This window comes from Rattus norvegicus, chromosome 17 (assembly GCF_021556685.1).
Source record: "Rattus norvegicus strain SHRSP/BbbUtx chromosome 17, alternate assembly SHRSP_T2T, whole genome shotgun sequence".
NCBI classification, from domain to species: Eukaryota; Metazoa; Chordata; class Mammalia; order Rodentia; family Muridae; genus Rattus; species Rattus norvegicus.
In genome coordinates, this window is record NC_141550.1 from 76,012,586 (window position 1) to 76,156,764 (window position 144,179).

The window sequence follows — 144,179 nt, forward strand, 5'->3', positions numbered from 1 at the left end:
ACTGGAATATACTCATTCCAAAGGACACAGTTAGACTATGGAAGCATTTGAATGAAGCTATGGCTTCTTTGAATGCATTTAATGGCCATTAGCTTTTGGGCGATCACATTCACCTCTAAGTGGAGGAAGAGGCAGACACATAAAAATTAGTAAGGATAAGTCAGAGTAAAGTTGATGGTAATTTTATCACATCATGTAAATGAGGAATGGATGAACAAATGAGACAAAGATTTTAAGGGCTATATTGACTCTGACCAGTGACACTCCACTAATAAAGTTGAAGAATCTGCAAGGTGCAGAATTGTCCTTGTGAACTTGGAGCATTGCTCCTTAGGTGGCGGCAGGCTTCCACTCTCTCTGATATGCTACTCACTAGTGAGCAATAAGTTGGACAGAGTAATAAAAATAGTAAGACATAATGACAATCCCCCTGGTTCTCCCAAGTCACCTTGCAGCTGAAACCTGGGGCTTTGCAATAGCATAGGGTGACTTATAGGACACAAGGGGTCGATAAATTGAGAAACTTAGGGATGAATGTAGGGGATGAATGCACTCAAGTGGTTATTCATAATTTGGATTCTCTACCAACCACTTTATTCTCAATAGCCCAAGACTTAGAATTCCTGTTTTCCTTTGCTTTATTGTGTCCTATTTTATCTAAAGTCTCTTTGTTTTGGGAATTTGACTATATCCCGAATTGCTACAAAGAAAACCAATAGAAATAAAGAAATGAAAAAATAACTTGCTTCCTCAAACCTTGTCACTTATTTTTCTATTCAGACAAAGTGTGTACAAGACAGACATCTGAAAGAGACATGAGTAACTCTTTGGACCTATGAAGATGGCGTTCGAATTTCCTTTATTTTGGTGTCATTTGACCACATGTCCCAACCTTTTAACGACACAGAAGTCTGCGGTGGGGATATGGAAGCTATGCAGGGTTGAGTGAAAGGGCAAAGTCTCAGAAAATACAGAAAGTCCAGGTGAGGTCAGGCTTTCCTGGAAACCTGGAACCTTCTTCTCTTTCCCCCTCATCATACAGAGAAAATTCTGGGCTGTTGGCAGCATAATGGATGAACTAGCAGTGGAGCGAATGTGCCTATGCTTCCAGAAGTTCACTCTCTTAGGAGGGTGTTTTCTAGAGCCTGTCAGAAGAGGGTAGAAATTATCCATTGTTTTTACCTTGATTTTCTGGATGCTTAGAAGGAAGTTTCAGACTTTAACCTTAGTTTAACCATATATATAAGCCAAAAAGAGGTGTTTGGTCCTCTAGAAATAGAGTTATAGTTGGTTATGAACTACCACGTAGATTCTGGAATAGAAGCAGGGTCTTCTGCAAGAGCTAAATAAATAAATAAATAAATATGCTAATAATTGCTGATGTATCTTTTCTGTCTCTAACCTTAAGATTTCTTTTTTAATTCTAGCATTCAGAAAGGCCTAAAAACCTGAGTTTTAATATCAAGATCATGGAAACCTGGGTAACTCATTTCCCATAGTTTGGAACACATGGTTTGTCTTGTTGTTGAGATTTCAAAGTGGCTTCAGGGATTAAAATAGTCATTTTACTTCATGCCTTTCTTTCATGCATAATGTTGGAGTCTATTAATTATACAATAGCATTTAATTTAAAATATACACTGAGAACAAAAGGCCCCCTTTTTGTACATCTAAAGCAGATCTCGCTCATCTCATTGTTGAAAGGTCTCTCTGGTAATATTGTGCTTTCTTTCTGCAAATAATTGGCATTGCGACATCCCTGTATCTTTATTTTTTTTAATAGTTTAATATGATTTTGTACCTGCTCCAGCTTCCCATTTAAGTGCTGCTCCTTGTTATATCAGTCTCCATTCTTAGCAAAAAATGAGGCTGTTTTTGTTAGATTAACCTTCTTCCCTTTCCTTCTTTGTGTATTTTAGCTTTCAGCTCTACCCACTTAGTTATAACGTAGTTGGGAGCAAAAGTACCAGAATGTAACCCACTGGGAAAATCAAGTCAGGAAAGAAGACCTGGTGCTGAGAATTTGCCTAAGGAGCATCTCTTAGGCATTTCAAGGCCCATCTGTCACTCACCAGCTGGGTGTTCTTCCCAAGACTCAGAAGTTCTAATTTCTCTGACCTAAATTGAAAACACCCATTTCCTTTATATTACAGGTGGACATGGTTCATTCCCATCTGTATTTTGAGAGTGACTTGTCCCTAAAGACACCACTGAAATATAAAAAGGAAGCCAGGAGTAAGTTGTGTCATACAACTCATCCAATGAAGAACAAGGGGCGGTGCCCCGTAGATCATGAATTTCTATCTGCTACCCTTCTCTCAACAGGAAACACATCCCCGCCTTTGGTTTGAATCCAACTGTCTTTAATCTGGGTATGTGATCATTTGTGGGGAGCATGACAGGTATAGTATTCCTTAGGGCTATCAAATTTCTGCCATTAGAAGAAAAAGTTGTGTGCGCCCATGTGCGTTTTTAGGAGAGCTTTCCCTGACTGTAAGATTTTCTCAGTGACACAGGATACCAAAAAAGACGAAGAGCCATCGATGTCATGACCCAACATGATGGATTGTAAAAAGTCGTCCCATATTGGGATGACACGACTTTTACTGCTTGGGAGGATTCCTTTGGTTTGGGAAGGATCATGAGGATTATCCCCCAATCCTTAGAGCCAGGAGGTCATCTTCCCTGACGTAGCTTCTCTATTACTCGAGAAATTGTGGTGTGGTTTTTAGCTGTGGTTAGTTCCTTTATGCTTTTTGTTTTGTTTTGTTTTTAATTTTTTTTTTGATTTTGCTTTTTGCGGGGAAGGTAGTGCTGAGGACTGAACCCCAAGGCTTTACAAGTGCCAGACCTCCGTCAGTATTGCCATATGGCACCTCTCATTTCCCAAAACGTACTCTGACAATTGGTAGGACTTTGAGGATGAAGGAAAAGGAAAGCACACATCAGGAATTCAAACTCTGTGAGAATTTTCCTACTTCTCCTTTAGTCTCCAAAGCCACCAAGTCTTTACTGAGAGCCTGGTGCAGCCAGAAGCGTAGATTAAAAACTCATTTGTAAAGGGATCAGTCCTTAAACAGATCTCCAAAGGGATGGGAGCTTTCAAAGGTCCCACCAATTCTTTAGTGTTAGTATCTGTTACTCAAGAGTTTACCAAGTTTTACTTGGAGAAACTCACCCAACATACACTGTAGCGCACAGATCATAATAAATCCAAGTGGTTATGTTTTCTTATCTTTAAAACGAGAGCAGTCAGATTCCCTTTCATATGCAGAAACTGCCTAAGCAAATATTTTCTTAGTGCACAGTACAATGGCAGACCAATATGCATTTGAGCTATGTTTCCTATTATAATTACAGTTATGAATACAGTAGAGTTTGCAGAACAGGAAACTGAGAAACACAGAAGTAGGGAGCTTGCACGAAGGGTTACCCTTATATTAACGTTTGCTTATTCAATCTTCATTGAGTCTATGTTTTAAAAATTCATCTATTTTATTTATGTAGTTGGTATGTGTGTGTGTGTGTGTGTGTGTGTGTGTGTGAGAGAGAGAGAGAGAGAGAGAGAGAGAGAGAGAGAGAGAGAGAGGGAGAGAGGGAGAGAGAGAGGGAGAGAGAGAGAATGTGTGAGCATTTGCATCCATGGTGTATACGTAGAGGACAACTTGTAGGGGCCTCTTCTTGCTTTCTGCCATGCAGGTCCCCGGGTTTGGTGGCTGGTACCTTTATCCACTGAACCATCTGGCTGGCCCAAATCTAAGTTTTACCATTTGCTAGGAATTGAAAGTTAGTTCAGCAGGGCCATATTAATGTTCTTCCGTATGTATATGCTCATGTGTGTGTAGAAGTGTATGTGTGTGCACCTGCACATATGTGTGTATGCATTTGGAGGCCATTGGTCAATCTTGGGTCTTTTTCCCCAAGGGTCATCTATTTTGTGATACATGCTTTCTAAACTGACCTTGGGCTCACCTGTTACACAACCGTGGCTCACTAGTGAGCTCCAGGAATCCACCTCTCTCTACCCAGACATCAGTGGGAATACAACCACATGCAACTGTGTGTGACGTTTTATGTAGGGTCTGGGCATCAAAATCAAGTCCTTACTCTTGCATAGTGTAAGTACGTCTCTGACCGAGCTGTTTCCACAGAGCAGAACTTACTTAACTCATCTTCATTTGGAGCTTCTTTTTCCTCCATCTTCATTGGATGTCATATTTTAATGGGTTCTTTTTACTTATCTAAAAAATGGATCGATAAAAAAAAATGGATCGGACCTATATTTGCTCCAGATTCTATGTTTTAGAGTTAAGAGATCTAAAGGAAATGACCATCCAAATCTATTTAGTATTTTCTGCTACTGTGGGGGCATTTGTGTCTTTCTGATACTGTTTGTGTTAATTGGCAGGAAGGAAGGACCCTATTAGGAGAAATTTGGACATGGTAAGGAAGATCCTTTTTAAAATGTATTTGTGTGGTGTTGGTTATTCACCCGTGGAACCTTTGAAGGTAAGGAGCACCCATATGGCTTATAGAATAGTATGTTTCTAGTAGGGACTAAATATTTATATATGACAAAGAACATTTGTGGTCACTCGGTTTCAGGGAAAAACACAGCTCCATCAATCTTAGCGCTGTGAAGGCAAGTACTGTTCCCTCCACAGAATATTATGTTGCAGGGAGGTGAGGTGTGTTTAAGGAGCTCCTGACTGAGTGGAAAAGGATGGAAAGCAAAGTGACCTAACTACATGCAATCCCGTCATCCTTCTGATGCTGTTGCCTATGTTCAGTGCCATTGTGACTTCTTCCCTTCTGCCCTGGGCACCGAGCTTGATGAATCACATGCCACTCCTTCTCACCACTCTTGTGGCCATCGTTCAAGTTGCTGACATGGCTCTCTATATCTGGGTACCTGGGAGAGTCATGGCCACACGTTGTGAGACAATGTTTCCTGTTGGCTTGTTTAGGGGAGAAGAGAGGGATAAGCTAAAAATTTGACTTCTGTTTTCAACCAAACATTTTGTCTGTCGTGGAAAATTTAGTCATATTAACACCAGTAAGAAAAAGGCTCTGTTTAAATTTGTTATTTAAGGTAATAATGGAATGACTGATACCTGGCTAGCTCTCTGTAACGAGAAACTTGCAAGTCAAGAACATCATTGATCTTTCTTATGAACGTGGTTTTGGTTGCCATTCTGTAAAAGTGTGTTAAGATGTTCAATACAGTAGCTACTGGTCCCAGGTAACTACTGAACACATGAAATGTGAGTTCAAGTCCAGATGTATTTGTAAGTATGAGATATGTTATACACATGACGTCACAGACCACAATGATTTTTGTGTATTGAAGGCTGAAAGGAACTATTTGGAAACTATTGTACAGGATGTCATAGACTTCAAGTAAAAGACAGCTCAATAATTTCTTTTCATTGTAGGTTGAAAGGGAAATATTTTAGAAGTATGATATAGCTGCCTCCTGAGAAGCTCTGCCAGAGCCTGACAAATACAGAGAGGTGTATGCTCGCAGCCAACCGTTGGACTGAGAACGGATCCCCAATGGAAGAGTTAGAGAAAGGCTGAGGTAACTGAGGGGGTTGCAACCCCATAGGAAGAACAACAATATCAACCAACCAGTTGTCCCAGAGCTCCCAGGGACTAAACCACCAACCAAAAAGTACACATGGAGGGACCCATGGCTCCAGCTGCATATGTAGCAGAGGATGGGCCTTGTCAGACATCAGTGGGAGGAGAAGCCCTTGGTCCTGTGAAGGCTCCATGGCCCAGTGTAGGGGAATGTCAGGAAGGAGTGGGTGGGTGGGTGGGTGGGGGAGCACACTCATGGAGGCAGGGGGTGGGAGGTTGGGATGGGGGTTTGCTGGAGGGGAAACTGGGAAAGGGGATAACACTTGAAATGTAAATAAAGAAAATATCCAATAAAAACTATCAAACTCAATGCCACCAATTTCCTTTTCTCTCTCATCTCTAGCTATTAGAAAAATTTAAAATTTACCTGGCCTTTGCATTATATTTCTGCTGGCTAGTATGTTCTTTCCACCGAGTCACCTGACTGAGCAGCCTAGGTTTCCAAGTCAGTGATCTTAGCTGGAGCTTGGATGCCTTGGGCACTTCTCATCATGAGCACAAGTCAAAACATTATTTGTATTCTCCTAACTGGAGAGGAACAAAGCCATGGACTGTTCAGGACATTTTCTTTTGCTGAGGGTGCTTGTCAAATTCCAAATGTCACCTGTTGGATATGCACACAATCACAAAGATGACTTTTGTGAGAAAAAAATCTGGAGGCAACAAACCCTGTTTCATGAAGATATGACTTCTGACTGACACAATACCATTAGTTCCTAGGTAGGAGGAGCGATCGAAGGCAGTCATTAGACAGTGATAAATTGAAGATGTACGTGTGTGCGTGTGTGCATACGCATGTGCATGTGAACCCAGAGGGAACGTTCTGGAGTTGTTCTTCAGGATGCCTTAAACTGGTTTTGTTTGCTCCTTTGTTTTTTGTTTTGCTTTGTTTTTGATGCAGGATATCAGCCTGGCCTGGGCTTGGCTGGCCATCAAGACTCAGGGACTTGCCTGACTCAGCCTCTCTGGTATTGTGACCCAAGGCGTGGCAGTAACCATGACTCTGGACTATTTAAAACTGTGAATCCTGGAGATGGAAGTCTGATCCTCGTGCTTGCATGGCAATCATGTTACTCTAAACTAGTACCCAAACCTTGTTCCATTTATATGAAATGTCCAAAATGCTGAACCATAGAAAGAAGCGAGTGGTTCCCTAAGGGTGAGGGTGGGAATTTAGGAGATAGGAAGTAAAGGACCTATCTTTATGTGTGCTTGATGATAAAAACTGGTTTGAACTGGACTATTAAAACATTTGCACAATGATATGAATGTGCTACAGCTATTAAATTGTCTCCCTTATAAGGCAAATTTTATGGTATGTTCCTCAGTGAAGCTGTGAAAATCCGAAGTGTATTGCCCTTTCTTCTTTATTGAATTGGTGCCTTGTGGATACAGGATTCCAACGAAGGAACATTGCCTTTGGAGACATAAGATCTTAGACTAATAAAGGAACATTCCAAACATAATCCGGAAATGATGACAAAACATAACAATGGTTCTCAAAGCTTCTGAAAAGTTAGAGATGCCCGAATGTCAAAAGCTGGGATTACAAGTGCCCAGAGATTGGAGAACAAATCTGGAGGAATGGGCTTTGTTTCAACACCTGCCTCTGGACTGAGAGTCCTAATCTAATGATCTAATGATCGCCGAAGAGATGCAGGCTCAGCAAAGGCCAAGGCAAAAAAAAAAAAGAAAAGTAAGAAATGTGTTCAATAGAAAATTTCTCCATCCACCCCAAAAGTGCAATCCCCGTTCATTCCTATGCAGAATAAAGATTTCTTACAAAAATTTCATTTGTTCTATGAGACTTTTATCCAATGTACTTTGATCTTACTCACCTAATACCTCCCAGACCAAAAGCTTCAGGGGAGGTATTCACAACCTAGTACTGGACTTAGTATTGCCCAAACTCTGGCTTCTGGGATGAGCTTTTCCATCTATGTAGGTCAACTCCAATTAACTTTATGTGAATGAGCTGCCATCCTCCTGTGGGCACTTTGTCTGAGGATGATTCTGCATCCTCTAATAGTCTCCTTTTTGTAGCCAGTAGGTGAGGTGACATAGGCCAGACTCTTGTCTCTATCAAAGACTACTTTTACAAAGCACCTTAGCCCCATGGCTCAACTGCTTTCTCTGCATGGGTTGTCCTCGTTTTCTTTCCACTGCTGTTGATGTTCATCTCGAGGACAATTCCTAATATAGACCTATCTCTCTCAGAGGACCTATCTCTCTCTCTCTGAGGCCATTGCATATGGCAATTGCTATTATTGTTATTTAAAACACAGGGTAGGTCAGTTTTATACATATAAGAATTCAGTACACACACACACACACACTCGCGCACACACACACACACACACACACACAAAAGTGATAGAGGTCTGATTAAAGAAGAAAAGAACAAGTCATTAAGAAATAAACAATAAAAAAACCCAACCAAATAGAACTTTCACAATGGAAAATAATCATGAAAATTGAAATGCAAAGGACAAAATGATTGATAATTAAGTGCAGGTGAAGAAGGCAAAGACTAGAAGTCAGATACGAAAAAATGATCTGGAACGAAGTACACACAAAGTTAGAAAGTCTTAAGAGGTTAACATACTGAGGATTCAAAAGTTCTTATACACGTCTGTGGGAAAGGGGGAAAAAACGGAAAACAGAAATATAAAAAATACAATGGCTGCTAATTGAAAAAAATGAAAAATATAAAGATTTCAAATGTACAAGGATATACGTTTTTCCAAAGGCCTAAAAGTCATTTTGCCATCTAGTGGGTAAGATGCAGTCAACCATCAATAGATCTGAAATCCACTAGATGGAAAAGATTCCTAGAAAGAGGAAACAATACAGTGACAACAGACATTGAAAAAGTAACACTCAGAAGAACTTCAGAGTGCCATCAGCCTTGAATGGAAGAGACATTACTATTAGTTTAAAAGTCTGTACCTAGTTTTTTACTACATAAGAAAAAGATCAAATTAAAATATTATTACACCGAGAGAATGAGAGGCTACTTATATACCTTACCTATTATTGAGGTTGATTGGAGAAGAGATTTAACTCCAAAGACTGTATGAGTGTTATTCATGTTAAAATCCTTATTAAGGGATTCATAAACAGGTGAATTTAAATAAGTCTAGACAATGTTAATTTGAGTGCTGCTGATACTGCTATAAATAATAATAATAATAATAATAATAATAATAATAATAATATGTTTTAAGACAGTATTAGCAACAAACAGATTTAACTTAGAAAGGGTTAAAATAATGAATAGAATAGAAGGTTCAGAGACATGGTTCAGTGGTTAAGAGTATTTGCTGTGCTTTTGAAGGATTTAAGCTCAGTTCTTGTGTCTGGCAGCTCACGATCACCTGTAATTACAGCTCCAGGGCATCAGACACTATCTTCTGTCATACATAATCACATGCATGCAGACAGAATACATACATACGTACCACACACACACACACACACACACACACACACACACAGAGACAGAGAGAGAGAGAGAAGAGACAGAGAGAGAGAGAAGAGACAGAGATAGAGAGACAGAGAGACAGAGACAGAGACAGAGAGGCAGAAAGGGAGACACACACACACAGACACACACAGAGAGAGACAGAGACACACAGAGAGAGACAGACAGAGAGTGAAACAAAGTGATAATAAAATAAAATGATGACCAGAAAAATAAACTAAGGTTAAAAGAGAAGAGAATGTAGAAGTAGTTTATATATAGATGTATAAAAGTGAGACTATTTGATTTGTAACCTAGACATCACAAATCAGAGAAGAATTGACAGACTAATTAAAAGTGATTCCTGGGAAGTCAATTCTCCCGACAGAGGAGAATCTGAAGATCTCAATATGAAAGTCAGAATGTAAAACTTGGATTAGGATATATTCATGATATTAGGTAAGGAAACGTTTTCTACAACGATGTAAAAAGCAAAAACGTTGAAACATTTGAATAGTGTTGTGTGCTCCAACCTTAAAAAGAGAAACCCTTATTTAAAGAAAAGGGAGTGGAATGGACCTGAAAAATGTAACAAGAACAGTTCATAGTACAAGAAGACAATACTGGTTCTGTTCTCAGAGGCAATTTTTTAATGTATATGAGTGTTTGCAAGGATGTGTGTGCATCCTGTGTGTGCAGTGCCCTCAGAGGCCAAGAGAGGGCACCAGAGCCACCACCGTGTAGATTCTGGAACCACACTCTGATCCTTTGCAAAAGCAAATGCTCCTAACCATAGAGCTATCTCTCTAGAAGCTTGTTGCTTTCTTCTGTATATACCACGTTTTCATGGATTCTAACTTCCATTTCCAAATAGTTTTTCCTCTTTAAAACACAAGCTATCATTTAGTTCCCACCCTGAAGACATAAATCCTGCATATTCTGCACTTCATATTCTTCATAGATTCATATACTCTCCCCCACAAGTTTCCTCTGATAGCTCTCCTTTAGACCACAGCTTCTGCGTTACTGACCATATTCCTTAACCATATTGTCATGGTGCATGTTTTCTTTTCTGTCATCTGGATTTCTTACTATTTGTTCCTTGGATTGAACTTGATTCTCTCTGATGGTATCTCTGGCTTCACCAATGCATTTCTCATCTGATCTTTGGCCAATAAACTCCTTCGTCAGGCAGTATGCTCACCAGTAAATCATAATTTAATATAGGGAAGGAATCTCCTATTACATCTACTGAGCATATTTTTTTCCTCCCCATTTAAGTTACAAGGGCTAAATTTAGCAAACAAAGCAACGATTATTACCCCAGTGTTCACTGGCTTTGTAAAAACCTCTCCTTTCTCTTCTGAAGGCAGCTCTGTGATGAAAGATACTCAGACACTACCGATGCCCTCAGGTCTCTGTTTGCTGACCTGAACTTCAAAGTCTCAGGAGCTGTGTTGATGATCTTTGATGACTATGTCAGGTCTTCCTACATGAATCAGAATGAGTGGGTAGTGAACCTTAATTATTCCTGGCAGGTCCTCTGCCATAACTTATGTATGCTCTGGGAACATGGCATACATCCCAATTTGCTCCATCAGAATGATATGCATTTATCTCCTTCTCTACTCACTTGGTATTGCTACCTTGAGGATCTTCTTCAACTCTGAGATATCACAATCAGTTTCAAAATTGCTCTCCTATGGACAATCAGATATTCAATGTAGACACGTATGCTATTTCTCCTTTCTGGCATAGCAATCCAGAAATGATAAATTAGAGAGTACATTTAATAAGGAAAATAAGGATTTGGCCGAGAGAGAGAGAGAGAGAGAGAGAGAGAGAGAGAGAGAGAGAGAGAGAGAGAGAGAGGAAGGGGAGGAGGGGGGAGGGAGGGAGGGGAGAGAGAGACAGAGACAGAGAGAGACAGAGAGACAGAGAGAACAAAATTTGCTTGATAAGTCTTATGTCCTCAATGCTAAGTTTTCTAGGGTTTCACATAAGCTATCCCTATTCAGGTATATAATTTAATGGGGAACATTTTAATCAAAAGTGTTATTCTAATCAGAAAGTCATTTCTCCTTTGTCTCTTTTCTGTTCTAACCCCCGATATATCCACAGACTCACATCTCTTCTTTGCTCCCTTGGAGACTTTCTCTCTCTGGCTGTCCTCTTGGAATACTTTCCTCCTTCTGGTCTAAGAATCCTGAGTAGTCATTAGTAATTTGGAGTGATGAAAGGCACAGTTTAAGGGCTTTACATTGCCTTTTATCAGGAAGATGAGATCGCACTTGTCACAAATAGGTTGCTCCTCACCTTGGACTTCTGGGGGACAGTCCCAATCTCCTCAGCCAACTGCATCTGCTCCTACTGTCTCTTTGTATCTCTAACTCAACTAATAATTTTGAAGATTTACCCGTGAGCATCCCTTCAAACTTATTTATCCTTGCATGCATAACAAGATCTTCTCTGTGGGAGCTCAACCTGGGAAGAAGTTTCACATATCCAGGGAGAACCTTCTTTGAAGTCTGGCAGGCTCAGAATATTTCCATAGATATCAGATAGATGTTGCCTACAGCACTGATTCATAAAGCCTGTCTTGTTCTCATTAATATGTGAGGACAATGGACACTCTAGTTGAGAACAAAAAACAGGCTCAGTGTCAATAAAAGAGCAGTTTATGCATTCGTGAGTTGTTACTTGCCGATGTAACAGATGTGGAACAGTTAAAACAAAGGGCTGGTATTTCTTCTTGCTTCTAGTTTAGAATTTTTGAAATATATAGAAACATGTGAAGATGGGAAAACACCTAAACAAAATCTACCTCTTCTTAACGCAAACAATTACCTCTTTAATGAGATAACAGTAAGAGTGGGTAATAGAAACGGTGACTGAGATGAGATACAGCACCCAGGCTGTGTGGTTCTCTTGCTGTGCTTTAGTCCTTAGTCTGTTTCCTACCTGCAATTACTTCTTAGATGGCTACCTCAAGGACCCTAGAATAATCGCAGTGCCAGGAGAACAGGTGCTAGCCATTTACTCACATTGCTTTCCTGAATTGCTGTCATGACCCTTTATGGTACATATGGGGCCTCATCATTCCCATTTTTATATAGGGAAATAGCCCATGGTCAAGTTTCCAAGGCTAGTGAGCAGGGTAACTGGGGATTTAAATACCTCTTTGAAGAGCGTCTTTACTCTTGGGCACTGTCATGGGCTTTACTGGTTGACTGAGCTGCTTCAGTTGAAGGGGTCTCAGGTGTGGTCTTTGCCAAGTTGGTAACTCAGAACCAGAGAATGGAGCAATTTACCGAAGAAAATAGAAATAGGGAATGGCCTTGATCAGCACCCAGGTCTCCTTACTGCTGGGAAGTGCTCTTTCTGTTCAATGGCACTCCAGGTAGGGATGTAGAGAGAAATGGGATTGCTAACCATCGGACAGTTTATATCAGAGATTAAAAACCCCAGTGCTGAGGGCTGAACTCATGGCCTGTGCATGCTATGTAGGTAGTCACTGCCTCTGAGCTAAACCTCCAACCTTCATGGGAACTTTCTTCTTTAAATATTTTATAAGCTACTTGAGATTATAGAAATATATTGAATATATTGAAATATATTGAAATATAGAATTTATAGTTCTCTAGAATTTATTTTTAATTACTAAGCATCTGTACATAGACCACTGTTTTATTGAAACACACAAAGCCCGAAATATTTCTTCATTTTAAACAATTTTTTCTATAAAGTATGTGTGTGTGTGTGTGTGTGTGTGTGTGTGTGTGTGCGCGCGCACATATCAGGCCATTATCTGTTCCAACTTTATTTTTTGTCGTTGTTGTGTTTTGTATTTGTGATTGTTTTATGAGTATAGCATGTTTACATATGCATTGCATGATGCATATGTGTTTATGTATGTGTATGTTCATATGTATGCCTACACATGTAAAATTCAGAGGCCAACCTTGGGTGTCAGTCCTTGCCTTCTAATTGTTTGAACGAGGACCTTTTTCTGACCTTCTAGTTCATGCAACAGGCCAATCAGTCCTGGGTATCTCCCGTTTTCACTTCTCACAGAGGTTCTGTGACTACAGGAGCTCACACCTGCTTTCTTCATGGCCTCTGTGGTTTCTAACGCGGGTATTTATGCTCATGTAGAAACAATTCACCTTGACGCTGTCTCTGCAACACTTAGTTTCTTGAGAAATTTAGATGAGTATTCAAGGCAGCCAGGTATCCCCAGTTGGCTTTGACCTTGGTTGCAATCCTTCTGAGTCAGCTGTCTGAGGGCTGAGGTTATAGACAGGAGCCACCACGTGTCCAGCTTCTGCCTACTTTTCCCTTCCCTTTACTTTTTTGCAGTTGCCTTAAACAATACCCAGCATACACTATTTATACATAATTGTTGGCCCGAGCATGATAACTAGATATATGTATAATGCGGATGATCGGATCAGAACCACCAGCATAGTTACTCCCTCCTCTTTCCTGGTTCTTCATAAAATGTCAAAGTGACAGTCGCTGTAGTCTGCTATACAACTGATTTCTTCCACGGAACAATATTTTGTGACTGTCACCCAGTCTTCCTCTAGCTTCCTTTATAAACTCCAGTGATCTATATTCTACTTTATATCCTTATGGCTTTAAAACCCATTTTAGGGAATTATTTCACACTATTCCCTGAACATCATTTTTGGTGCCATTGTGGTAGCCATCCTGTTAGGCAACTTCCAGAACAACAAGAAGATGAACAATCGTCTTGCATTTCATTTATTTAAGTATTTTTCCCTCACGATCAGAATTCACCCAGGAAAAGTGAAGTTCTGTCTCCAGGTTGTTAGACTCCCCATTCTAAGAAACTCAAGGCAGTCTCTGAAAGCCAAAATTCCAATCCCATTTAAGTCATGAGATGGACTTTTGGCTCCTCAGCTCCAATTGTTAATACACTTTTCGAGTACTCATTATAGATCAAAAAGAAGAGAAAACGGACTGAAAAGCACGTCTCTAACTGAGACAGAAAGCCTTGCTGTGTGGTGAAGGGCATGGGCTTATAAATGTAGCTCCAGGGATAGACCAAGGTAAGGTGTCTTTATTCTTTGAGTGGCCATGAAAGCCTTAAACGTTTTGTCTTTGCACTTTTCAATCAACAGAAGCTCCCTGTATGGCAGAGAGGAGCAGAGCTTGAAGGAAGAGGCAAGGCAGGAAGGGAAATATTTAAGGTCAAAAGGTGAGCAAACATGAGGAGCCAAGAAAAGAATTCCAGGGAAATCATCTGTAAGAAACAATGGGCCATGTCTTCTCCTAACAAGGATCCTAGTGGACAAGCACATGTTGGGCAATCCTCCTGTTTTCTTCTTGGATTCTCTATGCTCAGTCTCTGTCTCCAAACATTTTACCTATTACTTAATGTGTTTCTTTAATTTCTTGTGTTCACTGAGGAGATGGTGAAAGGGCACAGAAGTCTTTGCCACACTTCTTGCCAGTCACTCATCAGATAGACAAGAAAATAATCTCATTGCCTTGGACATCAACAGAATGAATATTATTCAATGTAACTATTAAATTCCATGGGTGCATAAAAGAGACATGGCCTTCCTTTCTCTTGTTCCTAGGCATATTTACAGAAGAAAAATATCCTGGAGTGTTTGAGGGATTTGAATTTCTTGTTTTACTTTCCTTCCACAAGATATAAATCATCTACAGTTTCAAAATTTTCATATTTATTTATTTATTCATTTATACGTGTGCAAATGCCATATGTGTACATGGAGATCAACTTGCAAGAATTGGTTTTCTGGTTCCACTGTTGAGTCCTGGGGATTGAGCTCAGGCTTGGTAGGTGGTAAGTGTTTTTGCCACCTAAGTCATCTTACTGGCCCCTATGTGTGTTTTTAATTAGACATATACTTTTGGAGAAAATTTTTGAGCCTTTTACCCCCTTTTTTTTAATTCTGAAAAGCAATCTACGCTTACTTCATCCTCACGTCAGGCATCGTATTGGAAGGTCAGACATGTTTTGTAGATGAGAGAGACGATATAAGCCAAACAAGGATCAGGTATCAACTTATGTCATCTCCATGATTTTCAACATAGAAAAAAATCATCTGGCGGTTGATAATGTTTGCCAGTAATTAATTATTATAGGTCAATTTACTGGGCTCGTTTTAAAGTTGGATCCGTGATGAGAAAACCTGCACTATTACAAACGTTAGCAATTCTTGAGGATGCTGTGGGGGCGATCTACACTGAAGGCCATGCTGTGTGCTCCTTTGTCTTCTCTAGGCTTCAGTCTTATGAGTTTGGCAGCAAGTAACCCATCATACTTTTCATGCCCCTAGGGTACCAAATGCTACTCTCCACTTTGCATATCTGATGGTGGGTTGGTTTTACAAAACCTACCAGATCTGTCCTTTCTCCCTATAATGACTTATCAATTCCTTTATCGCTCAGCTAAGTAGAGGAGCTTACTTAGTTGGCTACACTTACCGAGGAATTAAAGATAACCATCATCAATAAATATTTATTGAGTGCCCTATTATGGTTAAGAGACTATACCAGGCACTGTGCAAAACCTGATTACAAGCCCACAGCTACTGCCCAAAGCATCTAGCAATCTAATTACAGATAATCCAGAGCAGATAAGTTCTTGCCAGGCCTGCCCACAATGTTCATCAGAGAATTGGAAATAAAAAGGGAGAGAGAGAGAGAGAGAGAGAGAGAGAGAGAGAGAGAGAGAGAGAGAGAGAGAGAGAGAACAATTCAGTTTATTGGGTTGCTATTTGACATTTCTTCTCCCCTTTTGTGTTTATTTGAAGCTGGATTAAGGAAAATAAATTTGAATTGGAGCAGATACTGAAATCCATGAGGTCTTATGGAGGAATGATTAAATTTAACACGCACTTCATAATTCGTCTCTTCTCCTACCTCATTGGCCTCTTCTGCCTCCCCAGGCTAGATCACTAATTAATGCCATTCACAAGAGGAACAAGTGGTCTCCTAAGACCTCTTCAGTGACAGCAAGGTTTATGACCCTCAGTTTGCTCCAAGTTACAACAGCAGCAGACAGGATGAGGTGAGAAACAAAATACTGAAGTTTAAACAACTGATCCCTGGGACTTAGAATAGTCATCTAAATGGAATAGTCAGACCACTGCATGAGCATCGTTTGGACCCTTGTTAGAAATGTTTGCTCAGTTTCCAGTGGGGGATCAAGGACCTAGGCTTCTAATGAGACTGGTAAGGTTATTCTGAAGTGGACACGGGCAGCTGCTGCTTGGTGTTCTTAGTAACTGAAAGAAAATGTGTGTGTGTGTATGTGTATGTGTGTGTGTGTGTGTGTGTGTGTGTGTGTGTGTGTGTGTGTGTGTGTGTGTTTAGGTGCAGATGGATGTGAAGGCCAAAGGACAAGTTTGTCCCTCATGTGCTGTCTATCCTTTAAGGTCTAGTTCTTTTGAGATGGGATCTCTAACTGGCTTAGATATTGCATAGTAGCCAAGACTGGCTGACCTCGGAGATCCTGCTTTTTCTGCCTCCCCAGTGCTAGGATTGTAAACGTGGGTCATTCCACTTGAGTTTCTTCATGGATCCTTGGAATTGAATTCTGGTCTTCATGGAAGCACTTCACGACCAAGCTACACCCCACACCTCAGTAATTCTGGGGCAGATCTATTGCTGTGAATTGGTACAAAAAGCTTCAACCAAAGACATAGCTTTACCATTCTGGAGTCTACAAGACAAGAAGATTTAGGATATGAGCAAAGAAAGACAGAATAAACATGTAGGGTGTGGATAATCCAGAAGCTTTCTGGAAGATTTGCTTCCTAGATAGTCTCTAGGTGATTTCAGAGAAACCTGAGAGTCAGTGCAGAGAAAGGAAGCAGGAGAAAATGAGGGAGGGGTGGGTGAGTGGGTGTTGGCAGCCAAACATACCATTCTTCCAGAAAATAAAAACATATGTGTGTGACATGCAATCCTGTATGTATGTTATTATTTTATGTACCTAGATTCTATATGTATATGACAGTGCAGAGGCCTGTGAATCGATTATCCAAGGGAAGAATGAAAGGGAGGAGAAGAGAAAGACAAATCTGAAGATTCAGGAGAGAGACACAGAAACAAGTCAGGAGTGTGTAAACGTGACCACATTTCCTCTCTTGATCCTCAGTTTTAGAGGCACCGGGTAAAGTCTTTAGAGTTGTAAATACTGGAGTCAGGAGTTGAACCCAGGTTTGGTACTTAACCCAGGAGAATCCTAACAGGTAGAATTATTAGGAGAGGCACCACAGTAAGACTTGGATTTGAATACTTAATGTATTTCACGGTGATCCTCCTTCCCAGGTAAGGCAACCAAAGACATAGACCTTATCTCCTCCTCGGAAGATGTTTACAGTGTGCAGAAGGATCTTACCTTCCCTATATGAGAATGTTGGAGATAGACATGGATCGAAAACTGATCTCTTTCATGCAAAAGAGCAGGTATTTGCAAGAGTTGTCTTATTCTCTTTGCCATCATTCATGTGGCTACTTCCAACGTTGGAAAATCAACAGTAATACCAATAGTGACACAAAAATGAGGACAAGAAGCCTCATCCTGGAAAGTCCTTCTTGGGAGGAACATGCTCCCTCTTGAGTCACCTATAGGCCCCTTGCAAGGACTCATGAACTAATGAGCCATTTCTAAGCTGTTTGTGTCTCTTAATTTTCAAGTTTCTTTTTGAAAGTAACTCCCTAGGAGTAGCCAAGTACTCTGAAAATGTAGGGCTTGAATTGATTAAAGACATTCTACTAGGAATTAGCTAAAATTAAAAAAGAATATATGTGCTTAATTTCAATTTAAATTAATAGCCACATATTATTTAATATGGGTGTTACTCTGATGCTCAACAATTTAATTTTAAAATGAGTGTAAAAGCTTCCTCTTCCTAATGTTTTTTACAATGTAATTAAAAAGTGAATTCATTTAGCTATAATGTGCATATATATATTCTTTGGTATAATTATGTATGTATGCCACAGTTAGCCATTTATAGAATTAACTATGCATAATTTTATAGATTTAACCACATACAAACATAATATTTAAAAGTCTTATTAATATTAAATATTTACATAAATCTCTGTATTCATTAATATTAAAATGAATACAAAGGCAAACAGTGGATATATTGTTTTCAGTTTAGGCTTTGTTGTATTTCAAGGGGATATATTTAAAAGATTTGTTTTAATTTAAAATACCCCAGTAAAGTTACTTATTAAAATATAGTACATTGGTTTGTTTGATAAAGAATGATGCAATTTAAAGAAATACTAGCTCATTATGTCCTAATGACAACCATAATTAGGAATGTCTGTCTCTGAATTTCACAAGAATAGAAGAAAAGTTGTTGTTCAACCAGAGCCAAAAGCATACTCCCCACCCCATCTGAGTAATTGAAACCCGGGCTGAATTGGGAAAAGGACAGGTGTAATTGGCCTAGTCTCGGCTACTTCCAGCCTTACAATTACCATAATAAGGTTGTCTATAGAGAGGTCAGAAGCTAACGGCCAGTTTGGCTGCGTCCTTCTAAGACTGTCATCAGCTAAAGAACAAGGAGTCCATTCGGTCAGAAGGAAAAGCTGAATAGTTATTGATAATTGGCCTAGTGACAGGAGGCTCTGCCAGAAGGCAAGAGACAGAGGGAGGGAGGAGCCATGAAAGACAAGGTAGCAACAATGACAACGTAATAATATAGGATGAGTGACTTCAGTGAATTTATCATAGCATTGTAAATAAGGCTGGGGGAAGGGCCGTTAGTTATCTAAAGCATTGTGTATTGATGCTAAGTGCATGAAGAGAAATAGACGTGTACCTCTAAGCAGTTCATGAAGAAACAGATTCAAGTACTTGGGCCTAGTTATCTAGTTATCTGGATTTATCCAAATGATTCTGGTCCTTCTGCAAATATCTGCAGAGGAGAAAACTCTGCAGAAGCAATGGAGTTTAATTAATAAATTCCATTAATGGAGCACTCTGGTGGAGCGTGCCTCGAACACCAGTCAACAGGGCTCTGTTTCAGCTCAGAGTATTCTGTTGTAGGAAGTAGGTCTGGTGGCCCTGGAAGCAGAGGATGAGTTCCACACTGCAAGCCTGATTCCCAGGATGGGGTCTTGGGGGATTGACTCTCATTCTTTCTAATTTGCAGCTGCAGGGGTCTCTCTAGTCTGAACTAAGAGCCTGCTAATCACACGCCCTTCCTATACTTTTCCCTGCAGATTGCAACATCTGCTTCCTCCACGTCAGTTCCCTTGACCAGATCAAAGTTTGAAGGGTCCTTTATGGGGGCATTGTCACCAACTCCGTAACCTCTCTTTTCCACTGAGAATGCACTCAGAATCATTCCACATGATGCTCATTTTGGGTAACTTCAAAGAATGAGCTGTAGTTTCCATGATAAAATTATGTTTTATGATATGAGCTACTGTGGATTTCTAAGACTAGGTCCTTCAAATTGTGTTTGGGGGAAAAAGGACAAAAAGGGGATAGGAAGGATGAGAGGGCACAGCTACTTTGCTTTCTGGTTTTGTCTTCTATGGAGTGACATCATCTGTGAGAACATTCAGAATGTTTCTCCAAGCATTTTAGCACAAGACAACAGCTTTACCTAATTTGACTTTCCTTTACCTGTGGTCAGCTTCAGTCTAACAATTTTCAATGGAAAATTCCAGAAATATCTCATGAGTTTAAACTGCATGCCTTTCTGAGTAGCATGATAAAATCTCACATTGCTGCATATGCAACCTGCTCATTAGTGACCAAGGATCCACCTGGGTTATCAGATCAGCTAGGACTCTATCACAGTACTTGTCTTCCAGTAACCTTTTCATGGTCCCCAAACTGGGGCAATTACAGTGTTGACAATTTGGATATGCTAAAGGGACATTATAAGGTACCTGTCATAAGAGAAAAGGTACAAGTATACTACGACATTTGATAGAAGGGACACCACGTTCACATAGAGTTTTATACTAAGAATATTTTAGTATGGTTGTTTAATCACTGGCTTTGTAGTTAAGCTTCTATTATGATTAACACATAAATTAATTTCTATATCAAGCATGTATATAGAATAAAGTATTATGTACTACATAAAGGCATTTTGGCTAATGATGGGTTGCATATGTAAAGATGGTCCCATGAATGTATATTATCTGGTGAGGTTGTAACTAATTCAGTTAGTGTAAATATACTTTATGATCTTCCCACCACAAATGAACAACCAACTAAGACATTTGTCAAAATCTGTGACTATGATTAAGTGATGCATGGCTATGTGTAGAGCTAGGCATTGCCCAAAGATTCAATCGAGGTTTTGAAACATACATCTTACAGATAAGGGAGTATTGCCACATATTTTCATGGTAAATTTAATACATCATAGGTAGTATACCATACATCTATATGCATATCTATGTACATGTACATAAAATTATATATATTTATACACACTAGGCACACATACAGTTCTATGTGAGATAAAGAAGAGACATTTACCATATCCATGCATGTAGATGGATGCCAGGGAGAGCTACCTGATGTGAGCATGAGATGAGAAAGAGACAAATTAATTAATTTGATTATCAATGTCTGGTTAACTAATTAATTAGGGTTGGATTTCTGGAAGAAGTTGGAAACTTGAGCCAAAAAAATAACATCATATAAATAAAAATGTTAGAAGACAGGAAGAAGTAGAAGAGGATATAGGGAGACAAAAATAGTTGCATCATAGAGAGATTCATGAAACACATTTAAACTTAAAACTGGATGAAAGGTTTATAGCATACCAAAGATTCTCTTTACAGGATATCAAAGACAGGAATGCTGCAGTGCATGTGTATTGTCTATGTATAAATATGTATAACTTCCAGCTTTAGAGAAAGAAAGAAGAAAGAAAGGAAGAAAGAAAGAAAGAAGAAAAAGGAGGAGGAAAAGGAAAAGGAAGAGGAGGAAGAGGAGGAGGAGGAGAAAGAAGAGGAGGAAGAAGAAGAAGAGGAAGAAGAAGAACGGCAACAACAACAATTCTGAGTTCATTTAATATTTTTGAAAATAGTCTCTCTTCGGTTAAGGCTGGATTTGAACTCACCATTTATTCCATATTATTCTAAGGGAGTATTCATTATACCTAAACCTCCTCAAAGCTGGAATTAGATGAGGTACAACTATGTCTGACCAGGTAAAACTGAAATTCCAATAAGTAAGGAACAATTTTGAGTGTGTCACTGAATCACACTAAAACACTACGGTGGACTGACCCGAAGATTTCATTGAAATGAAATTTTTTTCTCTTTTATTATGTTAAGTGTGTGGATGATGGGTTTGAAAGAACTTTTTGCAAGAGAATGAGAACCGATTAGATAAGTAGTGAGTGGCTAGACAAGAGGAGGATGATATGCACATCCAAGAAAACTGATTCTAAGTTGGATAAAGAAATCTCTTTAACTCAAATGACTCCACTGAATTAGATCCTAGGTCTCTTCTGACTTTTGAAGTCACATCTTATTCCCAGTGGCCCACTCCTCCCTTAAGTGGATTCTTCACTCCTAAGCCTCATTAAAATTGAAATCCACTCGATCATTTACAAGGAGTCATTGCTGTTATACAAATATACTGAGTGCAAACTATTGTCAAAACTTAATTATTCTGAAACAAGAGGGTCCCCTTGGATCTGTTAATGCTCAAAGTCATTTTAACATTATCTTTCTTAGCAGATGCTGCAAGCACCATGGCTTCTCTAAAGTGTATGCCTACATTAACAATAAAAATCAAGTTGAGATAATTTAAGAATTACTTCTGGTGTTGGCTTGTTCCCCACTGTTAATCTTTATTGACTCACGAAAGTTCTTTCCTTGTGTAGCTCTTTCCTCCTGTTTTAGTTTTACAGTGACCTTAGGAAGTGATTTTTAACTCAGTAATTTCAATTCAAAGGAACAAGGACAGCACAGCTAGGTTAGGCCTTAGAAGTTAATGGAGCTGCTTATGATAGTCTCAAATTCAAGTGTCTAGCGACAAAAACCAGAAATATGAAATAGATCTTAAAAACTACAGAGACTCAGATATCCTGGTCAAGCTTACCAGCCCCATGAGCATCTATAAGTTACTTTTAAACATAGGACACGTAAAAATGGGGAAAAATATTTTCACCGCATTTTAATAATAAAGACTAATTCTTCTAAACATAATTTTCATAGATATCACCACATAACCTAATAGATGGTATTTGTAACCCAATGACAATTTCTGACATGTAAACTGTATTAATTACTTGCTCCATTGGTGTAGTACAATACCTGTTAAGAAACTTAAGGGAGGAAAGGATATGATACAGTGAGTCTTGGTGGGGAAGTCATGACAGTGGAAGCAGGAAGTCATTACATTGCCCTGTAGTCAGGAAGGCAAGAGACTGTACAGAAAGTGGGACTGGTCTGTGCTATCATTTTCTCCATGTCTCAAACCAAACCAAAGCCAAAACCAATCCCCAAATTCTACAAGGTCTAAAACCAATGACTCCTTTCTTTGAGTAATGTTTGACCAAAAATTCTACAACATTCCTAAATGAGTATTCAATCACATACAACTTTAAAAACATTTAACACTCAGCCACAACACAAACCCAAGTAAACTGCTCACTTAATTCCAAGTATTTAATTATGAGAAAATAATTGATTATGATTGACTCCTTATAACTATTTTATCATATGTCACCTACAAATATACTCCTTAGACTCTGTTTGGTAGGACTTTTTTATGATATTTAAAAGCTGAGACTTGTTTTAATGTTCATTTCTCTTGGATCTTTCTAATAGAATTTAGTTCTTGAGTATAAAACTAACGTCATTAAATATTCTCACCTTAGAACAGGAGAATATAAAGACACCAGTATGATGTAGTTTTGTCTTTATTCTTATAATAATAAAATATTAACTAGATGGAGAAAATGAACTAAAGCAATATTTAAAGCGATATTTTATGGAAACATACATATATATATATATATTCTTTTGATTAACTAATCTAGTTCAACTAGATGATCAAAATTAGTTGACGACGGGGAAGTAGTATGCATATAGGGTGAAACTAGTACATTAGCTAGTACATTTTGTCATCCCTATGTTCAAGTATTTGAGAGAAGCAGCATTAAAACAGAAAGATTTATTTTGGCTCCTGGTTTCAGAGAGTTCAGTCTGTGGATGTTTGGGTTCACACGCTCAAGTTGAACATCATGCATCCAGAGAGTGTGCCACAGGACAGTGCTTCATCTCATTGTTAACAGGAAGTACAGAATAAGACAGACAGTGGCCAAGAAGATGAGAGCCTAAGGCCCGCTCACTGCTCATGACGTACGTCTGCCAGATAAATCTCATTTCTTAGTTTCTAGAATCTTCCCCTCCTAAAAAACCTCACAAACCAAACCAGAAACAAACAAACAAGACAAAAACAAAACAACCAAAAATGACCAGCAACTGGTCAAGTGCTCAGTAATAAGTGGGCCGATAGTTCATATTCAAACCATAAAAGTTACTTCAGGCCAACCCAAAATTTCATAGTGTTTCTACCTCTACATACTTCTGTCGGTAGTATAAAATTCTAGTATTTCAAAGTTTACTTTGAAGAAAGTTTCAAGTCTTCCTTTTGAAAAGTAACTCATAATTGTTCTTTGAGTTACTAGAATAATCAAACAGTTAAAGATGTCTGATGCTGCTTCGTGATTCAGAAAACTGTTGTTGATTTATTTCCTGTTGATTATATATATATATATATATATATATAAAATCTTCCACACAGGATCTTATGTTAAAAGAGAGAATAACATCTTTATCCATTTTTTTAACTGTGTGAAGAGACAAAGAAATAAGTAAGAAATGACAACATTTTGTCTGAAAATAAACTTCAAATCTCTAGACTGGAGTATGGTGGTCCTGTGTTATTTTAAGCTTGCTGAGAAATATAAGTAATTTAATAAGACAGTTTGTTTCTGTTTTCCCTGGACTATACAGCCTTTGCCCCTTCCTTTCCCTCTACCAATTCAGAGGCCAATCTTGGGTCAAATTTGGAAGTCAAGTGCTGGTAATATAAATACGTGTTGCTGGGTAATGTTAAGAGTGGAGTGTGGTCCGTGATCTGCCCTCTGGCTTTTTATTTCTTCATTTTGGGGGAGAGAATGTTGATTGAAGTCTTTAAAAGCATTTTAACCTGGCGTGCTTTCAGTTTCTCAGCCCGAGCGGGCAATTATCTGGAGGAAAATAGTTGATTGCATCAATGAAAGGGTTTTCATCTGGGTTTGCCAAGGCATTTTTTTTTTACTAATGTGAATTAATTAACTTTGCTAACGTTAAAGGCAGAAGAACAACTTTATTAGGCTTAATGGAAGGATCAGGCTGTGCAAGTAAGAGAGGTTGGATGGCATCATTCAAGATGTGGCTGGAGGGATCAGTAGCACTCACGCTGTTGGTGTCCAGAGAAGTTTGAAGTCTTAAAGAACAGTTGAAGAGAAAGTCAGATTGAACCACAAGTGACCTGCCTCAGGTATTTCCCTATACCTCTGCTTCAAATCTTAAGTGTGAAGACAAGGCCCTTCTGCAGTAGGAGACCTTAGTGAGCTCTGCCCTTGGCTCTCTTCATCCCCTTCCCCCATCTGTTGTAATTTGTGACAAGCTCAGCAAATTTCTTCTGAGTGGTCCTGCATTTTAGTCAAATTTTCAAAAGCTGTGACGGAGAATGGAATAACTGTGTGGATCATTCTGAAGGAAGAGTTTCCATCTAGATTCTAAACGTGATCCTTTTAGCACTTCATTTTCTTTGGTAAGTGAGCTCCTATTAATCTGAGCTTGCATTTATGGATGAGTATAAACCAATAAAAGAAAAAATACTGGCTGGTTAGAAAACAATACAGGACCGGGAATTTGGGGTTTTAGATCATTGATAAATTATTCAACTCTTTGCATATAAAGCGAATGTTGACTTTTTCTTGCCTTGTATTCCTGGGGATTGAAGCCGGGAAGCACTTCAGTAGACTGTTGGGTAGTTATGATATATTGCCTGGCCTTTACTCACAGTCAGTGACTCTTAACTTGGACTCAAGAAAGTAAAAGGAGAGATAATAATAACGGACTAATTTCGAAAAAAATAAGAGAAATATGTGGGAAGGTAATTCATTAACATCAAATACACAACATGTCGAGATGGTTAGCAATATTTCATAGCTTTCAAAGAAAATTCAATGTACTTATTTACATATCTGTTTTGAGAAATATATATTTGATATTTTTCTTTGTCAAAAGGCAGAAATAATTACCAAATGAGAGAATGCTCTATTTCCTTTAAACTGCTTTTGTTCTTCTCATCACTTGAGGGTTTAGTTCTCAATTGTGTTAAGAAAACCGCAAACTTATCAGCATCTCATCCAGCCCCTTTCTCACTGCAGGCATAGATCTCACTATTTGATTTGATATTTCCTTTTGATTAACAGTTCAATGGGTCATATTTCCTGGCTCTGATCTAAACTCTGTCGCTTGTGGCTCACGACATTCTTTCTGAAAAATTGTCCAGTCCTTAATCCAGGTTAGCCACACGCAATTTGCAAATTTGTTTATAAGCAGCGCTCAAATGAATCTCATGTTGAGTGAAGGTCGTTTTGCTCTTCTTGGTGCCTTGATGCTGGGTATCCCATGGTTAGGCAACTATAACTGTCATCTGCTATCATGGTGTGAAAAGAACTACCCTTGATTAAGAAACCCGATTCCAACAACCATTCATAACCTCAGAAAGTGTTTTCTTCTGTTTCAAAAGCTCTTTAGTGCTTTGATAATTGTTATAGAGTTATACAATCTAATGGCCACAGTGAATTTCAGATTCCACCCAATCAACTGTGACCAACATTTCCTCAAGTTTGAAGACCAATGGGAAAGAAAGGGGAAGAGAAGCTGGATGTTGGTGGTCAGAAGGCAGTTCTCTCTTTTATGATGTAATCATCAAAGTCTTTCCCTACACCACAGGTTTCTGCCTCCTACATTCCCTACAAATTGAACTGGCCAGTGTGAAAGGACTTGGCTTTCTTTAGCAGGCTTTCTCCCTAGTTGTGTAGAAAATTCTGAGCTTGGTTCTATGAGGTAATTTATGAAAAATTTCTCTCTCACTCTCTCTGTTTGTTGTTGTTGTTGTTTTTTTTTGCATAAAATCTGGCAGCCATTTGGTTAGTTGGTGGATCTCTTTTGGCATAGAGATCTGGAATTAAGCCACGATCCTCCTTGTTTGTAATACATTCGGTTTCTGAATTAAAACAGGAAATGCCAAAACAGATGAAGATGGAAACAGCCGCAAGCACTATTTTCCAAACATGAATAAAATATCAGTTTGAAACAGTGGGGATTTCCATGACCAAAAACTTTTTTCATTTCCCTAATTCTGTTAAGAATTGCTTTCTCCATCTGGAATGGCTATATCCCACTGACAGGCACCGATGAAAGATGAGCACAAGATAAAGAAAAGAGATGCCTGGGGAAGGAATCAAGTAGAGCTCCACACTCATGGAGGTGCCCAGTGCACCTGACGAGTGTCCAGTCAGGCACCATGGGGTATGGGGTTTGATGTGTTCTCTCTCTCTCTCTCTCTCTCTCTCTCTCTCTCTCTCTCTCTCTCTCTCTGTGTGTGTCTCTCTGTCTCTCTGTGGTGTGTGTGTGTGTGCTTGTGTGTCTCCCCCCTCTGTCTCCGTCTCTTTCTGTGTTTGTCTTTGTCTTTTTCTTTTTCTCTCTGTCTCTCTTTTTGTGTCTGCATCTGTCTCTGTCTCTGTCTCTCTGTCTCTCTCTGTCTCTGTGTGTGTGCATGTGCGCGTGTGTGTCTCTACCCTCTGTCTCTTTGTCTCTTTCTTCTCTCTTGTTTCTCTTTTTGTGTCTGTCTCTGTCTCTCTGTCTCTGTCTCTGTCTCTGACTGTGTCTGTGTCTCTGTGTCTATGGCTATCTGTCTGTCTGTCTCTGTGTGTGTGTGTGTGTGTGTGTGTGTGTGTGTGTTAGTAGCTCCAGACTCCCACATGTCTTTAGATTTGCTTATGATTAAACCATGGATTTAGTTGATAAAGTTCCCACAAGATTGAAGCTGAAGGTAGGAATGGACATTTGGAAGCCAAAACTTTTTTACATCACCAGTGTAGAGCTGCTCTCTGAAAGGACGTATTTGTAGTATGAACATTTTACTTGAACATCTTTCTCTTTTGAAACAGGATCTTACTGTCATCCATACTGCATTGATGTTGTGGTGCTCATGCCTTAACCCCCACCCACACTGAGATGACATGCGTGAGCCACCACTCCTGGTAACCTGAACACTAAAGCTGCCATTTCTCTGTCAAAAATTTTCCTTTTCAGACAGAAACTAAGTTTTTTTTTCCAAAAAAAAAAATTCACCACCAAGGAAGAGTTAGAGTGCAATGTCTAAATGGCCTAACGTCTAAAACCTGCAGTTTGATGATGCAAGAGGGAACAGAGATTGATTCTGCCTGCCGTGAAGTCTGGCTTGATGGCTGGAATAGGTCCTGAGAAGTGCTATGCCTGCAACATAAACCAATAAACATTTCTTTCAGTGGATGCTAAATCTCTGGGTGGAGCTGCAGAATCCAGAATGGTACTATTCATATTTCATTTCTAAAAAAAATAAGAAAACATATTCATTTGTCTGTCAACATTTCTTTTTGCCTTTTTGTCTCCCTTTCTTCCTCTACTTTTCTATCTGTTCTCTTCCCCTTCCTCTCTTTCTCTTTCTCTTTCTCTTTTCTTCTTCTTTTACCTTAATGTTTTGGGATAAGTTCTTATGAAGGTCTTATGATGGCCTCAAGTTCTGTCTTACCCTGGGCCTCTTCAGAACTAGGGTCATAGGTGTGTGTCACTGTGCTTGGCAACCACCTATTTATATTATGGAATAGTTGACTGTGATGACCTCCCCTTATTATTTGGTAAATGATGTGTTCATAGATGTGGCAGGAGGCCAATCCTTTGGTCTTCATTGGTCAGGCTCATGAAATCTCTTTCCCTCATATGAAGATCACAAGGGCGCAGAGAGGAATACAGCTAGGAGGTTACTTGACCTGTTACTGAGTCAATGGGATAAAATAGTGTGTGTGAAAACCCTCTGTGAAGTGCACACCTCTACATAAATGTCACGTGTTAATCACCAGTACAGCTTTTCTGCTAGAGGATACAGTGTGTTCCTAATGGGCAGCTCCTGAGCTGATCTGCTTAATGATAAAACGGTCCAGAAAAGCACTGACCTGTTCATTTCTCTTGCCCTTAGTCATACACTGAGCAGATCATCTTCGGAACAAATTTAATGTACTCACTGGCTCAAGTCTAGATAGGAAGAGCTAAAGAGGTAATTACTGTTCTATCCTATTAAATTAATACTGAAACATGCACTCTGTTAAATGGCAGAATTCTGAGAGGAGTCACCTGCCCTGTAATTGAGAAATGACTTCGATTAGACCCATCCCTAATAACCCAATAGCACATTCTCTCTAAATTGAATAAGTTATGACAACTCGCTCATGTGGCATGCTACTACTGGGTAACATGGAGGCCCGGCCTTGTACCTAAGAATTCCTATTGTTTTGTTTACATGTTTTGGGGAAGAAGATCAGAAAAATGCATTATTCAAGGAAAAATGTATTCAATGAAGAGCATCAAGTGATCATATAACAATCATATTGACCAGAAAAAGTATTTGTGTTTTGTACTAAAAAGTGTTGAAATAAATATTCTCACCGTCTGCTGTATTGATGTCAAAGATATATAAATTCTTTGTAGTAAAAGGCAGAAAGCATGATGTTTCTGTTGGCCTTTGACTTGAATTTCAAGGAAATATTTAAATATTTAAATCCTGTGGAAACATGCTCCTATGAATAAGAAATGCCATATCATCAAGTAATTTATAATATGGCATAATGAGAGGGAGACAGAACATATGTAATGAAACATGAAAAGAGGAACTAATTAGTGATGATGTTTATATGACTTGGGAACACACAGGGACTAGAGACTCCACATATACAAGTCCTACAGATTTCTAAATAACAAATAGAGATACTCTTTGTCACCTTTTCTTTTTTTTAAAGCTCCATAAGAGAAAAAGCTTCAGATAAATGTAGAATGACCTGGCTCAAGTCTGTCTCGGAAGAACACAGAGGTGAGAGAGAGAGGGGGGTGGTACAGCCTAACATCAAGAACCATGAGCCCATGACTGGGTCACTGGCTTAAGTCAAAAGGGGATGAGTGACATTTTTGAGGGTGCCTGATACCTGACTCACCTCCCTGTATCTGACGTGACAACGTGGCTCATTTATAATCTTGTCATAATCTCCTATTTTTCACCCAGAGTAATTTTTTCTGTTCTCTCTTCTTAGAGACAATGATTCTTAACCTTCATTGTCACTGTTTTTCCATGAAGCTAGGTTAGAACAGAGGACCCTCTCATGTGCCCTGTAAGTACTCATCAGGGGGTGTTTGTCACCCTTCACACACTTGTCATTGGCTTGTATCACTAGACAGACCGGAAACTTGATGACATTATGGCCTATGACTGTTTCCTAGTTTCTTTACTATTCTGAGTCATATTTCTCCTCTCCTAGATCCTATGAGCTCCTTACCTTATCCCCTTTGCACTGTTAGTTACCCAGGTTGATAATGCTGATTCTGCAACCCTATCTACTTGAGTCTTAGCCAAAAATCTCCCCTGTACTCTTTAGAAGCCATTTTCTACACTTAGCTCCTCAGTGCTGGGTCTGTTGTCCTGCTGACTTCTCTTCTGACCCTATGTTAAATTGCACATCCTATGCTAGAACCCAGGAGTAGGTCAGATAGGACTGTGAAATGCACATCTTCGTTCATTTTCTAGAACTTTCTAGGGAAATAATACTAATTTGGTTATTCTTAAAAAGAATTGACTTTTAAAAAGGCTTTAAAATATTTAGTTATTTGTGTGTGTGCATGCACACACATACACACACATGAATGTGGGTACCTGAAGAGGCTAGGAATGGGTGTTAGGACTGCCAGAGCTGGAGTTCTTGGTGGTTGAGAGTGACCCTATGTGGGAACAGAACTCTAGTCTTCAGAAAGAGCCTTCAGAGAGCTCTGAACTACTGATCTATCTCTCTAGACCCTTCATTTATTTTATGCATCAAAGTATATGATGTGGTCAGGCCCGGTAAAGTCACCTGCAATAAAACCCCAAAGTAAAAACCGTTAACTTTTTATTTTTTTGAGAAACAAGTAATGGAAAACACAAAGAACAAAACTAGATCCTACAGCCACAATGATGCTCAAACATTGCTCTGTGTGACCTTTTCTGTGATATGGTGGTCACAGGCTGGAAGATAAATTTTACCACTCTGGACAAATGGGAGCAGAAGGGTTGAGACTTCTCGGTGTCATTTTATAGTAAAGGGAGCATGAAACAGGCTATTTTAAAAATGGGTATTTCTTTGAGTTAGCAAAAATCTAATAAACTTTGTATTAGTTTAAAAAGATATTGATACTTACTGTGTCATTCAAGATTTAAAAATAGTTGTAAGACTAAATCAAGAGCTGTGTGCTAGTTTATGATTATCTTATTTCTGTCATAGAACAAATTAAGAAATCATCTTTAAGACTTCCCACATGTAGTTTCTTATGTGTATGTGGATGCAGATTTAATATTTATATAAACTGTGCCATTACAATTTTAAAAATATTTATATGCCTAATTTTTATTTAACATGTGCTCATGTGCCTGAATGCAGATGTAGATGTGCACATGTGCTTAAGGCTATATACATGCATCTGGAGGTATGTGTGTGCATGCTGGCCCATGTTCTGTGCTATATAATACATGTGGAGGTCAGAGAATAAACTGTGGTAATTGGTTCATTCCTTCTGCTAGGTGAATCTTGAGAACTGAACTCAGTTATCAGGCCTAGTGGCAAACTACTTTGATAACCTGCAGTTAAATTTACCGAGGTGTAAAGCCTTAAACTCCCTCTTTTTTCAGACAGAGATAAAGACAGAGAGACAGAGAGAGACGGAGAGACAAGGACACAATGGGTAGAGGTGGATATATTTTAAGTACATTCTTTAAAAACAACTTAATGTGGACAAAGGCTACCATCCTGGTTTCACTTGTCAACTAAATTCATAACAGGGCAGAGAAGGATGACTGGTTTTGGAAAACATTTCTTTCCTTGAACAAAAATAAGTCAAGGTTAGCCCAAGAAGACTGATTCTATGACTTCCTTCTATCTACATGAACATTAATTTTCCTTTGCCCTGTGGGACTGTAAAGCAGAGTGGAATTAGTTCTAACAAGAGACTTGCGGCCATATTACTGAATGACATGAGGAGTTGGTTTGGTGTTTGTTCTGGGGACTTTTCATATTTCAACATTGAATTAATATTCCTGCTCAATATTTTATTGTAACCTTTGTTGTAATAGGAAGGTTTATTTTGTAAAATAAATATATAAATAAAATGATGTCTATATAAATATAGACTTTAATTCACCAATAATTTGTTTTTGGCACTTGTTTTTCTCTCATTTGTCTCCACGGTACAATAATATCATTGACCAGTAGTGTCTTTAGCCAAAGGATACTACCCGTGAGACCAATTAGAAAACAAGGCTATGTATTTATAAATAGCCCAATGTAAGCAGTACTCATCATGTAAATGTATATTTATCTAAGATCACAATCTAGAAACAATAGAAGACATGAATACAATTGAGGTTGTTTCTCTATAATGACAGTGTACAATATTTGCTGGTGTACAAAAGCTATATATTTCTCGAGGATTTGATAAAATTCCCCATGCATTACCATCAACCCAACAAGGCAGGAAAGCTTGAAGCTATGAAGGACTTCCATGCCCCTGAGAGCAGCGGCATCCAAACTCCTTCCAGCAAGCTTTTCTCACCTCTCAATAGCCTTGCTTTGTATCACTCACCAGCATCATTTTCTCTGTGCTTGACTTCTCAAGTTGATCCAAAGGGATGACATTGAGCTTTGTTCTGACTCTTCTACTCCACCGTTGTTCTTACATGAGAAGCCGGAAGAGAGAAAAACTAAACTCAAATTATACGTAAGCAACGTGAGTCTCATTATCTTAGATTTTCTTTTTAAGAATAATGTATTTCTGATTTCCTTGGCTTTGCTTCTCCATGCTTACTTGTTAATATTTTGCATATATATAGTTATAAAGTTTTGTATGTGTTCCCACATGTATGTGCGTATGTACTGGTACATATATGGAGATAAGAGGATAACTTTCAGTTGTTGGCTCTGTCTTTCTACCACTCAGATTCTGAAGTCTAAACTCAGGTAGTTTTAGTTTTGGTTGCAATTGTCTTAATCCACTGAGCCCTTTTGCCAGCTCCATAATTATTTGTTATTTTAAAGAATGTAGAGGACCATTTCCATCTTTCTGGTAGCTCTCCCAGAGTTGGTTATTTGCAGCTTGTACATAAGGTCCTCAAAGTATCTTTGGTCTCCTCCCAGTCTTTGCTGCTTGGTGTTTTTCAACAGGACCATTTTTCCTTTCAGTTACTGTTGTCAAATGTCCAAAGGTTTATGGAGCCAAACTTGAGTCTCAGAAATATATTATTAGGCCCTCTTCATATCAGGGAAATGTTACCAATTATATTTTCTTATTCAAATGTCCAATCATTATAACTTGGTCTCACAGGGTAGTGAAATGTTCTGATATATACACAAAGAGGCACATGAAGGATTCATATTTTGGAGTTATTTAACAACCCTGAAATAATAAAAATTATTAAACAGGAGGTAGTCTGAAGATGTGACCCAGCAGTTAATGGTCCCATACTACTCTTAAATAAAAGCTATTTAGTTTCCAGCTGCAACACTGAGGGCTCACAACTGCTTGTAACTCTGCCTGTAGGCAGAATCTAACACGTTCCCTTCCAGGGATACTACATGCATGTAGCATATATTTCCACAAATACATACAAATAAATCTAAAAGTCCTAGAACTAATTTAACAGTACAACAACAAATATGCTTATCAAATGATGAGTTTGTTATGGAATATTATATGCTCACTAAAGTAATAATGAAGAACTGATACATACACACTCAAGTATTTATGACAGTTGGTCAAGCAAATAGAGTTTCCTGATTACAACTTTGCAAAAGAATTTTTTTTCAGGTAGGGTAGTTTGTGTTTCCCCCTACTCTGAGGAGGCCACATGGGCTGGTGAAATCAAGTATTGCCTCAAGTATTCTTCTGAATAACAGACATTGACTTCTTTCCACTAATGAGGGCTTTGCTGAGAGGCAACTTGAATTATTCTTCACGGAAGACCCCCTCAAGCTTTCCAGCTATAGAATGAACAAGACACCAAATTCAGCCAATTAAAAATCTATTATAGACAGAATAAAAACTATATGAAATCCAATGTCGAATTTAAAGGTGGCTTGGTCAAGGCATTGCTCTTACAAATGAATCGTGTATCATAGAGCAGGCTGGGGTTGGGGGTGGGGGGAGAGAACAGAGCCGAATCAGAGCCTGCTGGGGCTGCCGCCTCATCACACATTCATTTTTTTCCCCTCCCACAGTCAAATGTTGCCAAACAGAATGTGTTCTCCAGTTTCTGGCAAGAGGCTGCTGTGAACTATCACCAGCTTTAGCAATGGGGACTTTCTGTTCTATCGTTATATACATATAAAAATGTAAGATTGGGCAAGCCGATAAACCTTTTGTGTACATAATTAATAACTCACACTTGAATTTCTGTATCTCATTAGAGGTAGTTGTCTCACCTTTAACTAGAGAAGACAAGCTTTATTTTTGTAGTGCTCTGCCCTATTATGTTCAACAATAATAATTCACAGTGACAGATGTAATCCACCAAACTCATTATTTTCAACCCCGATCCATTTATTTTGCATTACCAATACAGTGTTGATGCCTATCGTTCCCTGGACTGGAGTGCTTGATGAAATGTTTTATTGCAATATGTCAGAGTCTAAATAATTAACGGCAGGAGTAAGGCTGAAGCCTTCCAAAAGTTACTGTGTGCATTATAAAGTATGTAATGCACCCTGAACTCAGAAGATCAGGTCTTAGAGATGTGGTTTTGATAAGATGGTTATTTTTGGGTTAAGAATAGAGCATATCTTTTATAGAGAGTCACGTCCCTTTGAAGATTCAATATATGGATATATTTATATATACTCACATTCTCGGTTTATCAAGGAGAAAAGCAAACACTTTTGGAATCGTTTTTCTTTGGGGGGGGGAGCTAAAAATCCGCTGTGAAAAATAGCACTCGTAATTTAACATATTGTCCTATAAAAACAGTATGCTTTCTATGATTTATATTCCATCAAAATTCTGGGGTGGAACAGAAGGACATTGTCATCTGATAGGCCAAGTAGGGCTGTGTGACTTTTCTTTGACTTTAAAGGAATTGTGGGGAAGTCTGAATTGCAGCTATTCAACCTTGAAGGGAGAGAAACTAAATGAAACACCTGTTTTTCTGATTACTGCGCCACAAGGCCTTTTAATTAGTTTGTGGAAATAGAAGTTTTAGTTATTGAAGCATATGGTTATTTTCCCCCAAGAAAATGGACATGGGACTACACACCATTAATTTGTGATTATTATTAAACTAAGAAGGCAATTTAAGCGATTGTATATTAATAGATGTATTTTCTAGACTAGAAAAGAGACGGAGAATAAAACAGGAGAAAATTTCACATAAGAATTCTAGTCTTTGACAGTAGTGCCGTTGGGTGTCTCCATCGTGACGCTCGGAGGGTCAGTTAGCTCCTCTGGATGAACGTGCCAAACTTATTTTATGGATATTTTCCTCTCTTAATCGCATGGGACTCCTCTTTCAAAACCGCAGAGAGCAAGCTAGTCCGAAAAACAACGGCAGTGTAACGAAGAAGGCCAGGGTCCTCAGCATGGCGAGGACCACACACCTCTGTCGTTTTCAGAAATGGAAAACTCTTCTTAAAATGTTCTAATGCTTTCATGGGGAAATTAAAAACAACCCATAGAATTGTCAAGGAATCCTTTCATTACTTAGATGTCATCCTAAGGTCACCTTAAGTCTGGCCTGTCATGATAGATCAGGGAAATATTTGGTTTGCTTCTGATTCGTTCCTAGACACTCGTCGGACGCAGTGCTGAGAAAGGTTTCTGTGGAGCAACTAGGGTTCCTAGCATTTAGCCCTGACACCTCAGAGCAGACAAACTCACAGTTGTGAATTAATATCAGGGACCCTGGACCCGGGGACGAGGAGAATGAGCTTACTCACATTCCTGATCACAGCTTGCCTTGTGTCCTATCCCTTTCCAGGTCACTATTTACTCTGAACGATAAGCAGCTGATAAAGACTTAATCAGTGGAAAGGGTTCTGTCAAATGACTCCATGGTAACGAATCAAATGAGCACGTGTGATAATTTAAACGTAAAGAAAGACCCCCACACACCAGAGGCATCGTTAATAAAAATCACGAGAAACTACAAACAAATAAGTGTTCACAGAGGCAGATGTGACTCAACTCTTGTGAAATTTGAATTTCTCTCATTGTTTATATCTAAATATGAAGCATACCTGGCAACGGCATGGGATGGAACATGCCTTCTCATTTTGCCATATAATTTACACCCTGTGTTTGGCTGACAGCACCGATTACAAAATCCGACTGCAATATGAGAGCAAAGCAAACGGATTTCCACACCTATGGCATGAGGCTGGGTTTGTTTTGATTAAAGTCATAATTGTGATCCAATTTCATAATGTTGATCACAATTTCATCCCCCCGTGCCTGCAAGGAGAGGAAAATATACGAGGGGTACAGCAAAGTGCAAACTCATTAAAAAATGTCTGGGAGACATTGCGATCATTATGGCACAGGCAGAGGCATGGTGGTGTGTTTAATTACATGAAGTTTTGTGAAGCATTAGTGAACTTTGGCCCGATGGTGCAAACTTGGGCAAGGTATTGTTTGCAAGCTTGTCTTTAGAGGGGTATTCTAAATGGATCAAATAGAAAAATATCGTGAGACTGTATGCCTTGCATACTCTTTTTTTGTTGAAGAAAAGATATTATCCTAAGAAGACAAATTCTACCATACCAATTAAATTCTTTTTAAATTTTAATTTTTAAATTAGCAAGCCAAGTAGTAGGGTTTCATTATGACGTGCTCATACATAAGTTGTTTTCCTCTAGTCAGTATTGTAATGGCAAATTTAATATATTTGTGATTAGGTGTTTAGAAAAATGGAGACATATTTCCTTGACTGTCAAGTAGATTCTTAAAAGATGGTTGATATTATAGTGAACTTTGTATGCATGTGTATGTGTGTGTATGTGGGGGGCGTATTCATATCAGCGTATAATTATGCAATTTCATGACCCCATATGTAGAGGCTTGGGGAAAACATAGGTTGTTTTCAACTCTAGGTGTGCACCACATAACCTTGAGACATGATCTCTCATTCAGCCAGAAAGATCCCTGTAACCACTAAGCCGATTGGTCACTAAGCTCTTGGGATTCTCCTCTTCCTCAGATTCTCTTTCCCGGCGTGGAAGTTAGAGGAAGGCAAAGCCAGGCCTGGCTTATTACATGATCCCGAAGATTCAGACTCAGGTCCTTAAACATGAGCAGTAAGTGCATTTACTCTCTCCAGCCTCAGATTTTCTTTTTTAATGATGCTACTGTGTGTCGATTTACTTTTTAGGTAATTTTTAAGTTAGTGGAAAAAATAAGGTCTGGAAAGTATGATCAAATTTCAACAAAATATGCTGCCCATGCTATTTTATTTATTATTTTAATTGGAATCCTATATGACACTGAATATGAGGTCGAGTACGTTTACAACTTTCTCTATCAACTTAAACATTTGGCCGGAGCATTATCCTCAGATTCTCCGCTAAGAGAATTGTCTATGTTTGTAAAAAATATTTGAACTAGATTTGCTCCCAGCTTGGAGCAGGCCTTGTCATTTGAGATGTATTTAGAATAATCTTGTTTTTTTTTTTTTTAAATAATTCAGTAAGTAAGTGATGTGGAAAATTTTTTTATTTAATATCTAGAGATAGATATTCACATTGAGTACAGATAGTTGAAAATTGAAAGTTAAAATTTTAATGTAAAATGTCCAGCTTCAAATTGCATGTCAACGTTTTAGGATGAAATTTACATTAACACTTTAAATGGTTGCAGCCGCCTTTCGTTGTGCTTTCTAATGAAGCATCTCTTGCCAAGACATTTGGAGAGGGAGAGGAGAAAGACGACTAGTTAAAGGACCAAATGAATGAGTGAGTACAAAAGGTGAGGATCTGAATTCTGATTTCTAGAACCCTAATACCTCATACTTAGTGCAAGTCTTTGTAATCTCAGTGCTCCGGCAAGGTGATGGGAGGCAGGAATCATGGACGCTCACAGGCGAGCTCGCCTATGCATACGCAGCAGAAAAACACAAAGGCACCCCCTTTCAAACAAGGTGGGGAGAGAACACTAACACCAAAGGTTGCCTTTGACTTCCACACGACGTGTATGGTGCTATGTGTGTGCCCATATTCACATGCATGTGCATACACACCATGTATACACATATGAATGCCATTTGTACACTGTACGCACACGCGCGCGCGCACACACACACATACACATACACACAAACCCACAGAAATGTAAATGGAGAGGCAATGAAGCTAAACAAATAAGCAAAAGGGACACAGTGTTGTGAAATATGACGTGCCAGCATGCCCTACCTAGACTTGTGAGTTGTACTCCCGACAGCAGCGATCCATTTTAACAGACCCTGTGGTTCATCCTGCAGGTCCCTATGGGATATGCGGTAGCATGGAGGAGGTTTACCCAACAGGTAACCATATCCAATGATGAAAGACCGAACGGTGCTTTTGAAATGGGTAAAAACAGTTAGGAAATTATATAAGTTCGCAGTTGGATGTTCAGAGTTGGCAGGCCGAGCTGAGTGAGGTCAAGGAGGATTTCAGAAGAGAGGTTAAGGAGAGGATTTTCACACACAAAGACTCAATTGTAGGTGAAGGGCAGGCGAGTAGTTTTAGCTAGAGTAATTATCCCTTGGAGCTTCAGAGCACATTACAGCTTGTGGAACACTTTCACAAGTGCTACTTGATGTAACTGTTACACAAATCCCAGGGAGCAGGACCTAGGATGTGATGACACAGACAGGGCTGTTTACTAGGCATCTCCTGAGTCTTAGAGCACATGTGCTTGGCACTCTCGGGATTCCTGACTCACTAGAAGGTGGTGTGAGGGGCACCACTGAGGACATTTTAGACAAAGAGAGCTGGTCAGCAGAGTTGCCGAATGAGCCAAAATTTATTCTAAAAATGAGATGGTAATAAGTTTTTGAAAACCCAAGAAAATAACTATATGGATTTACCACTCAGGAGAATGAAGTATTTTCATTTTTCTTTTTCTTTCAAGTTAATGGAAACAAGCCTTTATTAAGTAACTTTTAATATCAGAAAAATAAAGCTCTTATAATTCTCTTTACAGCAAATATATAATATCAGTGCTTTGGCCCTCTTAGGTTAAAGGCCCTTTATCATAAAATATATGGTTTTAAACTTTACTCAAATTGAATTTATAATCCCCACGACTTCCCTACATATACATAACAAAAGAGTGTAGTAAAATTAGCAAATACTAAACTGTATTGATAACTTACCACTCTTAGTTTGTGGATTTTAGAAACAGTACATGCACCTAATGTATGTTGATTCCTTGGCATATTAATTGCAGTGTACAATGCAACAAAATACGAAACACATGCTTGGTGACATTCGTCCATATCTACAAGACGGCAGCTGGAGATTAGGATTCAATACCGACAATCCACTATCCTATAAGCCATTAGCATTACATCATAATGTGCCATCAGGGCCACTTTTTATACTGGAAAAAATCAAAATTAAAGCTGTTATTTGTAAACTTTATATGAAATGTAAGTCTTCAAGTGGAAATAAGTAAAATTTTGTCTATTTCCTATTGAATACACATAAGATTTCAATTTTTGTTGTACTGAGAAATAGAACTCTTTTGTGTTTGGGAAAATGACACTTCGAAAAATGATTAGCAGAAAAACCCACCAGTATAATGTTTTGTCCTTTCAATACCAGCAAATTTGGGGACATAATGAGGATGACGTTAAAACATCTACAAGTGAAATGTACACGGGTGTCTTAAAGAAATCTTTCTGTGTGATTGGAAATAGATTTGAAATGAAGTAAACTGATTGGAGGTTGTCACAGCTGCTTTCATGAATCATGCTAAGGGCATCCCTCCCTACATTGCTAAAAAATAAAAATATATTTATAATGTGCAAGACAAATATGGATTGAACAAAAAATGTTTCACATTTTGAGCTACAGTCTAAATATAATTAATATCTTGATCAAACAAATGAATGGAATGTTTACATTCTCAATTTTTCAGCCAATATAGGTGTTTGCCAAAGCCCATCCAGAAATGGGAAAACCCAGGCAGACATTTCCACATTCACTGAGAGAGGCAATGGGTAGGAGTTCACAATCAAAGACAATTGTATTCCTGATCCACTGAGCATAGCAGCCCTGAGCACTCTGGGTGAGATGAAAGTCAATGTAGCAGTTTTTGTAAAATAAAAAAACAAACCTGTTTTTGTCAAAACTGGCAGTGTGAGAAGACAGCACTGGGGTGTCAGTCATTTGTGAGGCCAGGTGCCTCCATAAACTCCATGTGGCTTTGTGACCCACTGACTGCAATCTCAGATGGATATATTTTGCTCAGGTTACACAGCCAAGTAGAACTCCAGTTTTGACAATTCCTGTACAAGCCATGTCTCTGAGTCTACAAGAGAGTCTTAATAATTCAAACCAAATGAATAGACAAGACACCACTTAGGTTTAGTGTTACCATAGCAGCCTTTTATAAGTGTACTAACAACTTTAGCCTAATCCCAATAAGCATGACAAGAGTCATAAGAATTTATTAGGAAGTTTACAGGGGTGCCATTATACCCATGCCTTTATGAGTCCATATAGAGATATAATATGTATAACATATATAGTGAATTTGGGTTGTCTGAGTAACAGCCAGCTGGAAAACTGGACATGGCGGCATTCTCTTTTCACAGATCTTGCCGTACACTGCTTTTACTATGTTTAGATATGGGCATTGAATTCCTAGTCTTTCCAGGATTTTTATCATGAAGGGGTGGTGAATTTTGACAAATGCTTTCTCAGCATCTAATGAAATGATCATGTGGTTCTTATCTTTGAGTTTGTTATATAGTGGATTACATTGATGGATTTTAGTATATTAAATCATCCCTGCATACCTGGGATGAAGCCTACTTGATCATGATGGATGATCGTTTTGATGTGTTCTTGGATTTGGTTTGCCAGAATTTTATTGAGTATTTTTGCGTCGATATTCATAAGGGAAATTGGTCTGAAGTTCTCTTTCTTTGTTGGGTCTTTGTGTGGTTTAGGTAGAAGAGTAATTGTGGCTTCATAGAAGGAATTTGGTAGTGCTCCATCTGTTTCAATTTTGTGGAATAGTTTGGACAGTATTGGTATGAGATCTTCTATGAAGGTCTGATAGAATTCTGCACTGAACCCATCTGGACCTGGGCTCTTTTTAGTTGGGAAACTTTTAATAACTGCTTCTATTTTTTAGGAGTTATAGGGTTGTTTAGATGATTTATTTGTTCCTGATTTAACTTTGGTACCTGGTATCTGTCTAGAAAATTGTCCATTTTTTCCAGATTTTCCAGTTTTGTTGAATATAGGCTTTTGTAGTAGGATCTGATGATTTTTTTTTAATTTCTTCAGATTCTGTTGTTGTGTCTCCCTTTTCATTTCTGACTTTGTTAATTTGGATACAGTCTCTGTGACCTCTGGTTAGTCTGGCTAAGGGTTTATCTATCTTGTTGATTTTCTCAAAGAGCCAGCTCCTGGTTTTGTTGATTCTTTGTATCTTCCTTTTCGTTTCTACTTGGTTGATTTCATCCCTGAGTTTGATTATTTCCTGCCTTCTACTCCTCTTGGGTTTACTTATTTCTTTTTGTTCTAGAGCTTTTAGGTGTGCTCAAGCTGCTGACATATGCTCTCTCTTGTTTCTTTTTGCAGGCACTCAGAGCTATGAGTTTTCCTCTTAGTACTGCTTTCATTGTGTCCTATAAGTTTGGAAATGTTGTATCTCCATTTTCACTAAATTCTAAGAAGTCTTTAATTTCTTTCTTTATTTCTTCCTTGACCAAGTTGTCATTGAGTACAGCATTGTTCAACTTCCATTTATACGTGAACTTTCTCTCATTATTGTTGTTATTGAAGACCAGTCTTAGTGCATGATGATCTAATAGGGTGCATGGGATTATTTCTATCTTTCTGTATCTGTTGAGGCCTGTTTTGTGACTGATTATATGGTCAATTTTGGAGAAGGTTCTATGAGGTGCTGAGAAGAAGGTATATCCTTTTGATTTAGGATGGAATGTTGTATAAATATCTGTTAAGTCGATTTGGTTCATGACTTCTGTTAGTTTCTCTATGTCTCTGTTTAATTTTTGTTTCCATGATCTGTTCATTGATGAGAGTAGGGTGTTGAAATCCCCTACTATTATCGTGTGAGGTGCAATGTGTGCTTTGAGCTTTAGTAAGGTTTCTTTTATGAATATGGTGCCCTTGCATTTGGAGCATAGGTACTTAGGATTGAGAGTTCATCTTGGTGGATTTTTCCTTTGATTAATATGAAGTGTCCTTCCTTATCCTTTTCAATGCCTTTTGGTTGAAAGTCAATTTTATTTGATATTAGAATGGCAACTCCAGTTTGTTCCTTTGGGCCATTTGCTTGGAAAGTTGTTTTCTAGCCATTTACTCTGAGGTAGTGTCTGTCTTTGTCTCTGAGGTGTGTTTCCTACATGCAGCAAAATGCTGCATCCTCTTTACGTATCCAGTTTATTAGTCTATGTCTTTTTATTGGGGAATTGAGTCTGTTGATGATGAGAGATATTAAGGAATAGTGATTGTCACTTCCTGTTATTTTCATTGTTAGAGGTGGAATCATGTTTGTTTGTCTCTCTTTTGGTTTCATTGCATGGAAATTATATTCTTGCTTTCTCTATGGTGTAGTTTCTCTCCTTGTGTTGGAGTTTTCCATGTATTTTCTTTTGTAGGGCTGGATTAGTAGAAAGATATTGTGTAAATTTGGCTTTGTCATGGAATATCTTGGTTTCTCCATCTATGTTAATTGATAGTTTTGCTGGATACAGTAACTGGGGCTGGCATTTGTGTTCTTGTAGTGTCTGTATGACATCTGTCCAGGATCTTCTGGCTTTCATAGTCTCTGGTGAGAAGTCTGGTAAAATTCTTATAGGTCTGCCTTTATATGTCACTTTTTTTCCCTTACTGCTTTTAATCTTTCTTTGTTTCATTCATTCTTCTGGTCCAATCTATTTGGAGTTCTGTAGGCTTCTTGCATGTTTGTGGGCATTTCTTTCTTTAGGGTAGGGAAGTTTTCTTCTATAATTTTCTTGAATATATTTACTGGCCCTTTAAGTTGGGAGTCTTCACTTTCTTCTATACTTATTATCCTTAGGTTTGATCTACTCATTGTGTCCTGGATTTCCTGTATGTTTTGGGCTAAGAGCTTTTTGCATTTTACGTTATCTTTGACAGTTGTGTTGATGTTTTCTATGATGTCTTCTTCCCCTGAGATTCTCTCTTCTCTCTCTTGTATTCTGTTGGTGATGCTTGTATCTACGGTTCCTTGTCTCTTCCTTAGGTTTTTCTATATCCAGGGTTGTCTCCCTTTGTGCTTTCTTTATTGTTTCTATTTCCATTTTCAATTCATTCACCTGTTTGGTTGTGTTTTCCTGTAATTCTTTCAGGGATTTTTGTGTTTCCTCTCTAAGGGCTTCTACTTGTTTACTTGTGTTTTCCTGCATTTTTTAAAGGGAGTCCTTTATGTCTTTCTTAAAGTCTTCCATCATTATCAAAAATTTGATTTTAAATCTAAATCTTGCTTTTCTGGTGTGTTTGGATATCCAGTGTTTTCTTTGATGGGAGAATTGGACTCTGATGATGCCAAGTAGTCTTGGTTTCTGTTGTTTAGGTTCCTGCACTTGCCTTTAGCCATTGGGTTGTCTCTGGTGTTTGCTTGTCTTGCTGTTTCTGAGTGTGACTTGATCCTGCTGTTTGTGTCAGCACTCCTGTAGAACTGTTTTCCTGTTCTCTTTCACCTTTCCTGAGAACAGATGCTCTGCTCTCAGGTGAGTCGGCGCTCCTGGAGACTGCCTTCTAGCTCTAGGCACTGGCAGGAATCAAAGGGTCCTGCCCCTGATTGCTTGCAGGTCTTTGCACCCTGCAGGCACAGTTGGCACTATGCGATTCTCTCTTGGGTCTGGACTGTGGGCAGAGGGTAGTCTCCTCTGACTTCTCAGGAGTATCCACACTTCTGAGGGTCCAGCTCTCTCCCCCACAGGATTTGGTTGCAGGGAGCTGTTTGTCCAGTTCAGTTAGGTCCTGGGCACAGACCAGAACTGCGGGTACTGGCAACTGTCTGTTCCTATATCCCTGTGCCCAGAGGCACTGTGCAGTTTCCCCTTGGACCAGGATGTGGCCAGAGGTGTGCAGAGGTGGCAGTCTGTCCTACGGTCTCAGAATGTCTGCACTCTGGGTCATCAGCTTTCTTCTCCACAGACTGTTTGTTTTTTTTTTAAATGACCTTTTAACAGATCTTGTTGGCATATTCCATGCAGAAGAGGGTGTGGCCACATGGAACTAGGGCAGCAATAACTTCATTCTCAAAGCAAATCACATAGTCGTGCTTTCTTCTTGATTCTGGAGGTAAGCTAGAAGTGGAACCACCACTGGAAAAGGAGTAACTATTGGTACCATTAGAAAAAGCAGGGATGTATATTGGAAGGCCAACATGGTTGCCTGTACCATGCCTGCCCAACATGGTGGGTCACTCCTAACCCTTTGAGCAAGTGGGTATTCTATGCTCTCAGGAAATATAGGAGACAGACGAGGAGTTGATGGCTGACTTCCCCTACACTGAGTCTTCATGTTACCAGAAGAATTCAAGATGACACTAGCATGAACATCCATGATGAACGTTTTCAATTTTTTTTCAGATTAGCATACAAAGCATCAGGTGTCATTATGACATTTTGAAGCAAAATCTGTCGAAGCAGATTCACCTGCCCCTTCACATCTCTGATCTGCAGGGTGGCTATGACACTTGCTTGTGGCTCACCCTACATAAGAGAGCTGGAAAAGGGGCACAGGGATATAGGAACAGACAGGGGGTGAAGGTAAGAGCCAATGAAGCACAGGATAGGGATTGGTTAAAGCCCTTGGTCCTTTGAATGCTCATTTCCCCAATGTAGGGGAATTCCAGGGCATTGAGGTAGGAGTTTATGATTGGGAAAGGGAGCATCTTCATAGAAGCAAAGAGAAGGGGGAGGGAGTATGGGGGAGGAGGGGATAACATTTGCAATGTAAAATAACCAGGGAAATTTTAAAAAAAAGGACACTTGTGAAATAGCATTATTATTACCATTTAAGGTAAGACAAGCATGAAAAAGTAAGACAAACAGGAACAAAATATAAAGACAATGAGAAGCATTGCCAGTGCACAGCGGGTACTTCCTTGTGCATGGCATTCCCTCACCTTTGTTAGCTGCAAGGACTGTGGTCTACCTGTGGAAATAGTAATCTCTGTTGAGTGGGAGGCAGAGCAGCACCTAAGTACAGCGTGAACACATGTGACCTTGACAACTATGAACCAGAAGAAGAGCATCCACCCTTCCAATAAGTCAACAGAAAAGGATCAATTAAGTGTAGTGGCGAGACATTTTTGGAGGGCAGGTTGCCTACTAATGTTAGTTTGCCTATCTCAGAACAACATACAGGGAAACAAGACTTTAAAAGTGAATGAGAAAAATATATTCAATCCATAATCAAATGAGAAATGGCTTGGGAATGGTTCCAGGGAGAGTTCCTGAATCAGGTTTTCTTTGGCATCCACATTTAGCCATCCTGTCTTCTATTTTAAGAACCATTCACATGTCTGAAATGAAGGATTTGCCTTTTAATGAAGACACCCTAATTTCATTGTAAATATGGGACCCAGCATCCTTGACCTTGTAGTAAATTTCATATGATAAAAAGAGGTGACATCATTAGCCACCATCAGTCTGACACAGCCGGTGCTAAGAAGAGGCATTGCTAATCACAAACGGTATTATTCTCCAGTGTCAGTTGTTCTAATACAACTATATTGCCCAGAATGTCCAAATCTGTTTGCTAAAATGTAACAAATTTGAGTAGCCATAGCACAGGGGATTTATTGAAAAATGGCTTATTGTGGAAATAGCTAAAATTCTTGAAAGATGTAGTGCTATTCTATGTCCTTCAAAGATTACAAAAATTACCTTCAAAAACATCCATTATTAAAGAAATGAATTGCATTATAAACTCTGAGGAAAGAGAATATATTTTAAACTCAGTTTGACACTACGAAAGATTGTAGTAACTAAAATTTCTTCAGGAATATAGTATACCCGGGAAGTCTTACTTATTTAAAATCTTCTTTATTGTGATCATTTTTTTGTTCAATGTGGTTTTGAGGCCGTAATTATGGATGAGAGGAGCATAATATTTCCCCAAGTAAAGCACATAATCAAGTGGGGATTACAATGAAATAAATAATTAGTTTCATATATGGTCTCAATTTAGCTTAGTGTGTTTGGAAGGTGAGTTTATAGGCTACATGCAATTCAAATGGTATTATCCTTATGCAAAATAGCATGAATTGTTTTTATTCTATTTATAGATAAATACAGTTTTATCATCTGAACTCTAACCGATGTGCCATGCTTACTGGATGTTTTCAATAAGTTCTTTCTAGTAGTTTACCGGTGCCTGCACAAGGAAAGTAGCATTGGTGGGGGTTCAAGACAAAAGCTTAGTAGGGAACACAGTTGCTATTTCGTGGTGACTCCTTGGCAGCTGTGTAGCAGACTCTGTGGTTATCACATCATGTTTCAAATGCTACTTGGAGTCTCTGGTGAGCTAATCACATTCACTGAATGAACAGAATTCTAGATTACCAAGAAGACCCATTGTACTGAATTTAAAAATAATTTCATTTATTATGAAAAGAAACTTTAAGCTATGTTCCTGGATAGCTATTGCTCCATAATGAAGCACCCTAAAAACCAGTGGCTTTGAAACTAAACTTGTGCCAGGTGATGTGGCACACACCTTTGACCCAGGAACTCAGGAGGCAGAGGCAGGTTGACCTCTATGGGAGCACAGTGTTATCAGGCTATGACGACCACTGGCAATCATCTTGAACTCTGATTGCCACAATCTGTCCTCTCTCACTCAGTGAGCATGTTCCTTCTGAATACAAAACGCATTGCTAGTCGGGATGTGTTGTTGTTGTTGTTGTTTTGTTGTTGATGATGCTGCCCTGTTTTGCTCCTTTGCAAGTTAGGTCTCCACATCACAGGCTAGCATTGGGCTAACTGTGTAGTCAAAAGTGATGTTAAACTTCCAATCCTCCTGCCTCAACTTTCTGAGTGCTAGGATTATACCACCGCATCCATTCTATGTGTTACTGGGGATCAAACCTGGGTCACGTTTGGAATAATCTCTTCTCTAAACAGTAATAAAAGTTAAGGTCCCAGGGATTATGGTATAGATGCCATTGGAGAGACATTCTGTCAATCACGATACTTGGTAACTCCCAAGCCAGCCAGCCCCTCATGCTACTGACTTATGTATGAACTCAAAAATCATGGCGAGCACCAAAAGGCAAGTCCACACACAGACAAGGCTTTCTGAGCGTCTTTCAAGTACAACTCCCCTTGATTTCACCAAGTGCGATGTTGGGATGCGTTGGCCAAAACTGCAATCTCTCACCAGTTCTCGGGGCAGGTAGTTCATGATTCTCATGGGTACTGACGTGTTCCAACAGTTCTCAAATCCACCTCGCTCAGTGTTGGAGTGATGGGCTAAGCACTCGACCCCACTCCTGCTCCTGAGTTATTCCCTGAACTCTTGTTCCTCACGCTTCCTCGCCAGCTTTGTGCTCAGATCACTTAATCCTTTTTCCTTCATGAAGTGAAGGGCTTGTTTACAAGTGAGGCCTTGTGTTTATCACATCCCTTCCCTATAGACTCTCATGGCTAGTTTTCATTTCCTGAAGTACGATTATTAAGGTACAGTTGATGTCTATATTGAAGGCTTAGCAATAACGGCATTTGACATGTGTGCATACCATGAAACCATTACTGTAGCACATCTATTTATCATTTTAAATGTCTCTTCTCGCTTTATTATAATTCATATGCTAGCCTCTCATTGGCCCTGTCCCAAGAAAACCACTAATCTGCTTTCTGTCAGAAGACCTCATTTTCTCGAGTTGTATAGAAATATAACATGTTTTGATGAGGTGTTACTGACATCCTATTTTAATTTTTATATTTGGAGTTATATTAGTATTTCTCCTTTTTCCTTTTACCGCTTCGTCTAGCAGAATTTTTTTTGTGGGGGTACAAGGGTTGTTTGTTTATTTTTGAGACAGTATCCCGCTGTGTAGCCCTGGCTGGTCTGGGACTCGGATGTAGAACAGTCTGTCCTGGAACTCATAGAGATCTACCTGCTTCTGCCTATGGGTGCTGAGATTAAAGTGTACAGCACCATTCCTGGCTGCATTATGAGTAACTTTAAATAAACCATTGAATGTCCTTGGTGAGATATTTGTCTTACAAATATTTGAACCTATCCTGACTTGTTTTAAATTCTCACAACAGTGTATTTTAAGAGTGCAGATACTGAATTCTGTATAAATCCTACATGTGAGTTTATTATTTTATATATCTATTATTTTTACCTTTTCAAGGAAAATTTGAAAATATCAAGCTAGTGAAGATTTTTCTCCCATGCTTTGTTTTCTTGCATATTTTAATTGTTGCCTCTGTATTGAAATGGTTTAATCTGCTACTGTTTGAATTCAGTTTGTTCTCTCAAGAACTTGTCATGTTATTTGATTTTGAGAGGCAGTAGGACAGATCAGAGATGAACATGTCCCAGACACACGGAGACAATCTTCAGACATAAAGATTGATCCTACCATTATAGGATCATGTTAATTACCACAAGAATCATTTATTCTGGAGCAGGTCTGCATTTTCTGTTTATTCTCTTCTGCCCTTCTAAACATATAGACTTCCATTTCTCTATGATATAAAAATGGATTACTTGGCCCCTGCTTGAAGCAGTCATTTTTTTCTTAGACATCTATACTCCAGAAGTGTGGACCAAAATTCCTTCCTTAGAAGTAACCCAGTTTCATGCATTCTATGTAGCAAGAGAAAAACAGAAAGAGGAATGTTTTTTTGGGGGGGTTAATTTTTTAAAATATTGTTTTTAATTCTTGATATTATGATATAATTATATTATTTCTACTTTCTCCTTCTTCCTGCAAAACCTTCCATATACCCCTCCTTTCTCTCTGTCAAATTCATAGACTCTTTTTTTGGTCATTGTTACATACATATATGTTATGTATGTGCATATACATATTCTGTGTGTGTTAGTTCTATTTAAAATTGATGCAAGCTGTCAACTCAATTGTAATTTTTTTTGGCATGTGACTAAAGCATTGATGCAGCAGCATGGGCTCAAACATCACCCTTTGTCTTAAAGAAACAACAATGAAACCTAAGCTACTGCCTGATCTCCTCACACTTAAGTTCGAAACAGGTCCCCACTTTGTTTCAGCAGCTTGTCACTTCAAGGCATCTAAGTGTGTGATGAGCATCAGTGGTTTTTTAATATCGTTTCCAGAGCTTCACAGCTTAAATCATGAACTATTTGTTCTCTTATATCATTTTTGTGCAGAAGGAACCTAAGAGCAGCCTGGCTGAGTGTTCTGGGTCAGAGTTTCGCATCAAAAATGAGACAAGATCACCAAGGCTGCTACATTTAAAGACTTCGTTGGGCTGTTAATGCCTTCTTAAATCTGAAACATGATGTTAGCTAGAAAATAAAGCCGTTTTTAATTCTCTATCTTTTTTAATGGTAAGTCTCTTTTCTCAAGTAAAAGTAAAATTGAGGAGAAAGGAAAGAGTGAGGAGGGGAAAGAGGGAGTTGAACAGAGAAAGAGGAGGAAGGGAGGAGGAGGAAGAGTGGGAGGAGGAAGGGGAGGAGGAAGAAAGGTAGGAGGAGGAAGAAGGTTGGGGGGAGGATGGAAAGAAGGAGGAAGGGTGGGAGGAGGAAGAGGAGGAGGCAGGAAATACTTGTGTAGGAAAGAAACAGGATAAACTAGGGAGAAACAGGGTTTTTGAGAGAGGCTCACCTTGTAAATGATGTAAATCAACAAGTCCATGTGTTCTTTTGGGGACATGACTCTGGCACAACCTGAAGTCAGGGGAAACTACACAATTATTATTACACGTTAAAGGAGTCAGAACATTGGAGGTCATCTTGGATGCCAGTTCTCCGGGAAGTCTGTTTCTGGTTGTAATCCTTAAGGATTTGTGAATATTCTCTTCTGTGGATAGAATCACAAAATGACAGTAGAAATGCTTGATTTCCTATTTGTGAAAAATAAACACCTTGGTGGTCAATGCACAGTATTTGTACATGACTCCTGGGAGATTTTCATAGCTAACTTTTAAGCATATCACAAGAAAGACATCTTGTGGATATTAGGACTTTTAAGTACAAAATGGAGAAGGTCATGAAATATATTAATAAAGTTTAGAAATTCATCAATCTCATTGATTTTTGGCACACATGTGGGGATACCATAGCCAATGAGTTTCAAATGTTTGATTCTTTACAGCTTAGTTTTTGTTTATTAAAAACTATTTTTGGCTAGAATTGCTATGTTCTTATTCTGCTATCATTTACGAATTACCCCTGGTTTAAGCAATGAAAATTTTATACTTATTCAGTGTTTTCGCTTCCTTATTCCACTGCAAAAGATTCTGTCCAAGAATCTTTTACTGGCAGTAACTGCAAGTTTGCTTTTAAAGAAACACAGAACATGATGTTTAGTTGAATAGTGAATTCTATGTGATAAGGAGTCAGGGAAAGATGAATGGAGGAGGGTTCATATTCAGACCACCATAGACCAGCAGTTCTCAACTTCTGGGTCTTGAATCCTTTGGGTGGAAAGTTTAATGACCCTTTCACAGGTGTTACCTAGGGGGGAAGGTTTAATGACCCTTTACCAGGGGTCACCTAAGACCATCATAAGACACAGATATTTACATTATGATTCACAGTAATAGAAAAGTTACAGTTATGAAGTAACTACTAAAATAATTTTATTGTTACAGGGCACTACAACATGAGGAACTATATTAGAGGGTCACAGCATTTGGACGGTTGAGAACTACTGCCACAGACAATCATGTAGAGATGATAAAAAAAATGAGATCTTCTGTCATTTAAGCTATCATGTTATATTTAGATTTCCAGCACTTTCTAAACACAAGTTAACATAGTATAATATATGTTAATTTTTGAATGAGATAGACTCTCCTAAGAGGATGTCAGAAATTAAATACAAGTCCCAGAATGCATGGATATATATGCAACTATGTGCTTATGGTATCCAGCAGGTCCTACATCTCCCAGAACCATTAGTATGTCCTCATTCTTTGATATGCCTTTATATGCCATAGTTTTCCTGTTAAAATTAATTTAATGTGAGAAAATGCATTACTGCTAATATCAGTTTCTTACATCACTGGCTAAGATAATTTTTATCAAGGCAATATATGTCAGGATATTAAATATTCTTTATAATAAAAGAGTCTTAATATGAAATATATGGTATTAAAGTAGAAAATAGACTTTGGACATCAAAATATTATACTTTGGTACCCCTCTTTATGTCACCTCTAGGACATTCTTAGAACATTTCCACCATATACAAATGTTTCATCCCTTGGTTACTTAATTAATATAGGATTGAGGCTGGAATTACTAAGTCAAACTTTGTTAGTGAATTTGTTTTAAATTTTAGATGTGAGGAATTTCTTCAAGGCATGTGTTTTATTTCTTCTAGTGTAACACATCTGATGGGCAGCTTGTAAAATCCCAGAGGACGGAATAAAATCTAAAGAAGTGACAGAATCAGTCAAAGCGACATTAGTTTTTAAGAACGAACCAGCCCTGGAAAGAAATAGCAGCTCATAGCCAGGCAAGCCAGGGCAGCGTCTGCACATTCCAGTGGGAGTTCTCGGGCATCTATAGCCATGGGTATCTCTGAAAGGAAGTGACCCCCGTGAGACCTACCCACCAAAAGCAACTGATCTGCAATGAGCAAATGATCTTGCTGCAGGGGCAAGGTGTATGTCAATTATGTACTTCAGGAAGAGAAAAACCCTATGTCCCCAGAAGAGGAGGAAGCTAGGTCAAGCACAGGCTTGCCTAGAAATGGGATGGGAACAGAATAAGGACTTCAGGCTGATTTAGAAGAGAGTGTTTCAATAAGTCTATGAAATGCTCCTGACATGAAATGGATTCCAATGGGAGAGCTGCAGTGGCATAACACCGGAAGAAATTTAACAGATGCTGGCACGATCCTGATCTTGGAGAGATTAGTGAAGAAAAACTTGGTTCTTGATTGGAGAAGGGAACTTGGCTCTAATGTGTGAGAGTAGATGACGTCAGCAAGAAGTACAGTGGCCATCTAGTAGAAAATGTGTTTGTAGTCCCTCTCTACAAATGCGTGCTACATGCATTACAGCCACGCCCATCCATAGAACGCCATCATCTGACAGACGATGAGACTCCTGAAAGATGCTCACAGTTTTGCAGATTATAAACCTCCTAGTTGTGGACTCTGAAGCCCAAGCGCACCATTTCTATGCAAGACGCACAGGAAGGAGGGACCTTTAAGTATTAAATATATTGAGTATATGAGCATGCACATATGTATGTAAGTTTGTACTTAAATGACATTGTATAGCTATAATGAACAGATTATCATAAGCAAATTGTCAGCTTGATACTAATGGTTTTTTTAAATTAGAGGTAATTATTCACAATGTTGACATATCTGTTTACTTAGTAAGCTCAAGCTATTTAAAATTAATGTGTTTATGTCAAGTAAGGGACAGGTTGTGGAATCATATGCTTACCATTGCATCTATGTTTGGACAATGTGGAGTCTAAGGCATGAATGGCTCCAAACAGGAGACCTGACCACCAACCTTTGCTTTCTCTTCACATGGTATGACTGTGTGCTCTTCCAAACAATGATTTGTCTGTCACAGAGAAAGCTATGGCAAAGAGAGAGAAGGGAAGATAGAACAGTGATGTCAGCTCCTTAACACAAGGCCCTTAATACGCTGCTCTGAATAAATTAGGTCTTAATTCAAGTTAAGCCAATGGCCCACTGGCTTTCCTTACAATCCCAACGTGCTGGACATTTCAGGATGACAAAGGACAGGACAGTTGAGATGTAAACATACATGTAATATCCATATACATGCAGATTGAGTTATTTACCATGTCACAAATTCTCATATATAATTTATGTTTAATTATTTATTTTTCTTTGAGTTTGTTTACATAGTGGATGATGTTGATAGGTTTCCATGTATTGAACCATCCATCCATCCCTGGGATGAATCCTACTTCATTATGGTGAGTGATCATTTTGATGTGTTCTTGGATTCATCTTGCAAGAATTTCCTTGAGGGAAATTGGTCTGATGTTCTTTGTCTTTGCTGAGTCTTTGTATAGTTTAGGTATCAGGGTAACTGTAGCTTTATAGAGTGTATTGGGTAATATGGAATAGTTGGAAGAGTATTAGATCTTCTTTGAAGGTCTGATAGAATTCTACAATAAAATCATCTAGTCCTGGGCATTTTTTGGTTGGGAGACTTTATGACTGTTTCTATTTCTTTAGGAGTTATGGGATTGTTCCGGTGGTTTATCAGATCCCGATTTAACTTTGGTACCTGGTATCTGTCTATAAAATTGTCCATTTCATCCAGATTTTCCAGTTCTGTTGAGTATGGGCTTTTGTAATAGGATCTGATGATTTTTTTTGGATTTCCTCCATTTCTGTTGTTATATCATCCTTTTCATTTCTGATGTTGTTAATTTGGATACTGCCTCTGTACCCTCTGGTTAGTCTGGCTAAGTGTTTATCTATCTTGTTAATTTTCTCAATCAGCTCCTGGTTTTGTTGATTCTTTGTATAGTTCCTTTTGTTTCTGCTTGGTTGATTTCAGCCCTGAAATTGATTATTTCCTACCATCTATTCCTCTTGGGTGTATTTGCTTCTTTTTTGTTTTAGAGTTTTCAGATGTTCTGTTAAGCTGCTTCTGTATGCTCTGTTCAATTTCCTCATGGAGGTACTCAGAGCTATGAGTTCTGTCCCATATCTTTTGGTATGTTGTACCTTCATTTTCATTAAATTCCAAAGAGTCTTTAATTTCTTTTTTCTTCCCTGACCAAGTTATCATTGAGTAGGGAGTCGTTCAGCTTCCATATGTATGTGGGCTTTCTGTTGCTCTTGTTGTTTTTGAAGATCAGCTTTAGTATGCGGGGATCTGATAGAATGCATGGTATTATTTCAATCTTCTTATATTGGTTGAGGCTTGTTTTGTGACTGATTATATGGTCAGTTTTGGAGAAGGTACTATGAGGTTCTGGGAAGATGGTATATACCTTTGATTTAGCGTGAAAATTTCTGTAGATATATGTTAAATCTATTTGGTTCACAACTTCTGTTAGCTTCACTGTGTCTCTGTTTTCTGTTTCCACTGGTGAGAGTAGGGTGTTAAAGTCTCCTACGATTATTGTGCTAGTTTCAATGTGTGCTCTGAGCTTCACTAATGTTTCTTTTACAAATGTGGGTGCCCTTGCATTTGGGACATGGATGTTCAAAATTGGAAGTTCATCTTCGTGGGTTTTTCCTTTGATGAGTATATATATTGTCCTTCCCCATCTTTTTACATAGCTTTTGGTTGAAAGTCGATTTTATTGGATACTAGAATTACTAATCCAGCTTTTTTCTTGGTACCATTTGCTTGGAATTTTTTTCTAGTCTTTTACTTTGAAGTAGTGTCTGTCTTTTTCACTGTGGTATGTTTCCTGTAATAGCAAAATGCTAGTTCATGTTTATGTATCCAGCCTGTCAATGTATGTTTTTTTTATTGGGCAATTGAGTTCATTGATATTGACAGTTATAAAGGACCAATGATTGTTGTTTCCTGTTATTTTTGTTGTTAGAGGTGTAATTATGTCTGTATGGTTCTCTTCTCTTGGTTTTATTTGAGAAGATAAGTTTCTTGCTTTTTCTTGGCTATAGTTCCCCCTCCAACCCCGTGTTGGAGATTTCCTTCCATTATCCTCTGTATGGCTGAATTGGTGGAAAGACATTGTTTAAATTTGGTTTTGTCATGGAATATCTTGGTTTCTCCCTGTGGTAATTGAGAAATTTGTGTGCTGTTTCTGCTTTCTGAATGTCACAGTGCCATTCATTTGTGATCCAGGTAACACTAGGAACTAAGTTTCTCTCCTCTAAAGATACTTCTCCACTGCCATTCCAGATCCCACTGAAACATTCTCTAGCTCCCTTTTGGACCTATCTGCTCCCTATTGTTAAAGTCACTGGTGCACGCATTGGATTTGATATAGAACCACATCACTTCTTATAAGTTTAAAGGATACCTACACAGGAACCTTCTGAAATCTACTGAATTATACAATGAATTGAGCATTTGGGATAAGTTTTATGTTTCATGCAAATCATACTTCAATAAAATCCTTATAGAAATTATTTTCTCCTAAACCACTTTTGTGTTGCTTTTTGAAACAAGGTATTGCTATAGGGCCTGGGCTAGCTTCAAACTCACTATGTAGCCTAGGCTCAGCTCAAACTTTTACTGATCCTCCTGCCTTAGCCTAGCCTCCCAAAGGCTAGGAATATAGGTGTTCACTACCCTGACTGACTACACCTGTTTTTCAAATACAGTTATCAGAAAACACAAAATTACACATGTGGCTGGTTATACTTCTGTAAACACAGGGGTCCTAGTTCTGGAAAGGCGTTTTTTTTTTCTGGTTCAGAAGTGTTTCTTTATTGATACTGAATTATTGCCAAACATGACATATTTTCCACATCTGTGGGAAAACATAACAACACTTGCTGAAAATATCCTAATACATCATTTCACACAATGATCTAAATATATCATCTTCAGAGTTACGTGTATTTAAGTTTTAAATGTCAGGTATGGAAAGGCGTTTTTTATGGAGAATAAAACTAATGAATATCTTTTGGAGAAAAGTCTATGCACTGGTGTCCTAGCTTTGTCCATGTTAAGTATTAACATACAGAAGACAATTTTCAGCCAATTGCTTTTTATGAATTTGAAAATAATTAGTAGAATATGTTCATAAATTTTTTTCAATGCTTAGATTTCTAAAGTACATTACAATAACACAAATTCTAAAGCTAGAATTCTAAAGCTAGAGCTTGGTGATTTTTCCCCAGTAATCCCAGTACATGGCAAGCTGAGGCAGGGGGATTGTTATAAGTTAGAGGTCAGCCTGGATTATTATAGTAAATGGAAAGACACTCTTGGCTAAAGGATGAAATTTTGGGGTAAATAAGATGGCTTAGACAGTAATGGTGCTTGACACGAAGTTTGACACCTTGAGTTGGATCCCTAAGACCTTCATAAGGGAAGGAGAAAACTGACTCTTTTTGCCTTTAAAAAGGAATTCATGGAAAATCAACTTACATAGAATTTGGAGATGTTTTCTGAATTACCTCCCATCTGTGCTTCATGATCAGGGGCTTTGGTTGCCCTGTCATAAAGTCACGATGAAGTGCCAGTATTGTCAGGACAGCCAAAGCTTGGGTCTGAGTTTTCTCTTCTACAAAATAATTCTTTAAGTCATCTGAGTAGAACAGTTCCTAGAGAGAATTACAGATGATAGGAACTTGATGAAGACTATTAAGAGTTAATTTGTATAGTTTTTGAAAATAATTTTCTCTGCTCTCACTTTTGAAACTATAGGAGTATGTGTCTGTGTGTAAACATTTTCCTATGGTAATTGAAAAGGATATATCTTGATGTATAATTTAATGATAAGGTATAGCATTTCACAATATTCTATGAATATGCAAATCATATAAGAAGATCTACAACTGAAATAACTCACAGAAAATATCATTAAAATCATACAAATAGCATGAAGTTCTAAAGTTGTGTATTTCATAGTGCACTAATTATTTTCAATGATAACTCAGAATAGCAATATTAATAAACTGAATCATCATTTGCATCAAAAATAATTCTTAAAATGAACAGAAACATAAATGCTTATGTTATTGTCTGTAATGATGTTAATAATTTATATTAGTACATTTGTATTATATTTTAAATATTTTATCTTTTATGTGAATACTATACCACTCTTAGGCATATACACAAAAGATGCCCCAACTTGTCACAGGAGCATGTGTTCCACTATGTTCATAGCAACCTTATTTGTGATAGCCAGAAGTTGGAGACAACTCAGATGTCCCACAACAAAAGAATGGATACAGAAAATGTGGTTCATTTACACAATGGAATACTACTTAGCTATTAAGAATGAGGACATCATGAATTTTGCAGGCAAATGGATAGAACTAGAAAATATCATCCTAAGTTTGTTAACTCAGACTCAAAGGGATCTGCATGGTATGTACTCACTAATACCTAGATATTAGCCAAAAAAGTACAGAATATGCAAGATACAATCCATAGAACTCAAGGTTAACAGGCTGAAGGGTCCAAGAGAGGATTCCTTAATCCCACTTGGGAGGGAAAAGAAAGAAATCATGGGGCCAGAGGGAGTGAGAGTCCCTAGTGGGAGAGGGGACAGGGAGGGGAAAAGGAGAACATGGCCAGGTATTAGGGGGAGAAGGAAATGGGACTGAAACCCTGAGGGCCAGCAGAAAGAATGGAAACGGGCAACCTTGGGAGGTAGGAGGTGTGCGGACCCTCCAGAATGTACCAGAGACCTGGAACACTAGAGACTCTTAGGACTCAAAGAGAGAGACCTTATATGAAATGTCCTACAGTGAGGAGAGGGAACTTGTAGAGTCCACCTCCAGTAGAAATACAGAATTGTTTCTATCTGAAAGAACTGTAGGGACAAAAATGGAGAAGAGACTGAGTGAAAGGAGGTCCAGTGACAGACTCAAACTGGGATGGGGGCGGGTAGGCTTCAAGGCCTGAACTATTGCTGAGGCTATGATGTGCTTATAGACAGGATCCTGTCCTCTGAGAGACCCAACAAGCAGCTGAAAGAGTCAGATGCAGATATTTACACCCAACCAATGGGTGGAAGCTGTTGATCCCTATGGTTGAATTAGGGAAAAGCTGGAAGAAACTGAGGAGGAGGGTGACCCTGTAAGCAGACCAGCAGTCTCAAGTAACCTGGACCCGTGAGGTCTCTCAGTCACTGAGCTACCAAGCAGGCAGCATACACTAGCTGATAGGAGCGCCCACTCCACTCCACCTCTGTCCCCCACACATATACAGCAGAGGACTGCCTGGTCTGTCCTCAGTTAGAGAAGATGTACCTAATCCTTGAGAGACTTGAGGGCCCAGAGAGTGGGGGGTTATGGTGGGGTTGGGATAGGGACATCCTCTTGGAGATGGGGGAGGAGGTATAGGATGAGGGCAGACTGTACTATTAAAAAAAAGATTAAACATAAAAGTAAAAAAATAAAAAAAAATAAAAAAGGTTCAGGAAGGTACAGTGTGAATTAGGGCACAAGATGGGGTAGATGATGTCATCAGGAGCATGTGACCGGTGGGAGCGGTTACTAAGTTTCTGGGCAGGGAGTTAGACATAGTGCAATGGTGTCTTCCAGGAAGTTCTTCATTGGGGGTCACTGGAAGATCAACGGGAGGAAGAAGTGTCTGGGATAACTCATCTGCATCCGGAATGCAGCTGAGGTGCACGCAGACCCTGGGGTGGTTTGCGTATTGCGGACCGCCTACACCGCCAGACACAAAGGAATCCCTGAAGAGTTAAATTTCAAAAAGTTAGTCATAAACAAGGTCCGGACTACCTGAGGGAGACTATAGGGCTTGCCCAACCATTTGGAGCTAAAGAGTTAAAATAAAAACTTCATAAAAACTACAAAAGAACAGCAGATAAGGGGACAGGACAGAGCTGGCCTGAGATGTGCCCGGCCAAGCCTAAAAACAAGGTCGAGGGATTGTTCCAGGAAGGGGGCCATCCGGACGGATGACTCCCTGCTCTACAGATAAAGATAAGACGTTCTCCTATATTGAGAACACCCCAGCCGCATGTACTGCTTGCAGATGAGACCTTGTACCCATTTCCCTTGCTGATAACCACACGAAACCCCCTGGCTTCTCCTATATAAACCCCTGCCTGAAGAGGCTCGGGGTCGATTCCTCTGTCTCCTGTGTGAGATACGTTTCGGTCCGGGATCTCGTTAATAAACGCTACCTCTTGCTGTTACATCAAGACTGGCTACTCGCGTTTCTTGGGGGCACCCCAACCCGTGACTGGAGCGAGAGTCTCCCCAAGTTTGGGGGTCTTTCATCCCAAAATTGCTGTGGCTGTGCAGAACTGTTGCAAAGTGACCAGGGGGGCCTTCACGGGAGACAGCAGTCCTGGCATAATCAAAGACTTAGGATCCATGTAGGTAGTACCGGGGCACTAGGAAAGGAGACACATCTTTGAGGAATCAGACAAGTTGATTGGGCAGCAAGTGAGTCATGTCTTAGCAGAGAACGTTTGCCCTCATTGGGGAGAAGTTAAGATGAAAGGGAAGCTGGCAGCCCTGAGAAGACTGCGAGCAATCCGAGATCATCATCGCCGATAACGGGCAGCCTACAATTCTTAGGTAACCAAATGAATGTACTTGGTATGCCAAAACTATTGGCATTGTTGACCAAGTGGAGAAGCATCTAAGACGTAAATGGATCCAAAGTTTACGAGCAAATGTTCTGGTTTTGCTGCATCAGAATTGAGTCTCATAACTCTACCCAAACTGAGTGTGTTTTCTTTATGATTTGCACCACAGCTCATCTGAGTGCTGCTAGACTCCCTTCCTTCTTCAGGGATCTTCGACTAAGTAGAAGAGGAGAAAGCAGAGCATGCTGGGAAAAACACGGGTTAGAATCAGAAAATGGCGATCGTTTTGTAAGACTCTCATTGGCTAGTGTTTCCGTTGGCCATTTGTGTTAGTTGCTTTTCTTGGTGCTATAACAAAATGCCAGACAAAATGGAATTTAAGGAAAGAAGGGTTTATTGTGGCTCACAGGTTTGAGGGTACGTCATTGTCGTCTATCGTTGTGGGGAAATAATTGCGACTGAAAAACTAGGTAGTTACTCCTATCACTTCCATTGTCAGGAAGCAGAGAGACGGGGGAGAAGGAGGGGAGGGAGGGAGAAGGAAGGGATGGGGGGAGGAGAAGGGGAGGGGAGGGAGGCAGTGACGTTCACCTTGTGCTCTCCATTTTGTGCAGTTCCAGACTCTGGCCCACATTTAGGATGACTTTTCCCTTCCTCTTTAATAAACACTTCCAGAAGCAGATCATAGACAGTGTGTTGCCATGCTATTCTCAATCGGATTAAACTGAGAGTGAAGATGGGCTCTATCCTGCCTCAGTATTATTGCTTCAGTCGATAGGTAATTCTGTGCAATGTGCCCTTCCAAACAGAATGGCGTGGCATCCTTCCAAGTATGATTTCTTGGGGATCAGAAAATAGGTTATAGGTTACAATTTACCATTATAGCAGAATACCACTATACCATTATAGTAATAATAATAATAATAATAATAATAATAATAATAATAATAATAATAATGATAAATTGTTTTCTGGGTTTCTGCTGTTTTCTTTACACTCTCTGGCTTGTAGGAAAATGTGCCTACACAAAAATACAGAGAAGAAAATAATCCAAAGTAATATGTCTTCAGTTTTTTAACTTAGGTCCAGGCACTCAGTGGTGGAAATTGAGTTATTCTTTTTCCTTTCACACTAGGAATAGCACAGGTTGAGAAATGCAGGGGTAATGAGATTTGAGATGCACAGCTTCCGAGAATAGTCTTCATGTCTGTTTTCTTCCCCAGACCAAGAACACAGTGGCAGACTTCAAAATACTCTGGGGACCTGAGAGCAGGGAGAATTCCTGCACCTTTCTGGAGAGGAGGAAAACGAAAGAGATTCAGACAGATACAACAGCACATATCAGGGGAAGGGGTTCAGATGGAGAGTCTGACTTACCATCACAGAGGATTGGAACAGACAACGCCACGTCACAGAGGGACTGTTCACACAGTCCCTGAGGTGGAAGACTCTTTAACCAAGTGTCACAGGGTACAAGCAAGCCTCCTAGTGAGTAGCAAAGGTGAACGCCTTAGAAAGTATTGCAGAAATCCTTGATTATAATGTATGTATATATGCAAACAAATGTATACATGTATCAAATGCAAAAATACAATGTGAAGGAATACAACTTTCATTCCAAGTTCTTATTGTATAGAAGTATAGTGAGATATGTAGACTTTTTGACTTATTGATTTTATCTTTTTTGTTATTTTTATATGTATTTTAACATACTGCACTTAATTCTTTTTTTTAAAAAAAGAATATTTGTCTGCCTATAATTTTCTGAAGTCTAGTCTTATTTCTACTCCATGATTTGCCTCTTGATCAATATGTTCTGGAAACATTCGCATTCTTTCTCCTGCTCTAATGATTGACAAATATTGAAAGCTACTCTCTTCCCCTTTCTTGTTAACAAAAACTGACCCTTCCTGTCGCATATGAAAGTATACATTAGGGAAGAAAGACCCTTCCTCATATTCCCAGTGGGTTAACATCAATGGACCCAACCTAGTGATTGTCAGTGTGATTTGTAGACCAACAGCATCGATATCTCATTATGTCAGTTCCTGCAAAACTTTAAAGTTCAATTGTAGACCTACCCACCTGGCAACCAAAGCAGATACGAGTCAGCAACCTGTGCTTTAAAGAGCCATTCAGACTACTGTAATACGTGATCAAGGATGAGAATAATCTCTCTAAGTGACTAGAGTAATTCAATTTTCCTTCGAATAATTGGTCCAGGGTGGGTAGATGGTACCCAGTGCTGCAAAAATCTATTTTACCCTAAGAGGACAAACTCTAGGGTAAAGGTGAGCATACTGAAGTGAAGCAGCAGCAAACAGAAGTCATTCTGCTTGACTTAGTTAGTTCCAGAATTTCCCTTTCTGTGATGTTGTCTGGTGAAATGTTTTCCATATTGATTTCTGTACCTGACCCAGGTTTTCTATGAATGACCGTCAAAAGCATGAAAACTGTTCTATATTGTCAGAGGAAAGTCCTCTCCAGTCATCTAGTCTACAGGGTGACTTTTAACCCTCTGTTTTCTCTACAAAGAGCATTTATACTTGAGGTCTCTGTGAAAGAAATCTGTGCATTCCAATGTAAGGATTTGAAGCATCTAATGTGAAGTAGAAGAATCCTAGGCCTTGATTATGTGATCATGGAACTGGGCTGTAACTCAGTGGTAAACTGCTTGCCTACATATCTAAAGCCCACCCACAAAGAGGAACTAAATGATAATATGTTTGCCCTGGTGTGTACAACTTTGAAGGAGGGTGGCATGTTGGAAAATTCCAGAGGTTCTAGGACTAAGGATTTTCAAGGACTATTCTCCATTTAGATTTAAAGCAGAGGTTGATAGTCTTAGAGCAAATAGAATTATTTGCTCGTACGATTTGTTTTGAAAATCAAACTTCCAATTTTTCTAAAAACAAAACAAAACACCCAAAACCAACCAACCAACCAACCAAAATCAACAAAAACCAAAGCAAAACCCAGTGATTATTCTTGTTACCTTGGTAGAAAGAGAACAGGCAGAAGGTGAACTGGAGATTAGGACATACTTCTGTCTTTCCTTTCCAGAGAGAACTATTGTTTCATAAATATTTTCATTTATCGGTGGCTGTCAAATTGGATTTCCCAATATACTGATCCCAGACAGGCGGGAGGGAACACCCACTGATGGGAAGATAAGTACTGCTCCCCATGAAGGATGAGCAGAATGAGTCAGACAAACCTAGTGGCGGACCAGTTAGCTTCCCTCGACCCAGGAAAGAGGAAGAATGAAAATACTGGGAATGAGTGCTCCCAGAGGTGTAGCACAATTAATAAAATAATTAGGCATGAGTTTTGACTGGTATTTTTGGACATAAATGCCTGTCAACTGTCAAAAAGGGAACATGTTTCTCATTAGTTTAACTGGAGAACAACCTAATCTTTTTTTAAGAAGTCATGGTTCCAGCACAGCTAGCAGTGCCTATATTTTCCACTGCAGGGAGCAAGCCGCTGGATCCATCATGTGAATGGTCCCAGGACAGACAGAGCTTCTATCCTAAGGACCAAGCTGACTTTCTATAGCAAGATGTCATCAGCGTCTTTTTGAAGGTATTTATCTTATGAATACATCATCCCTTTTCCTAATTCCAGTCCGATGTTTAGATAAACTGAAAAATTATCTAAGCCACCCACGAGAGATTTAGAATTCTCTGTCTAGTCTAAGGACACATGTGCCTTGAAGTAGCTAGCAGGCAAACTCAACGACATGTTTTTCCATAAACACTTCTATTATCTGCCTTGCAGAAATATCAGGGGATCTGCCTTCATCTTGTTCTGAGTCTACATTCCCTCGGGAAGGAGAGGGATGCCTGCCAAAAACTTTCAGAACCCCAAGGAAGGGTTTACTGGAGCCCTGTGTTCTTTCAATGTACTTAAAGATTTAGCTAAAACATCTTTAAGAGGAACACAGTTGTCTCTCAGGCTCACATATAAACGGTGCATGAGTTCTTAAGGTCAATGCCAAAGTTCAAAGACATATATTGGTTTTAGATGCTTTGTCTGATTTTATAGCTTCGCTTCTATCAGGAGTAAGAAACACTGAAAATATTACATTTGAGGCTGGGCTCTCTGGGCTCAGCAAATTGTTCTAGGAGGGATATATACTTATATTTTTGGTTGTGAGCCTAGCCTTTAACGGCTGAGCCATCTCTCCAGCCCAGGAGGGATATATGCTCATGCATGATTTAAACTTATTTGACCATAGCAATATTTTTCCTACTTACATTTTACTCATACTTTGTACTCCACTCTCTTTTTGTAATACATTACAAACATACTTAACTTATAACCTTGTGTTCTGAAACTGCTTGCCTCAAAGGTTTAAAATCACTGTCAAATCTTCCTCCTTCAACAGTGTCCTTCAAATCACCTACAGCCAGATCTTTTTTTCATGGTCTGCCTAGCAAGCAACTTCTTAATGACATAATACAAAAACTAAGTATCGTAATTGTGATGGATGATGTCTGTCTCATTGAATATACATAATACTTTGCCAAGAAGATGGGGGTGTGTCTCAGAGAATGGGGCTGATGAGTGACAAGCATACAGTCCAATCCCCTACTCTTCCAAGACTGACGCTTCTGCCAGTTTCTATCAGTGATGTGTGAGGAAGCAGAGACGGAGGGTAGAAAAGAAGTTGGTTTATTTACTGTGGTGAAGAAAAAGAAACACAGTCTATTGATTGACATCCCTTAAGTTCAACAGACTAATCAAATTTATCACCTTTAACATGCTGTCTGAAGTGACAAGACACTTTGCCATGTGGGGTTGACTGATTTTCTGCCTTGATAATAAAATGAAAAAAAAATGCTTGTATACAAAGCACAAATGTCAAGGGAGAGTTAGTTACAAGGGGGCCCTTTTGTCCTGAGTAAATTCCATTCCATATGAGTTCATGGTAATTTAAGAATTAGTGACGTTGAGCTAAGTCAACAGGATACAACGTTGAAGGAACCCAAATAATATAGATATCAGAACCCCTGAGTAATATAAGGGCTTAGGCTTCCGTTGCTTAGGAAAAGAAATGACAAGAAGATATTCTGGCATTTTCTAAAGTAATTCAGGAAAGAAAACAATGGCTTGTAATATCTAATCCTTTCTATTTCAGGTCTATTCTATCGATTCATGTCTTCAGGCCTAGATCCTGCATTGATATATGGAGAGATGAAGTTGATCCGAATGTTGTCAGAGCAGGAGTTAATGAAATACTGCTCACACAGCACTTTCCAGAGGGCACTACACGCAGGTTTTCATTGATGCTTACCTAGATTTCATAAATGATTTAGTGCACATAGATATGAGTGCACATGGCCATCTGTGACCCAAACAGTGAAAATCTGGCTGGGAAATTGTGAGGGACATTCTGTGAACTTCAACTGATGAGGGGATGATGCCGTGGTGTAGTCACAGGGAGGGTGTTTATAGTCACTCACGTAACTAGACCGCCCTGTGCTTTGTGGGTTACAGATTGTGGCTAGAGTTGACTGAAAAGCACCTGACACGATTGTGAGTTCTGCAGAGGTATAATGTGAAGTTGACTTCGATGACATGTTTCCAATACTGTTCCTAATGAGATGGCAATGTGGAATGTGATCCAGGAGGCTCACACCTTTCCCTCATAGCAAGGACTCTCCCAAGGACTTCACATGTCCTCATTGACATGGACTGGCCATTTCCTCACAAAACTGTGGCCTAGATACAAGGCGGTATATTAGTACCAGGGCATCCTGCAGCTCAAGTCTTCTTAGATCACAGGTTTCTTTTTTGTTTAAGTTGCAAGAAAATTGCTTATGCCTGTAAAATTGCTCTTTACATATGAGAATAAATGACCCACATAAGTAACATTTTGTGCTTAGATAAGGGAGACTGTAGGCACATTTCTTTGGGTAGGTTTGGCCTGGAAAGTATACTTTATAATAACAAGGACCTGAGACTGAAAATGTGATTTTATGACTCTTTTCAATATATGTCATCAAAATGTAGGAAGGTTATTTGTAGTGTATTTTAGAATGGTAATTATAATAAATAAGCATATTAGCACACTCTCTCATATATTTTTTACTTAACACTGCTTGTGTTCCTGAGCTTTCTATCCTGCAGAAATAGAAGGAAATCTTTAATCGATTTCCACTGGGCTTTCTCTCCAGTCACTTCACCCACCTAGCAAGAGACTCACTTTGATGTTTTGTCCTTTATCAGACCCTAGTTCAAAGAAAGTAAACATTAGGAAATTTTAAATGTAATACTGTTCCTACCCTGCTCCTATCCTGGAAGGCTCGTAGACTTTTAAAAGAAAGGCAGGCTCTGTTGCCCAGAACTTTGTATTGTAAAAGGACCAATTTTACAGTAGTACCATATTGAATAGCAGGCAATAAGTCGAATTGAATTAGAATCTTTATTTGTTGGAAAAGGAACAGTCAGTGACTTGTTTCACCAGATGCGCTGCAATTTACTCTGTGTCTATTGAGATTCAATGTATAGACCCAGACCAATTACTAAGATTATTCCGTCATTTACAGCCTTCTCATTGAGAAGAAGCTAATGGCGACTGTGGAATGAGGACTTGTTCTGCTTAAAACAACTTGAGCCCATCTTTGTGATATATATTAATACCAGGTAATTTTATAAATAGACATCTAACTACATGGGCAAAATATGTCATATGGCCTCAATGATTATGTGTCTACGCTGAGTAGTTCGGAAGTAACATATATATTATTACAGACTCCTTTACTTAATTAGACATGTGCAATGCAAACTGGTAAAAATAATGCAGATCTGAGTATGCAATCTCTTTTCATTTATTGAATTTTTAATGCCAACTATAAAACATAGAAAAGTAGAATGCTTCAAAGAAAACACAAATTATAGAATTTTACGGGTGGAAAATCCTAATATAGTGAAGGAATAAGTTCAAAACCAGCATCATACCATGGAAGGATGAAGTTCAAAGAGAATAACTGATTAGAATTATACCCAAACAACAAATTGGTAACATAAAATTGTCTTCCATTTTGTCTAATGGGCTGGATGTTGACTTGATTGAACTCTTGTGTTTGTATTTTTCTCTAATTTTTCTGGGTCACGTTGGCATCCAGTTGACAGTGTCTCCAATTTAGAGACAGACCCTTAAAGAACTCTCTTCATATGCTTCCCCTGTAAGTTAGGGGATGCTTTGCAACCCAGACCGCCTGGTTCAGGAAGGCAGTAGATCGTCAGTCAGTGCCATGTGGCGGAGAACTTCAATAGAACGTATGGGAACAGACCTACTCCACTCACTTCTGCAGCCACTTTAGATGTAGTCGCAGCCGGGAATAGCTTCAACACTGTCTTAGATCCCACCGAATCAGGAGTGAGCAGTTTGGTTAGAGGAAAACACGCACAATTTTGAAGCCAGAGAAACTGAAGTTAGAGAGATGGCTAAGTGGGTGACTGATGTCCTTAAACGGGGCTGCTGTCACTCAGTGCCTGACCTGGTCAGGTTGAAACTTGAGGCAAAAGGAAAACCATGCACCCCCGTGAATATACACTTATCAAAATACCTACTCACGTTGCCAGTGAAGTAGAAACAGTAACTCAGCTCTAAATTAAAAACATGACTGTGTAGAAAAGTCTGTGTCACCAATCTCTTGGAAGCTTCCGCACTTGTCAGATTTTACCAACTCACTGTAGGGAGACAGAGGCAGATTTGCAATTTGTGGACGGTTAGAGGCCAGTACACTGACGATACAGTCATCTAGGCCTGTAGAGTAAACATCACATCTTTTTTTTTTTTTTTTTTCGGAGCTGGGGACCGAACCCAGGGCCTTGCGCTTGCTAGACAAGCACTCTACCACTGAGCTAAATCCCCAGCCCCTAAACATCACATCTTTAAACAATATGTTGTGCTCACCATGAGCTTCCAGCTATAGCTTTATGGATGGCATTTAAATATTTCCAAAGCCCAGTACATAGCATTTCTGAACCCTCTTAGATAATGCACCTCTGGTCAGTGCTTCATTCCCCTCCTTGAATGCTGGCTTTGTTACCATTCATGCAGAGATGTTTACCTGGATGGGGGAAGATTATATTTTCAAATCTACTAAGGTAGTTATAGTAAAGAACAGGAAGAAAAATGGGTATTAAGAGGAGTGCGGAGGAGGGTGAAAATTTTCCAAAATAAAGCCAGGAAATTTGGAAATTACACCAGAATCCTCCAAAAGACATTGGCAGGGCAGGGTTTATTTCTGTGATTCTAAGGTGTCTTTTATGTGGTTCATTGCTAAAACAAAATCATCCTCAGAAGAGTTAGCATGTGTGACATGTGGAATTAGCCACAGTAAAAGCCTGGCTGTTCCTTGCGACTCTGACCTGGATCTGTCAGTCCCACAGTGAGAGCTGTGCAGAACTCACAATGAGGAGGCAGAACAAGGACATAGAGGGCCAATGTTTGTGGCCCTTGGGTCATAATGACAAAGAAGTAAAGAGCAAGCAGATGATATCATGCTTTATATGACCAGGAAACCATGAATTACTAAGTATTCGTCTTAAGAGGCAAGGTCTGAAGGTGTTTCTTTTTCTTTGGTTAAACAAATGATAGCCAGCATCTCATGGTGCCTATGTAACAGGGTTATAGCATCTCAATGATCAACAAATTACTAACAAGCTTAATATGGATTGGGTTGCAGCTGACTGCTACAGAACTTTTCTCTCAGGCAGGCGACTCTGGGTTGCATCCCCAGCAATTCACATGTAGGCTGTGCATGGTGGCAGAAGCTGTTAACCTTATCATTTTAGGGAGGAGGAGATGGGGTGTCCAGGAGTTCAAGTTTATCCTTGGCTACTTAGGAACTTTAAAGCCAGCGTGGGGTACATGAGTCTCTATGCCTCACCCAAAAGATGAAGCCTAATGTGAACATAAATTAAACACACACATGCGTGCACGTGCACACTCGTGCATCCTTTAGTTTTTAGTATGAGTCTAATTTTCCGATTTGAGTTTTTATTTTTTTGAGTCTCACCTTTGCAGTAGGTCAAATGACTGGCATATTTTAAGGTGTTCTAAGACAAATATTTCTCAGAATAGCTTTTTCCACATTCTTTATTTTGAAAATGGTCAACATGCCAATGCTTTAGTCTCGGTACTGTTCAAAGAATTCAATTCTCGTGCAAGTGTGGTTAGAGAGCCATGATTTATCACTCTGAGCTGGAGTCCAAATGCTCTGAGATTCAAGGTCAGAAATATAGGAGTTAGAGGAAAGAAGGAGTATCCTAAGAAACCGTCAGTGTGACAACGTCTGATGACATTTCAACTATCCTCAGAGAAGCCATGTTCTACGCTCACGTCATCTTTGGCCAGGCTGGAAGACTGGAAGAAAGAAAATACTAGAAAGTAGGTTCACTCTGGGAAGACAATGGGGCACTTTTCAACCCCTCAAGGTGGGATGCCTTATGGCGTGCACCGTAGCGCCTGCGCAGTGACCCTGGACTTCCCTTGTACCCACAGCTATGCTGCGCCTTCTGCGTTCCCCCTCCTCCAGTGGGAGTGCCCACTGCAGCTACTCCACCCTTCTTTCACAATTTTGCATGGGTGTGAGAGTGTGGGGAAAACATTTCTTTCAGCTCATGCATTTTCCATATCAAGACGAGCCCGGTGGAATTGACCAAGAACTCACCAGAGCATTTTCTAGACGCTTGAGCTGGGTGCAGTGGATGGCCAGCATCTCTCTCAGAGAGACTTACGCGCGATTTTTGCGGAGGGAAAAGAGATCGCATAAAAGGAGCAAGCACAAACTCCTACCTCGGGTTCTTAGATTCCATTGCCACTGCGTGGAGGAACGGGGCAGTTCTGGAGCAATAAATCTAGGCAACAGGATGATGCCAAAGGTAGTTACAGACCAGTGCACCATTCTACCTCCTCCATTTCCACCGACACTGGGGAATCCAGGAATCAGAGCTAAGAGCTCTTAAGTGCGCATGTTTGTGTGGCTGAAAACAGTTCTTTGAAAGTTTTTAGCAAGGACATACTACTTCCAAGTCTAAAGGATAAATGCTTTAGGGAAAGGGAGTCCAGAGTGCAGGAGCCCAGATGTGAATTGCTCTATTGGTGGCAATATCGTCTTTTCTCATGTTGACTCTATCTTTTAAAATGAAAGTGAAAATACATTCAGGAAACATGGATCTATAGAAAAAAATAGGAAGGTAGAAGCATTTAATTAAACAACCTGTTGTGTTCTGCCTAGTTAATGTAGCTTTGAACCTACTCAGAATATAAGGGTAAAAGAAAAAAACCTCGTAATTGAGATTTTTTTCTTCCTTTTCCTTTCTTTCTTTCTTCCTTTCTTTCTTTCTTTCTTCCTTTCTCCCTCCCTCCCTCCTTCTCTCTCTCTCTCTCTCTCTCTCTCTCTCTCTCTCTCTCTCTCTCTCTCTCTCTCTTTCTTTCTTTCTTAATTGTTTTTTCCAGATGTGGTTTCTCTGGCTGTCCTGGAACTCACTCTGTAGACCAAGCTGTCCTCAAACTCGGAGGTCTGCCTCTGCCTCCCAAGTGCTGAGATTAAGGGCATGTGTCACCTCTGCTTTGCCTGTAGCTGAGCTTTTTATCAATGAGAATGTGGATAGAAGTAGTCCTCGCTGGTGCTCTACATCCAAATATGAGTAGTTTTCAAGGGAAGGTAGAAGAAAAGCCTTGTAAGTTTCACACCGTATTGAAGATTATAATAATGTCTTTTGATTCATGACACTGTATGGTGCCATGTAGATGAAAAAGTTTCTAACATTTAAAGTAAAAATAAAAGGCCACAATAGGCATACATCTAATATTAAGACACTTTAAGTATAGGTTGCATAGCAAAAAATGTGTTCTATTGAGAAGAGGGTTTTAGTGGTCATGGTCGGTGAAGACAGACTGGCAAGTGTGTGATTTTAAACTCACTTGGAACGTGGGCATTTATTTTAGCATTGTGCATAATAAAGTTTAGTTGTTTAAAACTGAGCATAGTGAAGTGTTAAGATATTTCCCCAGGATTAAGCTAATCCTTCTCTCACACAGGGAACAGGAGTTGCCAAGAAATTATTTTTAACATCCACTTGAGAGAGACGGATGAGACTTATAAAAATCTCTTTCAAGAAGTTTCCCAGTACAATAACAGGTTACACCCAACACACACAGAAATGCATTTCAAAAACGCTGCGCCTGCCAAGTTGCAAAGTCTGACTTGTCAGAATTACATCACGTTTTAAAAGCGTGTTCGCAATGGAGGTTGGTTGCCTTACATTACGCACCAGTCCATCAAGCACTGTCGTTTTGTTTGGAAACTCGGTGAGCTTCCTTCCCTTTGAGTTTACAGAAAATCATTTCACTTTCGAAAGGCCACACATCCATGGCTAAGATGTCCGTGTTTAAGAGTGACTGGATACACAGGAACCTGAGTTTTAATCTCCAGCATTCATGTTCCATCGAATGAGTACCTTTAACCCCAGGGCCAGGTAGAGAGATGGGGTGGGTAGCAAGAGGATCATAGGGGCTTCCTAGCTTCCAGCTCCAGGTTCAGTGAGGGATCCTGTCCAAGTGAACAAAGCCAAAGATGATAGCATAGAATGAATGATATCCTCTGGCATCATCATGCAGACGTGCATACACATGCATACATATGCACCTGCATGTGTACACACACACACACACACACACACGCAACATGCATGCCCTGAAACACAGATGCACACGTATAAACACACTCATTCGCAAACAGAAAAATAACCCAAATGGCAGTCTAGCAGCATATGACTGCTTCTTTTTCTCTTCCACATCCACGTACATGATCTTGGGTTAGGCTTCAAAATTGCCCTGAGCCCATTTCTTTGTGTCTTTATAATCTTCCAACCATTACCTTCATAGAAATTACCCTTATCTGTAATTAGCTCCTAGATGTGACTATTCAATTATCGGCTATCATTTCCACAGAGTGAAAGCTTACTGTGTGTGTGGGTGCTGTTCATGTAGCTCAGCGTCCTATTGGCACTGCCTTTCATAATTTTGGCTTTATATGGGCATCCAGAAGAACACAGAGTGAATGGACAAATGACATTTTCTGACACACCATCTTTCCTGGAGGGGCATGCATGACATTAGGATGCTATTGGACCTTTTTAAAGTTCCTTTTCCTGGAAAAGTATTTGTATGCATATATATCTTTGTGTGTCTATAGGCTACACGTGCATCTAAGGAGGGCAGAGGAGGGCATCTACGCCTCCTGGAGCTGGAGTTGCAGGTGGTTGTGAAGCAACCTATGTGAATTCTGGGAGCTGAACATGGGGTCCTTTGCAAGAACATCAAGTCCTCTTTACCACAGAGCCATCTCTTCAGTCCCTGTTGTTTAGTTTCTGATCTGCCCATTTCTTTCTTCCACATCTGCATCCTGTGATTAGAGGTATACACCACCATGCTTAGTTTTATATAGTGCTAGAGGAAGAACTCATGTTTTCGTGTGTGTGAGGCAAGCGTCCCAGTTGACATCAAGATGTCCTTATTGCTTACGGTTTAGGGCTGATGAAGTCATCTTTCTCCAATGTGGCCTTTTCTGAAATCAAAGCATACCATTGGGGGACTTAAATTCCCCATTTGTTTAAGTGGATATTGGCTATTGCCATTCTTTCTACTCGCAGTTGAGTAAGATCGTGCCATTGTGTCTATCTTACCAGTTCATTAGTATGGATAATCCATTCCCCATCTAATTTTGCTGGCCTGGAATTCATTTTATCTTTTCAAGCAGTATTTTCACATGTTTATTAGATTCACTAAATTCAAAATTTGCTCTGCATGTGATATTTCCCAATTACTTAACACATGTAAATAAGTGTTAGTATCGAAAAATGACCAGTGTATCCTTTTGGATGTGGAATGTGTATGTGTGAAATGGGTGAGGGTAGGTAGGTGTATGGGATGGTGCACATGAGGAAGTTAGAGGACAGCCTTTATTACATATTATATCATATATCATATGTCATCATGTATCATAAATTATTACACATTACATATTATGCATTGTATATTATGTATTATATTATATATTATATCATATATTATATATTGTATACTATATATCATATCATACATCATATGCCATACATCATGCATCATACATCATACATCACATGTCATTATATATTTATATATATGTTATATATATATTATATTTATATTACAGAAAGGATTTCTATCTTCCGTAAAAATGAAAACAATATTAAATGTGTGATCATGTCGAGAGTTTAGGTGACACTGTAAGAAATTTTATGAATGGTGCTATTTTGGTTTTCTTACATGAAATCCAGGTGGTTGGTTTGTGTTGTTGTGGTTGTGGTTGTGGTTGTGGTTGTTTTGTATTGAAGTAACTGCCAAATGAGTAGCACTTTTATAAATAACTATATTCATATTTTTAAAAAGTGAAAAGGCCTGGAGAAGTAGCTATGTTGGCAAAATGCTGGCTGTGGAAGCATGAGCCTAAAGTTCTTGAACCATTTTGAAAAAGTTGAGCACAGAGAGACAGAAGAAATCTCACTACTGGGAAAGAAGAGGCAGGTGTGATTTTGGACCTGGGTATCCAGCCAAACCATCCTGTATGGTGATCTCTAAGCCGGTGAGAAACGCTGTCAAAACAGAATAAAGCAAACAAACAAACATCCAATAACACATAGAAGCACATGAAGACTCACATCTGCACTTGTCCTCATGCCTCCATAGTAATATACACACACATGGGTATGTATGCATATGGTACCCAAACACAATCACTCATGCAGGCATGAGTTCTGAGAGCTGTGTATCATGTGTACACACACACACACACAAACACACACACACACACACACACTCTACAAGAAAAAAAGAATGAGGACAGACTTACAAGCTGACAGAGAAGAAGAGAGATTCTTGAACTCCTCTCTCTCTCTCTCTCTCTCTCCCTCTCTCTCTCTCTCTCTCTCTCTCACACACACACACACACACACACACACACACACACACACACACACACCCCAAAATAAGAATGAGGGCAGACTTACAAGCTGACAGAGAAGAAGAGAGATTCTTGAACTCGAACTCTCTCTCTCATACACACACACACACACACACACACACACACACACACACACAAATCATCTGTGCATGGTGTATGTGGAATTCCTGAGTTCTCTGCAATAACAGCAATTATTCTTAACCACTGAGCTATCTCTTAAGTCCCCTTGAGATTCTGTATTTTATTATTATAGCCAGCAGCTTGTTATGCTGACTAACAGATGACTTCCATAACCCAATATCATTTGGGAAAACAGAAGCAAAGACTGTAAATCCATCTAATATCCAACATATATACTGTCCTACTTAGCTTTAACTGTAATTGCGAAACAGCCTAGAAACACTTGAGAATGGAGTCACAACTGAGGAATGATCCAGATAACAATAGCCAGTGAACACATCCTTGAGAGGTTGTCTTGATTATTAATTGATATAGGGGGTGTCTAGCCCACTGTGGGTGGCACCATTCTCTGTTCAGGTGTCCCTGGGATGTATAACAAAGCCATTGAAGCAGAAGCCTGTGAACAAGTCAACAAGCAGCATTCTTCCATGGTTTCTTCTTCAGGTTCTCACTTGAGTTCCTGCTTTCACTTTCATCAGTGATAGTCACTTGGAAGGGTGAGTGGCTCTCTCTTTCTCCCCTAAGTTGTTTTTGGTTGATGCTTTGTGACAGTGAAACAAGGGAACTAGAAGATAGGCCAGAGTCATGAGTAACTCACTGATATCTTTATATGCAACTGTCTTCTCCTCAAATAAGAATGGTACCTGTGGAGTAAAGGTGAGCTTGCAGAATAGTCTTCTGATTCTGACATTAATTTCTGTTCACCAGTGGAACAATCTAGAAACATCCATATTATTGGGCAAAGTTTTAGGGTATATCCATGACAATTTACTAAGTGGTAAACCAACGGTGTACATGACTTTAAGGAGATATTTATCAACTTTTTATTCAATTCGTTGCTGTTGATTTGGGATGATCTTGATATGTAACCAGTATGGCCTTGAGCCCAAAATTCTGCTTTCGTCCTGAGTTCTTGGGTCACAGGTATAAGCCATCATGCCTAGGTCTATCCTATTTTACATGATTAGTCTAATTTCAAAGCTTTCAAAAGACTGTAGATCGTAAGAAGATTATTAGACCAAAATTAGCAAAGATTTTGGTGTCATTACATGCCTTAAAGCAGTAGTCCTCAACTGTTCTGATGCTACAACCCTTTAAAAACTATTTCTCATGCTATGGTGACTGCTGGCCATAAAATTATCATTGCTACTTAATAACTGCGACTTTGCTACTGTTCTGAATCATAATGTAAGTATCTGTGCTTTCTGATGTTCTTAGGTGACCCCTGTGCAAGGGTTGTTTGACCCCCCCCCAAAGAGTCCGAGACCTACAAGTTGAGAACTGCTGTCTAAAGAAAGTTTACAAAACCTTCATTTTCAGTTCATACAACCCACAGCATTGTTTTGTTCCCCATAATCTTTGTTTGTTTTTAAAATGCCTTCTAGCACTACCAAAAAAAAAAATCTCTATTCATTATAAAGATCTTGAGACGCTGGCTAAAGCAGAAAGGATACATCTCCCCCCAGGCTTAGCACGTTTTACCATTGTTTGTTTTTTCAGATTTCATCTAGAACACCCTGTCAACTACAGGGCAGTGTCAACTTGGAAACTTGAGAGGTTGGGTCATTCCTGCTAATATTTGGGATTCTGGTTCCAGGAAGTCTAGCTTTCCTCTGACAGATTAGCCTCTCCAATAAAGATTTGGCCTCACTCTTCACCCTTGCTCTGGAAATGCATATAAAAAGAAATCTTCTGAAGAGTGACATTTTTTATAGAGACATCAGCGTTTTTGTCTTTCATGATTAGTTGATAGGAGGCAAGCTTGTGCCCTTTAACCCCACCTTCATACCTGCAGTCTGTCCATCAATTTTCACATTCTATAAAGATGTCTTAACTGTCTCTTTGGCTAATTCATGGTTCTATCTTAATTTGGCAACTTACTTTCCTGGTTTAACATAGTGCACAAACAAAAACAGCTACTCTGAGAGTCCTTCACAGGGCTTAGTTTATAGCAGTTCTTAAAGTTTGCATCACAGAACTGACTAGTTTGGTGCTCTCTTATCTAACCACTTGCCTTCATTTGGAGGGCACTTCCATGGGCAGCATCCAGCCATGATCAAAATATCTTGCATTGTGCCTTTCAGTGTTTTTCAAGTACAAAATATGAAAGTTGAATATTTTACAGTTTAAAGAAGTTTTTGTTAGATTTAGATTTCTATAAATAAGTACTAGTGACTGCATATCATGGAAAGGTCAACAGTATAATGCTGTTTACCATAGAATTATTTTGAAATACGTAAAGGCATTATATCTAAGGAGTAGTATTCAATTTTCACTTCATTTGTTCATCTTATCTCTGTTTCTATGCATTGACGTTATAGTAGTGTGATTTTTTTTTTTTTGGTCTTAGTATGTACAGGACCAGGTAAGCCACGGAAGTAAAAATTAGCATCAACACATGTTGAATGTTAATAGTTCCCTTGAATTGAACACAGTGAAAACGTCAGAGAAACAAAACAATATTTGGAATCCTTGATATTCTGTGGCAAGATGAACATTAACAGTTTATTAAGAAGAAAACTTACAGATAAATTTCTATTATAAACCATTTCAAATATGTGACAAGATCATCAAAAGGTTCACTTGAGATGTATTGTAGTTTGCTCCAGAATAATTATGACATTATATTTGTCTTATTTGTTTATCTGGGCACACATATAAAGCAGGTCATATACCAAATGAATTACATTCCAACCACTAGATCTCACAAGTTCATCTCCATAGCCTGAGAGTAAAGACTGATGGGTTAGTCAGTTTGTGTGTGTAGAAGGAAGTATGTTTATTTCTTCCTTTCGTCTGACCGAGTAATGGAGATGATCAGACCTTATAGGCTAGGAGAACAGTCACAACCACCGAATCGGTCTAATTTTCTAAGACAGCAGAAAGTTGATTGTGAAGAACAAGGACATTGAAATTTGTACTTCCCAGGAGATACTTGTGGCCCCTACTTGCATTTCTACTTAATTTGAGACCTTGGGGTTATTGGTGTCAGATGATCCACCAATTAATAACCTATGATTTAGTTAGACCAGTTGCAATATCTCCTTAAGAGTCTCTAACTAGAAATAGGAGGGAAAAAGGAAATGAAAGAGAAAGAACAAAAGTGGAAAGCAAGAGCAAGCAAACACATGAGACAAAATTTGTTCCTTTTCAGTAATCAAAGCAAAAATGCTTAAAATTCACAGAATTACTTGGTCATGCTGAACAGAATCTATGACAATCTCTGGAGTCCTGTTTCTGTGCTATTCTCTCTCTCTCTCTCTCTCTCTCTCTCTCTCTCTCTCTCTCTCTCTTTCTCTATTTTGGGCAAACCTAACTTTCTGTTAATCTGTATAGTAAGGCAAAGGAAACAGTTATCATTTACACTTGCATTAATCATGTAAGATCCTATCTTAGGCTGGCATTGAAATGTAAGCTTCAATCAATCTGATAATTATAGATGAATGAATTCTGCCAACAACCCAGAGAAACCAAAAGTGAATCCTATTTTAGTTGTGTCTGTTGATCATCAAACAATGACTGTTAACCTTCCTCGTAGTTTTATGAAGTCCTAAGCAGAGAACCCAAAGAAGCTATACTCAGACCGCTCACTCATAGAAACTGCCAATGATTATTGAAAGCTGTTTTATGCTGTTTGGTCTTGTGATAGTTAGACAGTATACCATCTTTTCCAGTAGTTGTCAAGCTGGGAGTATTTATTTATTTATTTATTTATTTATTTATTTATTTATTTATTTATTTATTTATTTTTCTCAGATCCCAATCTGAATACAGGACCCATGTCTATAATCCCAGCACATGTGACCCTATGCAGAGCTTGGGGTTTTTATTTTAAAATCCCCTTTGTGTTTATGAGAAACTTAAATGTGAAGTCATATAGCACAGAATGTGTTAGCTGGTTCTGAATACTAGAGTGTGACCACTCACTCCCGCAGTGCTCAGAACACAAGCTCTGGTTTTGATATTTACCTTGATGTTTGATGATAGAAGTAGGCCCACATTTGAAAGTAACAGTGTTGAAAAATTTTGGTTATACTTTCTTTTTCTCTATAATGTCCTGTAGTTGTTTACTGATTTTGAAAGTTTCCTAACATAGACTCAAAGAGAGGCCCCTGTCTTTTTTGCTTTATTTTCTCAGATATGCTTCTTAAATTTTTATTTGGACACAATTGCCATAATCACTACATCATCCTAACTGTGTAAATAATGAAAATCATTTGATTAAAACAATCATAAAATGTTTACCCCCACACAGGAGGTGACGTGGCAATGTAAAACAGAAAATTAAAATGTCAGCATAAACCAGATGAATTCAGCCGGATCCCTAAAGTGAATTGCTCACATTATCAGCATGTACTTAATTTTATGTTTCTTATTCCTTTAATTCGTGTGCATAACATCAGGCTATCTAACATTTTCTCTTCTCCCTTGCTTCCTTCTAGTGACATAAATACTAGAAATTTTTTGTCACAAAAACAAGAATTTAGTTATGTAAATATTCTAATTGTATAAAGACACATTTGGGTTGAAGTTAAGTCAACAAAATTTTCTCCTTGATGCCATGCAGATCATGGAGCCACCGAAGGGAGACACAGGACCACAGAGGGGAGACCATGAGGGGGACCACAGAGCTTTCTCTGCAGCAATTTTCTTCCCTTTTTACTTTCTATTGGGAAGTTGTTGTTATAAGCAAATGAGAAAGATGCAAGCCTTTGAGGAACCATCATCGTTCATCTGTGTTCTCATTCGGAAGCCATTTACTTAATGTTAAACAGATATATCAGTCTCATGTAATAAACATTAATTAATGATATACACATGGAATCTGGAGTGTTCAGGAGAATGGAAATCCTTGAATCTATAAAGACCTTTCAGGGAGGCATCTATTCTTTCTTTGCTCTACTCAAGTTATGTGTCTCAGCTATATAGTGTCAGGCAGCTTCTTACCATACATTCCATCAATGACATCAAAGATACTTTAATTCATAAGGATCAATTCCTTGCTCTTACTGGTCATTAGAGCCATTTGCAATCACAATTTTACTGATGCTTAGATCCAAAGGCCTGTTCTATGAGTAGATGTGCCCAGGACAGATCTCAAATGTTCCCTGATAGCCATTGGTCTAGGATCTCAGTAGTTGTTCTCTGAAGAAAATGTTTCATGAACAAGTAATCTTGAAATATATATTTTGTTACAAATATTATTAAATAAAGTTGTTTTGTAAGGGGAGGTTCTGTCACTAAGGTCTTGTTCCCTAATTGGTTCTTGACTTGTCAATAAAGAAGGCTGGGGGACAATTGCTGGACAGAAGGTACAGATGGGACTTCCAGGTCCTAAGAGGAAAAGAAGATACAAGGATAGAGAGAGGCTCTTTTCTGCCAAGCTTTGGAGGTAAGGGGATACTGCAATCATTTAAGGTCTTGGGCAGCTAGGCCCTGTGGCCTTCAGCCTCTGCTATAGGTGATGTCCAAGGAGGTTGGCAGGGGCTAGCTGATACAAGCCACTAAAAAATCCACAGACCCCCAAAAGCTAAATTACAAGAAGGGCCCAAGGGACAATGCTTGGGTCTCGCTCAGAAGTGGATATAGTCTTCTGGGGCAGATTGCGGAAGGAAACTTGATGGGAGAGGGTATAGACAGAGGAATGGGAGGTGGTGGGAATTAGGTGTGGGGAGAGACAGGAGAGCAGGCCAGAGGGCCAAGAGAGTGAATGAAGATCTGCAGCTGTTGGGAATGGGGAGAAATGGGTGCATTTTTAGAACATGCCAAAGATGTGAGGGAAAGCTCCTAGGAGTCTATGGGGGTGACTTTAGCTGAGACTCATAGAAGTGGGCATATGGAACCTGAAGTGGCCATCTCCAAAGCCTCACAGGCCCCTAGTTGAGAGATAAGGACACCAACTAATCCGTAAAATTTTCAACTCAAAATTTGTCTCATCTACATGAAATGCAGGGGCAACGATGGAGCAGAGACTGAGGGAATGGCCAACCAGTGACTGACCCATTGAAATGCATCCCATGGCAAGCTCCAATCCTTGATACTATTAATGATACTCTCTTATGCTTGCAGACAGGTGCCTAGTATGCCTGTTCTCTGAGAGGTTCCACCCAGCAGCTGACTGAAACAAATGCAGAGACTCAGAAATATTGGACAGAGCTTGGGAACTTTGTAGAGGAGTTGGGAGAGTGACTGAGATCCCTGAAGGGGATAGGAACCCCACAGGAAGGCCAACAGGATCAACTAACCTAGACACTTGGGGGCTCTCAGAAACTGAACCACTAACCAAAGAGCATACATGGGCTGGACCTACCCCCGCCCTAATACATATGTAGCAGATGTGCAGCTTGGACTTCATGCAGGTCCCCCAGCAACTGGACTAGGGAGTTCTTTAAAGCTGTTGCCTGTCTGTGGAATCCATTCCCCTAACTGGGCTGCCTTGCCTGGTCTCAGTGGGAGAGGATAGGCCTAGCTCTGAAGAGACGATGTGCTACAATGGGTGAAGGGTCTCCACCATCTCAAAGGAAAAGGGTAAGAGAGGATGGGGAAGGACTATATGAGGGCTGCAGTTGGGAGGGCAGGGACCAGGTGTAAAGTTAAATGTTTGTAAAGACTGAGGGTACGTGAGCAATCCTTTTTTCTTTGAAAGATAATTTTATACCTTTGGTTTTTAAAAAGTTGTATATAGGTGATTTCCTTCTATACCAGAAGTGTGCCCATGCTGTTGATTTTGTTTTGTTTTGTGTTGTTTTTATTTATTTTGTGTGCACATGTGTGGTGTGTGGTGGTGATGATGGTGGTGGTTTTTATCGAGATAGGGTTTCTCTGGGTAGCCCTGGCTCTCCTGTAACTCAATCTGCATATGAGGCTGGCCTCAGACCGACAGAAATCCTCATGGCTCTGCCTCCTTAATGCTGGGATTAAAAGTTTGTACCACTACTACCTACCAACATCATTAATGAACCTATTTGTGTCAGAGTTAATATAGCTTCCTGGCACCTCAGAACTTCTCAGGGTAGACCAGATGTCTCTCAGAAGACCCATATACACTGATTACTCTAAGGTTCCTTTAGATTATTTAATACTTGTTTATTTGATAATGGTTTTATTTCATACCATGCTACTATGAAACTTCTATTTAATATATGTTTGTTTAAGCAGTTAGATTCTAGCACCCACCAAGTACCAGAACCAGAGATAGAGAAATGTTGGTCCAGCTTTTGCTAGACTGTGGAATCCTTCGTAATTCTCCTCCTGGCAGCAGGCTCTATATAAGAAAATATTACGGCTCAGGCTTGATTTTTTTCAATTAAACTTCAAATGAATACAGGAATCTGAGCACTTATTCCTTTTAAATGGTTTAAATTTAACAATATGATTTGCATTGTGCTATAAAGAAGCAGCTGTAAGCGCAATGAATGTTTGTTTACGATGTCTCTGGTAGTAATTGTGTTTCCCAAAGCATGCAAAGAGCAGTTTTCTTCAAATGACTTATTGGAAATGTGAAAGGAGGATGAGTCTCCTTTCTAGGCAAGCTTTCTTCAGCCCCAGTGATGGCATTACGAATAAATTGCAGAACAGATTTAATACCAAGCATAAAAGACCCTTGTCCTGAATTCATGGGCATAACTTATAATTACTGTACTATGTAAAGTATGCTATTACTATTTGACTTACATTTGTTATAATTACTGGGTATTATTCTTCAAGTAGCTGGGAATAAATGATCATTAACAGATGATGTCCTTTGTGGGTCTGATATATGATAACCAGGGAGATTTTATTTTTTTCCTTTTGAAGGTAAGGTGCTTAGCTTACAATAACAATTTAAGAATCTGGAGGAGTAGAAGGTGGGAGCCTGCTTGTAGGTCCCCCAAAGTTCTGCCTCTTCTATGAAATGCCCTAACTGTATTTATCTAGTATTGTTGTGTTTAGCTTTGGCCAAGTAGTATTTTTCTATCCACCGAAGAGACTGTGTCCTAGTTGTGGTTCACTTCAGATGCCATTGTCTTTAAGATTGGAGGCTTGGCACATGACAAACTGGAGGATGCTTCCCCCACCCCCTCTGACTGAGGTTTCACCTTCAAATCCCCAAAGGTCACTCAAAGGTAATGTTTTTCTTAAAACATACCAATTACAATGACCCAAGCCTTAACACAAACACAATCTTTTAAAATGCAGACACTGGGAAAAAAAATACAAGGTTTCAATCCTGGCTCCAGCCTTTGAATATGAAAAGGAGAACAAAAGAAAATGAAATTCCTTTGAAACAAGACTTCTCATTTTAGAGAAGCTGGATCATTTCTTTTATTCCCCCCTCCTCAGCATACGCATTTTGAGCTGAGAATTTCTTTTTCTATTGAGGAAAAAGGCGTCAAAGGCCAAAGATAAGTGCTGCCTCTTCTGAGTTAATATCTCATGGGGTATTTTTACAGTTCTTATGATTAGGTTAGTAAAGGGAAAAGAAAGAAAAGAAGAGGAAACTAAAAAAAGAAAAGACAAGACAACAAAAGAGCAAAACACCAATAGCATTCTTTGACCTAGAAGCTGTTTAGCACCAATATCACAGAAACACTGGAGCTAGGCCCAGTTGATAGGTTTACTGTTTCTTAGAACATAGAGATCAGGCCACCATATTTTCAGCTCTTTTTATTATGTGTCTTGCAGTTTCCTGAACTTTTCAACATTCTTGCAGTCTATTTAGAAGGATGGCATGGCTCGACACTCTCACCTCTGTCCCCCAAACCTCCTAAGTGTCTGTACTGACTTTTGATAGTTAGGAGATTTTTGCAATACATGCAAAATATGGAAAATAGAATTCTCATGACCAACTAACATTTCTATTACACCTAAATAAACATTTTAGTAAAGGTTCCTATAAAAGCCAAGACAGGAGAATTCTGCTGACTTTATATTTGATTTTAGAGCAAGAAATTTTGTGGCAAAATTTGTGACACTCGTGTCCATGTTCCATAGGACACAATCCTTTCAAAAGTCACAAAGAGATATCAGTGATAGAGGGGTTGGAGCTTGGCAGGCATCTGCAAGTTCATCCAACATGCCATCAAATCCCTCAGGACAGCATGAGGGTAAGACCAGTCCTTAGCTGTACCTGTGCACCCCCATTTCTCTTCTGGTTTCTCTTTCCTATTTTTGAAAACTTGCCTCACACAGACAAAAATCCATCACATTTATTGGAAATAAAGGCTTATTAAGTTGAAAACAAATTTTGCCTGAGGGTGTAGAGTGTAACACCATAGGGAAAATGGATAACTTACTTGCTCTCTGTCTTTCTGTTTCTCTCTCACTGTGTATCGCCCCCCACTTCTCTCTCTTCTTTCATTGCTCACCTTTCTCTTCAATATTCAATATAAGGGCATTTTTATTGATGAAATGCTGTTCCACTAAAGAAGAAATATCCCCTATTCAAATCAATCATCCTGGGCAAACAATCCTGAGAGTTTGTAATAAAAAGAATGTCTTGAAGAGGTGGGACTCAGACCAAGAGGGAGAACATTGGGGCAGGCAAATTTACTACATTCTTGAGATGGAGTTTTATATTTGTGAGCACTTTTTTAAAGGCCTTCTTCAAACAGCAGTATCCTAGACACTGTCACTATTCTTCACTTATGGGATAATGTCAGATTAAATTACACCGTGTATGCTATAATGTTACGGGAATCACTTGTATAGAGAGTATGTGCTTATGGACAGTAGAGAGCTTTCTACCACTTAGCCACTATATGGTGATTTGAGGTCTACTTGGATGGGATTCTGGGTTGCAGTTATTTATTTCTTCAATAATAATATTCAATGCTAAAAACCAACACTAAAACCCATTATTTACTTTGGCAGAATTTACCTAATTTTCCAGAAACCTGTTTTTAAGTAGGTGTTTCTAAGCTCTCATATTTTCTCTGCCATTTATTTATTAAATCTTTGACAAGTCACGATCCAAATCAACTTTCTTTTCTAAAAATCAGATGCAGAATTGCCGTAAAGAACAAATGAGATACTATTGAGATGCATCGATGAGTACTTAGCTTAGTGTTAATTATGCGATAACACTTTTTATATTCACAATCTCATGCCCTTAGGATGTAGAGACAGGAGACACATTCTTCTTACTTTACCATCATTATTGTTTGAAGAATATGAGACATCTTATCTATAATAAATATTAAGAAAACCTAACCATTACCACTAGAGTTGACCACCACTTCCCCCCCTCCATTTTGAACATAAGGCATTGACTCGAGTGTGATCTTAAGGTGGTGAGTGCTGAGTTGTTATGGATGACAGATTAGAGACTAGATGAGTCTTCTTGGTAATACCACCATGACTATTTTGCCCAGTGAGTGTCTCTATGAAAAAGAACTCTGTATAATCATGTTCATGATCAGAGAACCTGAGAATCTCACTTCATAATCATTGTGGACATCATTATGTCCTTGAGTGACTAGTATACACAGAAGTTTCCCTATGATAAAATAAATGTAAAATGATATTGGTTTGATATAGAACGGGTGGTTTTTCACCCAAATATCGGCCAAGGTGTGAGGGCTAGAAAGGATGAAACCCTGTAGACCACAAGACCCCAGGCAACTTATATTCAGCTCTGTTCAGCTTTGGACCAGTAAAAATTACTAATATCTTGGCTCTCATGCTTTGTAACACACTCCATAACTTTTTATTTTCATTGTGAAACATAATAAAAAGCAGTTTCTTGTTAGTTCCTTGTATTTTGTAAATTCAGAGGGTTTTTCCATACATTTAAAACACTGAATTATTTCCCATTCTTTCTACAGTACCTTCGTCTTTGGCTTGTTAAGCCTTTGGCTTTAGTCACTGTAAACATTCATAAAATTCACATTTTAAGTGGCCATTCTTTATAAGCATCTGTTTAGTTTACAACCACAAATAAAGCTTAGGGAAAAATCTTTCTAATAGCTGCTATAATTTTTTACAGGGTAGAATAATGTCACTTGAACTCATTGTGACATCAAGTCCATGGTATTTATTTTCTCTGGAACACAGGCGAAGGCAGATCATGCCCTCTAGATCAGAGTCATACCATTACTTATGAGACTGAGTTCAAATTCCTTGAATGCTCTTTGTTCTGTGGAGCTGACCTGGCCATCCTTGGTAACACCATGAGATCCCCTGAAGACATTACAGTGTATTCACATAATTTGTTCTGTTTCTTTGCACATATTTTATCTGTTCTTTCTTTCTTTCCCCTTCGTGCTTCATCCCTCTCCCTTCCTTATCTCTTCCTTTCTCCTTTTCTTCCTCTCCCTTCTCTACGTTTCTCTTTTTCCATCCTTCCTTTCCCCTATCTCCTTCCTACCCTCCTTCCCTCCTGTCTCCCCCCACCTAATTATATGTTTATCAATTCTCATATAAGGTGGTATATTCTCCCCCACCCCAAGATAGGGTTTCTATGTGTATCCCTGGCTATCCTGGACTCACTTTGTAGACCAGGCTGGCCACAAACTCATAGATATCTTCCTGTCTTTGCCTCCTTAGTGTTAGAATTAAAGTCTTCTGCCACCACACCCAGCAAGGTAGTTTATTTTTAAAATTAGGAACTATGCCCTAAATATTTATCATAGTCTTAGTAACAGTTACAATGTCCAACTCTTAATACATGTAGAAATTAGTATCATTTAGTTAGTGAATTCTATAATGCTGAGTAAATTGTGAGTCTATGAAGGGCAGGCACTAATATTCCTCTGTATATTCCTAGTATCTATGGTGTATCTGAAACGTATAGAAAAAAAGAATATTTAATTAAATAAATAAGCAAAATATCCATCATATATAAAAAGAAAACATTGGACCAAATTATATTTAGTGCTGGAATTGGTTGAACATTAAATTTTAAATTTGTGTGTGTGTGGAGAGAGAGAGAGAGAGAGAGAGAGAGAGAGAGAGAGAGAGAGAGAGAGAGAGAGATTGTGTACATGTGCAGGCAGCAAATGCTACAGCATATATATGGAGGTCATAGAACAACTTGCAGGAGTCAGTTTTTGTTTTTAAATTTTTATTCTTCTATCATATGTTACTTTCTGACAACAATTTCCCCTCCCTTCATTCCTTCCAGTTCCTCTTCTCTACCTCCTTTCTCCCCTAGATCCACTGCTCTTCGATTTCCTGTCAGAAAGAGGAGGAAGAGGAGGAGGAGGAGGAAGAGGAGGAGGAGGAGGAGGAGGAGGAGGAGGAGGAGGAGGAGGAGGAGATGCAGCAGCTTTCTCAGGAATATCCACTGAACATGGCTTAACAAGATACCATGAGTCTGGGCAGATACCTTTATATCAAGGCTATGGGAGGAAAAGGGTCCAAAGCTCAGGCAAATAAGTCAGAGACACCCTCACCCCATTCCCATTGTTTGGAGCCCTTCAAGATCAGGAGAGGGGGAGTCATATTTTCTATCTACCACATGGGTTCTGGGGATCAAAATGTTTGCTTTTCTTAGCCCAGTTTTTAAACATTGCCACGTTGTTGGCTCCTCATCTTCCATAGAATATTGATTGCTTAAAATACTATTTTTTCTTTGCTTTGATGTTTGTGTGGAGCATTCTGAGTATTTGGTACAGTGATTAGGCTTGTAGGTCAGTAGCAATCTACATGTATGAGGTGATTCTCTGATTCCTACTTTTCTTTTTGGTATTTGTATAAAGGAATATGTTGTTTCTCTGAAATGGAATCTGGAGTGAATGTGAGAATGATTTAGAAATGGGATAGATGCAGTTCTGGTCTCTGTGCATGCTTTTGGCAAAAATTGATTACCCAGTGATATAAAGAATAAAATTGGAGGGACTAGAGAGATGGCTCAGTGGTTAAAAGCACTGACTGTTCTTCCAGAGGTGCTAAGTTCAATTCCCAGCAGCCACGTGGTAGCTCACAACCATCTGTAATGAGATCTGATGCCCTCTTCTTGTGTGTCTGAGGACAGCAACACTGTATTTACATATAATAAATAAAATATTAAAAGAAATAATAAAATTGGAGATAATTCTAATGCATTAGTCTTTATGGCTTTACTTCGGCTAGCTCTAACCACGTGGTCTTGACTGCTGAAGTTATGTAGTGCTGGAACTATGAATCCTTTAATATTGTCATTCATTAAAATGATTATTGTTACTAATTTTGCTATCTTGGGTTGCAAGCATTTCCCCATGAGCTTTAGTACAATTGTATCGGTTATTGCACAAAGTCAAACGTGACAAGGATTTTTGTTGAATCTCTAAATCAACTTGGGGATAAAACTGTCTTATCAATATTATATCTTATGTCTATGCACAGGGGTTCTCTTTCCATTAAAGTAGGTATTATTTAAGTTTTCTGAAATATTTTGCTGAAAAAAAATCACAGACGTCTGTTGCTAAATGTATTCCCATACATTTCATTTATATGGATTTTGATATTATCTTGAATCCAATTTTATTCTTAAATTCTTTTCTTATGGCTCATTGTTAAATATTTGAGACTGAATATTTATGTTTCCACTTTGTAACCTCGCTGAATCTGCTTATTATCTTTAACAGCTTTTAGTGACGGATTTGCCCGTGTTTTTCTCCATGGGAAAAAAATGCCATTTTTTGAGTAAGGTCATCTTTTCCTCTTCCTTCCCCATGTACTTGCGTTGTATTTCTTTTCCTTGTCTAATTGCTGGTGATAATTTTGAAATGGAGTTCTGTATGCTTTGTTCTCTGGAAAGATTAGGCAACTTGGTTTTGTAGTTTTGAAATGTAAGAACGTTATCTTAGTCCATACATTTTCCAGTAGCAAGGACAATGTGTTTTTTCGTGTCTTCATTCGACATTCATAGAATGAATTTCTTTTTACACCAGTTATCTGAATCTGCTGTTCATGCTTTATCGGTGTCTACGCTTCCTTATACATTAGTATGACTATTTGGCTAGGGAATACATTATAAATGCATTTAAATTTAATTCTACTCATGTCAGTTCTTGCCATTTGTTATACACAATCATGCTATCATATTTATACATAATCATACATGGAAGTCATTTGGCTTTACTTACTTAAATCTTTTTTATTTTGTTAGGGTAGAACTCTGGGCCATCCAATGCTAGGTGAGCTTTCTATCACACATCAACACTCTCTGCTCAATAGCTGTCATTTTATTTATGGTGCTACCATTGTGTTAAGATTGGGCATGTCTTTTTTTCCTACCCGTAAAATTATATGCATCGAGTGGCCTTTCTCTTTTATATCCTTGACTAGAAGCCCGAGAGAGCGTGCATTCAGCTACTAATAAAACTTTTGAGAAAAAAAAATACATGTGTACAAACCCCTGCATTGGACTATCAGTTCCTTTGGGTATGTGCGCAGAAATTGTGCAGCTGGGTCGTAGGGTAGTTTTGTCTTATTTTGCTTTTTCATTGCATTATTCACAATAATGAGCAAGTAAAGACAGTCAGTGGCTGAATGGATAGTAAAATTGTCATGCACGTGAAGAATAAAGTTTTATTCAATTGTGAAAAAGTAAATTCATAAAGCTTGCGGGAGAATGGATAGAATGTTAAGCAAGGTAAGGCTCAGAGAGAAAGTAGTCATAATATATTCGATCTCAAATATAGATTCTAGCTCACTTTGCCGGTATGTGTTCACAAGAGTAGGTATTAGAGTAGAAACGGACTGTGAAACTACAAAGACCACCAGAGTAGGAAAAAGGGTCCTGGGATACAATGGGATGCATGTGACATGATAGCAGAAAGGGGGCACTTGGGGTAGAAGATCCAAAGTAAACGGGAGCACGGAAGAGGAAGGAAGGGAGGCGGGCAATCAACAGAAACAAATTTTGTTTGAAGATGATGTAGTAAAACCCAATATTGCTATATTGCTTTAAAAAGAAAAAAAAAGGAAAAGGAAAAAGAAATCCAAACAGAAACTTCTAGATATTCAAGTCTGTAAGCCTGTAAGGATAACCCAATGGACTGCCATTGCATATGGAAGGGGTGACTGCGATTCTCCTTTCCCCGAGTCTCTTCAGATACTGCCCCATTGGAGCCTCTGCCTCTTGTCTTGTAGGCAGTTTCCTTAGAGACAAGGCCACCTGTGCTGACTCTAATCACAAGTGCAATCTAATTAAAACTCATTATGCTAATGCGACTAGAGGAGGAGGTGAAACAAGACAGTGAAATGTTTCCCCAGGGCCCAAAATAGTTGACTTCATGGGGCGGGCATGAAGAAGCCCCAGTTGGTAGGTTGCTGCAGTGACACAAGGTACATGCAAACCAAGCTAGTGACTAAAATCTGGTAGAAAGAGAGATAAAGGTTTATCAGTGTAGAAAGGGCTAGTGGAATGTCGACTAACACCTTTGTATGCTTTCTTTTAAACCTTTTGGCTTCTGTCACATGTTGTCTCAAACAAAGACTTCTTTTCCATAAAATTCTAATAGTGTTTATCTGGAAAACAAAACCGACACACTGTTTCCTGAAAATGGCATTGTCATTTCCCTTTGCCCAGAAGAGTTTGTATATTTAATTAACACGGCCTACAGAGGAAGTTAGAGCAACCAAAAATGTTGATTCTGGGAAATGGGGAGTTGATAAAACTCTTGCTTTGTGAACAAGAGGATCAGAGGATCTCAAAAGGTCAGATTGTGGCAACATGAGCCACTGTGCTAAGACATCAATGGGAGGAGAGGCCTTTGGTCCTGTCAAGGCTCAATGCCCCAATGTAGGGGAATGTCAGGGCAGGGAGGTGGGAGGGTATGAGTGGGTGGTTGAGGGAGTACCCTCAAAAAGGTGGGGGTGGGGGCTGAGGGTGGGGGTGGGGTGGGATAGTGGGTTTCTGGAGGAGAAACCAGGAAATGGGATAACATTTAAAATGTAAATGTAAAAAATGCAATAAAAAAAAAAAGGAGGACAACAGTACCCTGGGGCTTGCTGGGCATCAGTCTACCAGATCAGCAATTTCCAGGTTCAGTGAGAGACCTTGCCTCAAAAAAATAATATGGAGAGCAATTATGGAAGGCAGGTAATGTCTGACCATGGCCTCTACATGAGCGTGTACACATATGCATACATACCTGAGCATACGTAGAAATACAAGCAAATTCCTTTCTCAAAATTACTAAACTCAATGGTTAACTTCAGTTAATAGTATTTTAGTCAGCATTGATGATGGAACCTGGAAGAGAAGGAGTGGAGAACAGCATCATCAACAACAAATTTTATTTGAAGATGCCATAACGAAGCATTATGTTAAGTAAAAAAAGAAAAATAAATCCAAAGATCCATACATAAGAATTATGTCTTCATATTAGTGGTGCAACTATGTTATTGGTCGGGGCAGGTTCAAATAAATTTGGTCAAAGGGCCTGAATAGTCATTTTCCATCTAGAAGACATACAAATGACCTACAGCTACACTAAATGTGGTGCAAGATTTATAATCATAAGGAAAAATGTAAATTGACAGCCCAATATGACATCACCTCACACCTGCTGGGATCAAAGGTGAGAGATAAGAAGCATTGGCAAGGTTAGAGAGAAGAAGGAGCCCTTGCTCACTGTTGGTGCGAATGTAAGTCAGTACGGTCATACGGTCATACAACTATATGAATGATATAATGTTTGTGTGTTTTTAAGAAATCCTATAAATATACTAGGTTAACTTGGGGGGGGTGACTTTAGATTAGAAGACCACCGAAGCACTCTCTGAGATTTACATATAGAATTTTGGACCTGCATGATGATAGGCACTCTGTTATAGATGTATTGATGGATTCTTCTAGGAAGCTGAAGACTTTGCATGGTGACCTGAAGGTAGATATAGGCTTGCTTATTCAATATAAAGCAACAGAACCTCAAGGGATTAAAAAAATAGCAAAAGAATGAGGTCAGAGGACTGTTTTAATATATCTCTCTCTCTCTCTCTCTCTCTCTCTCTCTCTCTCTCTCTCTCTGTGTGTGTTCCTACGATTATGTTTAAAATTAAAAGTTTCGGGGCTGGGGATTTAGCTCAGTGGTAGAGCGCTTACCTAGGAAGCGCAAGGCCCTGGGTTCGATCCCCAGCTCCGAAAAAAAGAACCAAAAAAAAAAAGTTTCTTGGGCTTCTAATTATAGACCCTGCATTGTAGCTTGTGAGGGCTTTCTTACTGCATCAGAACATATCTAAAGGCCTCATAAGGGAGGAAGAGAGAAGGGGGAGAGGGAGAGGGAGAGAAGGAAGAAGAGGAGGAGGAGGAGGAGGAGGAGGAGGAGGAGGAGGAGGAGGAGGAGGGAGAGAGAGAGAGAGAGAGAGAGAGAGAGAGAGAGAGAGAGAGAGAGAGAGAGATCACAAAAGCCTGAGCTCTTTGTTAGCTAATACTGAGTTAGCACCTGATTTGGGTAGATGATATCTCCAAGCCATCAGAGTATGCCATTAGGGGTCAATCCATGATGATCTATGGTGAAGAGTTTATGTTCATTGTGAAGAGTAAAAAAGTTTCATGTCAATTGACCAATAAGGTCATATTGAGGGCAATGTTTATGAGACAAGAAGATATAGAACCAGAAGGCATTGGATTCTATCAAAGTTTGGGTAATTCATATTTCAAAGTCTGAGTCTTACCATCTAAGAAACAGACAAAAGCAATTTCTGAGGCAAAAACAAAGGAAAAATGAAATTATCAATTTTGTGTATAAATTTTTCGTAGAGTAGCTAAGAGCAAATATTCTGATATTCTGATTTTGATTATAGGTACGACGACAGGTAAAACAAGGGTTAGTAGATCGTGGGAAAAGTGTCGAGAAAGGAAAAAGCAACATTAAATATTATTTTTTAAAGATAAACTTTTAATTCACAAATTGTTTTGCTATGATGGAGCAAAGAACAAAAATGCAGATGAGGAAGGCTATTTTGTTGAAATGATAAAATACCTATTGGGTGTTATTTACTATATGTTTTGAGCAGCCATGTTTAAGATGTTAGCAGATCTTAGCAGTTAGAGCAAAGCCAGCATCTCAGAATGTGGGAGGAAGAGGCATGAAGACATGCACGTGCTTCTCTGAGGAACCAACTTTGTTTAATCTGGGTATATATCCAGAAATGGCACAGTTGGATCAGATAGCAGTTTCTATATGTTTTGAGGGACCCTCATGTCATTTTTTACCAAGATGGCTGTAGTGATTTACATTCCCACCAACAGTGAGCAAGGGCTCCTTTTTCTCTCTAACCTTGCCAATGCTTCTTATCTCTCACCTTTGATCCCAGCAGGTGTGAGGTGATGTCATACTGTGGTTTTAATTTGCATTTTCTTATGATTAGTGATCTCGTGCCACATTTTGTGTACCTGTAGGTCATTTGTATGCTTTCTAGCCAAAACATTCAGGTCCTTTGAATAGTTTTGTGTGGATTTATAGATATTATGAATTTGTTTCTTACAATTGCAACACCTGGGAAGGTCAAGCTCAGGAACTGGCAGTTTCCGCATCTGCTTCAAGATGGTGCCTTGCTGCTGTACATTCTCTAGAGATAAACACTGAAGAGACTTGAGTGCAGGAGACCTCTGGTGACACAACTCCTAGAAGAGCATCTCCTTGATGCCATTCAAGCAGAAGGAATCCTCAAGGGCTTAATTATCTCTCAAAGGCCTCACCTTTTAATATTGCCTCTGAGCTTAAGTTTCAATATTAAGTTTGGAGAGAATACAAATACTCAACCCATAGCATATGTAATAGCAACTCCTCTCAAAGATGATCAATATTTCCATCTCCAGTGACTGTCCTACCTACTTCATCTGGAGACATGGGTTCCTGTGTGCCTAGGTGCCTAGCGGCCATCTTTGCTTTGCATAGTCTTGTCTTCTTTTTCATAACTGATAGGGAGACTTGTGCTATCTAAGCCCAGACAAATCCAAAATCCAACCCAATCTCATTCATTCTCTCTCTCTCTCTCTCTCTCTCTCTCTCTCTCTCTCTCTCTCTCTCTCTCTCTCTCTCTCCCCCTCCCTTCCCTCCCCTCGCTGTTCCTCCTCTCTTAAAGGTAACATATACTGTTAGGTTTCATTATAGCATTTTCAAACAAATTTGTTTAACCCCTCTCATTTTCTGTTTTCTTCTCCTCCCTGGCCCCTTCTCCCACTCTACCCACCCGCCCCAAGCCTCCTTTCCACGACCATGTCTCATGCGTCCTATTGCCCTTCTCCATTCTTCAACTCTGCTTTTCCCTATTTGTGGTATCCTTTCTAGCTTCAGAGTGTAAACCTACACTCAGTTGTGAATAAGCAGACATACAAACACTGTAAACTGGAACCTGCATATGGGAGAAGAGAATTGAGTTTGATAAAGGTCTGGTATTTAGTCTTTAGTCTTTCTGTTTTTTAATCTCTTGAGTCTTTGCTATGTATCAGAGATAACCAAGCAACATAAAAACCAGTGAAACAATGAACACTCTTATGTTAGCGGATTAATCTTTAATATTTTCAACATGATACCATCCACTTGTCCAAGGTAAATTTAATTTGCTGCCTCTATTCCTTTCTTTTCTTTTCTTTTTTTTATTAACTTGAGTATTTCTTATATACATTTCAAGTGTTATTCCCTTTCCCGGTTTCCGGGCAAACATCCCCCTCCCCCCTCCCCTTCCTTAAGGGTGTTCCCCTCCCAACACTCCCCCCATTGCCGCCCTCCCTCCCATAGTCTAGTTCACTGGGGGTTCAGTCTTAGCAGGACCCAGGGCTTCCCCTTCCACTGGTGCTCTTACTAGGATATTCATTGCTACCTATGAGGACAGAGTCCAGGGTCAGTCCATGTATAGTCTTTAGGTAGTGGCTTAGTCCCTGGAAGATCTGGTTGCTTGGCATTGTTGTACATATGGGGTCTCGAGCCCCTTCAAGCTCTTCCAGTTCTTTCTCTGATTCCTTCAACGGGGGACCTAGTCTCAGTTCAGTGGTTTGCTGCTGGCATTCGCCTCTGTATTTGCTGTATTCTGGCTGTGTCTCTCAGGAGCGATCTACATCCGGCTCCTGTCGGTCTGCACTTCTTTGCTTCATCCCTCTTGTCTAATTGGGTGGCTGTATATGTATGGGCCACATGTGGGGCAGGCTCTGAATGGGTGTTCCTTCAGTCTCTGTTTTAATCTTTGCCTCTCCCTTCCCTGCCAAGGGTATTCTTTTTCCTCATTTAAAGAAGGAGTGAAGCATTCACATTTTGATCATCTGTCTTGAGTTTCGTTTGTTCTAGGGATCTAGAGTAATTCAAGCATTTGGGCTAATAGCCACTTATCAATGAGTGCATACCATGTATGTCTTTCTGTGATTGGGTTAGCTCACTCAGGATGATATTTTCCAGTTCCAACCATTTGCCTACGAATTTCATAAACTCGTTGTTTTTGATAGCTGAGTAATATTCCATTGTGTAGATGTACCACATTTCTGTATCCATTCCTCTGTTGAAGGGCATCTGGGTTCTTTCCAGTTTCTGGCTATTATAAATAAGGCTGCGATGAACATAGTGGAGCACGTGTCTCTTTTGTATGTTGAGGCATCTTTTGGGTATATGCCCAAGAGAGGTATAGCTGGATCCTCAGGCAGTTCAATGTCCAATTTTCTGAGGAACCTCCAGACTGATTTCCAGAATGGTTTTACCAGTCTGCAATCCCACCAACAATGGAGGAGTGTTCCTCTTTCTCTACATCCTCGCCAGCATCTGCTGTCACCTGAGTTTTTGATCTTAGCCATTCTCACTGGTGTGAGGTGAAATCTCAGGGTTGTTTTGATTTGCATTTCCCTTATGACTAAAGATGTTGAACATTTCTTTAGGTGTTTCTCAGCCATTCGGCATTCCTCAGCTGTGAATTCTTTGTTTAGCTCTGAACCCCATTTTTTAATAGGGTTATTTGTTTCCCTGCGGTCTAACTTCTTGAGTTCTTTGTATATTTTGGATATAAGGCCTCTATCTGTTGTAGGATTGGTAAAGATCTTTTCCCAATCTGTTGGTTGCCGTTTTGTCCTAACCACAGTGTCCTTTGCCTTACAGAAGCTTTGCAGTTTTATGAGATCCCATTTGTCGATTCTTGATCTTAGAGCGTAAGCCATTGGTGTTTTGTTCAGGAAATTTTTTCCAGTGCCCATGTGTTCCAGATGCTTCCCTAGTTTTTCTTCTATTAGTTTGACTGTGTCCAGTTTGATGTGGAGGTCTTTGATCCACTTGGACTTAAGCTTTGTACAGGGTGATAAGCATGGATCGATCTGCATTCTTCTACATGTTGACCTCCAGTTGAACCAGCACCATTTGCTGAAAATGCTATCTTTTTTCCATTGGATGGTTTTGGCTCCTTTGTCAAAAATCAAGTGACCATAGGTGTGTGGGTTCATTTCTGGGTCTTCAATTCTATTCCATTGGTCTATCTGTCTGTCTCTGTACCAATACCATGCAGTTTTTATCACTATTGCTCTGTAATACTGCTTGAGTTCAGGGATAGTGATTCCCCCTGAAGTCCTTTTATTGGTGAGGATAGCTTTAGCTATCCTGGGTTTTTTGTTATTCCAGATGAATTTGCAAATTGTTCTGTCTAACTCTTTGAAGAATTGGATTGGTATTTTGATGGGGATTGCATTGTATCTGTAGATTGCTTTTGGTAAAATGGCCATTTTTACTATATTAATCCTGCCAATCCATGAGCATGGGAGATCTTTCCATCTTCTTAGGTCTTCTTCAATTTCTTTCCTCAGTGTCTTGAAGTTCTTATTGTACAGATCTTTTACTTGCTTGGTTAAAGTCACACCGAGGTACTTTATATTATTTGGGTCTATTATGAACGGTGTCATTTCCCTAATTTCTTTCTTGGCTTGTTTCTCTTTTGTATAGAGGAAGGCAACTGATTTATTTGAGTTAATTTTATACCCAGCCACTTTGCTGAAGTTGTTAATCAGCTTTAGTAGTTCTCTGGTGGAACTTTTGGGATCACTTAAATATACTATCATATCATCTGCAAATAGTGATATTTTGACCTCTTCTTTTCCGAACTGTATCCCCTTGATCTCCTTTTGTTGTCTGATTGCTCTGGCTAGAACTTCAAGAATTATATTGAATAAGTAGGGAGAGAGTGGGCAGCCTTGTCTAGTCCCTGATTTTAGTGGGATTGCTTCAAGTTTCTCTCCATTTAGTTTAATGTTAGCAACTGGTTTGCTATATATGGCTTTTACTATGTTTAGGTATGGGCCTTGAATTCCTATTCTTTCCAGGACTTTTATCATGAAGGGGTGTTGAATTTTGTCAAATGCTTTCTCAGCATCTAATGAAATGATCATGTGGTTCTGTTCTTTCAGTTTGTTTATATAATGGATCACGTTGATGGTTTTCCGTATATTAAACCATCCCTGCATGCCTGGGATGAAGCCTACTTGATCATGGTGGATGATTGTTTTGATGTGCTCTTGAATTCGGTTTGCCAGAATTTTATTGAGTATTTTTGCGTCGATATTCATAAGGGAAATTGGTCTGAAGTTCTCTTTCTATGTTGTGTCTTTGTGTGGTTTAGGTATAAGAGTAATTGTGGCTTCGTAGAAGGAATTCGGTAGGGCTCCATCTGTTTCAATTTTGTGGAATAGTTTGGATAGTATTGGTATGAGGTCTTCTATGAAGGTCTGATAGAATTCTGCACTAAACCCGTCTGGACCTGGGCTCTTTTTGGTTGGGAGACCTTTAATGACTGCTTCTATTTCCTTAGGAGTTATGGGGTTGTTTAACTGGTTTATCTGTTCCTGATTTAACTTCGATACCTGGTATCTGTCTAGGAAATTGTCCATTTCCTGAAGATTTTCAAGTTTTGTTGAATATAGGTTTTTATAGTAAGATCTGGTGATTTTTTGAATTTCCTCTGAATCTGTAGTTATGTCTCCCTTTTCATTTCTGATTTTGTTAATTTGGACGCACTCTCTGTGTCCTCTCGTTTTTCTGGCCAAGGTTTTATCTATCTTGTTGATTTTCTCAAAGAACCAACTTTTGGTTCTGTTGATTCTTTCTATGGTCCTTTTTGTTTCTACTTGGTTGATTTCAGCTCTGAGTTTGATTATTTCCTGCCTTCTACTCCTCCTGGGTGTATTTGCTTCTTTTTGTTCTAGAGCTTTTAGGTGTGCTGTCAAGCTGCTGACATATGCTCTTTCCTGTTTCTTTCTGCAGGCACTCAGCGCTATGAGTTTTCCTCTTAGCACAGCTTTCATTGTGTCCCATAAGTTTGGGTATGTTGTACCTTCATTTTCATTAAATTCTAAAAAGTTTTTAATTTCTTTCTTTATTTCTTCCTTGACCAGGTTATCATTGAGTAGAGCATTGTTCAATTTCCACGTATATGTGGGATTCTTCCCTTATTGTTATTGAAGACCAGTTTTAGGCCGTGGTGGTCCGATAGCACGCATGGGATTATTTCTATCTTTCTGTACGTGTTGAGGCCCGTTTTTTGACCAATTATATGGTCAATTTTGGAGAAAGTACCATGAGGAGCTGAGAAGAAGGTATATCCTTTTGCTTTAGGATAGAATGTTCTATAAATATCCATTAAGTCCATTTGGCTCATGACTTCTCTTAGTCTGTCTACATCTCTGTTTAATTTCTGTTTCCATGATCTTTCCATTGATGAGAGTGGGGAGTTGAAATCTCCCACTATTATTGTGTGAGGTGCAATGTGTGTTTTGAGCTTTAGTAAGGTTTCTTTTATGTATGTAGGTGCCCTTGTATTTGGGGCATAGATATTTAGGATTGAGAGTTCATCTTGGTGGATTTTTCCTTTGATGAATATGAAGTGTCCTTCCTTATCTTTTTTGATGACTTTTAGTTGAAAATTGATTTTATTTGATATTAGAATGGCTACTCCAGCTTGCTTCTTCTGACCATTTGCTTGGAAAGTTGTTTTCCAGCCTTTCACTCTGAGGTAGTGTCTTTGTCTCTGAGGTGTGTTTCCTGTAGGCAGCAGAATGCAGGGTCCTCGTTGCGTATCCAGTTTGTTAATCTATGTCTTTTTCTTGGGGAGTTGAGGCCATTGATGTTGAGAGATATTAAGGAATAGTGATTATTGCTTCCCATTATATTCATATTTGGATGTGAGGTTATGTTTGTGTGCTTTCATTCTCTTTGTTTTGTTGCCAAGACGATTAGTTTCTTGCTTCTTCTAGGGTATAGCTTGCCTCCTTATGTTGGGCCTTACCATTTATTATCCTTTGTAGTGCTGGATTTGTAGAAAGATATTGTGTATATTTGGTTTTGTCATGGAATATCTTGGTTTCCCCATCTATGTTAATTGAGAGTTTTGCAGGATACAGTAACCTGGGCTGGCATTTGTGTTCTCTTAGGGTCTGTATGACATCAGTCCAGGATCTTCTGGCCTTCGTAGTTTCTGGCGAGAAGTCTGGTGTGATTCTGATAGGTCTCCCTTTATATGTTACTTGACCTTTTTCCCTTACTGCTTTTAATATTCTTTCTTTATTTTGTGCGTTTGGTGTTTTGACAATTATGTGACGGGAGGTGTTTCTTTTCTGGTCCAATCTATTTGGAGTTCTGTAGGCTTCTTGTATGTCTAAGGGTTTCTCTTTTTTTAGCTTAGGGAAGTTTTCTTCTATGATTTTGTTGAAGATATTTACTGGTTCTTTGAGCTGGGAGTCTTCACTCTCTTCTATACCTATTATCCTTAGGTTTGATCTTCTCATTGAGTCCTGGATTTCCTGTATGTTTTGGACCAGTAGCTTTTTCCGCTTAACATTATCTTTGACAGTTGAGTCAATGATTTCTATGGAATCTTCTGCTCCTGAGATTCTCTCTTCCATCTCTTGTATTCTGTTGGTGAAGCTTGTATCTACAGCTCCTTGTCTCTTCTTTTGGTTTTCTATATCCAGGGTTGTTTCCATGTGTTCTTTCTTGATTGCTTCTATTTCCATTTTTAATTCCTTCAACTGTTTGATTGTGTTTTCCTGGAATTCTTTCAGGGATTTTTGCGATTCTTTCAGGGATTTTTGCGATTCCTCTCTGTAGGAATTCTACTTGTTTATTAATGTTTTCCTGTGTTTCCCTAAGGGAGTTCTTCACGTCTTTCTTGAAGTCCTCCTGCGTCATGATCAAATATGATTTTGAAACTAGATCTTGCTTTTCTGGTGTGTTTGGATATTCCATGTTTGTTTTGGTGGGAGAATTGGGCTCTGATGATGCCATGTAGTCTTGGTTTTTGTTGCTTGGGTTCCTGCGCTTGCCTCTCGCCATCAGATTATCTCTAGTGTTACTTTGTTCTGCTATTTCTGACAGTGGCTAGACTGTCCTATAAGCCTGTGTGTCAGGAGTGCTGTAGACCTGTTTTCCTCTCTTTCAGTCAGTTATGGGGACAGAGTGTTCTGCTTTCGGGCGTGTAGTTTTTCCTCTCTACAGGTCTTCAGCTGTTCCTGTGGGCCTGTGTCTTGAGTTCACCAGGCAGCTTTCTTGCAGCAGAAAATTTGGTCTTACCTGTGGTCCTGAGGCTCAAGTCGCTCGTGGGGTGCTGCCCACGGGCTCTCTGCAGCGGTAGCAATCAGGAAGATATGTGCCGCCCCTGCCGGGAGCTTCAGTGCACCAGGGTTCCAGATGGCCTTTGGTGTTTTCCTCTGGCGTCCGAGATGTGTGCACAGAGAGCAGTCTCTTCTGGTTTCCCAGGCTTGTCTGCCTCTCTGAAGGTTTAGCTCTCCCTCCCATGGAATTTGGGTGCAGAGAACTGTTTATCCGGCGGTCTGTTTCCTTCAGGTTCGGAGGTGTCTCAGGCAGGGGTCCTGCCGCTCCTGGGCCCTCCCCCACGGGAGCCCAGAGGCCTTATACAGTTTCCTCTTGGGCCAGGGATGTGGGCAGGGGTGGGCAGTGTTGGTGGTCTCTTCCGCTCTGCAGCCTCAGGAGTGCCCACCTGACCAGGCGGTTGGGTCTCTCTCTCTCGGTGTCTGGGAGCAGAGAGCTGCTGCGGGCCGGGATCCGCGGGTGTGGGACTTCCGGTAAACACCGAACGTGCCCGGTCCTAGAGGAATTCTGCCTCTGTGTGTCCTGATTTCACCAGGCAGCTTTCTTCCAACAGACAAGTTGGTCTTACCTGTGGTCCCGAGGCTCAAGTTCGCTCGCGGGGTGCTGCCCCCGGGCTCTCTGCGGCGGCAGCAACCAGGAAGACCTGTGCCGCCCCTTCCGGGAGCTTCAGTGCACCAGGGTTCCAGATGGCCTTTGGTGTTTTCCTCTGGTGTCCGAGATGTATGTACAGAGAGCAGTCTCTTCTGGTTTCCCAGGCTTGTCTGCCTCTCTGAAGGTTTAGCTCTCCCTCCCGCGGGATTTGGGTGCAGAGAACTGTTTATCCGGTCTGTTTCCTTCAGGTTCCGGCGATGTCTCAGGCAGGGGTCCTGCCGCTCCTGGGCCCTCCCCCACGGGAGCCCAGAGGCCTTATACAGTTTCCTCTTGGGCCAGGGATGTGGGCAGGGGTGAGCAGTGTTGGTGGTCTCTTCCGCTCTGCAGCCTCAGGAGTGCCCACCTGACCAGGCGGTGAGGTCTCTTTCCCACGGGGTCTGGGAGCAGAGAGCCCTCTATTCCCTTCTTAATTGTGTCTTTTATGAAATTGCCACACTGTACTGGGTATCAAAGCTTTATAAAATAGTTTAAAAATTAGGAAATATTATGTCTCTGGCTTTGTTCTTGCTCTTCACTATGTAGGGCTATTTTTGGTTTTACAGACAGTTTAGGATTGTGTTTCCTAATTCCATGAAAATAAAATGTCACTAGAATGTGATGGATACTATATTCAATGTTTTGATTACTTTAATAATATTAAAATAATATTTAAATAATATTATTGATATTTCTAACCCAGTAGTCTTTAGAACCATTTATAGGAGGACTAAAATGTTTGGAGAAAAGGAGATCACACCCAGTTCACAGAGGTGATTGAAAGAGACAGAAATAAATTGTCGAGAAGGAACAGTCTGAAGATGCTGGCCACAAGGTACACAGGATAAAGAGACCATAAATTACCACATCCCTGTCTACCTCCACTACAGGAGTCTGCAAAACATTTCCTTGACACCTCTGCCCAGCTTGCTCACTATTAGCCACTTATTGCCACACTTGAAAATTTCAGTAACAATGAAGGGAATGTGCCATTTGCACACTTTTTTAGTGTACTTGCACGCGTGGTATGTGTGTATGTGTAGATGTTCATGTGTGTGCATGTGAATAAACAGGCATGCACTTTCTAGGATTTTTTTTTTTTTTTGAGACTGGATCTTTCACTGAACCCTAAAGCTTAGCCACTTGGCTATAGTGTAGTGAGCTCAGAGGATGTACTTGTGTCTGCCTCTCAGCACAGGGATCATGGATGTGTGCCACCCACTGCAGTCTTTTAGATGGGTGCTATTGGTTCTCACTCAAACCTTTTCCTTGCATGGGACCTCTTTCCAGTTGTGTTTCTGTTAATACGTTCCATTGATGATGTCAGCAGGTGTTACACAAACCTTACTCTGGATACTTGTTTATCCTGTAAGTGCTACCTGAGCTTCTTTGTGGCACTAAAACACTGAGTTCACCACAAAGGACATCTTGAGGAAATATTACTGACAGAACCACATACACAGCCTGCTTCGTAAGGTCCTAAGAAAAATGTGAGGTAGGTACACACAGCTGCCTTTGACTTTACTAATCACATAATAACAGGGCATAGTAAGTTTTAAGGGTGGAACAGGATACTTGCAAATTACTTCACAAAAGGCCAATTGTCTCCTTTGGGATTTGGGACACTGTTCTAACAAGTTGAAGTTGATCGGCATTCCTAGAGCCCTGCCACACAGTGCTAATCCCACCGCATCACTCAGATGCACTTTAGTAATTTGTATCAAAATAAGAAGGCAGTATGAGCCTGTGGGTCCGCTTCACCCGAGTTCACTGATCTGCCAAATGGATGGGTGAATTTGTGGATTTCCTCGAAGCTGGGTGTTTGAAAAACAAAGAGGAGAGAGCCGCAAACTGCCAAGAAGTGTCGCAATACACATGACAACAGAGTAAAGAAAGAAGCTTAAAACATCTCCAGGTTCTACTGAGTGTTTCAGGCAGGGAATGAACAACTAAGAACTACAAAACAGTGATGCCCACCTCATACCTTAGAAGATCTACTACTGTTTGCATTAGTCATGTTATTTTAACCATGAGTTCCATTCTTTTCTGTGCTCAGATGTGTACTGCCTTCAGTGCAAACTGGCTACTCGAATCACAGCATAGAAAACAAGGAAGAGGAAAATATTTGAGAACTCCTAGTGGTCAAAGCTGCCAGGCCTTGGGCGAGAACAGCTCTCTGTACATGTACAATTTTGGAAACTCTTCATAGTCATATTTAAGAGCAGGCTACTAGAAGCCATCTTCCAGGTCTTTTCAATCCTAAAGGGTTCTATACTTGTGTCCTGTCTATTGCTACTCTCTACAGTAATAAGGAGAGTCTCTCTGGTATATTCTTTCCACTTTCACCTTCTCTTCTACATATCCTTTTGGGCAGGTAGACACTATGGTATCCTCAAGTTCTCATGTCTTTAGGGAAGCTGGTGTCTATTTCTACTGGATTTCTAAGAGGTAGGAGAGAAGGACAGGAGAGAGAGAGAGAGAGAGAGAGAGAGAGAGAGAGAGAGAGAGAGAGAGAGAGAGAGAGAGACAGAGAGAGACAGAGAGAGAGAGAGAGAGAGAGAGAGAGAGAGAGAGAGAGAGAGAGAGAGAGAGAGAGAGAGATTTCGTAGACACTGAAATCTGTCTTTTGAGGTGGCTTTCATCTCCTTGGATTATTGAATGGTTATTCTTTGTAAGGGTGGCAAACAGGCTCTTATGTCAGCTATATTTCTCATATCTATAATTCATGGTAGAAATCATGAATACAATTGTAGTCTATTTATTTTCAAATTATTACTTGCATGAGCCCACATGCATTTGTGTGTATATGTAGGGTGGAGAACAACTTCTGGTGTCATTTTCAGGAATAACCCTCACTTCTTTTAAAAATGAGTTTGTTATTGGACAATAGAGCTCCAGTTAGGCTGGCCAGTATGGCTAAGGGTTTCCCTTCTCATTACTGACTTCAAGGTGGGATTACAAGTGTACACTACTTTGCCCAACATTTTTATATGGATTTTGATATTGAACCCAGATTCTTCTGCTTGCAAAATAAGTCCTTTGCCAACAGAGCCATTCTATAAACCCACCATAAGGTTTTGAAAACCCCCATATGAAAGTTGAATGCTGATCCTATGCCTGAAACAGGTACCCATACTTGCGTCTTTTTGCAATGTCAGAGTTAACTGCACAATAACAAATGTACAAGGTTTATTGGTTTCGGTGATAGCATATTGTCATAAAAATCCTTCTACCTTGGTAGCCTAGCCTAAGGACCCACAAAATATTCATTGTAATCTTAATCACTAATATTAACTCTCAGATCACACATTATGCAGCAGCACAGAGTAAATGTATCTCTATTTCCCTGTATGTGTATATGGATTATGGAAAGAATATAAGTTAAGGCAGCTGCATTGGAGATTGAGAGGCTTCAGGATTGGGCTGAGAAGACATCTGTGCAGCTAAGATAATGAGGCAGTCCAGTACTTGGGAGGAAATGCAACTAGAGCTCTTGGATTCTGATCTGAGAGCAAAGCTATAGAACCCTCAGCTTCACTGTGAACCACGGTCAGATCAGGAGACAGTCAGAAGACAGTGCGTCAGGTCTAGGTCAGACAGGTGAATGGGTGGGTGGGGAAAGATGTAGACTGAGAAGGTTGCATCAACAGTATGGACTGAGCCAAGCTGAAGAGTTCTTGGTCTCTGATGCACACATCAAGTATCAGATGGTTCTTGTGGGGACATGCCATCATGTTAGTTATCCATAGGGTCCAAGAGTTATACCCTTCCCTAAATCTGCCATGTCTGAATAGTTCTTTCTATGATTTCTGTGAAACATCTTTCGTATGCCACATGATTTTCCTCTCCCCAATAACTGTTCAGTATGACTTACTTTCCCATTTTTTTTAGGAAAGTCATTTAGCACCCTATGCTATATGGGTGGTGTCTGACTGTGTACAGTATGGGTCCATTAAGTGACTTCAGTCATCCTTCTCCCTTGAAATGGAATCAAAAGCCACTTATGAAATTGAATCCCCTAGGGCAAGGCACAGCCTGGGAAACCATTGTCTTATACAACTGTTTCATACAGCATGGAATAACTTAGAGTTGTACACCACTTCATCTCAATACTTTCTCTGCAGAAGAAAATCAAAGGCTCAACTGTAATGTGCTCGCCCTGTAAATACACTGACTTGCATTTTTTGAAACTTGTGTTCTATATTGTTATATGCAAAAGTTTAAAATTCTAAACTTCCTTCTCCATAAAGCAGAACACATTGGTCTTAAATGGGACACATAGAAAAAGGGATTTAGACTAGGGACATATAGACTCTAAGATAATTAGATATTTTTAATTGTTTTCGTTGAGACAGACTATGTAGCTCAGTATCCTGTCAGATTCATTATGCAACACCCACTGACTTTGGACTCGTTCTGCTTCTATAGTCCTGGGTTTGAGAATAAAGATGCCTGGTTCTCTTTCCTTAGACTTATCCCCAAGAATGGTATTTCTTTATTCTCTTTTCAACATCTGCCACACCCATGGCTCAGTAGAAGGAGATGTGGGACAAAACTTGTCCTTGAATGGCATTCCATGTGTTGCAAGTAGCTTCTTTTCTTAGTCATGCATTTCTCCTATTATAGAGGATAATTATGATGAAAGCACAGACAGACAGATGGACAGACAGATAGCATTTTGTGGCACATGGGGACACCTGAATGTGGAAATGGAGAAGGGCTCATCTTTAGCTAAATGCCTGAACTTGATTTCAAAAGAAATAGGGATGAGACATGGCAAAGCCGAAAGCCATTTTGCACATGATCATGTCTTATTCACATGGGTGATTGACCTGGCCTAGGCTGTCATTAAACTGTACATTTGTTTGTTCCTTTTCCGTTGCATAGTGACTAAGCAAATGAGTTTACTCAGAATAATGACAAATGGGTCCCACTCGTGGGGGTCGAGCTCTTCACATTGTGCCAAGTTCATGACCGATCCTCAGCAAATTTCTCCATTGGAACCTTTTGAACTCATGAGGCTCATTCTTGAGAAATGTAAATGTTTTGTGAAATACTCCGAGACTGGGTCACGGTTGTCAGGGGCTCACAAAATTCATCCAATATGGCTCTCTTATAACATTCCCTGCTTCACCTGTTTCTGACTAAAATGGTTTGTAATACTGTCACAGAGAGACCTGATAACTCTTAAGGCTGGAAAAACAATACCTTCTCTTAGACCCAAGTGTGTGAACAGACAGTTGAACTTTCCATTCCTTCTGGGAGGACTGCACTTTATCTAGAGTTATGTCTTTGTGGCTATAAAACTGTTCATGTCCTAAAAGAAATGATGGTTATGTCCCAATGCTGAAGTATCAGCTAGGAAACATATTTTTAATTGTCTCTTAAGTATTCCATTTATTTAGCACCAAATGCTGAAATCTAGGAGGATACCTTTCTCTATATCAACATCAATATCTGTACCTCTAATCAGTCTAAACTGCCTATAGGCACAGCGTCGCTTGAGTCCGTTAGGCGGAAGTTGAGATGGTGACTAACAAATTCTTTGGAACAAGGACGATTTCATGTGAAATAAAGCTTCACACCCATATGGTCTCCTGAACGTCTTTTTTCTCTTTATCAGCTAAGTACATGATCACCACCAGCAGAAGTGTTTTGTGTTGCCAAAGTAAGTTCAATAAATATATCTAGCTGGTTTATTTCTCTCTTTAGGATTATGTTGGTATTGAAATGCATGATGGTACCATTCATTCTCTAGCCTTAAAATAGTCTATCACCCATTTCCAAGATTAATATGTCTCCTTTCTTCAATACATAAAAATTGGTTTCCAGTGTGTGGCTGATATGGTCACAGAATAAATTATCACTGAAAACTCAGCCTTGTCAATCCTTGAGGCCTGGACCACTTCTTTCTCTAGAAACCTTTTCTCCTTGGGCCATGTACATATTGTAAACATTTACCAGCAGAGTTTTTTAGTTTGATTTGTGAAATCTCTGAAGTGCCATATACCATCTCTGAGGAACAGTGATGCAGAATTTATCAAAATATCACATTACGTTTATGATTCTGAATTAATAAGTATTTTACATTACAACAGCAATATACACTGAGGACAAAATATTCAAGCAGTAGAATGCCAAAGGACCATGACAGGCTTCTGTCTCTAAGACTCCTCTAATGAACTACACAGCCCTAGCTACTGTTCATCTACCTTGTGTTTCCTTAAATAGGAAATGGCTATTGTTTCTCTCTTTCTCCTTCTTCCTTTCTGCTCTCTCTCACACATAGAACAGACACACATACACACACGTGATGGGATTATATGTTTATAAGTCAAAAGCCATCTGATAAGTAGTCTTTATTTACAATTCTTCCAAAGATTAGGTACTATAAAACCATCCCAGGATTCTTTAAATCTATTTTCACATAAAATAGGAGACACAGTGCACAGAAGTAATGCTGATAGGGAACATACCCTTCAAGATGCAATGTTCTAAAAACAACAATTATAACACCCCCAAAGCACAGCATGTATGTAGTTTATTTCCTAACACTTAACTATGCCTTCTTGTTCATATAATATTGTCATCAATAATTTCGGTTTGTGAAAATTTCCAAAGGATGAATTATTTATTATCACAACGATTTCCAACTTACTTTTAAATAAAATGTAACCAAATATTTGACGACTTGTTTACAAAAGAGTTCAAGTCTCGAGTTGATTCACAAAGACTTTTTTTTAAATAATCAAACATTTGCCACTTGATGGTGGCAGTAGCAATAAAAATCATGGGCTTACTGGCATGAAAAAACTGAGTGTATGTGTGGGAGAGAGTTTACATCAGCTAAAGAAGGAGAGAGAACAGACCTCATGAGATGCCAGCCATAGTAAAATTTAAGAAATGTGGGCTATATTTCATTAGTAAAAGATTATTGCTAATTTTAATTTAGAAGTATACAATTTTCTTTAAGTTACAGATTTAACTTTTTAAGTTATAGTCATAAGGACACTACTTTTGCTGTGATACTGCATATCAACAACATCTTCGCCAATGTTTGTAATTATAATATCACCTTAAAAAATAGGTTTTTCGTTTTGTCATTTCAATCTGGATTCATGATAACATTTACACCAGTACCTAATGATTTATGCTCCCTACACACAACCAATTTCCATGCATACTTAGGATGGAAAATTGAGCTCCTTTTGGAAGTAATTCAGTATGTTCTTTTGCGTGTGTTTGTGTGATATGTGTGTGCATGAGGAAGCAGATGCTTTCTCTTGTATGTCTTCCAACATCATTCTCTAGTTTACATATTGAGGCAGTGTCTCATAGAACTTGGTGTTTATCTGTTCAGGTAAGCGGCTTGCATTGAGCAATGTCTCTTACCTCTGCCCTATAAGGATTACAGATGGGGCACGCAGGCCTGGCTTTTAAATGTGTTCTGTGGATTGGAATGCCAGTCCTTATACTTGTATTTGACTAAACACATGACTTGTGTTTGAACATCCAATAGCAGGATATAAAGCATAGAATAAAAGGGGAATAATGACAGCATTTGCTCACGTCCAAGAACATTTGTAACTCAAAATCAACTTCAAATGAAAACCAACAATCAAAGGAATAGAGTTACATTTCCTGTGGAGCTCTTATAGCTTTGTCTTACAGTCTTCCCATGTTTCTACCAATATTTGAAATGCCTCTTCATATGGTGGTCTGTCTGATTTTTTTCTTGTCATTTAAGGATGATGTTCTGACACCCATGGGAGATACCAAGTTCATAAAAATGCATGACACCACATATACAACTAGCATCAAGCTTTAAAAAACAAAAGAAAATTTTATCATTGTTTTGAGAAATATACTTTTAGTCTATTATTCCTAAATAATTTATTATAATCTTAAAAATATTTTTATTTTTAATGAGTATATACATGTTGTGGGAATGTATCTATGTGTGACTTTGGATGCCAAAAGAGTAAGATCTGAATAGCTGGAGTTTGCGAGTACTGAGAAGGAATCAGGTCTTGTGAAAGTGTAGGAAACACTGAGCCACTCTTTTTAACCTGCAAGCTATGACAAAACCATAGTCCCTAAAGGACAAGCTTTCTGTTCACTATTACCTAAGTCCATGGTGACACTTACAAGAGCATGGGATAGATAACCCACTGTGACACCTTTTACTTCAGTTATTAATATGTATATACACAACATGAAGCACACCAGAGGCAAATATGGGAGCTGTGGAGACAGTAACTGAAATGAATGGTCATTCTTCCCATAGCAGACATCCCTGAGTTGACCTTTCCAGTACACGCATTTTGTCTGCTTTTCATAAAGGTTCTTAATTCCTACTTGTTTTTCCTTCATGAACCATACATTTCCACTCCAATTCCTTGTGTTTTAGGTGGTTAACAACACCATTGCATGACTTTAGTGATAGACCCATGATCCAGCTGTTGCCTGGCTAACCCAGGGAAACCTTCAATCAGGATCGCTAAGGAAACAGTGTGAGTTTGGTCATGTCTATCAATGAGTGTGATAGGAGGTTCGCTGTTTTAATGCTCTTTGTCAGATTCCTGGAAACCTAGAACATTTACTGGCTGTGTCAGTGGTCCAGAGGGAAACATCTGCTCAGGAGAATCAGTACAAAGGACTGCATGGGAGATGGAGGGATGGAAGGAAGCAAAGACGGCATTCATTGAATTCTATATCCTTTCTTTTGAATTATTCCAGTTCCATTGTCAGTAAACCCTACTTTTGCCTTTCTGACAGCCTTTCTTTTGAATTATTCCAGTCCCATTGTCAGTAAACCCTACTTCTTTTCCCTTTAAAGATAACTCTAATTGCATATTTTTTTATTACTTAAAATCAAACTAACGGAAAACTCACTCTGTGTTCAAGAAAAAGATAGACTGTATTGATGATGAAACGATCACCCACTGTCCCAGGATGGGGGAGATGGGTGCTTGGGGAGGAAAGGATGAGAGTCAGTAAATTCAATTATGCAAAACAACTCTGAGTCATGGCACGAGTAAGTTATTAAATTTGTTCTGTTTATTTGAGGTCTTTTCCCCTGAAAGAACAGTGCAGCACCACAGGACCATTAGCGAAAATCAAAACTGGGTTACTATTGACACAGAATGAAAAATCAGGGACTACACAGCCTTTGCTAAAGGGAGAAAAACAAACTCATAAAATACTTATCGGTGGCTTTCAACTAAGTAGTGCTGAGTCCAATACAAGTGGTAAATCCTTTCTGTTTCTCCTCGACTTGAACCACAGGAACACTCACAAAGTGAGTTTAGTTTCTGAAAAATGTTAGAGGTTTAGAACCGTTTAGAATTCTGGGGGTTTTCTGGAGCAAATTCCTCTCTCTCTTCAAAACCTAAAATAAACCAAAATCAAAACTCAGAGAAAGCAAGTTGTACAAAAGGATGATTGAAACAAAGACCCTTTTTTCCTGTGATACTTAAACTGAGAAAATATATAAAACAACATGAACATTGAAACCTAGGTGAGAATGCTAAAACTGATCTTTCAGAAGGAAAATACCTGGGTCTGAAATATGTGAACACTCTTGATGTTTATGAGAAATAAACATGAATATGTATACGTTGCCTCTGGAAGTTGAAATGGTAGAGGACTTTAGCTTTACTAAGCATCATGTTTTATATCTTTCACAGTAATAGGAATATAATATTTAAACTGTATCTCTTCATCTTCCTTTTAAAATTCTTGCTTTTGTTTTTTCAAGATTACAACATAATTTCTGACTTTTCTCCTTCTGAAACAGACTTCAAATGCTTCATATACTTCCTTCAAACATTCTCATATACTCCATTTTGCCTTTTGCAAATTCATGACGTCTTTTTTCATTTACTACTGCTATACATGTAAACACACACACACACACACACACACACACACACACACACACACACACACACACACACTCCTGATTACAAGAATAAAAGCATCCTTAGTCTGTATACCTCATATGTTGTTTGCAGGGATGATCATCTGACATTGGATAAGCAGTTGGTATATTATTTCTTTCCTCCTCAGTTGCCTGTAGTTCTTCTTGTAGGGTTGTGCCCTCTTGGAGTTCCTTCCCTCTCCTCTCTGGCATGTGTCCTCCTTGCTTTAGGAAGTTCTACTTTTAACTGCCTCTATAAAGACATTAACTTATCCTCTTTATAGTATCTAAATGTACTTTAAACACGTTCTGATACTTCAGATCTGTTAGTGCTATACAAACAAAGAATTTGGAGACTTAAAGTTACCAGTGGAGGTGAGAATCAGTGAACTCAGAACGGCTGTGGAGTTGCCCAGTCCCTTGGTTCTTACTGGGAAACCAGCACTGGGCTCACCTGGATACCTTGCAGAATTGCTCAAATTCTAAATCTATCTTAGCTGTGTGGGATGAGACCTATTGGACCCTTTGATTTAATAAGATCTCCCAAGGGATTGGTAAAGCATGCACCGGGAGAACATGCAGGTAGAACTCTGGGTTTTGGGGACTTTCATTGTCTTGTCCATCCTGCCCCAAAGTTTCCATTGTTGGGCAAGTACATTTAGCCAGAGCTGCTCATTTTCTTTTCTTTTTTCTATTCTTTAGATTACTTTTCTTATTTATTTATTTATTTATTTATTTACTCACTTATCCTTTAGATTTAAAAGGGCGGATGATCCTGTCTCAAATGTTTCTCTGTGCCAAGAGCTATAATCAAATGCTCATAATTTCAGATTATACAACTCGGTAGCTTGCTCAATACAATCTCACTTCTTATCATTAAAACCCCACCTTTTGGCCCTTTAGTTTTTTCATTAAATGAAGACCTAAAGGCAATGTAAAACAAAGACACATAGCTGCCTCTAAGCTATTATGCTGTTGAATCCCCCAGGCCCAAATTTCTGTTTCTATTATTATGCTTTTCTTATTTCAGGAGGGTATCTTTTTGCTGTATTGTGTTTTTCCTTGTTTTTGTCTCAACCAGTATGCAAGGACAGGGTCTATTGGCAACTGGCTTAATGGGTAATTACACCCCTATTTGGTCAAGGATATGAGTTAAGGAATAAACCAGGGCCTTAAGGGTTCAGTTCGTGCCACTCTGGTTATTAGATGTGTGTCACTGAGCAAAGTTCTGATCAAAGCTGCTGGGGGAGACTGAGGGGACGTGGAACGTGCTCTTGTCTAATTACTGGGCTGAGTACTAAAGGAAGTTTGTAATAAAGGGCCATTAACTACCAGCCTTTCCGATCAGTGAAGCAAGAGTATGGAAAGATTGTGTTTATCAGGTAACAATTCGAAGGAAAATCCTCCATGTTAACCATTTTTTCTCTTTTCCACCCCTGATCAAAACACATTGTGTACATGTATAAAACACTCAAATGATACAATAACAACAACAACAGCAGCAACAACAGCAACAACAATAGCAATAGCAACAAAAAACTCAGAACAAAATCAACCATGAGGCAGGCAGCTCGTCTAATTTGAATTAGCACAGGGTTAATAAACTTTATTTGTTTATTGATTGATTGATTTACTTACTGTTGTCCTTTTTTGAAACAAGGTTCCTCTATGTTACTTAACTGATCTCAAATTTGAGGCAGTTCTCCCTGCTGTCTCCTGAGTACTAGGGATTAAAGTATTCGCCACGAAACATGGTCAAAATTTATCTTCTGAAATCATTCAAATATGCTCCCCTCATAGCTTTTGCATACCCTTCCCATTTTAAAATATGAATTTGGGAAGAAACTAAATGCTAAGTGTATTCATTTTAAAACGTGTTCATTACAGACAAACTTAATCTTCAGAGTCAACTATCACACACTGTCATGTGACTTGAGAGTGTTTCTCTCCTCCGCTTGCCTAAGACCTTCCGTCTACTAAGATAATTTCTGCTCTGCTGCATCTCTACACCTCCAAAACCACAGAGGAAAAATAGATGCACCGTTAGCTTTATACTGTACTCTGTTTATTGCCTCAGCCATGACTGAAGGCCACTTTATATCCCAGCTACTAACTCAGCTCCATATGTAGACGCAACCTTCGCATGTTGAACTGTAGAAATGATAATTCTGGCTTGTATAGCACCACTGGAGTGCAATGGCCATTACCTTTTTGCACTTCCGTGTAAGCAAATAGTGGTCCTTGTTGTGATTATCTCTTTGATTAATCTTATTAGGGAAATTATATAAATTATTATTGATCTTTGCCATTTAAGGCTTACTCATGAGTTATGGGGATTTGTATAGCTTAGAATGGTATAATCCTTTTATCAAGACAAAAAAAAATTAAAGGCATATTCATAGCCAATTTTACTACTTTTTTCATGCTCTGACCTAAAATAGTTATGCAAACTTCTAGGGGGTCTGTGAACAATGAATAAATAACCAATGAACGAGAAGGACGCACCTCAAGGAACTACTCACAGATGTGTAGTTCATGTAGATCTATTGTAAACTCCGTTAAAAAAAAATCCCCAGAGTACATAACTAAATCATTAACACTGAGCTTTATTTGCCTCAACATTGGGTCTGTTTCAGTCCACGTTTAGAGTTTGATAGACTGCAATTTGCCATCAGCTCAAGTAAGAGCTGCGCACCACGAAATAAATCCCACCTGGTTGTCACAAAACCGATTTATTGCAGGGCAATTAAATGATGACATCAGTTTCCTGAAGGTTGAATCTGCAATTTGATGCAGGTAGCGGCACTATCTGATAACTGCGCCTCTTAATTTTCCCAGCATTCTTTTTAACTTTTGTTTGTGTTGTGCATCTGATGGCAGGGCCTGCTGTTGGACTCCCTGGGAAGTTCTTTTCAAACTCACAAAGAAGCATCCACCCCACCGAGCACGGGGGACTACATGAAGGTAAGAAGCTCGTTACACAGTAACTCCAAAAGAAGGATATTATTAAGCATATATAAAAAATTTAGTGTTCGTAGTTACTTCAGAATATTCTTGCATTTGAATCCATCCAATGAATCCCACAGTCACCACATCTCTTGCCTTGCTATCCAGGTTCCCTGCTCTATGTGCCAGGCCTGACTTAAACAAATAAGCAGCACGCAGTAATGATTCAGAGGGTGAAGGACGTGCTGCTCATTCAAGTCTACTGATTTGAATTCACCCCTGAAAACACGGAAAGAATCAGGGAACCAACTTTACAAAGATGTTCTCTGATCTCTGCTCTGTGACACTTACTTCCACTGTGCACATATGCATGGTAATGAATGAATGAAGAATGAATGAACGAATGACTAATAAGAAAAAGAAGAAAATGAAAGTAACAAATAAGAAAATGGTCTTAGCAACATATCTCATCCATTTCTTTGATGTACACAGCATCATCGGTGGTTGTGGACACTACAATACTTTGTCTCAGGTCTTCGTGTTTGTGATTTATATCTATGGGTCCAACCTTGGAAATAGAAAGTATTTCAGAAGAGAAAACACAATAACTGGAGGCTCAAAAGATGTCTTAGTGGTTAACAGTGCCTATTTGGCTTTAAGAGATCTCATACTCTCTTCACAGTTTAACTGGCATGTTATGCAAATGGTAACATAAGTGCATAAGTAAATAAAACTTTAAAAAGGAAGAATAGTATGTATATGCTGAATACATTGGCTTTTGTATTTATCCCCTAGATGATGCAGTATAATTATCTATATATCTGTCTGCAACACAACACAATTTATTAGTAGTTTAGAAGGGATATAAATTATACAGGGAGATGTGCAGAGTTCACATGCACACAGTGCACACGTGAGCATCCATGAAATTTTCTGTGCTTGGGATCTTGGAATAATTTCTCCATTGATGCCATTGGGCAGCTATCCCTGTCTTTAAGGAAAGGACTTCACTCTTACACTGAGAAGCATAATTGCCATCATTAGTTGGTGACCATCGGGAACTTTCATAAGGCCATCAGAAGAATGTGGAATGTGGAAAGGGTCATGCAGTTGTTTTCGAGGGGCAAGTAATGGTCAGCCTGTTGCTAGCCATATGATCTTGAGCAAGACATTTCATCCTGGTAGGTCTGCCTTCAGTCTGAGAGACAGAGAGGAAACCCATTTCCCCACACGTTTTAATGAGGGTGAGGCATAATAAAACATTACACTGAGTCAAATCATGGTAATAATTCCTGTTATCTGTGTGTCTGGGATTTAGATCATATCCCCTTACAAGCCCAAGCAACAAGTTCACTGAAACTTGACATGTATATTATCTGACTTGTGTTCTTATGATTGGCCTTATCATTTACAAATCATTAAATATTAGAAATAGAGTTTCCCAGTTATTTTTCTATTTTGTTGGTTTTATTTTTATGTATTAACATTTTAAACTTTTTGAAACTGAACTGTACATAATGTCAGACTGAAATTCCCTCTCCCTATTTGATGGACCCTGTCTTCTTCTGGACAAATCAGGAATAAAAATGGAGATGAAAATCTCTATGTTATTATCTCATTAGTGACTTCCAAGGTTATATTATTGAGGAAACCAAAAGGAAGGAAAATTGCTTTCTGATCCTATTACTGAAGAGAAAAGCTGGGAGATATTTAAGTTGTGTTCTCTCCTAATACACCGTATTTATGCTTCACAAACTTCATGTGTAATGTGAGTCACTGAAATCAAGTTACATTTATATTTAGTATTGTTCAAACAGAGATGTGTGTTCACATCCCGAAGAGCTAATTGCTAGTTTAGAGAGACACGTAATTTCTTTGACATAATGGTAAGGGGAGCCATAAAGTTGTTCTGTGCTAAACTGAAAAGTCAATTATGATGTCAGAATAATCTGTTTTAAATAAAAGGTAATTATAGAGATATTTCTCCATTTGTACAAATCAGTACTGATGTAGTTAATTTTTGGACATGTCTACTTGACATTTCTAGATATATGTTACCGGGATCATATGTCTACATTGAACAATACTGAGGAGGTTAAGTTTTCCTGGCTGTATCTCTAAGAACCAAGGGGTGGATTTAACTTAGTGTTCCATAAGCAAATTACCATGGAATTACAACCAGAAGGAAATATCCACATGGTCCTGAAGCAATGTGAGAATACGTTTTATGATGACATAAAGGTATATCTTGGTTCTTTGAACATGTCGGTGATAAAGACAAATTATTCTGAATCTCTATTCTTTGTAGCTTCTGAAACATTTCAGAAAAGCTAATATGAGCGGGAATGAATGTTTTAATTTGGGCCATGAGCATAATCTACTCAGTTGGATATGTGGCAGGTAAGCTGTCATGGATTACTGAGAAGGTAAAATGAAAAAGGAAAATTGTTTATTTTTAAATTCAATTTATAGACTCAACTTTGAGACAGGCCAGGGCTATTTTGCTTCATGGATCCACAAATGAGAAATTTAATGTATAATACATGACCAAATTACTATGCTTTTTTAAATAATTTTTTTGGTAGAAGAAATTTCTTTTTTAAAAAAGATTTATTTATTTAATATGAACTTGTACACTGTCTCTGTCTTCAGACAGAAGAGGGCATCAGATCCCATTACAGATGGTTGTGAGCCACCGTGTGGTTGCTGGGATTTGAACTCAGGACCTCTGGAAGAGCAGTCAGTGCTCTTAACCCCTGAGCCATCTCTCCAGCCTGACCAAATTACTGTGAACTCATCGTAGGTAGTAAGAATAAGCAATTTAATTCTAATGGTGAATGACAAAGTATCTTTCTACCACGATTCTTCAGTAATGGGGGAAATCTGAAAAGTAGGAAGCATGAAAGAAAATAATGAAGACTAATCCGAACTTGGTCATGCACTCATTGAAAGGCAATTCATAGTAAACAACTAGAACACAGTAACACATTTAAAAAAATAATAATTAATGGGACTTTATCCTATTGCAAGTCACATGTTAGCATTTTTAATTTTCAAGTAAGCTCTTATTCTCAAATAAATAACAGTAGAGTTTGAAATGAAATTTTAGTGTTGGAGGATGATATTAAATAGTTATTACATTTTATGTCAGAAAAAACATAAAATAACACAAATAAGTGTATTGGTGTCACTGTCATTTACAATTAATATCTATAGCTAGTATTTTTGGATATTTGGTATAAAGATGTTTGCATGTGTATGTGAACATTTTGATGGCCATAGTTTTAGGTTTGATTTGGTATTGCTTACATGAAAGTGAACACATTGAAGATGACAAAACAATACTTAATTCAGGTTAAGGACTGATTTACCTTTATACCTGTGGCAAGAGATGTCCAAAAGAAAAGGAAGGACATGAACTAAAGTAATAAGGTGGGAGAGAGTGGGTGGGTGGGGGAATGGGATGGGGGATTTCCGGGGGGGAAACCGGGAAAGGGGATAACATTTGAAATGTAAATAAAGAAAATATCCAATAACAGAAAAGAAAAAAAAAAGAAGTAACAATAAATGAAGCTCAGAAGAAGGGTAGCGATTGCTAGAAACTGCCAACAAAAGAGCGAAACCTGGAAAGTTCTGGAAGGGATAGTTTGGTAGCTTATCTCCTCATGGGCTGGAACTTCACTGAGGATGAACTTTAGATTCTCCAGAGGCAAATATTAAAGTATCCAGCCATAAACAGATTATGTGAGGACAGATGTATGGGAAAGCAGAACAACACTGAAGAGGTAGCTCGGTGTGGAAGAAAAGACATGAACCGTGGACAGCATCAGCGCATATCAAATTTTATTTTGTAAATCATAGAGACAGATTCTGTGTGCTAGCTGTCTCCTCGAGCATTCCCCATCGGCTTCTTTGTAGCTCCAAATGAATCACCCTGAATATAGCTTTCATGTTGTCTTTTGCTGCGAAGTTTATATCTCAGTGTGATGTATGGGGATCAAGGGTCAAAGCCCGGTGCCATACGGGATGCCTTGCAGCCTGGCACGAGCAGAAGCAACTAGTGGTTAGAACTTCTTTCCCTGGGACGCCCTATTTCCTCTTATGCTGTAAATTCTTTGCTAGACCAAAGGGTCCCACTATGAGTTTCTCTCTTCCTCTGTCTTTGATATTATAATTTAATTAGAGAATTTCTTCCATCCCTTCCATCCCTCCCCCGCTTCCCCCAGCCCTCCATACATGCCTTTCTGCTCTCCTTCAAGTTCACGGCTTCTTATTTTCACATTCATTGTTACTGCACACATCTTTATATGAATACATATTTCTAAATATAACCCGTTGAGCCCATATGTTATGTGTTGCTGAGACTAGGTGCCTAATAAGAAAAAAACCTAAAAGAGGGAACCTTAAAGAGTAATTTGGATCGCCACTATTTATCACAATAGGAAACGTGTGCTGGCAGAAATGGTAGGTGGTTGATGGCATTGAGTCCACCGGAAGCAGATAGTCAACAGGAAGTGAAGCTAGGCTATAAAACATCAAGGTCTTCCTCCAGTCACCCCACTTCTTCCTGTGCAACTCTACCTTCTGAAACATCCACAACCTTCTATAAGACAAAGCGCTGAGGACAAACTGTTCAAACACACGAATCTATGTGGGACATTCCTATTCAAGGCAACAGCAGGTCCTCCTGGAAAATTAATGATTTAATTTCCATTCTATGGCTACTGATCCTGTGTTCTGATTTTGTGGTACCTATTTGTTTATTGGATGTTTAGAAAATGAATGGAGATGTCTTGAGTTTAAAACTCAAATTAACTTGGCTAATGTAATTTCTTTGAAATACAAATTGAGTTTACCTGGACCCCTAGTGACTATTAGCACTTCAGTAAATTCTTTAAATTTTTCAATCCCTTGTGCCCATACATAAAAACTTAAAAATATTATAACTTCCTTATGTAATTAATTCTTAGACTGACTGTGATAATTTACATATGGATAAAATACCTAAATCTCATTAAACAGCATCAGGTCTTATTTTTATTGTGAGAATTCATAAACTCTATTATTCAAAACATCTTTACAGGATTGGACTGCCTAATATTTAGACTGAAGTAGTATTAAAATACACAAAGTGTAAATAATAAAAATGAAATACATATTTCTTTGTGAAAGTTATTTGAGTTAATGTGGCAATTTTTAAATTTATTTTTGTGTTTGAGATAAGGAATGGTGTCTATCTTGGTTAGTTTTAACTGTAAACTGGACACGCTATGTAGGATCATCTGGAAGAGAGGACAAATGTCTTAATAAAGACATTTGAAGGTCAGGCTGGCTTGCGAGTATGTGTTTGGAGAATTTTCTTGACCATTTATTGATGTAGCAAGACCTAGAATACACTTTGGGTGATATCATTCCCTAGGCTGGCCCAGAACTGTGGAGAGTGAAGAAGCCTAGCAACCTGTTCATTTCCTCTCTACTCTTCACTGTAGAAATGACATAACTGGATATTTGTGTTCCTGCCTTTAGTTCCCAGAAATGGTGGACTACAGTCTGGAACCATAAGCCACATAAATGTGCTCCTTCTTTCTGGGTTTGTTTTTGTTCAGGTAATTTATCACGACCACAGAAATGCTATCGGGTCAAGGTTGTTTGTAGTTTTGAATGAGGTCTGGGATTATAGAAGCGTCTTCAAGGTCAGAATTTAGAGTTATTTCTTAAAATCTCGACTTGTAATGCACACCTGAGGAGATCCTTTAGATTTTATTGTCCTCAGTGGTGAAAAGAGGGTTTAGATTGAATAATTATCAGAAACCGAATGCTGTGTCTCAATACAATACTGATATTCTCATTAAATTTTTCATTAAAAAATTCTTAATGAACTTATATTACAGTCAGGCTCCCATTATATATCTGATTTATTTCTCCAATTTATGACTTAAATTAATCCAAATAGTCAAGGCAGTGATTTATTTATTTCAAAAACAAACAAACAAACAAACAAACAATTTATCTGGCAGGACATTGAAATATTTGCCGGAAAAGTATTTAAATATATTATCATTTATTGTTGCAGAAAAAAAATCTTGATATTTGTTTCCATCAGATATGTCTTTTAATGATGCCATCGTGTTTCTTTTATTACAGGGATAAGACAAAGCCAAGGTTGTACGATCCAATGAAAGAGTGGAGAACGGGGAGACACTGGAAGTCTTGCCAGGGAAATTACTGTGGTAGATCTGCAAGCTGATCTCCAGACTTGGGCTGTTCAGATGAACGTTGATAAACTTCAGAGACACGTCTCCACTTTATAGCTTTATCTGAAACACCCCAAATGCTGGCACTTCTCCCATCCTGCTCTCTAGTTTTTCCTAATGAGAGACTGTAAGATTCATGCTCTTCATCACCACTGCAAACTTCTGGTGTTCAGTTGTGCAATCGTTACAGAAAGCACATGCCGCATCGTTCTGTGCCCGTTAAAGTGAGAGACAAATGACTTGTTTGCTTGAGCGTGTCTGTCTGTCCCTCCTAAGCTCCTGCCTCCAGTAAACCAGTGGATGCCCCAAACCTACACCAAACAGTTTTAAGTAGGAAGTAGTGTTTATTTAAATGTTGTAACAAATCACAGTTGTATCCAATTATGCATACAAAACAATTTTATGCAATAGCTATATGGTATGGAGTGGTCGAATCAAGGCATGCAACATGTCTCTCTTCATGAGAACATATTATTTATTCTTCTTGTCTTAATTCATATTTGTGTCCTTTGATTCTTATCTCTCCATTCTTTCCCCTCTCTAGGCCCTTGCGAACACGTCTTCACTTTCCGTTTAAGTTTGTCTTGTATTCTATGTATACATAGAATGTGAAAGATAAACCTTGCCTTTATCTTTCAGGGCCTGGCATATTACACAGTGCTCTCCAGGTCCATCTGTGACTGATGGAATTTCCCCCTTGTCGGGTGAGGAATGAGTGCTAGTGTCATTTTTGTTTGTTTGGTTGTTGTTGTTGTTTTTATTGTTATTGCTTTGCATAGAGCAGAGAAGCTGGCCCCCGAGCTTCTAAGGAGTTCTCCCTTCTCTGCCTCTTGAGTATCAACACTGGGATTATAGATGTGCACTACTAAGTCCAGATAACATGGGGATGCTAACTCATATCCTCGCACATGGAGCAAGTGCTTTATCCAGTGAGATCGTCTCCCTACCCCTGATGGTCTCCTTTTGAAAGGCTGAATAGTAACTCTTTCGGTAAAGATACCATATTATCTGTGCCTATTCCTCCTCTGATAGACAAAAAATAATGCACCTCTGACTTGACTTCAGTGAATGATACTGAAGTGAGCATGATAGGGCATTTGCCTTTAAGATAATGGGTTTGATTCCTCGGTAGTTTGAATCCTTGATACTTACTAGAGGGAGGATTGCTGCATTTAAATTTTTTTGATTTCGCTGTTCTCAAAAACACCCCATTGTTCCTGCTAGCCAGTGTTTTCTCTTAGTGCAATGAATAATCCCAGCTTGTTTAACTCTAAGATTTCTACTGCTAGTGGTTTCTTCAAAACCCACGTAAAAAGCCTGTTGTTGTCATGTGGAATTCCACATGGGAATTCTAGCATGTGGAAGGCAGGGACAGAGGCATCCCTCGTCACTTAATCAGCTACCTGGTGATTAGTCTTAATCAGTCTACTTGGTGAGTTCTAGTCCAGTGAGAGTACCTGTCTAAAACAAACAGAAATGGCACCTGGGTTGGCCTTTGACTTTCCCATACCCAAACATATACACATCTATATACATGTACTCATGTGTATGTGAACACATTCAAGTGCACATTTGTACAGGTGTGCGTGTGCACATGTACATGCACTCACACACTTGTGCGCGTGCGCGCACACACACACACACACACACACACACACACACACACACACACACCAGGGAAAATACAGCTAGCAGGAAAGTAAATTTTAAGTCAGTAAGGAAAAAGAATAAAAATGTCTTTTCTAAGGAAACAAAATTTAATCCATTAAAATATTATAGGTTGAAAAATGCAACTTTTTAAACCAGTGCATGTAACTGGAGATAAGTCTACCATTAAAACATATCTCTACTCTGAATAAATAATGACCAAATGTAGCTAATGAGGATTAGGGCTCTGACAACTGGATTCATATTTGGAGAAATGTGCAGATTTGTCATTCATTAAGGTAAAATTATGACAGACACGTTCCCTCTCTCTTTAGTGATGATTAAGGATGATGTCTGGTTCAGCTCTAGGAAGAAGAGCAGGTATGTTGTCTTATGATTAGCGAGTGAGAATAGAAGCCTGAGTGTGGGAGCCTAATTAGAAATCTTTATAACACACTTTGAAGATGAAAAGAACTCAGGGACTCTGAAGAATAGTAAAATTTCCAGTATTATTTTTCTTAGTTCTTCTGTGTGTGTGTGTGTGTGTGTGTGTGTGAGAGAGAGAGAGAGAGAGAGAGAGAGAGAGAGAGAGAGAGAGAGAGAGAGGGAGAGAGAGAGAGAGAGAGCGAGCACTAATTTTGAATCTAAAAATACAAGAATATATTTTGCTTGGTTTTTAAGTTTATTTTTTATTTTAAATCTAAATATGACAAATAAGCTAAAAGAAACACAAGGTAACTTTCACACCTTACAAAAATGCACTGTTGTCGGTGTCCAGACAGAGCATTTCTACAGGAAACTACAGCTACCATTCCTTCCGATTCTGAATTTGTTCTTCATTCTTTTTCCAGAGCTGGGCATAGATCCCAACACCCAGGCTGATCTACCACTTTGCTATTCTCAGCTGGGCTCTCAACTTCTGTAAAAGATGTATCTTGGTTGGAACTCCAGTGTCTAGTTCTCTATAGGAACATAGCTGACCACTTATTAAAATTACGTATGGACGACAGCTGGAGGGATAGCTCCGCAGGTGAAGGCACCGATCCATAAGATTAGTACTGGAGACGCGTGCCCAAGACCTGTACGGAGGAAGGAGAAAACTGACTCCTGAAACTTGTCTTCTGACCTTCATGAATGTGCTTTGGCATACATGTACATGAACACACGCACACACATGCACACGCACATGCACACACTGAATAAATGGAAAAATATAAACTGTTACTGTGACACACATATTCCAAATACTCAGTTTGGATGAATAACACTGTAGAGATCTAACATCAGTTGCACAGTGTAACCATTGGCCCGGTCTGCTTTCTGAGGATATGAATGTCTTGATCAGCTTTAGGACAATTGGGGTTTTGGCATTGGAGCACAGGCATTGTGCAGATTCTACTGATTCTACTTAAACCAGGAAATGGGAAGATTTAAAAATGGGCCTTGCTTTAGAGAAAGACTTTTGCCCTTAAAATTTCCCAAACAATTAAGAAAATGTTGGGCCAGGGAGACGACTCAGCAAGTAAAAGCATTTAGCTTCGTGTCTCACAACTTCAGCTTGATCCGTGGGACTCATATAGAGGAAAGGGAGAACCACCTCCTGCAAACTGTCCTCTGATCTCTTCACACTCACAGTGGCTAGCACACACAATTAGTTAATTGAGTGTAATAAAATTCTATTTCATTTGTCCAGGTTTCAGAACCATGTGACTATCTTGGATGTTCCTAACACTGGCAAAAAAAAAAAAAATGAAAAGCAGAGGAATAAAAGATTAAACCTGTAGCCATTTCAAACATTTGAAAGCACTGTGGTGTTTTCTTCTATTGCTCACTCTTGTCACGTTTCTAAGTGTGCTGAATTAGTAGGTCTGATGTCCTTATGTACCAGAGAAAGCTTACCTTCAAATTCTAGCCAACTCTCTCGAAGATGACTTTGAGTTTTTCAAAGCAGCAATCCAGAAGGTAAGGTGGAAGATGGTTTCTTGTGGAAATAACCATTTCAAAGAGCACACACACAGCCTGCTATTGGTAGGCCAGCAGCAGCCACCTCTGGAGATCGTAACTCGCCGGCAAATCGCAACAGATGTGCAAAGCATTTAACTTCATGGCTCGCTTTGAAACTGCAAGCAAAGATCTTCACTTCATACACCTGCACCTCAACTGACGGCCACCTGACATGGGAAATGAGAGGTGTGGAGTTCAGAGGCCGCACGGAGAAGAGTTTTGCTTTCACAGTTGGGTTTCTTGATGGCTGGAGGAATCTGAGCACATGGGCTGTCGTCTTTCCAAGAGCAAGGGGAGTTTGGTATCAAAGATGGTTCGATAAAGCGGGCGATTGTGGTGGCCTTTCAAGGAACAGAGAGAGCAATTATTTCTTAGAAACGGACTGCTGCAAAGCCCTGCTTGACGGCTACAGCCTTTTCTTGAGCTTCGGAGCTGAACTCATGAAAAGCACTGCGCTTGGATCAGTGATTCTGCTAGGCTGTTCGAAGTACAGGGAGAAGACCAGGGGGTTGATGGGAACATGTATGCATTTCTTTTTTTTTATGATGTATGCATTTCTAAAAGAGTGTGAAATGTATTTTGCAAAGCATCTTACATTTCATGACAGACCAAGGTCATACCGTTAGAAAAACATCTCCCAGTTTTCTTTTGTGGTGTGTGCATAGAGAATATTTGTGTAAGGAGGAAGCTAGGGCAGGAATGTTTGGCATTGAGGTGACAGGATTTGTTATGGATGGATAGCAAGATGTCAATAAATATGACTCATACAGAACTTAGCAGATTTCTCCAGTGCATAGTGGGGATACGGGTAGAGTGGGAAGATAGGAGAGAAATTAGGCAAAGGAAAACATATTCTAGTAGAAAATGCATTCTATCATCTCAGCCTCTTGGGGACCTGTGATAACCAAAGCACACCAAAATGTCGTGTCGTTCTTCCATGAAGTGATTCCAATTTGATAAAACGCTTTCCTAAACCCTTGACAGGAGCTGAATGTCTTCAGAAAGCAAACTTCATAGGATATAATCAACACAATTGGCTTTCAAACCTAGTAACTGATTAGAAAGGCCTCTTAGTAGATGGCAACAACTTCACATGTCTCTTGGTATTTCTTAACATTTCCTGTTCTCAAACATGCAAATGGCCCCTAGGTCCCCGTGTTACAGTGAGTCACCTTGTTTTCTGGTGTTTTATTAGAAGCAGTCATTAACTAGGGCATGATAGCTTTAGTTTGTTATCCTGTGAGTGAATATCTACCTGCATGCAAATGTATATTTAAGAACAGTTCACTTTGTACTCATTTCACTGAGTACATGAAAACAAACATAAATTTACTCTAAGAAATGTTTATTAAAAACAACAACAACAGTCATCTTGTATTCTGAGTGGGGCTCAGAGATAGTACATATATTTTTTAAAGCAGTATTGGATAAAATAGTCATTCAAGACATACAATAATGTGTTGGGATGGTATATTTTATATTGTGGAAATATTATCAATTTGGGATTCATATTCCTTGAATACATAAATACAGAGGAATGGTCTAACACTGCATTCAGTGTTTTGTTTTAAACTAACAAAGCAACTTAATAAGAATGCTTTTTAAAGATTTACATTTATTGCTTTCAAATTATATGTTTTTCTCTGTGCACGTATGGGTATGTGCACATTACAGTCTAGTCCCTGTAACCACCAGAAAACAGCACTGAAAGCCTGGAGCAGAACTTACAGGTGGATGTGTGCGTGTTCCTTGCTGTGGGTATTGAAAATGAAAGTAGGTCCTGTCTCTTGCAAGAACAGTGTGTGCTCTTAGCTATGGAGCCATTTTTTTCTAGCCCCATTATGAGGTTGTCTGATTGCCTTACTTGGCCAACATGTCTCTCTCAATTGGTTGGATTTTGGAGTTCAGCAATGTGTATCTGAAGTACATGTGTCTTTGCAGAACCCACTCTGCCTTCTAGGGCAGGTTTATCCTAATATCGATGTTTATCATCTAGAGAGAATATGTGGCTTTTCTTATATCTGTTAGGACCTGACATCGTAGTTATAAAGACTCAAGTGCAGCAGATTGAATGGCATCCAGATTTATTATTTTCCACACAATGTAAGTTCAGAAAGGATAATGATATGACTTTATTCTGATAATAGATGATAACTATTTTCAAAACCTGTTTTCAAGGTTTTGAAAAGAAATCGAAGGCAGGCAAAGTGAGGGGACAGAGTCACTAAGAGAGGGACTCGTATTGGAATATAACATATTTATAGCTCTAGGACTACTCCCCAGTCTTCACGCTGATCATTTCATACTTACTGATACAGTTCAATCTTGAACTTAATTTGGGCTCAAGGTGTCCAAAAAGTAGACTTCGGGATACCCATGAGATTTGGAAATGAAAGGGGGAAACAGAGTGGGAAATGGTAGAGTCACTTGAGCATTTGCATAGAGATGTTTAACAGATCTTTAGAGAGTGCTGTGCATTCAAGGGAAGACACAAGGGACCAGGGGGATGCAACAGATGCTTCGTTTCCAGTTCAAATGTTAAGATGACTGTCAAGTCTTTAGCTTCCGTACCACAGCAGAAGTGTCAAGAACTACTCATGAGAGAGGAGGTCAAATTGAGAGTCTGTACCCTGTCATATTGGAATGGCTTGATAAATACTTTAGGAACTCACTGAAAACCCAGAAGTATTTTGCCTCAGGTATGAGGTTTTTCTCTAGGGACTAAGAAATTTATTTTAAAATGGAAGTAAAATCAACACAAACAAAGTTAAAACTATCTTCAAGGACATAGAGATTAGTCAGAAGTTAAATTATATCTAGAACAAAATCCCCCACTCTGATGAGGACTCTATAGTCTCTACAATTGGCTACAATTCCTAGAGGATTTACCTATAGTAAAACTAGAAACTAAAAGTCATTTATCATATATACCGAAGTTGTTCTCTATATTCAAGGGAAAAATTGCTTTAAATATACTCTAAAGAGACAAGGAAATTAGAGTGAGTAGATATGACTTTTAAAGAATTAAAGGAAACAAAATGATAATGAATGAACAGATGAGGACTCCCAACAAATTCAAAAAACAAGTAGAAAAAAATTCTCACAGAGCATTTTCTAAGAATTCCTTAATAGGGGAAGGAGAGATGGTTCAGAGGATAGGAGTATTGGCTACTCTTCCAACAAAACTCAAGTTCAGTTTCCAGCACCCGCAGGCACCACAACCTGCCAGTAACTCACGTTGCAAGGAAGTCAACACCCACTCCTGGACTCTGAGCAGCAGCACCTATGTGCACATACTTAACTTCCAACAGACGCATAATTTAAATTGGAAAAATTAAAATAAATTGAAAGTCAGTAATTTCTGGGGAAAGATAGCTCAGTGATAAAGGACAGCACCCACACAGTGGCTCACAGTCGTCTGTAACTCCAGGCAGGAATCTCGATCTTAGTGCATTCATTCTGGGTTAACTCTTCGTTCTGAGGATCCATTCTTCACAATGATGAATTTGTAAGAGAGTTTCTGAGCCGTGTGCATCACAAGTCAGATTGCACACATCTTCAAATATCTCATAAAACAGGTAGAGTTTGGCAAATTTGCCCATGGCTGAGCATCCTTATTTTAGATCACCCAGATTTCCATTTCTCATGCAATCATTTAGAAAAAAACGGAGCATTCTTTGTTAACATTCGCTTTTGTGATCCAGCTATGTAGCTGTAGGTGACTGTTGCTTGAACATACCTACAAGTTTTATGTTATGCATAGATTTGGAGGTTTGGAAAGAGTTAGACCATCTTCCTGGTCCTTCCCAGACTTTTCCTTTGGTTAAACTCAGCTTTTATTAAACCCAGTAACTTGCCAAAGAGAAATTAACCTGCTATCTCTTTAAGCTCCACAATTCATCTCAAATGAATCATGAGACAAATCATGATTTCAGACAAATCATGAGTACTGCATGACACAAAGTCCATTAGAGTGTGTTCAAGGGCACTCTCTTAGGCGCACAACAGCCTGTGTCTCTCTGGGACCCGCTGCACCTGCTCACAAAGGTCATCACAGCCGGGATTGTTGACTGTTGAGATTCCTTCACAGAAGGTTGGGCAGAGACAGTGGATACTCATCCTAGGTTCCAGCTGCTAGTCCAAGCCATTTGCATTCAATTCTGCCCTAATTGCAGGTGGCCCCAGGCTCTGGGAAGGTGCTAAATAATATAGGAAGCAGGCTTCACTCCTATAACCATGGGGTTTCTGTCAATCATGCAGGACTAAGACTTTCCAGCAAGGTTGCTTTTGGGTCACCCACACTCCTGTGGACAATCTCACACTGTTACCATGTAACAACCACGTCTTGTAAAAGCCCCTTGAGAACCATCTACCTGTGTGTGTACAGTCTGCTCTATTGAGAGTTCCCATGAATGTTTAATAAGTGAGCGACAGGATGGGGATCTGTTCAGATCAGAAAACAAGAGATGGGAATAAATTCAAATGTATTCTAATGTATAATATATTAAGGGAAATACAACTTTGCACACCATAATATTTGGTTGGCATGACCTCTTACTGTTGGAATTGATTACAGTGGAGCACACAGTGAGGTAATGCTATGCTGTGGAGATAGCTTGATCCTACACTTCTGTCTTGCTTTTAGCCAGCACCTTTTCTAGGGTCCTAGCATAACTGGTGATCTGCTTCAGTTGTTCTTGTCTCTAGATACATGTAAATGTCATATATATCTTAGAAAACAGCATAAAAATTTTTAGCGTGAAAAGCTACAACCAATTACATGATTCCAGGTACCCTATAAGGTGCTGGAATTTGTGAAATAGATTATTTCTTAATCTAATATTTCCTTTATCTATTTTACAAGCTCCCAGAAAAGTAGTAGTCAAATCTGTCCTTTACTTGACTAAATACTCAATTAAAATATTACGATTAAAAAGTTGTATTTCAAAAACTTGTGATTCCTTCACTAACGTTAAGTATAGAACAGCAGCGAATGTACTTTGCTAGGTCAGGTCTGAGGACAGTTCTTCTGCTCTTTTCACTATGGTGTAGTTTTGAAACTGAGACCCTGTGAGAAGCCAGGGGTTCCTCTATAGCTGGTGAAGCTGGCAGGGTTCCCTGAACATGATTTAAGTACAAAGTGGCTCTTCTGAAAGTAGGGCAGCTCCTATCATAGGCTCCATCTACTTTGTACTTTAAAACTGGTCCTGATGTTAGTGTTCTTGCATCAAAGGTTTGCTTTGGGCTTTCCAATGAATGGGAGTAGAGCATCTAGATGAATGGCCTCAGAATCTCAACTACAAAAATAAATTCTAAATTTATGATCGTGTGTGTGTGTGTGTGTGAGAGAGAGAGAGAGAGAGAGAGAGAGAGAGAGAGAGAGAGAGAGACTAGATCCAGAGAAATTGAAAACAGCAGGAAGTAATAAACAAGATATGTTTACTTATTTTCCCCTTTGATATTGGAAGTTTTGAAATGCAAATTAGAAAGATTAAGGAAATGTTTACAGGTTGAACTAGCTGGGAAATTTCCTTTTTCTGAGTCTTGGGAATAATCATTTCTGTTTTGGTAAAGATATGACTGATCTTTAAAAAAATAAGGTGCAAAAGAACTTAGAATTATACAAATGTGTTAGAAATAAAACTTTCTCAGGTAGGAATTTAAATTTCTATATTGCTCCAGGGGAAGATGTTGAAAAGCAATCTTGTTTTCTTTAAAGTGTGAGATTTAAGTAGAGTGTTGAATTTTTTATTTAATATAATATTGTTTAAGTTTTAGCCTGTGCAATAAATATTGCTGAGTACCTCAAGTCCCAAATGCAAAAGTTTTCATGATATGTAAAACATTTCCTCATTTCTCATTTTTTTTTACTTAGTAATGGTTTTGTATGAGAGTGTGTGCTTTTGATTCACACTTGATTCATCCTAATTTTAATTAATTCACTAACATGAGCCTTTAGTAGAGAAGTATTTTGTGATTTATGTACTACTGTCAATTTATACTTGGAATAAGAAAAAAAAGCCAATTTGTGATATTTATTTAAAAGAATGCTTCTACTTTGCAAGTCACTTCCATTAAGCCTGTATTAATGAATGTGAACGGGTCAAGACGCAAGCATCTGACTTCTCTCCATGTAACATTTCAAAGTATTGGAGCGGTTCTTAGTGTGATACCTAGTTTTTATTATATTAATCCAAGCTAACAACGACTAAATAAGTGAAGTGGGGCTAGCTCATAAACATGTTAAGACTGAAGTTCCCTTTAGCTTGCTTTCACCATTGAGGTCAGCTAGGGGGTAACATCAGGAAATTCCTAGCTAAGTGCCTGTTCGCCACGCCTCCCTTCATTTGATGTAGATCTGAGGATATTTTGTCAACATTCAATGAATTATTCTGCTTTCAAAAGAAGTCCATCCTCACCCTCACATCCCTAGGACATTACTGAGAATAATTCGTTTTGAATTTTTCATTATATTTTTGACTCACAGTCGAGTCTCTGTTCCTATAATTTTTGGCCCCAAGTAAGTTACTCGTTTGAAAGGGGATGTGCAAGTTCGCGCTCACGCATGCACATGCTCGTTTCCGATTCAACGTAATTCGAGATTAAACTTGGCTCTCTTCCTAGAGGTCCCTACAAGTCATCAGTACAATTTCTTCTGTCATTGACAACATTCTTTCTTGGCTAAGCTCAGGGACTGCGTTTGTTTTCTCTTCACATGAAAATTTGCAAATACTTCTCTGCCCTTAATTGATTAACTCGTCTCAGAATGGCTTTCTGGCCACAGTTGCCTTCACTCTCAGGTTCTCTACTCAAAGTAGAGTTAGTAGCATTCCTAGCACCAGAAACAAATATCAACGTGTCAGTGATCCTTTATTTATAGAAGCCTTGGCTGGTGTAGTCACAGGGGACAGACACTAGCTTGGGAAGGAACTTGCTATGGGTTCGATCCCCACAGCTGAATACTGACTAAAGCTGCCTTGGTAGTTGCCTGTTAACCCAGTGTTTGGGAGGTTGAGGAAGTGGGGCAGAGCTTCAATATCATCTTTGTTTTTATAAAACGCTTAAGACATTTTATAATTGTATATACATATGTTTCATATTCATGTATCATATATACATATATCATATACTATCTATCCCATACATGTAATATTCATACAAACATATAGTACGCATATAAACATAGATTTACATTACATATTGTTTTTATAGCAAGTTCCAGGCTATTATAAGATTCAATATAGAATTATATAGAATATATATAAGATTATATAGATATACATATATATATATAAACATAAGCACAGACACACATCACACACACATATATACACATATAAATATATATATGCATTAAATCAGACCCTGAAAGATACAGGAAGATGTTGTTTGTCTGTGGCCACGTGCACCTATCTTGTACTCATGAGTTCTGGTGGCAGTATATAAGCATAGATGACATACTAAATCCTGCAATATGACAAGGAAAGAGGCCATTAGGCCTGGTTAGATTTCATAAGGTTTAGAGAGGCTTAGGCTGTGGAGAGCTTGCCTCTGCTTTCTCCATGTGAAGCGTCCATTAATGTATATCCATCTAATAAGAGCAATAAACCATTACTACAGAAAAAAAATTAGCTGAACTTCTGGGTGCTGGTGTCATGGAGTTGGGCCAGTGGGTAAAAATGAGTGCTTGACATCGGATCCCCAGCAACGCTCACATAAAAACCTGTGTGTGTTAGGCTGAGCCTGAAACTCCAGAGATAGGGTAAAAGTAGGGACAAGTGGATCCCAGGGGTTTACTGTCCAGCCAGCATGTCTGACTCTTCAAGCTTCATGTTCACTGAGAATTCCTGCCTACTAAAATAAGGGAGAAAACTCAGAAAGATACCTGACATCTCCCTTTGCCTTCCTGCCTGCCTGCCTGCCTGCCTCCCTGCCTCTTTCCCTCCCTTCCTCCCTCTCTTTCTCCCTCTTTCCTTCCCTCACTCCCTTCCCACCTTCTGTCTCTGTCTCCCTCTCTGAGTGTGTGTGTATGTGTGTGTGTGTGTATTTTTTGTGTGTATTTGTGTGTGTGTGTGAGAGAGAGAGACAGAGACAGAGACAGAAAGACAGAGAGAGAGAGAGAGAGAGAGAGAGAGAGGGAGGGAGGGAGGGAGGGAGGGAGGGAGGGAGAGAGAGAGAGAGAGAGAGAGAGAGAGAGAGAGAGAGAGAGAGCAAAACAAGCTTATGATTTCCAGGTGGATTTGCTCTCTAAGGTCACGATAAGATCCATGTTAGGTGTTTTGCAGTTGCTATGCATCCTTTACATGCATCACATTTAAAAACGAAGGTACTATTTTGTGCCCCTTGGGGGTGGTCACTAGGTTTACACAGCCCATGCTCTAAGGAACTGACTGTAAGCTGGGTCACAGAGTCGCACTGGGCAACCGTCTCAGCATAAAGTTCACCCTTGACATTTTTGCATAAGTCATTCACAGCAGAATGGCTTTGTTAAAAAAAAAAAACCTTCTCATTTCCAGTTTCAAGAAAATGAAATAGGAGAAATGTCTCAACTGTTAAATTTTTACAAAGCTCATGGTGAGGGAAGCTATGATCGTTTGGCAAGAATCTCTGGCAATCCTGTCTCTGAGGAGAGCGGATCCCAACACTTGCTTCCTTACCTCAGTAGACTTGTAGCGGATCTCTGGGGATAGAAGGAGAAACGATGGTTAGTCGACATTGATCCAAGGTTCTGATAAGTCACGAACCCACACACCATGGTTCTTAATTGGCACGCACTGGAACTTGGTTGTGCAATGTCACAGAGATAGTACATTGTGGTTTGTGCGTTTGTCACAGATTTGCACAACCCAGCCTACTGTCAGACTCGTAGACCCTGTTCTCAGTGTTGACAGAGAGAAGGCAGCACATATATATACATGTGTGTGTGTGTGTGTGTGTGTGTGTGTGTGTGTGTGTGTGTGTATCTATATATATATTCCTATTGGTTCAAAGCGAAGCAGACAGGTACTCCTGTTAGGAAAGGACTGTGATGGTAGCTCCCTGGAGTTGAAGCAGGGGGACTGCAAGTGAACAACTCCCTTGTGAGTTCAAGGCTTGCTTGGCAACTTAGTGAGACCTTCCTTAGAGTAGGAAGTAGGAAGGAAGAATGTAACTCTGTCAAGAACCCTTGTCTGTAATGTGTGAGGCCTTACGTTCAGTGCCGCCCACCAAAGCAAGAACGACGATGAAATAAAAACAAAAACAATCAGACAAAGGACAAAGAGAGCACAACTATTTCCTCTAGGGAGGCCTTGTAACACTTGATCTTTTCTTAGAGCCTGAGACTAGAACAGGACTCCCTCAGGTAAATAGGAGAGGACCAGTTCAATGTACCATACCTGCACAGGTAAGGTGAAGCTGCGAGTTTCGATGTACAAGCACTGTGTCCACACAGGTAGGGTAAAGAAGCCAGCTATCACTGCCAGTGAATGTTCCTTTTCCAGCATCATACGTTAGTGGGTTTTTCCTCAATGATGTCACTAGATGCTGACAAGCCATTTGTCTATAGTTCACATCCCTACTAAAGCCTTTGAAGTGTTCTCTCTCTCTCTCTCTCTCTCTCTCTCTCTCTCTCTCTCTCTCTCTCTCTCTTTCTCTCTCTCTAAAGTGTCATGCATCAGTTTGCATCACCTAGCATCTTCCTACCTCATAGCAGGCTTAGCATATAACAGGTGATGACAGCCCAGCTGGTTTTCACCATTAGCTTACTTTTACCAGAATAATGATATTATAAGAGACTCGAGTTAAGGTCAAATTTCTGGAAGACCTCTCTCCTCCATGGATCCCATCCTCTACCTGTACCCTTGATTGTTTGGAATCAAACCCTGGGTCTTATGCATGTTACCCAAACATTCTGTGACTAACCATCCTGGCCACCCCTGAACATGTACAGTTAAGTAGATTCATAATGTTAGAATTTTTGAGAGGACCATTCTGTCCTATTTCGTCCAATCATCTTCCATATATACTATGATAACTCATGCTTCTAAATGTCAAATTTTATAAACCAATTTGACAAATTGGTGTTGTCTCGTGATTTCAGGGCTGGATTAAGTTTTTAATAAATAATCACCGAAATGAGGTTCAACAGGAAGGGAATGGGGTATGAGTATTCTAGCCTGCCCATGTTCTGTTCCTCAATCTCATAGGCATGTTGACTGGGGCAGAGGAACGTGTGGTCTTAGAATACTCTTGTAGCAGCTTAAACTCTTATTTTACATCTGCATATGTGGTTGTCACTATGCCAAAAACATAAAGAAAACAGAGAACTGTTCTTTTCAAATATATGTGTTGATATGGATCATGGAAATAGTGTAGGTAGTTGTAATTTTTTCACACTTGGCTGTTTTGGTCTTATATCATTCACTAAGTTAATGCATATATTCAGTAACATTATCAACACCTCCAACATACACACACAAACACACACACACACACACACACACACACACACACACACACACACCGTTAGATTTTGTGCATGCTGAGAACCAAGGCCAAGCTCCTATGATTGCTAGGCTAGTGTTCTTTGACTGAGATGAATCCATATCCTTCATGTTGTTTAAGAATAAACAAAAATATTTCAAGAGTGTCTTCCCCAGTGTAGAGGAATCTCAGGGCTGGGTGTTGGGAAGCGGTGGTGGTTGGGTGTGGAAAAGAGGATAACATTTGAAATGTAAATAAAAAAAATACCCAATTAAAAATTGCAAAGTGAAAAAAAAAAGAGCGTCTTCTAGGTTTTTTTTTGCGCACGCGCGCGTGTGTGTGTGTGCGGGTGAGTGCTGGCAGGCTTGGGAAGTTTTTTTGCCATTGTTCTATTTTGTCTAAATTTAAGTACATAATTAGAGCCAAACCCAAGAATGGGAAAATAAATGTATGAGAAATAGAAAATGGGATCTTGCAAACTATCAAATATATCTCATAAAAGTAAGGCTTGGTTTAACTTTAGAAGCCGCAAAGTTTATGTGGCACTTACCCTCTTGTAGTCAATGCATTAAATAAATGAGCACGTGTTTAGCCCTAAATTCCTATGTGTGGCAATAAATAAGCACGGCTTTGAGTGAGTGTGTTGACAACGTTGTCTGTCCTTGCTTATCTGTCAGGAATCCAATCTTATGTTCTTCTCGCTCTGCTGGTCAAGATCCAAAGCAGCAAGGACACCAGCGAGAATTCCACTTCCTTTGCTGCGTGAGGTGATAGTGACCTCATCAACTCCAGCAGGCGAAACCTGATAGCTCTAACCCCAGCTGCTTCCAGGAAGGGGGAAGAAAAGGGAGATTTTTTTTTCTTGGTCACTGTGTAGAAATTTCCATTTCATTCATTTCACGTTTATACTTCTTGGAAATTTGAGTGGACCTGAGAAACGGCTCTGAAATTTCACAGCGGCACGTCTATTTCAGAAGAAAGCATCAGTCACGGTAAAACACGCCTGGTGAGATCATGGTGAGACTGGGCGCTGCCTTTTCAGTTTTTCATGACGCAAAGAAAAAGCCCACCGGAACGTGAGGAGGCTTTTCGTTGACCTGTGGAATTTTTTATGTCAGCCTCCCATTGATAACTAAAATAGGCTGCGTTTGTTCAATGGAAGAGAGTTTGTGAATTTTGCATTACCCACTCTACATGGGTTCGCGGTATCATAGCGGATGAATGGAAGAGAAGCAGAGAGAATTTGGAAGCTCAGAAGGGAGAAGAGGAGGCAGAGATGACAGCCAGGAACTGCCCCAAAGACTGTGAAAATTTCCCCGCCGGCCACCCACAGTAACATTTTTAGCAGACATTTTTTCAGAATATTAGCTTCATATTTGGAACTACCAAAGAGCATGATGCATTTGATCATAGGTTCTGCTTCACCTTTAAATGATAAAGTGTGTGTGTGTGTGTTCCTTTGAATTCACTAAGAAAGCAAGATGGTGGAGTTTTAAGTGCTTTCCGGTCTGATCAGTTGGGCTCTCCGGGTTTGAAGCTGTTAGGAAGAAAGCTAATATTGTGCTTAGCTGGATGTCTCATACAGCTCAGAGGGAGACCCTGCTAAATCAAATGCTAATGCTAGATTTCCCGCCTTTACAAACAGTAGGTAAACAGAGTCAGTTCCCACAAGTTGATAATGCAAACAAGGTCCTTCTAAACCTCCCAGACTTCTCAAGGCATCAATCATTCTGTCTAACTAGAGTCATCCCCCTCCAACCCCAGACCCCCGTCTCCCCTGACCACACCCTCACCACCCATGTATACTTCTGCAGTCCGTGTGGTGGATGTGAGCCTGCTCTCCACCTAGATCCCCAGGGAAGATGCGCTTGGTGCTACAGACCAGAAGTTTACAGATAACAAAAGAGCAGGGCACCTTCAATAGTTAGCAGAGTCTAATGCGAGCTATGTCACAGTACCTCAAACTGAAGTCAAGGATGCAAAAGTGGAGCGTGGTGACTTCTGTTTCCTGACGTCTGCCTGTTTAAAAGAAAAAGTCATGTTCTTAGGTTGCTCTAAATAGAGAAAAACAGCTGCGTGAGGCTACTGGGCAAAGGAGTCAAATCTCTGAGTTAATGGGCAGCTTGGAGACAGCGACTTCTGTTTGTTTCTGCGTCTAGGCATCATTTGGGTGGTATAGGAATCTTGGCTAATAGACTGTGTTCAAAGTCATTTTGAAACACCTATGTAAGTGTGGAGGACTGCGTTAGCGTGTGTGGGCTTTAGCCAAGGTGCTGTATTTTACGCGCATGATTCTATGGAGGTGGGCATGTAAATATGTTTTATAGAGAACTTCTGCACACACTGTTCATGCCATCCTGTGTCCCAAGAGGTTTCTTATTGAGAAGCTTCTCTGGTTACTCTGGAGCCCCTTTGTGTCTACTAACCTTTGCTTTTGGGTAGGCCTCTCATTCCTCTCTAAGCTTTGACTACCGAGACACCAAAGAAGTAAAATCTAGTCTCCCAGAGTATATCATGCAAGATATATAATTCAAAATGAAGTGAGAAGTATTTTAGATGTTCATCTTTTAAGAGTGTTTGGGAAAGGGAGTTATCCATGCTTTTCAGATATATTCGCAATCTCTGAAGATTTATATAATTATAATTTATGTGTTTAAAGTAATTCTCAATTAAATGGTAAAAGTATAAAGAACAACTATTTTGTATCAATTGTATTATGAATTTGTAATTAAATAACAAACAAAATTTCACATCCTATGTATTTATATATTCCTGAATATTATGGATAGAGTAGAGTATAGGTCTTAATTGTTTAATAGCATGCCCTGGACCTTGACCTTAAATTGAAGAACTATTTCTGTTTATTTTTCTCCCTCTGCTCCTCTTAGATTTAATTGAATAACTCTTATTACTTCAATTTGAAGCAGGTGCTTTTTATTCCTTGATGAAAACTTTGGCTCTTGGATCTTATAAATTGCCTTGATTCTGGTATTTTTATCTCTTAGCATACCATTTCTATTGTCATACAATCAAATAAAACTTTTACAAAGGAAAAACCTATATGACTATACTTGTGGGAAAATATTAATGCCGTTTTTTTCCCCACTAAGAGCTAACTAGCAATCCGTTCCGTGATATAGAAGTTCACGGACCCTTTTGTTTTCCAAAGAAAGAATTCTCAGTAAAATCCTAAAAGCTAAGATTCATTAACTGAGCTTCCTTGGTGCTAGGCACTAAGTGTCTTACATAGTCTGTCAGTCAAAACTGAACACCAACACAGCCATGATGTTTGTTTTAGTGAGGAGGGGATTAAACCTTTGGTAGTTTAAATATCTTACCCAACATGACAGGAACACTTAGGAATGGACTCAAGTTGCTTGTCTAAGGTTTGGTACCATCTTTAAAAACTCTGCCCTGAATGAGGTTGACAGTATCCCCAGATGTGGTTTTGCAAGGAATTAACCTCCCCACTAAACGGTAATAGAAACATTTTTGAAACAAATAATTCAATGACTGGAGAACGTGAATGCTAGCAAAATAGATTTTCCTTGGCAGGGAGGAGAAGTTTGCAAATTAAATTGGCTAGATCGAATTCTCTTAATGAAAGTGAAACACTTTTCTCCCAATTAGTAGCTCCAATAGTTAAGTGGCGCTAATCGAAGGTTTCAGCAACGAAGCCAAAGCTAGGATCTCCGCGCCTCCACCAAGGATGTGAGGGCCGTCACATCTTTGCTCTAGATGCAGGCTTAGTCCATATGCTCAAGCAAATCGGTGACTGACGGCTGCATGGCTTCAGTTCAATTTCTGGTTCATGAATTGGTACTCTTTCCTGTGGGCATTGCGAACCACCTAGAAAAAAAGGGTGAGCCGTTCTGAGAGTCTTCAGAGGGTCCCAGTGGTCAGGAATAGACTCTTTTTCCTAGGTCTCTTGGGTTGTCCTGTGCTAATTTTAATCACCCTCATTTGCAGATCACTGTTCAGAGCTGGTTTTCGGGGTTATGTTTAGACTTCGCGGAGCCTTCGATAATCTCTGGTTTTAGCCTTCCTTTCTAGCAGCTTCTCCCATCCTATCTGTGTCCCCAATCTAGTTCAGCCCTTCTGACCTCATTGGGCTTTGAATGCCACCTTTCACCCGCCTCCCCTCGCTGGAGACTCATAAACCTCGCCGCTGGGATTTTTTCGTAGCTTCCATTTCAAGCATCGACTCCCTTTGTGAACCGAAGAAAGTTAAGTATCCTTTTCATAGCAGGTCCTCAAACCTCCTGAACATCTCCAGCATATTAAAAAAATTGTCATGCAATATGATGATGGCTGTTTTACTTTTCTATTTCTTTTAACAAGTTTCCATTTGTAGCTTTGTTTTAGATGATGATGATGATGATGACGATGACGACGATGATGATGGTGATGATGATGATGGTGATGGTGATGATGATGATGATGATGATGATGATGATGATGATGATGATGATGATTAAACAATGGACATTAAAACCAATGCTCTGAATTCACCAGGAAGCTGCCCTACCAACTAAAACATACCCCACACTAGTTTACAGGGGTGGGCTCTGTTCTGCTATCGACCACATGTGGGGGAATGGAGGATGGGAGGCTCCCAGTCTCAAATACCTGAGCTTATCATAGATGTCTGGCCCCACAGAATGCTACTGAATTTAATGCACTAAGGCAACTCTAATTTTTACGCTTACTTTGTATAATTTTATTTGTAGCCAGGTGCTCCAGAAGTAGCTGATGAGCAGGCCACACATATTTTTACTTTCACAAAATGTAAAGATCAAACGAAGACTTACCAGAATTTTACACTAACTTATTTATCATTTGTCTTTCTTATGTTACTATTTTAATTTATAAATAAGCAACACGAACGTACAGACATGTGCAAGAACCCATATTAAAAATAGCTAAAAGCATGCATAAAAGTAGTTTTATTCAATTTTGGTTCTGTCTATAATTATTAATTTTCTTTTCTGTTCTCTGTAATATTTCTAGTTCTAGTAACAAATCATTCCTTTCTTAAGTGTCTCCTCTATGCAAAATATGGGTTCAGATCTTTCTGCCAATGCCTCTCCTATAAAATGAGTTTCTAGTACTTTATTATGAAATTTTTGAAGAATGCTCTTGGAGTAGATGCCACGTTTGGGGTGCCACCTCAAAAAGTTTTAGGGGTTAATGTCAAATATATTAATTCCCCCAGCATGATAGTGGCGAACATGTTTTCAAGGGTTTCCTGAGTATAAAATCTGGAGCCCAATCTCTAGCTCTGTAATTTCATCGGCAGGAAGTGCCTTTTGCAGCCCTCAGTGTGGGCCTGATAAAGCCGCTGATGCTGCGGCTGTTGATAAACCCCCCTTACATTAAAGTCTTCAACCTTCGACAATTTTCAATTCCAGGCAAAACCTAACAATTTTATTTTCTGTGTGTTTCTCATTTACCCAGAGTAATATGCTGTCCTTCCCCAAGGCGTTTCAGGTTCGCTCAGCACACGGTGGTGGGAAAAGTTCGCTGCGTTCATTTTCCAGAACGCTAGCTGCTTCACATTGGCCAGAGTGAAACTCTGCTTTCCCCAAACTTATAATGAAAATGCCTCCGCCTTTCAGGAGAAAGCAAAGTCCACACGGGCACCGGTTTATGGTTGGACTTTCTCTCTGCTCTGTGTCTTTTCATTTAGAGTGACTCTATGCTCTCCTCCCGGGGTGCTGAGGACAAGTGGTTGAGAAACAACGCAGAGATCTTTACTCTGGCTTTTCTACTTCGCTTTTTCCTCTTCTCGTTTTTTGAAGTGAGATCAAGAGTCAGAGCGAGGGGGAGATTTACAAGCTCTATGTTTCTACATTAGTACCTCTACTTTCTCTTCTAGACCAGAAGCTGGGGCCAACAGTTGCAGAAACGTCAACAGATGGACAGATTTCTGAAATGTATCTTTTCTGGAAATCATGGTACTCCACAGCCAATCTAAATGACTTACTAGCTGGCACGGTCTGAACTGTGTACAGAGAAAGGTATTTCTCTTATTTTATTTTATTTATTTGAGACAATGCTTTGCTCTATAGTCTAAGCTGGCTGGACTTCACTGTGGTCCTGAACTCGCAGTGAGTCTTCTTCAATCTTCCAAGTGTTGGCATTGCAGTCGTGAACCACCATACTTGGTTAAAGGGAAGGTTTTAATGACCTGTTGAATCAGCATATGGATGTCAAAAGCATAGGTTAAAGTATGTGAACACCAGAAATCAGATGACATTTTTATGGGAGTAGGAGTGACAGGATCTGCGTATGTCTGCTCCCCCACTCGATATTTGGCAGAGTGAGGTAGTAAACGTCGGGTAGACAGATAATGGTGGGAACCCTTTTACCTCATTTGGATATACGTATGATCTAGGAAGTAGGTGACAACGGTGTGCATTTGGGGGCCAGTGATGAAAATGTACACTTTTATTTGTGTTGGGATTTCACAGAGGTTGCCAACTCCCAGTACTGCCTTTCAAAAGATCCAACACTCCATAAAGAGAACGCCGCCCTAGGTTGTAAACAAGTCTTGGCCGAATACATGCGTGCTGTTGGAGACAAGTCATTTGTCCACACCTCTACACTACAGGCTGAGTGGGAGAAGATTTTGAGCTGAATGTTGGGATTGCTCTCTCTGTTTCAATATACAGGCTTTAAATGTGAGAGCTTTATGAGGACCCAGTGCAAATCTAGGTTGGGAAAGAATGGTCAGCTTAGCCATTTGCCTGCAAATCTGTAGAGAAGCCTATATGTAGTCCCACCGATGGCATCTTTGGCCAAACTGAGTGTGGTTCCTCCAGTGAGGCTGAGCGAGGAGAGGTGGTCAGTGATCATCATTGTAGAGGTCTCTATGATGTCATCTCCTTTACTTGACCAGCCTGGACACCAACTTCCTCTCTACATGGTCTTTCTTTCTAGAAGCCACGGTTGCTCAAGCCAAAGCCACTAACCAGAGCTTTCAAAAGAACTTGGATTCCTTATTTTACCTGTTTCATGATTGTTTTAGACTGCTCAAGGCTCTAACAAGAAGGACTATGGAACAATGGAATCATTTTAATAAATCATACAGCCAAAAGTACTTCATATTTAAGAGCATTGAGAGAAAAAGCCTCCAAACAGGACATTACATGTGTTTGTTAAAAATGGAGACCCACGAATATTCTGTTTTTAAGCAGCAATGATCTATTCTCCCAAGTGAAGCCTTGGAATGTGAAGTCCCAGCTCAAGTATCAGCTACACTGTGGTAGGTCAATGTTTTGTATATTTATTAACTCTTGGAACATTGTTCCAGATAAGAGTTTCTTTGTTTCTTAAAGAGGGTCAATACTAGCTGGCTCCCTTAAATTTATAAGACGTGGGGCTGGGGATTTAGCTCAGTGGTAGAGCGCTTACCTAGGAAGTGCAAGGCCCTGGGTTCGGTCCCCAGCTCCGAAAAAAAAAAGAACCAAAAAAAAAATTTATAAGACGTGATTAAGCACCGCATGTATGATTATATGTTCAGAAACAATTTTAAGTAACTAAAACAGGCACTTTCTTTTTGTATTCATCATATATAACAATAAATAAAATATACAGAAGAAATGTAGATTATTATTGTACTTCTGCAGTACATAGATTATTATTCGATTTTTCACCTTCTCTTCCAGAGTTTTGCCAATATGTGAAACTCATGACAGTGGCTCAAAAGCGCTATCCTGAATTCCTGATGGAGGGTATTCTCATTTCTCCTTCTTGTTTTTCTTTGAAATTTATCTTTGCAAGGGTAACCCCACATTTCTTTTTCAGACCCTTAATCTGAAAAGTCCACTTTCCAACCACAGGGTGACCATATACCTTCAGCATTCAATAGACGTCCCCTGTCTTCTTCCATAACCTTCCATATAATCCCCTGATTGGCTCCCATTTGTTTGTTCAACTTTCATCACTGTTGGGTACAAATGACCCTGGGCCCAGGCAAGTCGGTGTGTACAGAGTAAATAATGTCATTTAGTTACAGTAAAAAAAAAATCAGTGTCAATAGTATTGTTCTGCGTTAAAAAGCCAAGTTGCAGAAGGAATGTGTGCAGAGTGAGTTTCCACATTGTTGATTACTCTTAAATGGCTTGCAGAATATAGTCCCTTAACAAAACACTCACCCCATAGTCTCAAGGTAAAGTCTGTTAAGGCTTCTCTAAGAAAATCTTCGCCATCCTTCCCAGAAAAATTGTTGATGGCACATGTACCATACATGTCTGCAGCATCCAGAGGAAAATCTGTCATTATTAACCTCCCCAAGCCAAAACATGCTAAGTGCAGCTCTCAGTAGACAGCCCCACCCACAGTACGATCAAACAAACAGTCTAGCTCTCTTCAAGACAGTCATTGAGTAAGGGGAGTAACAAACTACTCGTTCTTCAATCAATACAGCTTGATTCAGGGTTGATTTCATGACTAGCTTGTAGCCACCTTCTACATATAAGACATTTAAAGAAATAAAACATTTGTGTATTTTTTGGGGGGGTAAACAATTCTATTTAAATATAACTAAACACCATTTTCCTTTTATAAAAGTCCATTTAAATTAAAATTGATTATTTTAGTATGTGTGTGTGCACCCTTGCATATTTGCTCCCAAAGTGCACATGTGGGCCACAGCTATGTAGACTTAGTTCCGTCCTTCCAGCTTTATTTAGGTCCTTTGGACACAACTCATGTTGCCAGACTACTTATGTGAACGTCTCTTTTGTCCTCTTAAGCCACCTCCATGACCCTACAATTTCTTTATAATGGTGATCTTAAAGACATGGGATTCATATATAGTCATTTTGATATTAATTTAAAAACATTAAAAATAGTTTAATTTTTGAAATTTTCTCCTTCTTATCAGAAAAATAAACATTCAAACATTAGGGATAATTTTAGATTAGTATTCTACTGGAGAAACTGGATTTCTGTGGAAAACAGCAACTGAATTCTTCTATTTTTTTGTAGTGAGCCTAACCTTTAACAACTGAACCAATTTTGGGAACTGAATTCTTTAAAGAACGGGTTGTTTAAAAATAAGCATAACCATTTTTCTTCAGTTTAAATACTTGTACAGTAAGGACCTCAGATGGAGAAAACAGCTCTTTGTATCAGGTTCTGGGTAAATCATTTTCATAGTGACTATGACACACTTTTTCATCCAAGTATAAGTCAGTCCTTAGAGCATTTTCTCTGTTATTGAGAAGAACATTGATAAGAAAATCACAAACATCCAAACATTTCCAAGGAAATATAAGATGAGTGAAGAGTTATTAAATTCCATGGTATACTCCATAAGAGGGAAAAAGGTGTGATTTCTGTTGTGGCTGCTGTGGTTTCAGACTCAAGTGAAACAAACGAGTCCCAATACTTCAACATATGAGCGCTGCAGTGACAGCCACGAGCAAACTCACTGGCACCAGCAGAGGGGTTTTTACAATTCATGGAGTCAAAAAAAATTCCTAATTTGACTTTTGGGCCGTCCGTTACCCCCGTGATTTCCCCACGTTCAGTTATTGCTGTGCTCTCCCTCCAGTTATCTGCTTTTGCCAAGTACAGACAGCAACATTTAAAGCCACAGCATATAGAAAAATAGATTTAAAGCTTAGCCAGGACCACTTTGGGTATTTCCAGGAAAATAAATATACACTTTATTTTAGTCGCTGAGGTAAGGGAGGCATGCACAAAAGATAAATAAATGCCTTTTAGGGCAGCTCTGACGTGCCAGCATCCAAACACTCCTGGACTTTAGAAGTCAGGAAGAGCTACAACTATGTCGTGTTTCTTTTACCTCCATCCCTCAATGAAAGAGAAAAGAGGGAAAACAAATTTCTCTAGACTTCAATAGGATGAGCCTCTTGAAATTTTTTTTATAATGCCGAAGTCTCTCCAAAAATTGCTCTGGGGCCAGAGTGACAGTTTTGACAAAGTTGGCTGCAATTAAAATGTTTCGGTCTGGTTAGGCCCTACTCAACATAGAGCTCGTTTGTCCGCCCTGCCTTCATTTTTATTTGAGGACATTGAGAAAAAGCAGGAGAGCAGACAAACAAACTCAGAACACCTTCACACATTTTGGATAAAATTTCACTTAATGCAACTCTGGCGCCAGTATCACGCATGGGATGGTACTGTGCAAAATATGTTTATATAACATGGCTGCGTGCCTCTGAGATCTTTCAAATTCCTCCCTGAGAGCTTCAGTCACTCAATGTTCACTCATCCAAAACCCTTTATATTCTCAAATATCTCAACTCGGTTTCACTGTAAAAGCCACACATTGAATGGAAGAAAATCAAATAGATGCAGAAATTGGGGAGGATTCCATTTTTTCCCCCTTGATGTTTAATTACTAAGGAGGAAATAGATTGAGTATAATAACTGTGGTATTCTGAAATGTGTAGCTTTTGCCTCACTTGATCACACGATATCACGGAGTTTGACACGTGCCTTGGAAATTATAATTTTTTTTTAGCATTAAATAACATTTTGACCTGGTCTGAATTTTGTGGATGGGGGAAGGAAAACTCATTGAGCTCAGATTGTTTAATGTATCGATCATCAGGGACAGCAAGAAATCTAGTCTTTGTTATTTCAAGTCCCACACTCTTTGCAGTCAACAATGTCTGGTCTCTGTTTACTTGGAGTTCATATCTCGTCTGGATTCATAAGGATGAGCAGTCCATGTCACCTCGCTGTTCAACAAGCAATGTAAATGAGCTATATTCTTCCTAGGTATTGATTTCATCCTGAAAATCATTCAATTGATAACAATTAGCGGTTTTAGATGAGTGGATGAACACCATAGACAGAGGGTTAGAGCTAATTAATGAGGGATTCTGGGAAGCTCTGTTGTGTTCTTCCTTTCCTGTTGGATGGTTAGACATGAAACCTTGAGGTTGTCAAATGAGCAACACCTTTGCATCAGTATTAGATTCACACACAAGGAAAATTAATTACAGGAAAGCTATCTCCAAGCCACTTTGTCAATTTTCACAACAGGAAATCCTCACTCGGGAAGGAGGAGTCAAGAACTACTGTCTTAGAAGATTATGGTTTGTGTATGCTTGATTGTAATTATGTGTTCTTCTCAAGGGGAGATGATGGCACAGAACATTTATTTATTTATTTATTTATTTATTTATTTATTTATTTATTTATATATTTCCTTATTTGTTTCCTTACTTATTATTTGCTTGTTTGCTTGTTTGTTTCGGATGACTGTCAAACACAGCTCTCTGAAAGATTTAGGCATAGTGAAACCAGTCTGATAGTTCTTCAGTCCCCTCTTATGATGTAGTGTTCACAATTCTAGAATTGATTTTCTTAATTCTAGAAAATTAAGACCAATAGGAGCTATACCAATACAGCTCCTACCTATCTGCTAAATTTATGGGGCATTTACTAATTTTTATACCAAAACTTCAATCATAATTCCTCTTCTTACATTGATTTTTTTATGCATAATCCAAGTCTTAGCTGAAACTATTTACATAAGGTT

General features: G+C 39.2%; 1 long non-coding RNA gene across 5 annotated transcripts; it reads left to right on the top strand.

Annotated features, from left to right (window-relative positions):
- The first annotated feature begins 59,357 nt into the window (after positions 1-59,357).
- Positions 59,358-118,779, top strand: LOC102546763 (uncharacterized). Of its 5 annotated transcripts, XR_015641859.1 has the most exons (6): positions 59,388-59,523; positions 60,330-60,594; positions 62,582-62,691; positions 112,221-112,304; positions 114,595-114,686; positions 118,431-118,779. It is a non-coding gene; the product is annotated as an uncharacterized LOC102546763 (long non-coding RNA). The 5 variants fall into 5 exon arrangements; XR_015641858.1 differs by lacking the exon at positions 114,595-114,686 and having other exon boundaries at positions 59,369-59,523; XR_015641857.1 differs by lacking the exons at positions 112,221-112,304; positions 114,595-114,686; positions 118,431-118,779 and adding an exon at positions 77,878-78,538 and having other exon boundaries at positions 59,358-59,523; positions 60,330-60,607.
- The last annotated feature ends 25,400 nt before the right edge of the window (positions 118,780-144,179 follow it).